Here is a 144,179-nt window from a genome sequence, read left to right as displayed (position 1 = left end):
GTAGTTCATGGGTTCCTTAAATCTAAAAAAAAAGGCCGATGTTTGCTAAGGAAAGCTAGATACCTGACTGGTTGGAAGTATACTATGTTGGCCTCCAAAGGCATTCAGACTATTCTCCCCATCAAAATGACCCTTTTCTCCCATATCAGATTCTCTTTAGAATTCTCCTGAATACTCGCCTCACCCTCAAAGCATCTTAGTAATTGGTTTTCTCTGTACTTGCTTGACTTTGCTGTGACTGCTTTAAGATGTTTCTCATTTGTGTTTCTTCATGTTCTGGCCCCTTTTGGGGCTTGCCTGGGTCTCAGACTCCACCCCTCCATTATTAAATGGAAAACTCCCTGAGGACTCAGGCCTTCCTCTGCCCCAAGCTCCTTAGATGGGGCTCTGGTGGCTCATGGCAGGCCTGTCATCAATAACTTGGCATTGACCACCTGCTGGCAGAAAGGGTGTGAAGGCCCCAACTCATGCCTGTTTCACGTTAAATGATCTTGTGATACAGTTCACCAGTTCTGGAGATGTATTTATCAAGGCTGGCTGTGACTGCACAGAGATTCGGTTTGCTAGAGGCCGTGGCCACACTCAATCAAACTGATAGGGTTACTCTAGAAGGGTAGGCTTGACTTATAAAAAACAGGGAGAAAGGCATAGTAGCAAGAGTGCTCTGGCTTCTGGGTAACTTCAAAGGTGACTTTTCCTGGTGACCTTGAGCCAGCAGTGACTTTGCCCTTGTTAATCTAGTGGAAGTTGGGTACCTTGGTGAAGGAAACAGCTGAGCTTGTAAATAATACTCCTGCCAGGAAGAGAAAAAGAGAGAGAGAGAGAGAGAGAGAGAGAGAGAGAGAGAGAGAGAGAGAGAGAGAGAGAGAGAGAGAGAGAGAGAGAGAGAAGAAAGGAAAGAAAGGAAGAAGGAAGTGGTTTCTTATTTTAAACATTATTTTGTTTTCCTTCCAAATCCCTCCCCCCCCCCAATAGAATATAAGTACCTTAAGAAGAGGGACTGTTTGGTTTTGTATCTTCAGCCCCTGGCATACAGTATGCATTTAATCTATGTATGTTGAATTAAATTGAATCATATTTCTCTGCTCAGAAACTATCAATGGCCTCCTGTTGCTCCAGAATAGCCTGGGCTCTTTAGCTACAGTATTCTGCATCATGTGTTGACTCCATCTTGTTCTATTCTGTTCTCTGCTAGGCTTGTCTCCTCTCCAGCCCCTACATAATGTTCTCTTTTCTCCTTAGTACCTTTGTTCAAGGCATTAGCCTTATTCTCCCTCTTTTTTCCTTCCTCTCTTGCTCCTACCCATGCACCAAAGCTCTGTCCATGTCCCACCTTCTCCATGAAACCCTTTCTGGCTGATGTTGTCCATGGTACTCTCTGAGGTCCCATGACTCTTAGCCTTTTAGCCAGTGGTGTCAAACTCAATAGAAATGGATTTCTACAGGATGAATGTTGGCTTCAAAAACCACAAATTCACATTGTCTATGGTTCAATTGCATTTTATTAATTTTGTTAAACATTTGAATCTGGTTCAAGTTGTACTCTGGGGACCTCTACTCTAAGGCAGTCATTGAGCACTTAGTCAAATTCTGCCTTTGACTTTAACACTCCAATGGATTTGTCATCTCCTCAGAGAAGGCATCCACTTCAATCCATCCATGTCTACCCATCCTGTATGGTTCTTGTCCACTCAATGTACTGGGACTCTTGCTGGATTTCTCTTGGTCTTTGGGGATGCCAGTGAGGTACACAGACTCCCTGGGGGCTATGTTCACTCTTGTCATGTCTTCTTTTTTTGATCATATGTGTTTTTCCCCTAATGACATCCTTTACTCTAGTGCTTCCTGTAAGTTCATACTTGTTTCATGTTGTAGCCCACTCACACCAACAGGGTATCTCTCCATTGCCCTCTGAGTGACACTGATTCTTAATTCTTTGAAAACTGGAGTAACATTGGAAGCATGTTGGTATTTAAAAGATGGATCTTTGTTTCTGGTGGGGAGTTTGGAGTCATTAAAGGAACTTTGCAGTTAGTTTCCCATAGGGCAGGGCACCCAGGCTCCTCTCTATCTACATACATTCAATATCTATATATTCATTCTACATTTTTCCCATACATATCTATAGCTATACATACACACACGGAGGCTGTCCATCTAACTTCATGTCATAATCTGTACAATAAACATTCTTCTCTACTTGGCTTTCTCTGTGTGAATGGTCAGGCCAAACTCTTCCAGAAAGGGCTCAATACAATGGGTACAATGTCATCTGCAGACTGCAGCACCTGAAAGATCTCTTTCTCCATAAGGAATCCCTCTTCCACTTGAGCTCTGACTGATTTAGTGACAGTAATGAATACTTTGGTGAACGTATATCTCTCGGTTTTATGCCCACCTTCCCTAATGTTGATGATCAGAGAGGTCCATCAGAGATAAGCATGTCTTTTCTATCTTTCAAGGAATTTTGAATGTTTGAGGTATGGAAGGAGCACTTTGTTGGAAGAAAGAAACTTTGAGGCCACAGGCCCTATCAAATCAAGCACCTTTTTTATGATCAATAAACAGTAAGTACAGTAGGCTCTTGTACCCTCTTCACGTTTTGGTCAGCTGTGCAATGACAGAGATGCGGTGTGCTCTCGGGTACCGCTTGACAAAAGCCCTGTGCATATCTCTGTATTATTTTTGTGTTTACTTGTACTGATTTTGTGTTTGTTTATCTGTGAACACGGCATTGTCCCCCTTAAAAATGTAAGCTCCCGGGGGTAGGGCCTGTACCGTCTTTATCTTTGTATTAGCCTGCTAGAGGGCCACCTATGGAATAGGCCCTTGATCAGTGCTCCTTCCATTTGTCTTTGTGTTGCCTAGTACCTGGTAGACTATCTAGTGCTCCAGATGGATTTATGATCTTGTCAACGTGGGCATCCTTGTCAGCGATGCAGATTACAGCCCACCTGTTTCTGCCCATCCTGTGTAACTCATTCACCAGAGGGGGACCCTTTCTCTGAACATCTTGGAAGTGCCACTGGGTTCCAAGGTCTATCCATCGGGTAGCCATCGCCCTTACTTGTGACCAGCCTATGTCCTTGTTTCACTCAGATATCTCTTTGATGACATCTTTGAAATTGCTTCTCCTTCGTGTTTCTTGGTTTGGAATGTGTTACAGCCTGCCTATACCCACCGAGAACCTCTCTACTGCCCTCTGGGGGATCCTTAACATCAGTTCTTTGGGAACTAGTGCTCTGAGACGTGCAGCTCTACGGGAACATTCAGTAGGCATTTACTAAATAGTTATTAATTTGAATTGTGATATCTTATGTATCATTATCTTATATTATTTTATATTTTGTGAGTGTTACACTTGTCTCCCAACTATATTGTAAGCTTCTCGGGGAAGAGACTGTGATTTGTATTCTTTTTGTAGCATTCAGTTTCGTAGTGTTCAGGCTGGGGTTCTGAATGCAGTAGGCCTTGAATGAATGCATATTGAATAATGGGATGAATGAATGACTAATTAGCTCCTTCTCTAGTTCACATTTCCCATGGGCTTATGTCTGATGATTCATCACAAATTGTGATGCTTGTGTGATTTAAACCTGAATGATGCCTCTGGTTTTAGACGGAGAAACTGAGGCTCTGAGAGAGAAAACAGGGCAGCTCATGGGTAGGACTTTGAAATCCTGTTTTAAAATTCTCTGTCCCTGCCTCTGGATCCCACTTCTTCTTTCATTGTCTTTGGATGGCCCACTGCAATAAATTATCATTTTCCCCCTCTCCTAGAGACAAAGTCTGACTAAGGAGGCTGACTTGGATGGGTGGGGGATGGCATCCTTGTTGAACTTCATTAAGCCAGTCATTCAGACAGAATGAACTTGATGCTTGAAGCTACTTGATGTCTCACTTTCAAGAGTCTCTTCTGCCCAAGGCAGCCAGCAAAGGGGCTGCCAAGGCCTGGCTCTTGCCTCAGTTGCATGGCTTGCCAGAAATCTAGTATTGTGGGGCCATCAGCTCTGGCTCAAGAGCCCATCCTGAGGGATGGCTCTGAAAGTGAGATGTTTGTGGTACCAGGTGATCTCTTGGCCCCATACTTTAACCTGCTTAACCACATTAGCTGTGTGGTCTGAGAGCTATAAATGGAATTTGGGTCTCTCTAGCTAAAAATACACCGTGTGTTGACTAGAGAAGCATGTTTTCGTGGATCGGCTGTGGATGAGGCCTTTCTGTTTTCAGGATGTTGGGCATGATTTGCAGTCAATTCTATCGCTCATAATAGGTTTTCATTTTTCACGATTGAATTTCTTTGTTTCAGTGACCGGTATGTGTGTTCCCTGCTGAGAGCAGGTTTCTGGGACTTTGCGACTTTTTTTTAACTTTGTAGCCCTTTTAATACAAAGGAAATTTTTTTGGGGGGTTAATCCCCAAAGACAATGAAGTCATTTTCTAAAAATGTTTATAATCAAATATATCCTCTAGTAATTTGATTTAATGGCCCAGTTCAGTGTTGTAAACAGAAGCTTTTCAATAACTCACTGCCATCTCATTGATGTGCAAGCCCCTTGTCTAGGCTGGGGAAGGCAGGAGGGGCCCTAGCCTGAATCACTGTACCTCTAGCCTGGCTTACCAGGTCTTGCTAGACCTTCAGTCCAGGATGGCTTCCAGACCTCACTGTGCCATCTTTGGGCACATAAAGCTAGAACTGGGAGGAAACTTCGAGGTCATCTGAGCCAATCTCATTTTATAATTAAGAAAACTGAGACCTAGAGGTCACATAGATACCGGTAGATTGCAGAGCTGGGTTTCAAACCCAGGTCTACTGACTCCAAATTCAACCTTTTTTTTCTGACCCTAGACAGCAGAATTGGTTTTTTCCTTTCGTAATGTTTTTAGGATGTTGATTAGATTTGTGATGCCCCACCCCTTTATCCACTCAAGTGCTCTGACAGCTTCATCTGGACACCTTCAGGTAGTTGTTCCTTCCTAGCACCCACTCTTTCTGGGAGGGCCTGGAGTTGGAGTGAAGGGCTGAGAAGTCAGTCTTCTGCTGAAAATATTACCTTTCCAAAGTCATCCTATTTTATGGACGCAGATTGTGCTGTGTGTATGGATGGGAGCAATTGAGGAGTGTGGTACACTAGGAAGAACACAGAACTGGCCCTCAGAAGCCCTGTCTTGAGCCCTGGCTTTGCCACTAACTCTGAGCACTGGTCATTTCCCCTATCCTAGGCTCCTCTGGACAATGCAAGCTGTGTGTCCCACAATCTTGGACACTCTCTGGCTTTAGCAGGCAACTGGAGATGCTCTGGAGTAAAGTCATCATCTCTCCAGAGTTCTTTTTTCCTTAGAGGGTCATAGATGCAGAGCTGAAAGGGACCTTAGAGGTGACTCAGGTTACCCCCCATTTTAGAGGAGTAAACTCTGAGTCTCCCCCCAGTAAAATGACTTGTCCAAGGTCCTAAAGGTAGGACATAACAGAGGCAATATACGAACCCAAGTCCTTTGACTCCAGAGTGAGGGCTCTTTCTACAATATTTGTTCTGCTATTTCCTGACTGTCAGCCATGAGACATCATTGGAAAAAATATTGGTGTCAAAAAGATGGCCTTTATTTCAAGGAGAAGCCCCTCATGCCTCTCTGCTGCCTCTCTTCTCCTCTTCTCTTCTGGATCCAGCTCACTGTCTGTCTGGGATGCTGGTTGAGGACTGCCATGCTAACGAGCCAGCTGAAGACTTTATCTGTCTACCTTAAAGTAGATCCCCAGGGTTTTAAAGCAGAGTGGATCTCCTGAGTGCCTTTGGATCAGATTCCTGCTTTGAAAAGGACCAGAAGCAGGCTTTGGGGCTTGGGAGCTGCTCAGCTGGACCTCCAGCCCTTTGCTGGGTCTCTTGGCGGTGTTAGATGCAGGAGGATAAAGTTAACTGTCACTTGGGAACTTGGGGAGTACACTGATCGATCTTCCTTCAGTGATCCCCCCCCCCCCCCCCCGCCCCAGTGCCATTGATTTGGTGTCAGCTCTCTGGTAGGTGATGGAGTGACAGCCCGAGTGGATGTGATGTTAAATTTCACTGGCCCCATTGTTTGCTTGCTAATTGTCACGTCTTGATATACTGTGTTCTCTCTGCCAAGGGTCTTGATGATTCAGAGTGGGAGCCCGAGTTTCCATTGGGTGGACTGCATTTCTAAATAAAATGTGTGGCATTTTTCAATATCTGTTTCTCAAAAAAAAGAAATATCCAATGGTTCTGGGCCTCCAGCTCCAGTTCTGAGGGCCATACTGTGCCCCCTGGGAAGTGAAGCCACCCCTGGGCCACCCCAAGATCTCGAGTAGGGCTTTCATTGGTGTGCTGATAAATGTTTAACAACCAGCTGGGGGGGGGAGGGGGATCATGTGCTCAGGACACACTTTAAAGTTTAGCCCTCATTATTGGCATTTCCTCCATTCCTTTCTTATATCTAGACAATTGACAAATCAATAAATCAAGCCCTGATTTGTATCTTGCCGATCTGCAGGGTGTAAATATTCACACTGAAAATTTAACAATAGGCTTTCCCAAGCCAGTGTGAGCAGGCTCCAGAAGGCCTCTGATTGGCTTCCCTCTCCTTCTTTCTTTCCCAAAAGGCAGAAAATCAGGCTTGAAAAAAATGACTCATGAGTTCCCAGTTCAATTCAACAGTCATTTACTGAGTGCTGTGATGTGGCTGGTGCTGGTGCTACAAACTCACAAACAAAACAATGTTTCCCATGGAAGCTCTTCTTTCCTATTTCAGGCTTCTTTATTTCCAGGGCTCTTTTCCAAATGTCCCTCCCAGAAACATCACCCAAAGACTCCTGGGAGTTGTAGTCCAGAGAGACTCCATGGCTTCCCAGATTTGGAACTGTCTCTAAGTCTTCTCTGAGAATACAGGTCCTTTACAGATCAGTGTTGTGAGCCCTGATTGGGGGGGTGGGATCCTGACTGGGATTTACACATCTGTCTAATTGAAGGATTCAGGGACAAGAGCCCTGAAATGTCCAGGAAGCATGTAGATTGTCAGAGACCTTCATTTCCATTACGAAATACTGGAATAGGATCCCTAATCACCCTGAGAGGTTGCAGGACCTCTTCACTGAATGGCTGGGGGAGGGTTAGAGTCTCTGGTGTTGTCTTCTTACCGTTGTGTTTGTCTCTCTCCTCAGCCAACCTTCCCCACCCCTCTACTTCCCAATCAAGTGCCACAAACCCCAATCCCTCCACCCTGCTGGATGGTCGGTCACATTGACTCAGTAGTTCTTATCTCACATCTGGGGCTAGGGGCCCATCCACCTGGCAGTCCCCGAGTCTTGAATCACTGAAGAGCAGAAGCTCACTGAGACGCACTAGTTAGCATCCGATCTCTGGGAACAGATGTGAGTGTCCCAGTTTTGGTTACAGCCACCAGCATGCTGCCCATGACATCAGGCTGCCCACAGTTTCTGATTACAGGTGTCCTTTCTGCACGGGGTGCAGAGAGATCCCCAGATTCTAGAGGTCACCTCCCTCCTCCAGGCAAATGTTCTCTCCCCAGGTGTTCCAGTCCAGTCCCTGCAAAGCTGTAACTAGGAATTCTTGTACCAGGAACAAATTCAGTTGTGGGGGTGTGGGGGTATCCCAGAAGACAATCCACCTTGTGTGCAGAGGGGTGGCAACCTGTCCACCAGAAACTCAGGTTTACATTCCCAATGATCAGCTTCCAGGAGGAAGGAGCACAGTGGTAGAGAGAAGGTGGCCCTCTGAAAAAAAAGGCTCCAAAGCAGCAGGATTGTAATGGTGGTGACTCAGGACCAGGTTGGGGTGGAGAAGAGGCTGAGTGCCCCAGCTAGGGAGGGACAAAGCTTCGGTTTCCCCACCCTAGAGTTCCAGAACCTGTTACTGGTTTATCATCACTCAAGTGGCTTTCCCTTTTCTATCACAGACATCAAGTTTGCTTAGGTTGGGTCCAGGCACTAGAGGTCCCAGATTTCCTTTCTAGTGATAGTTTACAAAAACAGCAATCTGGCTAATGGGTGAAGAGGCTGTAAGGGCACCCTGAGCCGCACTCCCTTAGCACCTTTCTTTTTAAGGGGGATAGGCTCCAAGCCGTTATCTGGGTGGTGAGGAGGGGAGACTGTCCTTAGATTTGGTGCTTTAGCTTCCCCATTTCCATATGGAACAGTGCTCCACGTATTTTACACGGGGCTATTACAGAGGTGCTAGGTGACTGGGGTTGAGTGAGAGGACGATTCTCTCAGCCCTATCATGTGACAGAGCAATCCATCACGAAATGCCTGGAGGGCCCTAGGGAAAATACCGAAGAATTAGCCCAAAGGAGTTACTTCCTTGGCATTTCAGCAGAAGGGAACAAGGTGGCTAACGGAGGGTCTACCTCCTCCCCATGAGCATCCACGAAACATCAATATGAAGAAGTTGCACAGAATCATCAAGAGAAGCCTGTTTTGTGTGGGAAACAATCAGAACAGATGATGCTTCGCTTCTTTCAAAGTAGCTTCAGGTCTTCATTGTGGATGTCCGATGATAAACCTATTTCTGCTTGTCAGACGTAGGGCTGTCTGATCGCAGGATCCACAGGATGTGTTCTCCCTTGGCTGGACCTGAAGCAGCCACAGCCTATGGGAAAGGGAGTGGGAAAGCATGCTGGGGCCATCCCCTCAAGCATACCAGGACCGTTCCAAAGTATTCTGAGACCCAGAAGCTTTGCTGGAAAGTTATCCTTTGTGGCAAGTATGGATTTTCCCAAGATGAATCTCTATTTCCTCTCAAATTAATTCACCCAATCCTTCTTAGAGGGTGACAGGCAGCCTGATCACTTGGTTTGATACAGAAGACCTCCTGCCTCTGACACAAACTGTCTGAGTGACCCTGACCAAGTCACTGAGACTCTTAGTGCCCCAGCAACTTGTAGAGATTCTGATCTACACACAGAGTGATGCCCAGGAATGTGTTGGTAAAAGGTTAACAACCAGATTGTTGTGGGGAGGGGTGGAGGACCATGACATATTTTAAAATTTAATTTACGTTATTAACATTTTCTCCATCATTTTCTCAAGTTTAGAAAAATAATAAAACAATAACTAAAGCCCTGATTTGTGGCCCTTGCCAGTTTCTGAGATGTAAATCTGAAAATTTAACAATCAGCTCTTTGGAGCCAGTGTGAGTTGGCTCCAGCACACCCTTGCCTACATCCTTGAAGTGAGTTTCCATAGTGAGAGTCGAAGAGCCATATTCCCCTCCCTCCTCCCCCCCCCCCCAAGCACTCTGCTAGATATTGGGAAAAAACCAAAAATGAACAGGTCCTGCTCTCAAGAAGCTTATATTCTTCTGCAAGGATGCAATCTGTATGCAGAAAAGTTAGAAAATTGTACAAAGTTATGAAGTATATGCAAAGTAATACCAAAAGAGGTGGGGGAAGGGTTGGATCAGGAAGGATTTTGTATCTACTTGTATGTTCTTGTGCTTACTTGTGTAGGTGCATGTTGAAACCATGTTTCATGCCAGAATGCTCCTGGCAAGGTTGAGATGGCATCAGAGCTGGCATTTTCAGTGGGTCTGCCAAATCACAAGCCAGAGTAACATGCCTTCTGGAGCTCCTCTGGTGAACACTGCTGGCACTCTGGAAGCCAGGGCACCTGAAGGTCTCCCAAGTTGGAATATTCAATCTGCAGGACTGTGTGACAGCTAGGGGCAGGTAAGTGGTGCTGCAGTAGATAGTACACTGAGTCTGGAGTGAGAAAGACTCATCTCCTTGAGTTCAAATCCAGCCTCAGATACTTACTAACTATGTGACCCTGAGCAAGTCACCCTGTTTGCCTCAGTTTCCTCATCTGTAAAATGAATTGGAAAAGGAAATAGCAAATCATTCTAGTCTCTTTGTCAAGAAAACCCCAAATGGAATCACAGAGGGTTATATATAACTGAAAAATGACCAAACAACCCAAAGGACCATGTAGAGCCCAGAACCAGTGAGTTCTCTTTGTTTTTCCTCCTTCCTGCCTCTAGACCTCACCTGTCATAGTCACCTCCTTGCCTGCACTCCTCCACCCTGATGACAGTATTGTCATTGGGAAGAGTTGGAGATAGTCTTAGGACCCAATAACTCATTATCTTTGAGCAGGAAGGGATCTCACAAGATCATCTGGTTAGGGAAGATGTATAGAGGCATGGCCTTGGTGATCCATCACTTGATCTATAGTCTTCTAATCCTTATTTTGAGAATGAGGCAGCTGCAGTAGAGCAGTGAGATTCCACAGCTACTTAGGCCAGATCTCCTGTTTTGGGGCAGCCTAGTTTCTTCCCATAAAGGGCCAAGGTTGCTCTCAGAGACTCTCTAGTGGGAAGGCAGTTTGCCACCTCTTTGCAGATTCCTGCTGGGCTTTTGACCCAGCACAGTGAATTTGTTGAAAAACTTGGTTCCGTAGGGGCTCCCCTTCCCTGTGGTCTCCATAAGCCTCCGGCCCAAAGTAGTCATTATCATTTTTTATGAGAGGGCATAGTACTTCCATTCTTTGTGGTACCTCAATGTTATTCCAGTTTCTAAGAGTGATAATCATTTTGAAGTGTTTAGGACCATGGAGCCATCAATTGTCACAGTGGAAAGAGACCCTTGAGATTAGCTACTCTAAGCCTCTCCCCTTATAGGCCTCATAAGGCCCAGACAGCTGAAAAGACTTGTCCATGATAAGTCCTTAGTTAATAGTTGCCATCAGTAGTGACAGAGCCAGGACCTCTTTTATCACATCATACCTTGTTTTCCTGTGGTTGTGGTGGGAAAGAGGGAACTTGATTATGAGGAGCAGAGAAGGTACAGAGATATCATTCCTATTTCTACTTCCCCATGCCTCAGGTCCTGTTAATTGAGATGATTGGAAAAGATGAGAGTATGCAGGCAGCAGGAAATGTTCTAACACTCATATAATGTCATGTTTAGGGGATGCCTGCATGAAATTCCAGCTAGATGCTTCTCGTCAATGTGCTTAATGTGTTTGGCAGAGTCATGGTTGGTGTTGGGCAGGGATAGGCTGGACTGAGGGGGCCTGGACCAAAGTGCACGACACAAAGGCTGTCCTCATCTCCTTAGCCCAGCTTTCCCTGTGCCCACCTACAGTGGGACATGAGCAATTTGTTCCCACTTCACTCCTGGCATTCCTGTCTCCATAGTGAGATTACTTTTCTTTTCTGGCTGTTGTTTTTGCAAAGAATTCAAGGAACACAGGACAATAGAAGAGGGGGAAGGATGCATATGCATATGCTCTTCAGGAGTTGGTTTGAGAAAGGCCTTGCCTCTAGAAGCTTCCTTGATATTTGTGAGGTGCTTATGGAATGGGGTTTCATTCCTGGGTTAGTAAGTACAACCTGTAAGACTGACCATAATGAATCTTTAAACAGGCTGCTCGTTCTCTTTACCAGCCACAGCTATCCATTATGGTTAATAAAACAGTGCCTTAGTAACCCAAGTCTGACCAGTGCTAGAGAATGATTAATTGTGTGGCCCTACGGCACTGTAACACTTTTTGTTAAGCTCCCATCTGAGGACCTGTCAGCCAAGAGAGATTGAGGTCTTCCTAGTTAATTACAAGTAGGCTGGCCCATCAGTGGGAGCCCACAGCATTGGATGAGACATTGGAGGTAACTAAAGACAAGTGAGCATCTCCATTCTCCTGCTCTCTCCTACCACACTCATACTCCTAGGGTACTCATGGGACGTTCCAGGCTCTGGTCTTCCATGAGCCAGCAGTTCCCAGTTTTGGTGACCCAAGTCATAACCCTCTGGATAGAACTGTTTGCAAGTATTGGCAGAGCAGCTGAATTCAGGTCCTGATCAAAAATCTTCCTTGTTCCAGGGGCTCTTCAAGTACTGAAAGGGTTGGAACAGACAGAAAGGGATTGACTTTGCTTGCCTTGATCCCCAGAGACAGAACCAGGGGTCCTGAGGCAAGCTGCAGAGAGGCAAATTAGGGTTTGAAGGTAGGAAAAACTTCCTAGACATAAGAGCAATCCCCAGGTGGTGTCGGCTGCCTCAAAGCTTCCTCCTTTCCCCCACCCTCCCTACACCAGAGCTCATATGTCAAGACTAGGCAACCCCTTGCTGGGTATGTTTGGAGGTGGGGGAGAGAGAGTTAACTAGATGGAAGTTGGCATTCCACTCATCCTGAGGATTCTGTGCTTCTCAGTAAGGATAGAGCAGAGAGACAGTTACAACTGAACCCCTTTCAAAGGAGTCCCTGGCTCTCTAAGCCTCAGAGCTGGCCTACACAATCAGCCCCATGCTCGATCATCTAAAGTAGCCAGGAATGGGCTTTCATTCACCTAATGTGGTTAAGCAGGTTAAAGTATGGGGCCAAGAGATCACCTGGTACCACAAACATCTCACTTTCAGAGCCATCCCTCAGGATGGGCTCTTGAGCCAGAGCTGATGGCCCCACAATACTAGATTTCTGGCAAGCCATGCAACTGAGGCAAGAGCCAGGCCTTGGCAGCCCCTTTGCTGGCTGCCTTGGGCAGAAGAGACTCTTGAAAGTGAGACATCAAGTAGCTTCAAGCATCAAGTTCATTCTGTCTGAATGACTGGCTTAATGAAGTTCAACAAGGATGCCATCCCCCACCCATCCAAGTCAGACTTTGGCTCTAGGAGTGGGGGAAAATGGCAGATTCTTTGCCTCCATGTAGAGAAGTTTAGTTTTTAGCTTTGGCCATTTGACATCCCTTAGAAATGACATTTCATTTTCATTATGCTAAAGGAAAGCCTCAAGGGTAATTAATCATGGGCCTATGATGGACTATAGCTCCCATAGGATGTGGTAGTGTTGACAGTGGGGGAGACCCCTGGAGAATTCAGCTTCAAGAGCTCTAGGCCCCTCCAGGATACCAGTTCTTACTAGACATCCTAACCATGGGTGCTCTCCTAGGCTCTGCCTAGGGCCCTCTTCTCTTCTCCCTGTGAATCTATACTATTTCTCTTGGTGATCTCATCAGCTGCCATGGTTTCAGTGATCATCTCTATGCAGATGATTCCCAGGTCCGGTCCCTGGTCCCTCCCCTAAGCTCCAGTCCTACATCACCAACTGCTTGTCAAACATTTGGAATGGGATGTCCCATGGGCATCGCAAAATCCACGTCTTCCAAACAGAATTCGTTACCTTCCTCCTCCCCCCAACTCCCACCCTACTCCAAACAAACTCAACCCTTCTTGGAACTTCCTACTTCCCCAGGTTCGGAATCTCAGAGTTATCCTGGGCTGCTCCCTCTTACTCCCACCCAGTCAGTAGTCAAATGTTTGCTTTTCTGTATCTATGTCTCTGCCTTACACCCCCTTTTGTTCATGCATACAGTCGCTACTCTGATTAAGACCCTCAGTAGCCTTCACTTGGGCTATAGCAAAAGCCTACTGGATAGTCTGCCTGCCTCCAGTCCATCCTCCAGCTAGCCAGCAAAGGGATTTTCCTTAAGCTCAAGGCTGATCAGACCACTCTCCTCCCCCTCTTCCTCCTAGTCTTCCTCATCAATAAAGTCCAGTAGCTTCTAGGATCAAATATAAGTTTCACTGTCATTTAAAGTTCTTCAAAATCTGACTCCCACCTACCTTTCAGATTTATTTCCCATGAATCCCTTTCATGTACTATCATGATCCAGTCAAATCCACCATTTTGTTTTTCTATAAGCTGAGCCTTCTTCCTGTGCTATGTGTTCCTCCTCACCTCTGTTTCCTGGAATCCTGGATTCAAGGCTCTCCAAGCCTCCCTTCTCTTAGTGCCTTCAGCCCCAAGGTTATGCTGTGTGTATATTGTATATATCTATGTGTGTGCCGATTGTTGCCCTTATGAGAAGCTAAGATTCTTGAGGTCAGGGCCTGGTTTCACTTTTGTCCTTGGATCTCCTTTGCCACTAGTATATTACTTGGCATGCAGTTAGCTCCTCAAAAATGATCATTGATTGACTGATTCAAATCTCACCTCTGGCACTTATCAGAGATATGATCCAGGGCAAGTTATGTTACCTCTCTCAGCCTTGGTCTCTTCATCTGTAAAATGGAGATGATGGTCTCACAGTGTTATTGTGAGGATCACAACTTTAAGGCACTTTTCACTTGGAAGGTCATATTTAATCATTGTTATTATTGTCATCAGTCACCTTGTTGTAAGGGGGTCATGGACAAGGCAAACTATAATTTTATATCAGGGCTACTCCTTAGACCCTGAAAAGGTTCGTTGATCTTACTGTGAAGTGTGAATTGTCGCCATGGCATAGCATTTCCCAATTGATTTCTCTTTGCCAGAGTGGTAGGTGGGTACCCCACAACCTACACAGCTGGCCAGGAAACCTAGGAGTTTCTGAAGAGTTCCTGACCAATGGGAGTCCCAGCCTAGGGCAGCTTTGCTTCAACTGTATTCAGCTCACTCTCTCTAAGGAGGAGGGTATTGCATCAATCTCCGTGGCCCAAAGCTGTTCATGAGCCCTCTGCTGATCTGGATGTGTGACAGCTATTTATATCTCAGGGAAAGGGGGACTAAATTGGGCATCTTTATTTTACTCTCCTTGGGTAGAAAAATCCAATGCTACATTGGAACAGGTTAATGGCCCACTAAGTAGTATTCAGGGCCCTGAATTATGGAGGAATCTTCTAATATGTGCAGGGAGAGCTCGGTGCCTTTATCAGGGTCAATCTAGCATGCCCTCAGTCCTTTCTGGATGCTTTTGTTTTTTCATTCTTCCTTTTATTTTTATTTCCCCTTTCTTCCTTCCTTCCCTCCTTCCCCTCCCCTTTTTCTTTCTTTCTTTTTCCCATACACATACATAGGTGTGTGTGTCTGTGTCTGTGCATAGGGTTGAGGGAGTGGATCTGGAGAAGAGGGTCTGGGATTGGCTTGTCATATCAGTGAATATACCCTGATCTCTGCAATCAAGCATGCAACTTGATAACCTTGCTAGCATTACTTCGATTGCATGACTAACAAAATTTTGATAGCTATAAAATTATTCAGATCCTTAAACATCTAGTCCCTCTCCTTATCTCAATAGCCTCTCCTAGTCACAAATACCAGGTTGATTAAGAAGCTACACACCGATCTTGATTCTACCTTTATTTTCCTTTCCTTTCATTCTTTCCGGTCCCCCCCTTCCTCAGTATGATACCCAGAACCAGAAGTCTCCCACCACATCCTCCATAGACTGAATAATTCAGGCCCAGTCCTTTTCCCTTGGCTCCAGGCTAAGTAGAGCTAGAGACTTTTTCTTCTCCATCATTTCTTCCTGCATGACCCTGCTAGTGATCCTGGGTGTGTAATGGGGGCCCTTGCTGGGGTGTGATGTACAGCACGGAGCTGTCCTGTGGGCCCCAGCAGATGGATCCCCAGACCTCCCCCACCAGTTGCCCAAACACCTTCCTGTTTTCACGGAGCACCTCACCTTAACTCCTTTGTCTCAGCCAGGCCACTGCAGCCCTGCTCCTGCGCTTGTTGAGCCAGACATTTCAAGAAAATGCAGCTGGTGATTTGGCTGGGAGGCTGAAAAGGACGGGAGGCTCCTATGTGACCTCTGCTGGTCCAGCTCAGGTCTTGAGAGGTATTGATTTTAGAAACTGTCTGTTTGGTTTTGATCGTTTGGCTGGGGCTGCGCTCAAGTTGTTGATGGATCTAATTTTGAGTGATCACCATTCTCATCGGTGCAGCCTCCCAGAACCGATGACCAGTTCTCCAAATTAAACTGCACAGTGGGCAGTGGAGGCTTTCTGCAGTTACACTGGGCCTCGGAGAGCACGGTGGCCGTCCTCGCTGCCAGTACCCCACCCCCAGCTGTGCATGTTTCCTGCTCAGATTGTTATCTTTTCTGCCATTCCATTGTTAGCATCTGGGCTTTTAATTTGATCCCTCCAGGGCCTAGGCTGCTATCCCCAGGAAGCTTTGTATGGGTACTGATGTCTCTGTTTTCTGTGCTCTTGGCTGGAAGATATACTACCAACCCATTCACTTCTTGGAAGAAACGGTTTTAGGCAACAGGAGCATGCTGGTCCCAGCTGGAGGAAAGACATACTGATTAACAAGCTCTCACCCAAGCCTGGCCTGCACCACTGGTGGGCTCTCCTGGCCCTCCAACCTGAATGTGCTCCCTGGGGTTGGCCAGCCATTGTCCCCTTCTCATTCAAATGAGGCACATCCCAGCCCTGCTGCCCCAACGGCTTTTGTTTGGTGGCTTCTGCTCTTCCTGCCTCCTTCTGGGAGCTCTCCCTTTCAGGATGACTCTCCATTGCCCCAAGGCTTGTCAACCTGAACAGTCAGTGTGGATTATGTTGTTGGTGGTGTACATGACATGCCTTTGGTATTTACATTGCTTACCCAGGTAATGTAATGGCACCTGCCAAACAGGTACCTCTTCATGGTGACAACTTGTCTTTCAACATCTTCTTAAGTTGACAGTTAGTGGACCCTTGAGCTCCCAGGATCTTGGCGATACTAGTGTGTGAGATTGCCCAGAGATGTTGCGGTGGTAACACCCTTTGCTTGTCTGAACTCTAGAATCTTGGAAGCAACAGGAAGTCTGGGACCTAGGCCAAGTTGCCTGGAAGATCTTGGCCCACCAGGTCAATTCTAGTGATGACAGCCCTTGTATCTGTTGCAATGGTGATAGAACTTTCCCTTTCCTATCATGACACCCTGGAGTCTTGAATTCAAGCTTTTACTTGGCTTTATTTGCCTCATACTCTTGGTCAACATTGTCAACACTTATTTTTTCCTGACATTTCTGCATATTTTTCATTTCTCGATATTCTATAGATGGGGAAACTGAAGCACAAAATATGTTGTTCTGACATGGGTGGTTGTTAAAGCCTATTTATTGAATTAGGCCTCAGGAAGATTCAGTGGGTGCCCATAAGGCAATCTCTCCCCCACCCCACTCTCCACTCCTCTTCTATGTGCAGCTCTAAAAAAGAACATGGCACTTTGGAAGGGCAGGCAATGCTTCCAACCATGTCTTTATCAAAATTGATTGTCTTTAGGCCTCTGCATGGCTCCTTTAGTGCCTTCCCCACATTTCCTCTATATTTTGTTGGTACTTCCATGTTCCCATTAACTGCTAGGATCTCTTTCCTCGAGACCTGATGGGGTCCCATTGAGACCACTGCAAATGGATTAATAAAATCAAGGAATCCCTGCCTATGTGTTACACCTGTCAGGAATTATGTTGGCTGTAATCCAGTTGAAATACTTTTAAAGAATAGCACCTTTGGTGGCTACTGCAGGCTGGTAGAAATGTTTTCGATCAGAGTAGCATTTCACCATCCACTGGGAGGCAGCTCCCTCCCTTCCAAATCTGGCCACTAGGCATAGACTGTCTTTCTGCCTAATACCATCTACTTTGCCATTTCTGGAAACTTCCACACCCTGTGCTTGAAGGTTGAGAGTACTAATGATGGTGACGATGATGACGACAGCGGCTAACATTTGCAAAGTGCTTTAAATATAACATCCCATTTGATCCTCCCAACACCCCTCTGAGATAGTTACCATTATTATCTCCATTTTCACAGATGAGGAGACTGAGGCTAAGGAAGGTGAAGTGATTTGTCCAGCTTATGAAGGAAAAAGCTCTCTACCTCCAAAGAGAGAACTGATAAACTGAGTACAGATCTGAGGTAATTTTTTTCACTTTCTTTTTTTTTCTTTTTTTCAACATGACTAATATGGAAATAGGTTTTGCATGACTTCTCATGTTTGATAGGCATATTGCTTGCCTTCTTAAAGGGTTGGAGAGAGGTTGGAGGGAGAGAATTTGAAACTGAAAATATTAAAATGAATATTTAAATTTTTAAAAAAGAAATGATAAAAATGTGACTTGTCTAGGGTCATACAGTTAACTGTTTGAGGCAGGATGACAAGTCAACTCAAGAGGCTTGCGGTATGGACCCAATATCTAGGGATTCTCTAGCGCCTCCCCCCCCCCCCCATGACATTCATGCCTTATATTGTCTCATAGAACTGTCCTGATCTGATGTAGCAGCCCCAGTACCCACCACAGGCCTTTTCATGTCTTAGGGAATTCGATGTTTATTTCACTGAATTGTGGATGAGTTCTTTCAGGTACCATCTCAGACACCCTCCCCTTCCTGCTCTGGCCTGAAGACCAGCCCTCCAAAGCCTGGCTGCTCCCCCATTCTTCTGCAGAGACCTTAGGTAAGGCCTTGAGTCCCCCATTGTATAGAGTGGACCACACCCAACTCTGGAGCCTCTTGCATTTCTGGCCTGGGTGAATCTTTGGGGAAGGGGTCCCTAAGACTCCAGAACTATAATGAAGGAGCTGGTTGGGCTCTCTGGAGGCCCCCGAAAAAGAAGCTGCAAGAAGAGCTTGTCATTGGAGAAGAGAGAGGTCATTGAGGGGACAACGGTGGGCCAAGGCAGGAGCTGGCTTGTTGTTAGAGGGAGGGTGAGCTTCTCCTTGTCCCCTTCACAAATGCCTTCGTGCTTTGATCATCACTGCTCCTCTCTTGCTCAGCTTCTCTGCCTTTCTTTTCCCTCTGCTGCTGAGAAGGCCATCCCTTCATCAGGGATTCTGGGCATTAACACTCTTGCGGGCCTCCCTGGGATGAAGGAGATAGCTGGGGATGCTTCTTTGAAGGGGGAGGCTTGCTGTTTCAAAATAGGCAGACAGGCAATTGGCATCAGTATGTGCCTCAGAAGACAGTGCCCATGGAGAGAGGAACTCAGGGAAAAGGAGGCAAACAGTGAGAATGAGGTGGGCTTAAAGGCACAGTCTGACCATCACACAGCCCAGAACTGCCAGGTAGGGTGAGAGATGTGTCTACTAATTAAACAGAACTGACAATATATGTATGTTGGGCAGAAGGGAAGGGGGAAGCAGAGTGGTTAGGGTCTCTGGCAAGGGCAGGCTGCTGGCTCATGTGGTGGGACATGGGATCCTCACAGGCTGGCAGAGGGGGGCAAATCAGGAATGGGAACTGATCAACTCATCAACAGCCACGTATAAGCCCTCACTGTGCCAGGCACTGCGAGCACAGAAACAAGAAACCTATGTCCTATATGAGGAGACACCATTGTGCACATAGAAGTAAATAAAAGGCAATCCTCAAGGCCTCGTCCCTTCTGGTCAGACTCTCTCCTTCCCCTGGCAAAAGAAACCCATACAAGCCAGACACCTTGTGTAGACAGACCATGCAGCATTCCCTACCTGTAGTCCCCCACTTCTCTGAGGAAAGGAGGAGTCCTTCCTCACATCTTTTTGCTGAAGGTCCAGATTAGACACCATAATCACTAGGCACTTGACATCATTTTCGTATTCTTTTCCGGACATTGTTATGTGTGACAATGTCTGGCTTCTTGCTTACTTCACTCTGTATCTGTTCATGTAGTTCATGTTAGCTTCTCTGAATTTCACTTTAAGCTCAGATGACAAGCCCTGGGTTCCAATTCCCACTGGGCACTTTCTTACCTTTGTAACTGTTCCTTAAACTAGGGCTCTGGCATAGGTGGCTCTCAACTTGCTCATCTGTAAAATGAGAGAATTGGAGTAGAAGAGCCCTGAGGTCCTTTCCCGATTGAATCTTTGAGTCTAAGACCCTCATCTTCATCATTGCTTGTATTTTCTTCATTTTCTTATTCCTTGGGCTGAGGAAGATGAAGCCAGTTCAGGTAGGATGGTCGAAGAACCTTATCCATATCTCTTTCTCTGCTGCTCTTCCTAGGCATCTCCATCTGTACCTACTCAGGGGCATAAGGCAGAGATGGGTGGAGGGGTCCTATGGGCCCCCTGTCCAGTACCAACCATGTTCGTACAAAGCTTCTGAATCCTTTGGCTGGGCCTAAGGTTGCCTCTGCTCAGTGCTATTGGGGTTCTGATGGTGCCAGGGAAGCATCCAGAGTGGCTGAAATCTCACTTTCCAGAACTATGGCAACTTTGTATCTTGGGAGGAGCAGAGAGAAGTGAGGACCAGCTCCTGGCTCCCAAGACTCTGGGAAGGTTGAGCTAGAGATGAGAAGAGTCCAGGAGAAGAGCAGGTCAGTGGGTGAAAGTTCTACTAACATAGTGCCCCAACTACACTGTCACCATCTAACTGCACATCTGGACTCTCTTGGTGGGCTAACTTGGAGATCTGCTTGACCCCAAAGCCAAGCAAAGTCAGAGGAAGGAAGCAAGGGTTCAGAGTCCAGGGGTGGGATACCCTACCCCTGGTTCAGCCAGAAACAAAATAGGTAGCAAAGGCCAAGGAAAATGGGTAACTTTTCTCTCCCTGGTTGGCCCTAAACTGTGTTACATCCATCCATGCAGATATGAGCTATCTTACCATCTGGCCTGCTGCTCATCCTCTTCTGGATTGCAGATGTGGCTTCCCTTCCTGGGTGAGTTAACCTATTCCCCTTGGGAACTTTGTCCTGGGTCAGAGCTTGACTGGCAAGTCAGTGCAACCTCACTGACTAGATGCTCTCTAGTGAGGTTTAGACCATGTTTCAGATCTATCCACTCTGGACATCTTGAGACATCTTGCTATTTATTCAGCTTCCCACCATGCACTTGCCCTGCCTCCAGTCCTACCGTCCACCTCTTGCTCTGGGCAGTTACAGTAGAATGTCAGTTTCTTAAAGGCCTTTGTATTATATCCAAAGCACTTATTAGGTGATTAATGAACAGAAAGCTGTTTGTTCCTTCATTCTGCATCAATTGAATAGCATTTAATTGCAAAACTGCTGTGAGCCCTTGGCAATTCTGGAGGGCTCCAGTAGAGGGCAGGATGATCTGAAGCATAGCCTATTTCCATAGCTACACGGGAAACCAGGACTGAAGTTCATCAGCATTAGATTTTTGTTATTTATCTGTCAGAGTTTAGATGGATTCAGGTTGAAGCAGAAAACTGAGATAGAAGCAAGACAGAAATGGTTTTCTTTTATTTAGGGGTGGAGTATATTGTCTCTCCCTTCCTTCCTCAATCCAAATCTGACTCACTCTTCAACTCCCGCCCCCCCCCCAAGTCCCATCTCCTCTAGTAAGACTGCCTGGAGTCCCCCAGTCCAACATGGTCTTGCCTTTCCAGATGCCTGTAGCATTTGATTGATAGTTTTTTAATCTGTGCTCATTGTTTTGCATCTCCAAATCTCTTCCCATGGCTCTCAAGGGCAGGAGCCACAAGTTGGCTATTTTAATGTATTCCCCTCCCCCTCCACTTTCTCCTTATAGTAATGAATGAAAAACCGAACCGAACCAAAAAGCTCCATCCAGTTAAACCATGCTTCTGTGATCTACTCCATTGAAAAATAGTACAGAAGGGGGAGAGGAGGAGTTTTTCCCCTGAGTGGGCACCATATACTCTAGCTGGATAAATACACACACACAAACACACATACACACATACTTCTCCCCCCCCCACACACACTGCCACCCACAAAAGGGGCAGAACTAGACCACGCAGGTTGATGGCTTTCTGAGAGTCATGGAGAGCTTGGCATCACCATCTCTGAGCCCTCTGGTGTTGTGTGGAGAATATAACTAGGAGGGTGAATATGTGTTTGCCAGGACTGGGCCCTCCAAAAGAAATAGGGTTAATTAGACATTTGGTCAGTGGTGTCCACTAGTGGTGAAACGTATGCCCACTAGTACCTTGGACATTACGCGGAGCCCAACTTAGCTCTTCCTGTGATACGATCACCCTCAGTAAGCTGCTTAACCTCTCTCACCTGAATTTTCTCATCTATAAGTAAGGATTAGAAAACTTTCCCTGATGTCCACAAATACTGGGTTCAAGTGAGGGTGTGCCTTGAAAAAGGGACAAGCCATCCTCAAGAGCAAAGTGTGTCCCCCAGAACCTGTAGCATCAAATTCTACATACAGTAAATGTGTATTAAATGAATTTTTATTTTCTTGTACCATTGATCCTGGAAAGAAAGCAGGACTCAGGGAAAAAAATATCTTCAATTGATTACCATCTCCTTCCTTCCTTCCCTCCTTCCTTCCCAGACATTTAGGAAGCAGCTCCTGTGTGCCTGGATTTGTGGCAGGCACCAGGAGCCACACAGTACTGTCCCCAAGGAGCTGACAGTCCAGTTGGAAATGTGCAAAGGTAAGTGGATCTACAACAGTAAGTGGCCTGGATGCAGATCATCACATTATAAGCTCTTACCTGATTGCAGTGAAATTCAGTTCAACAAGTATTTTATTCAATAACTCCTCCGACAGACCTAGGCAGACATGAAGAATCTCTACCCTCAAACTGCCTTGGTGAAGGGCTCATTGTCTCCATATGACAGTGAGGACAGGGAGGCTTTGGGCCCAAGCCACAGGAACAGGATTGGAACTCGAGCTCTTCTGGTTTGCCTCACAGCTGCTCTTTCTTTCCAAAACCCCTCCTAGCTTATCCAGGGTGGTATGGACGAGGCTTCTAAAATGCAGTGGAACCCAGTTAGTGTCAGACAAGGGCCTACTACAGTAATGGGGAGAGCAGAGCAGTTGTGGATGGCTACCCATGTCGGGGTTCCCCCCTCCCTCCCCCAGAGCCAATGATCCTCACCCCCCCCCCCCCCCGGAGTCACCTCTCCCGGCCTCCTGTTTTCTGAGCAGCCATGGACACTGGAACAGGCGCTTCCCACTTATTGCAGTGAGAGCTCTGTCCCTTGCAATGAAGCCCTTTTTGCAGGCCACACTATTTTCGTGGCATGGCTGGCATCTCCAAGTCCAAAGTCTCTTTTCTAATTTTCACTCCCAGTCTCAAGTGACTGGAAAGACCTGCCGTCGCCCAGAGGCCTCCTCCAGGCTCTCAGCACTGCAGTGTGGACAGAGAGCCCTGTGTCTTCGGCTGCTGCTGGAGGAAAAAAACAAAACAAAGCAAAAAAAAACTCAACAAAGAGTAATACTCAGAAAGGTCGCTAGATGGCGCTCTTGTGATTCGAAAGAAGCACCGAGCCCCCACCTCCTCCCGGACCCAAGCGAGTGGAACCTACAGCAGAGGAGACAACTTTCTTTGGGCCAGCGTTCCTTAAACGCCCAGTGGCGGTGTTGGGTCCGAGAACAAAAGCAAAAAATATATATCAGGAAAGGACTTTGGGTTACTGAGACAGTCAACGGGCTCGCTTCAGTCTGGGGATGAGACGACTGACTTCCAGAGTTCCTTGGTTCCGCGGGAAGACTTGGTAGGGGAGAGGGGCTGGTGCTTTGACAGCTGTTACTTACGGCGGGCTCGTGGCTGGGCAAAGGGGGGCCTGCGAGTGTCCGAGAAGCTAAATGAAATCCCTGAGTCCCTTTCCCCATCCACGCTGCCTTCTCTTTGGGGACCGAGGGTCCCTAGGCCCAAGTCTGCCAAAGGACTCTCCCTGATGGTGATCGCAGTTTCGGGAAGAAGTGCACTGGGCGATAGCCCTTTGCCCTCCCTGCAGGGGCGGGGAGGAAGGGTACAGGTCTTTAACCGAGGCGCCACGGGTCTCTGCAGCCACCGTGCTATAGCGAGGACATTGAACTTGAATGGAATTCTCCACGTTGTCTTGATAAGACAGTCGAATCTAGTCATTCTCCGAGCTCTCCCTGTGGGCAGAGGGGCGGCTGCCTCCTCCTCTGGGGGCGTGCATCTCTTTAAAGCCCAGCTGCAATGTTAATCATTTTTTACCTGAGTAATTCTCCCATTGCTTCTTGACCTGGGGGATTGTTAATGGGCAAGACTCCTATTCAGACTATTTTCTCCAGCTCAATCAAATCCTGGAGGCGCCAGTTTACTTTTATCGATCAGCGGGTTCCTGACAGGCTTTGCCACAAGGAAGCAGCAGCATCCTTTTTTTAACTCAAAGGGGAACAGCTCGCCTTAAAGTTTACGGCTAAAAGCCTCTATGCAGAGCATGCAAACATTTTAGCAGGCTGCGAACCGCCCTGTTCCGAGAGCGAGCCCCAGACCTGCTTTAGGGGGACGCCAATCGCAGAAATAGCAGGATCTGGGGATCACACCCTTAGATCCCCCGCAAAGGTTTTGGTGGTGGTGGGTGGGGCGGAGTTGAGGCCTTTTTAATTACTGCTAAATGCCCTTTGTTCCTCCCCACTCCCAGCAAAGGTAAGCAACTCTGATCCAGGGGGAAAAAGAGCTCTCTCGGCTTTGCAGAACCCAGAATCGCTGCTGTCCCTTCACCTCCACCCCCAGCCTCGGCCCTGCTGGTCCCTGAGCTCTTCTTCTCCCTCCCCACCCTTGCTAGTCCCCACCCCTCCCGGCCCCTAGTCCTGTCGGTTTCCCTGGGCCCTTGCTCCCCCCGCTATGGTTCTGCTGGTGCCTGGGCCACTGCCAGGATGCTGTCAGCCCGAAATCTGCGCCCTTACCCACCCACCCAAAGGGGGAGCTCCCCGCCGGCGCCTTCGCTTAGTGGCTCCTGCGCTAGCTACTTCCTGCCCTAGGTTGTGCCCACCAGAGCCCCTCGCTTCTCGTCGACCCTGCACCCCTCCACGACAGACTCTTCGACGCCGACCGTGTGCTCTGCGATGGGGGGTGGGGTGGGGGGGGTGGGGTCTCCGCCCTGAGGTGAAGAGATTTCCTTAGAAGTGAGCTTCGTTTGTCCTTTCCTCCTCCCTCCCCGCCCCACATCGAGAAGCTGATGATCCAGGTGGGGGGAGAAGGGAGAGGAGGCTGCAGAGGGAGGTGGGCTGCTAGGAGATGGCAGGTTTTTAAGACAATTCATGATGTGTCCAATTTACCTTCGGAATGTCCCTTTAAGGGTGAAAGTGAGCCTTCTTACGGAGACAAAACCTTGGGTTGATTTTTGCTTGGGCTAATTACGAGTTTGCTCACCTAGCTGTCTAAACATCCCACCCAGCCTCTTCCTTGCTCTGGGGTGCCGGAGTTCAAGGCTCAGAGCCGAGTATGGGTAGGATGAAGAAATTCCCCCCTCCCCCGCCCCGTCTGGACCCTGCTCTTGCAGTTGGACAGACAATTTCTTGCCTCGAGTGTTTTTTATTCTTGCAACTAATGACCTTAATTAAGGTCCCTAAGCAAAGATGAAGAGGTCGCCCACCCCGAACCCGGCCGCCGCCACCTAGGTTTATTGGGGCACATTCACTGGGGCGCACTGATGTCATTAATTATCTATTCCAGCTCTGTCCTTCCGCGCCCGGTGGGGAGTGGGCCCCTGAGCCTGCTGACCAGGCTGACCGAGGCCAGACCTCCCTAGCACGGACCAGCCGAGGGGTGCACAGGCAGAACAGTGCTCCTGCTGGGGGATCAAAGGTCGATACTAGATTTGTCTTTCCTGGCTTGGACTCCATCGACTTGTTGGAACAGGGCTTATTTATAGGAAGCTACATTTCAGGGGGATATAGACAACCCCCCCCCCCACTTATACACAGACACACATATGCATATATAGCAGCTGTTCCCCCAACGCTCCCCGACATGTATTTCATTAGGTGACGAACAAGTGGGAGAACGGATCAAGAAGTGCAGCTTTAGTTACTGGCATCTCCGCATTTGCCCTGGCTGAGGGTTGGGAGAGATGGAAGTAATGGAAGGGGGGTTGGGGAGCGGACAGCAGGATCAGGCTTTCAGAGATCACAGCCTTTCCCAACCCTAGCTCTCCATAAAGAAGATCCAAGTTAAAAAACAAAACAAAACCACAAACCTCCGAGCCAGACCAATCTCTCTCTCTCTCTCTCTCTCTCTCTCTCTCTCTCTCTCTCTCTCTCTCGTCCCCCATCCCTCCTGCCGCTGTTTTTCCCCACCTCAAGTCTAGAGACAAGAGAGCCAGGAAAAAGGGAGCGAGGAAGAGAAAAGATAGAGAAGAGGAAGGAGAGGTGTCTCGTTAAAATGATGGGAAAAATACCATATACCCCAAATCTTTTCGCAGCATCGCCAGAGAAAGGGGCGGCGAGCGGTTCATCCAGAGGATGAACTGCGGCGCTCCAACTGAGCCCCTCCCGGCTTGGGTACCACTTCTCTGTGTGTAAGTTTTTCCCTCTTGGCTCCTCCCCTTCGACGAGCCGGCCCCGCCCCTCTAGCCAGAAACACATCCTGCAGTCTGCTGATTGGCTCCAGCCTGGCGTAGCTCCGGCTAGAGCAAGCCCTCTCTCCATATTCCGCGGCCAGTAGTTTGCGGCAACTGGAGGAGGAACAGCAAAGGAGGAGGAGGAGGAGGAGGAGGAGGAGGAGGCCAAGCAGTGGCGGCGGCGGCAGCGGCAGCAGCAGCAGCAGTAGCAGTGGCAGCGGCGGCGGCATCAGCATCGGCATCGGCGAGGTGGTAGAGAGACAGAGAGAGAGAGAGAGAGAGAGAGAGAGAGAGAGAGAGAGACAGAGAGAGAGAGAGAGAGAGAGAGAGACACACACACACACACAGAGGGAGAGGGGAGAGGCTCCGGCAGGATAGCTCGTACGCTCTAGTGCACGGCAGTGCCGGGTGGGATTTTTTAAACGCACCCACAAACGGTCCCCAACTGCTGGTCCTAGCCATTCTGGCTGCCTGAGATTTTGTAAGAACTTAAAGATCTCTCCGCCGGGTACCAGCAGCATCCTCAGCTCCCTCACACACAGGCACACACGCAGACACACACACACACACACACACACACACACACACACACACTCACACACACACACAGATACCTAGAGAGAGCGCGGGGAAGCACGCTTTCCGCGAGCCCAGAGAGAGCCGAACGAAAGGAACCCAGACCTGGGAAGTAAACTTTGGCTGCGAGAGCGAGCGAACAAGGGAGAGAGTGAGCCGCGGTAGCCTGGCTGGGGTAGCCGTGCGTAGAACCGGATGCCTGTGAGAGGAGGATGAGCTCTGGGGTATTTGATCCTGCAGCTACTACGCCTATTTCGCACCCACCGCACCGGAGCCAGAGGTAGAAGGCGAGCCCACATCTGCGGTATCTTAGACTTTCTGTGCCAGTTCATATCATTGTGACTTCTCCATCCTCCCTCTCCGATCGCCCTACTCACCTTATCCCCCACCCCAGCTATTTGAAAGAACTGAGACTTTGATTTCCTCGGGCAAATCCCCTGGCAGTTGGCTCAAAAACTTGAGGTGGTGGGGGGAGTGCGCGCCGGGGTGCGACGGTGGTAACTTTGATTGCCCGATCGCAGCCGCCCGCTGCCCTTTGACTCGTTAGGGGCGATTCCCTGCTGGCAGCCCTCCTGTCTGTGGAAACGGACCGAGGGGCATAGGAAAATCCCTTTGAGAACGAGAGCAGCCGCTACCGCAGCCTCTCCCCTGCCCCCTGGCCCGAGCCCCGAGACTCAGAAGCGGCTTGAGAAGCCCCGGCGTGTGCAGGACTTTCAGCCAACCTCAGCCACAGACGCAGTTTTCCTCCCCTCCCCATTCTCCTGACATTAACCAAAATCTATCTATTTATCTATCTTAAAAACAAAACCAGCACCCAGACAGACCAAGCCATAAGGACGAGCTTAAAGTGTGCCTGTTTTCTGCAGTAAGATTTGTGCATTTTTGAGGAGGGGGGAAGATATTTGCGCATGCCAGGTGCAGACATCTAAATCTTATATACAGTGACTGTGTGTGTGCGCGGAGCTCTTGTGGCTGTGTTCTTGACTGTGTTTTAGCTTGCCATTTGTTTCGGTAACTTCTGTTTTTGACTCGGCTGTTCCTTGGACCAGCCAGAAGAAACATCTGTGCTCCCCTGTGCCTCTAATCTTTCTCTTTTCGCTTCCGATTTGGGGGGCCATTGATCGCCTCTAACTTTAGAGGGACTGCAACTGAAGCGGGGGTGAAATTGACTAGCTGGGCAGTCGGGATCGAGAAGAAAAGCTGAGCCAGCGCGCTAGCTCTCGCCCTATTTCTGCCTCCTCTCCCTGTCTTTCCCAGCCTTTCCACGTCCCAGGCGTTTGGTTCGCCTCCTGATTCTTTTTCGTCCTGCTCGGCAGGACCCATCTTCTCTGCTTCTTCTCCTCGCCTCCTTCCTCCCCGCCTAAAAAAGAGAATAGAAACAAAATAAAGGCAAAAATAAAAATCAACAGGCAGACCAACCAGTCAACTGAAGGGGAACCCTTGAAAAGAAGTCACGGAGCCAAGAAAAATGGATTCTTTTTTCCCCATGCTCCTCCTCGAAGCTTTGCTGTGGACCCAGGCGGCATCCTTGATCAATTTAAAATACTCAGTGGAGGAGGAGCAGAGAGCGGGGACAGTGATCGCAAATGTCGCCAAAGATGCCCGAGAAGCCGGCTTTTTGCTGGACGCTCGGCAGCCCGCCTTCCGGGTGGTCTCTAACTCGGCCCCCCACCTGGTGGACATCAACCCCAACTCCGGGATGCTGGTCACCAAACAGAAAATCGACCGGGACCTGCTGTGCCACCAGAGCCCCAAGTGCGTGATCTCCCTGGAAGTGATGTCCAGTTCCATGGAGATCTGCGTGGTCAAGGTGGAGATTAAGGACCTGAACGACAACACGCCCAGTTTCCCCGACTCTCAGATAGAGCTGGAGATCTCTGAGACCGCGAGCCCCGGCACGCGCATCCCGCTGGACGGCGCCTACGACCCAGACTCGGGCAGCTTCGGTGTGCAAACGTACGAGATCACGCCCAATGACCTCTTTGGCCTGGAGGTGAAGACCCGCGGCGACGGCTCCCGCTTCGCCGAGCTGGTGGTGGAGAAAAACTTGGACCGTGAGACCCAGGCCCACTATAACTACCGCATCACAGCCCTGGACGGTGGCGACCCGCCGCGCATGGGCACCGTGGGGCTCAGCATCAAGGTGATCGACTCCAACGACAACAACCCGGTGTTCCCAGAACCTACCTACTTGGTGAGTGTCCCCGAAAACGCTCCCCTCAACACGCCAGTCATCCACCTCAACGCCTCCGACCCCGACGAGGGCACTAATGGCGAGGTGGTTTACTCCTTTTACGGCTTTGTCAACGAGAAGGCCCGCGGCCTCTTCCAGATCGACCCACACAGCGGTCTGATCTCGGTGAGCGGCGCCATCGACTACGAGCAGGGCCGCGTGTACGAGCTGGACGTGCAGGCCAAGGACTTGGGACCCAACTCTATCCCGGCCCATTGCAAGGTCACTGTGAGCGTACTGGACGTCAATGACAACGCGCCGGTCATCAACCTGCTTTCGGTCAATAGTGAACTGGTGGAGGTGAGTGAGAGTGCCCCGCCGGGCTACGTGATTGCGCTGGTGCGGGTGTCCGACCGAGACTCGGGGATCAACGGTCGGGTTCAGTGCCGCTTGTTGGGCAACGTGCCCTTCCGCCTCCAGGAGTACGAGAGCTTCTCCACCATCCTGGTGGACGGGCGCCTGGACCGCGAGCAGAGGGACCAGTACAACCTTACTATTCAGGCTCGCGACGGCGGCGTGCCCTCTCTGCAAAGTACCAAGTCCTTCACCGTCAAGATCACTGACGAAAACGACAATCACCCACACTTCTCCAAGGCCTACTATCAAGTCATAGTGCAGGAGAATAACACCCCTGGGGCCTATCTGCTGTCGGTCTCGGCCAGGGACCCGGACTTGGGCCTCAACGGCAGTGTCTCCTACCAGATTGTGCCCTCGCAGGTGCGAGACATGCCCGTCTTTACGTACGTGTCCATCAACCCCAACTCGGGGGACATCTACGCCCTGCGCTCCTTCAACCACGAACAGACCAAGGCTTTCGAGTTCAAGGTGTTGGCCAAAGACGGGGGCAATCCTTCCTTGCAGAGCAACGCCACCGTCCGGGTCATAGTCCTCGACGTGAATGACAATACCCCGGTGATCACTGCGCCGCCCCTCGTCAACGGCACCGCCGAAGTCTACATCCCCCGAAACGCCGGTGTGGGCTACCTGGTGACCGTGGTCAAGGCTGATGACTATGATGAGGGCGAGAATGGAAGGGTCACCTATGACATGACCGAAGGCGACCGGGGCTTCTTCGTGATCGATCAAGCCAACGGCGAGATCAGAACCACCCGGACCTTCGGGGACAGCTCCAAGACCACTTACGAGATCATCGTGGTCGCCCATGACCATGGCAAGACCTCCCTGTCAGCCTCTGCCCTGGTATTGATCTATCTGTCCCCGACCCTCGATGCCCAAGAGTCCGTAGGGTCTGTTAATCTGTCTCTGATTTTCATCATTGCCCTGGGATCTATCGCTGCCATCCTCTTCGTCACCATGATCTTCGTGGCAGTGAAATGTAAGAGGGACAACAAGGAAATCAGGACCTACAACTGCAGGTAACCGCACCTGACCGTTTCCCCTCCCTTTGTTGTAGTGATGGTGATGATGTTTGTACGTCTCTGTGTTTAGACAAACTGCTTTACCGAAAAAAATCCACAAATGCATAAAGTTTACTTAAATACTATGTTTTTTTTTGAAGGCAGAAGGTTTGTCCCAGCCCGGGGGGATCAATTCTCTGGTTCTGACACTTTGCTGTAAGACAGTCGTTTACTGTTTGCATTCTGTCATAATGATAATAAGCAGAGAAGCAATTATCTTTCTAAAATTTGCACAGCTGTCTCCACGAAGTTATGGCAGAAAAAAAATAGAGAAAGAAAAGGAATAGTTTCCTTTCAAAAAAATCAAATGTACAGAGCCGCAGCAGCCCCGCAACCAGCGACGGAGCCTAGTTTTGGGCCAGGTCTGCCAGCTGCCCAGTCCCGGTGGAGAGGATGTGCCTGGGAGGGAGAAGGAGGGCTGGGAGTTTGAGCTGGAACGGGGGAAGGGGGGGGAAGGGAGGGGGGAGGAGGGAAGGAGCGGGGCTATTGGAGAGCCTGGCGTCTGTGCTTAGCCGAAGCGAAAAGCTGGATGCGAAGCGAACAGTTTTCGCACAAAGATCTGGGTGCTTTGCTGGGGTGTAGACCAAGCACCAAAGCGGCTGATAGCACTTTCCTTTTTGTATCTAGATAGTTATTGTTATTATCATTAATTATAACGATAGCGAGCTGGTGGGGGGGGGCAACTCCCCTCCAGGGCAAATTGGTGACGCTTGCAAGGTAGAGGCATTATTAGCATGGAGCCCCCACCAGAGAATGCCACTATTGATACTTGTGTACCGTACAGTCTTCTGACGGGTGCGTATGTGGCCCGGGTGGGGGTGGGGGTGGGGGTGGGGTGGGAATGCGAAGGGGCCAAGAAAAAGGTGGAAACACAGAGAAATCACAGAAGAAATAAGATTTCATGATCCTTAGACGAATTAGAGGGTAACCCCAGATACTCTTATGCGGATTCTTCAAAGCCGGTGTTTATTATTTTATTATTTTTTACAGCACCACCAAATCAAATGTTTGTTTTTTTTTTTTTTAAAAAGAGGTTTTTGGAGTTTGATGTAAATAACAGCTGGGTTCCTGTGTCCTCCCCCTCCCCCCTCCCCGGCCCTCCCGGACACCGCAGGTGTGTGTGTGCTCTCGCTTTGACACACAAGCATTTCTCCTGGATCTCAGTTTGACCATCTGTGCTTGACGTATGCAGCAAGCAATCCGAAGCCGTCCTGGCCAGGGTCCGAGGCAGCGGCGGCTGAGGGGCAGCGGGGCGGCTTGGGTCCGAATGGGCGCTTAGAGACCTAGCAGCCCGAGTTAGCCCGACAGAGGCGTACCCCCATGAATATCAATGAGGGCCCATAAAGGAGCAGCTGCGGCATCGCCTCTGAACTGGGGCTAATCCTGTTAGGAGGGAAGTGGCCTCGACTCTGCTTCTGCCCTGTGGGGCGGAGAGATCTGGGGAGGACCTAGCCGCCGCCACTGCTGTGGCTGCAACTGCCCCTGGCCGGGGCCTGAGGCCAGGCAGCCGGGAAGGGTAGGGCTTCTCCAAAGTTGTATCTGGCCCGCGGTAGGGGCAGGTGATGGGAACCCAGGGCCCTGCCCACCCAGCACAAGGTGAGGGAGTGTCTGAGCCCTTTGCCAAATAAAAAAGAATCTAGAGCCTGAGCTAGAGAGAGAGAGAGAGAGAGAGAGAGAGAGAGAGAGAGAGAGAGAGAGAGAGAGAGAGAGAGAGAGAGAGAGAGAGAGCCATTGTTAAGCCAGGGGCCAGGCTGATTGCCCCAGGCAAACACTCGTCTGGGCTACCCTCTGCCTCCCCTCAACCCCCTCCCCTTTGCAGACAAGCTTTCTGCGACTCGGGATGGCTGGGGATTAACGAAGTACAATTCAGTGCCATGACTGATAAATAAAGGGCAGTGCCCAGGATGCCTTTGCTGAGTACTGTGAATGCCCCTTTGCCAGGCTGCCCAGCCTAGGTGAGCAAAACAACTGCAGTTGTCCAGTGATTCCGGGCAAGTGTGCTTCCATATCTATATCTATCTGCATTTTTTATAACGGTCAAGATCCTGGGGTGCCCCCTTCCCGCTCCCCCTCCCCCACCAGTCCTAGCCCTGCAGCATCGGTGTGCTCTCACTGCCTGTCTGCCCAGACCCCGGAGAGGTTTGAGGAGGATGCCGGGAGCTTCTCAGCTCAAAGTGTGGGCCATGCCCAGGTGGCCGTCCTTTCCCTCTCCTACTATCCACTGCTTGGGCTCCTCAGCAAGCTGGGCTTCCAAGGTCTAGGCTTTCCTTTTTGGGTGGCCTTAGGGGTCTCTCGATGTCCTCTGGCAGCGCCCCCCTCCCACCTCGAATTCGTTGATGAGACTTGGGAGATGTTATGGAATAGCTGTGTGAATTCTTCCTTTTTGTAGGCAGACAATTCCATTTGGAGAATGAGACTGCTGCCACCTTCTTTTTCCTTGGAAGAGAAAACCTGTATTATTTATTGGCCCTGAGTCCCGTGCTGTATAAAGTAATAAACGGTTTGGAGAATCTGGCCCCACCTGAATGCCTCTCCTTTGCCAAGTGGCCCAAGAGCTGCTGTATTGTCTCTGTCTGTCTGGGTCTGTGTGAGTTGAATCGAATTGAGTTCTCTCTGTTCCGTTTCCAGTCCCACTGTCTGTAGGTCTGCCTCAGTGAGAAGCCTGCTGCTGAATGCACTAACCTTGACATTCTCTTGCAGCAGCTGTCTAGCCATTCCTCGCCTCTTCTGCCATTTCATAAAAAGGCCCAAACGGCAAGTGGAGGGTCTGCGGCTCTGTTTCTCCTGGGAACAGGGAGGAAGGCACAAAAGCAGGGGAGAAACGGAGCCTACCGGGACCAGGTACAAAAGACACTGCTCCCCATTCAAGCCACCATGGGCTGGCAGACACGGGGGTGGGCGGAGGGTGGGAGGGGGATGGGACAGTGGCCTGGCACCCATTGCTGTCACCATGGGGCACTCCAGACATGCTTGGCTGACCAGTGGTCAATGACAGAGGAAGTGAAACGTCTGATGTCCCAATGGGGGGTTATTAATCACTGGGTTCATTTTCCCTTTCCTTCATCCCCATATCTGTCCTTCCACTCGTAGGTTCTCTCAGGCCTGGTGGCAGTTCACAGATTTGAGCATCTGAGCATTGTGTTGTATCTTTCCCGTGGGCTCCCTTTCCCCCCTGCCAAATTATAACTAGCAATTCAAAATGGAAGAATGGGGGGCACTAAATTTGGCCTGCAAACTTTGTGGTCCCTGGTTGATTTTCATATGCCAGAAGCACCAGGAGGAAACAACTCGACGTAATGGGTGCAAAGAAGAAGTTGAGCTGTCGGAGGAGCAAAGCCCTTTGGGTGGTTGCTGTTTATCACTCAGGGCATATTGCCAGGTAGCACAAGAGGCTCACTGTGCGTTTTCTGCCACACAGGATTGCTGAGTACTCCTATGGGCACCAGAAAAAATCGAGTAAGAAGAAGAAAATCAACAAGAATGACATCCGGCTGGTGCCCCGGGACGTGGAGGAGAATGACAAGATGAATGTGGTCAGCTGCTCCTCCCTGACCTCGTCCCTCAACTACTTCGACTACCATCAGCAAACTTTGCCACTGGGCTGCCGGCGCTCCGAGAGCACCTTTATGAATGTGGAGAACCAGGGTGGTCGGAATGCAGGCTCCAACAACATCTACCACCACACCTTTACTGTGCAGAGCGCCCAGCAGCCTGACCTGATCATCAATGGGGTGCCCCTACCAGAGGTGAGTACGGGGAGCCCTCTGGGCTGCCTGGACTGAGCCCCTTTGTTTGTTAACCATCCCCCACCAGCCTGGGCAAGTGGGGCTTGTCAAGATAGCCCTTTTGGGGCTCAAGAGCCAAGGTGGCCATTCCTGGATGCTGCCCTCCAGGGTGGCATGGTGCCAGGGCATTTCTGCCCTGGCCTCCATGTTTCACCTACAAGTTTCACCTGCATGTTTCATCCAAAATGTCCTACAGGGACATTTTAAGGGAAAATGGAGTAAAAGAGACAGCAGTTTAATTTGCTGGCAACACCCAAAGAGCAGCAACCAGAATAGGACTTCCTCCAAAGCTCTACAGGGCATTGACTCACCGATGGACCCTACATTTTTTTCCATTAAAATTGAGGTGAGAGGTCTGAGCCACAAGATATTCTGCCTTATTAGCCCCACTTGCTTCATTCATTCAGAGCCCCATTCTAGTAGAGGCTCTGGCAGGCTGGTTGAAAATGATCTCGGAGTGAAATTTAGCCTCTACCCTCTGTGATTCCAGGGCTATGCTTCCAGTTTGGAAATGATTACAGCATAGGATTTGCCATATTCCTGCTAATTGGTAGCTTCCTTAGAGGGTGGTTCAAGGGAGAGGGGCAGGAAGCAAAATTCCTTTGCCACTTGGTAGTAGCTCTGGTCACAGTTGATAGAAGCGGAGGTTGAAACTGTCATTTACCATTAGGAGCTTTTGGATAAACTGAGGATCTCAGCTATCCGTGTCTGCCATTACCATGGCAAGGTGAAACTGTCATTTATCATGAGGGGTTTTTGGATAAACTGAGGATCTCAGCTCTCCGTGTCTGCCATTACCATGGCAAGGTGAAACTGTCATTTACCATGAGGGGTTTTTGAATAAACTGAGGATCTCAGCTATCCGTGTCTGCCATTACCATGGCAAGGTGAAACTGTCATTTACCATGAGGGGTTTTTGGATAAACTGAGGATCTCAGCTCTCCGTGTCTGCCATTACCATGGCAAGGTGAAACTGTCATTTGCCATGAGGGGTTTTTGGATAAACTGAGGATCTCAGCTCTCCGTGTCTGCCATTACCATGGCAAGGTGAAACTGTCATTTGCCATGAGGGGTTTTTGGATAAACTGAGGATCTCAGCTATCCGTGTCTGCCATTACCATGGCAAGGTGAAACTGTCATTTACCATGAGGAGTTTTTGGATAAACTGAGGATCTCAGCTCTCCGTGTCTGCCATTACCATGGCAAGGTGAAACTGTCATTTATCATGAGGGGTTTTTGGATAAACTGAGGATCTCAGCTCTCCGTGTCTGCCATTACCATGGCAAGGTGAAACTGTCATTTACCATGAGGGGTTTTTGAATAAACTGAGGATCTCAGCTATCCGTGTCTGCCATTACCATGGCAAGGTGAAACTGTCATTTACCATGAGGGGTTTTTGGATAAACTGAGGATCTCAGCTCTCCGTGTCTGCCATTACCATGGCAAGGTGAAACTGTCATTTGCCATGAGGGGTTTTTGGATAAACTGAGGATCTCAGCTCTCCGTGTCTGCCATTACCATGGCAAGGTGAAACTGTCATTTACCATGAGGGGTTTTTGGATAAACTGAGGATCTCAGCTCTCCGTGTCTGCCATTACCATGGCAAGGTGAAACTGTCATTTACCATGAGGGGTTTTTGGATAAACTGAGGATCTCAGCTCTCCGTGTCTGCCATTACCATGGCAAGGTGAAACTGTAATTTGCCATGAGGGGTTTTTGGATAAACTGAGGATCTCAGCTCTCCGTGTCTGCCATTACCATGGCAAGGTGAAACTGTCATTTGCCATGAGGGGTTTTTGGATAAACTGAGGATCTCAGCTCTCCGTGTCTGCCATTACCATGGCAAGGTGAAACTGTCATTTACCATGAGGGGTTTTTGGATAAACTGAGGATCTCAGCTCTCCGTGTCTGCCATTACCATGGCAAGGTGAAACTGTCATTTACCATGAGGGGTTTTTGGATAAACTGAGGATCTCAGCTCTCCGTGTCTGCCATTACCATGGCAAGGTGAAACTGTCATTTACCATGAGGGGTTTTTGGATAAACTGAGGATCTCAGCTATCCGTGTCTGCCATTACCATGGCAAGGTGAAACTGTCATTTGCCATGAGGGGTTTTTGAATAAACTGAGGATCTCAGCTCTCCGTGTCTGCCATTACCATGGCAAGGTGAAACTGTCATTTACCATGAGGGGTTTTTGGATAAACTGAGGATCTCAGCTCTCCGTGTCTGCCATTACCATGGCAAGGTGAAACTGTCATTTACCATGAGGGGTTTTTGGATAAACTGAGGATCTCAGCTCTCCGTGTCTGCCATTACCATGGCAAGGTGAAACTGTCATTTGCCATGAGGGGTTTTTGGATAAACTGAGGATCTCAGCTCTCCGTGTCTGCCATTACCATGGCAAGGTGAAACTGTCATTTGCCATGAGGGGTTTTTGGATAAACTGAGGATCTCAGCTATCCGTGTCTGCCATTACCATGGCAAGGTGAAACTGTCATTTACCATGAGGAGTTTTTGGATAAACTGAGGATCTCAGCTCTCCGTGTCTGCCATTACCTTGACTAATCAAAGGTTGTGAATAGTGTTTTCAAATGGAAGCATTTTCTTGAAACACTAGGGAGATAGCTAATGGCCATTGAAATGCTGGAGGGTGAGAGATGGGTATAGGTGTGGATGGGTGTGTATGTGGGAAAGAAGGATGGGTGATGCTTGCAATGCTATATCTGATTTTGTTTTGTCACTGAATTGTACTTTGTTCACCTAATGACCTAATGACTAAGTCATAGAGTGTCCCAATTGAAAGGGATTTGGGAGATCATTTAGTTCAACCCCCTTATTGAATCTCTTAATATGAGCAGGGATGGACATTTCTCAAGGGCTACACACCAAGGTAATGGCTAGTGGTATCAGAGCTAGACCCAAAGTCTTCTGATTCCTAGTCCAATGAGTGCTGTTTCTGCTAGAGCAGGGCCTTGTTTGGCATAGCATTCCAACCTCATTTGGGCAGGGTGGAAAGGATGCTAAATGGCTCCTTCATGCAATAGTTGTCCTGCTTTTCCATTCCATAGACCAGTTGGATAAAGCCAAAGATCTCTTGGTCTATCCACTCATACCTACTTGACCCTGAAGGAGATTCCCATCTCACTCATCCACCCATTCATTCAGCAAACATTTATTAAGCCACTACTGTGTGCTAAGCATTGTGCTAGTTATGAGAGGGGTTTCAAAAAGAAATGAAATAGTCTCTGCCCACAAGGAGTTTACATCATACTGTGGGCATATACTGTTCAAAATAAGTAAGCAATGCATCATAATTTGGAGATGGAAAGACTGATTAGCGCTATTCAATTCAATTCAATTCAGTACCAGATGAAGTGGGGTTGGACTACATGACCTCTAAGGCCCCTTCCAGTTCTAGACCGATGATCCTATTGTGCCTAGTACCGTGTTACATGATGGATATATAAAGACAAAAACAAAGCTCTTTGCTCTCTGAAGAGATTACATCTTAGTGTGTGTGTGTGTGTGTGTGTGTGTGTGTGTGTGTGTGTGTGTACATTTTAACAGGTAAATGAAATGGTAATTTGAGTCAAGAAGGACTAAGAGCTAAGAGATTTCGTTTCATTTCAGTTCAATCCAACAGACATTTATTAAGCACATATTATGTGCTGGGCATTGTGCTTGGTCCTAGGGATAAAAACAAACAAACAGCAAACAATCTTTTCCCTCGAAGCACTTACATTCTCCTGGTGGGCTACAGAGGAGACCCAAATACAGCACCTATGAAACATATACACAATGAAGACTGGCTAGCTTGGAGGGCTGGGGAGAACATTACCAACTGGGCAGGGAGTGGTGCTAATGCTGGCAGGGCTGGGGCGGGGGGACAGGAGAGGCTCCACTACAGATGGCAAGAACAGCAGAGCTTTTGGATGAGACCCCAATGAAGGATGTCAGAAGTAAATTATTCATCCCCCCAAGAAAGCGAAGCACAGATATAGTCAATTAATCAATCAATATGTATTTATTGAATGAATATTATATGCTCAGTCCTGTGCTAGGCACTGTATAAATATTAATTAGTCTCAGTTCCCAGTCCAAGAGACCAGTCCCCAGATTACTGGCAAGGGTCTCTTTTGTACCTACAGTGCCCTCCCAGAGTACCCTTGGAGAACCAATGTTCTAATGCCTGGCATGCAGGAGTGAGCCCCAAAATAGCTATCTTCCTGTCGAGAAGGGTCTTGATGTCAGTAACTTTACAGAGTGAGGACGGCCACATTCTCCATCTTACAATGGCCGGGTCAGTGAAGAAAGTGATTTGAGGCACTAGGGAAAGTGGAAGCCAGTGGCAATCATTGCCTTAGAGCCAGGCTAGGAACGCACCCCATAGAGCAGTTAAGGCAAAGAAGTGAATTTGGATCGTGTCTTCACCCAGTTTCTGCCTTCTGGCTCAGTGAGCTTGATGCTCTTATTGCCCAGAGGATCTCTGAGGGCAGGCTGGGACCTAGGTGTCACGTTACGTTAGTATCCCATAGTGTGGACGGTCCCAAATTGGGCAAAATCAAGTTGGCCGTGTGACTTGGGACCGGTCATTTCCACTGCATCCACCACAAAGTATGAGGGGGAGAGAAAAGGCAAGGATTTTCCTTTTTCTTCTCTAGCTAAAGGTCCCTCAAAGAGGGCTGAGCAGCATAAAGTAAATGATGGTTAAAATCCGCAGTACCATGGGAGTGGTAGGGAGCCCATCAGTGATGCTCAGCCTGTGGGGGTGTGGGCATGTGGCAGCGGTATGCCTCAGGCATCTGAGAGGAGTCCCCTTTCCAGGCATTCATTGTGTTTATCTTCCCTGGGTTTCCTCATCCCCATCCTGTCTCCGACGTTACAAGTCTAGCCAAGGTAGCACATGCCGTGCTAGGCATGGTACCTGATACAAAAAGAGTCAGAAACACAATTCCTGTCCCCAGAGCACTTGCAGTCTAATACAGAAGGGAAAGGAATAAGCATTTGTTAAGGCCCTACTATGTTTCGGGCACTGTTTAAGCCCTTTACAAATATTACCTCATTTGAATAGAACATAAGCTCCTTGAGGACAGGGACTATTTCCGCTTTTGTCTTTTTTGTCTCTAGCCCCTAACAGTGTCTAACACATAGTAGGAGTTTTATAACAATCTCTTGGATTGGATTAAATTGAATCTAGTTGGGGAGGCTAGCTACACAGTATAAAATGTCCAGAATTGCACAAGATGGATTTCAGTCCAATGCCAGGTTGTATGCTCCAGCCTCCGAGGGCCCCAGGCCTCCCCCTCCCTCCATCTGCCATAGCAGTTATGGGCTAGCATATACGGCCTTTCTGTTTAATTGTCAAGGTTACCCACTTTGATGCTGAATTGGGGAAGCTTCTGCATCAATGCACAAACACAGGCAGCTGATGCCAAATGGAGCTGCCCAGAGAGGCGAGAAGTGAAAGGGCCTTTTAAGGCAATTAGGCTGATAAGGAGGTTGTAACAGAGCACCGGGCCCCAGAACTGGAACTCAACCTGTGGCACTCACACAGAGTCTTGGATCTGGACCCGGTCAAGCTGCCAGTCCATGAGGTGTAAGTCCCAGGGCAAATTTGAGCAAGGAACTTCCTCACACTTGGCCCTCATTTCTTTTTCAGGGAAGAGGATTGGAAAGGATTGGACCAGGTCATGGCCTCTTAATCAGGGGTCTGTGAACTTGGTCTTGAAAATCTTTAGATATTTAGATAACTGCATTTCAATGTAGTTAGTTTCTTTGGTAATCCTATCTATTTGATTTATCATATGTACCAACACAGTGCCTGGTATATAATAAGTGGTTAATGGATGCTCTATTTATCTATCCATTTAACGTACTTAAAAACATGATTCCTGAGAAGGAGTCCATGACACAAAAACGAGTGAGAACCCCTGGACCATATGATTTGACATTGAGTCCAGTGTGCCAAGGCCCATCTGTACATGGTGTGTTTGAAGGCTCTCAGCTGAGAGAAGTGACTGAGTGCATATCCTTCCAGACTTCCATGGATCCCTTAGACAGCAACTTCTTGTATTCTAGGTGCTGGCCAATGAGTAGGGATGGTTGAAATAAAATGGTGGGTGAAGATAATTGTCCATTGAGTTTTTCGAAGACATTGTCCATTGAGTTTTCTGAAGTTGCACTGACTCAAGAGGAGTGGTAGGGACAAAGAATAATTTCCCTATGTTCTAGTTCTGAGAGAACTAGGAAAAGCTCTGAGAACATGGCCAATTCATGGAGAAGTGGGAAGCCCCAGAGATCACAGGAGAAAACAGACCTCCTGGATGGCAGGAGACAATGGACAGTGGTTGACATTTTGAATTTGAGTTGCTTATTTTGACAGAGGGCCTTGGTATCTGGAAGGGGCCTTCTTGTAGGGTGAAAGCTCAGAGAGGAGAGGAGCTATTTCAGTTTTTGGCATCCTCTCTGAAGTGTCTAGCACTGTTTCTGGCACAAGGCAGGTGCTTAACAAATGCTGGGTGAATTGAATTCCATTTCCTGTAGTGTAACCTTTTCATTTTTCAGATGACAGAACTCTTGGTTCTTGACCATGATATGATGGACGAATGAGGGAACATTTTTAAATCAATGCAAACTCCCTACCCTGCTGAATCCTCCTAAGCATCCCCTGGGCCTTTCTTCAGCACTCTCAGGATGTTGAGTATTTAGGACTGCCCATTGTATGCCATTTTAACTCATCCACCCGGTAGCTGCTCTCAGCTCGGAAGGCATATTCCCAAATAGCCTGCTCCAATGTCATCTCCATGCAACTGACACAGGACCCAGTTAGTTTACATTAGGATTTGCTAATTTATTATTATCATTCCTGATTAGCAATTAGCTGGTTACCTTAGAGATCACTTCTCTCCCTGTGCACCATCTCCAAAGTTGTGTTCAGCCAGAGTGTTCTTACTAATGATCCTGAGATTTCATCCCCCCTGGGGATTGGAGGCAGGGCATTTTCCATAAAGGGCTCTCAGCTTTAGGATTCCTTTTTATAATTGTCAAAAGAATAATTACCATTAACATTATGTTTATTGTTATAGTAATCTTACCAATATCTACTTCTGACACCTCTGGGCTGGGTGACCCTGGGCAAGTCACTAAATCTTTTAGTATCCCCCAGGATAACGCTCTAAGGTTGCAGAACAGGTACTAAACTGCTCCAAGAAATTCCTTATTGGGAGTTCCCTAAACTTGTGAAATCAGAGATCTCTTAGAAAATACTCATACTCCAACATACATATGCATATATGTATATAGATATACATAGATATACATGCACACATACACACATGCACATATATGGCAAAGAAATTGGCCAGCATACATACACACATGTGTATGCATGCACACACATGTATAACCAATACTAGTATGAATTGCTAGAGGTCACATGGTGCTGCAGAAAGAACATTGGATTGGAGTCAGAGCACCTGATTTCATAACTGAGGTGGGCTTCACCTCTCTGGGCCTCCATTTCATTAGCTGAAAGAATGGGCTCTAGGTCTATGATCCTAGGTCCTGATCTTACACAGAAACCATGGTGGATGGCACATACAGCCAGGAAGACTCTGACACATACTGGGCACCACTTAACCCCTTGGTGTCCAGGGTCACTCTCTGACATGAGTGTGGAGGGAGTTTCCACACTAGAAGTGCTCCACAATGATGAAATCCAAGCTTTCTGTTCCTCCAATTATATAGTAATTTAATTAATGCTAATTATTAGGGATAGGGACTGGGCCAGTGATTTCATTGGTGTAGGGAACCTCCTGGTGAGGAAATTCCCTCCACCAACCCAGGTTAGCACCTTCTCTTCATCCTAGAGAACCACCTGGGTCAGTGGGCCTAATGAGGGTTGCACAGCTAGCATGTGTCAGAGATAGGTCTGGAACCCAGGTGTTCTTGGCTGGAAACTGAGCTCTTTATCCACAACCAAGGGTGCCTCTTTATTAACTAACCATAAAGGCAGGAATAGTAGAAACAGCCTTTATTCTTCCCAGTGCTTTATAAACCATTATTGTGTTTGGTCTCTAGCACTTGGCATACCCCCTCCAAGCTATGTGCTTGAAGAATGTGCTATGGCCATTTGCCCCCATTATGCCCATAGTCACACTGTAGGTGTCAGAGGTAGGATTTGGACCCAGGTATTCCTGACCTCAAGCCCAACATCCTATCCATTAGGCCATAATGCCTTTCATGGCACAGTTGAGAGGTAGGTAGTGGAAGCACAGATGAGGGAACTGAGGCTCTGGGAAGGAAAATGCCTCCTTCTAAAGTCACAAATAGAGGAAATTGCAGTCACCTAACTAGAGACCTCATTGGTTTAGTTTTTTCATTCCCAGAATGACAGTTTTGTAGATCAAGAGCCCCAGCCCCCCCCCCCCCCCCCCAACACCTAGGCTCTAGCTGTGATGCTTTTGTCCTCACTGCTGGATATGTGGCCAGGGGCAGAAGCACAGGGCGGTGCACTCATTATGAACTCGATAAATGCAATGAATACCACCTGTTGGTCTTAGGGATACCTTCAAGTGACCAAAGGGTAGTTAGTGAGGCTGAGGTGAACCCTGGGGTCATCCAGGCTGACACCTCCAAGCATCTTTACTTCCAGGGCTAAGAGGAGGACCACAGACGTAGGGAAATTTAGCCATTGGCAGGAGAAGTCTGTGTTTGAAAGAAGGGCACCTGGCTCAGCAACGCAACCATTTCTCCCATTGAGAGGAGGCTGGATTTCTTTAATGTGAGCCTCATTTACTCCCAACAATTGAGAACCTTGAAGCGAAAGTCCCTGGGGATCAGTTGTTGGGAGAGGCAAAGACTGTTCATGCTACATTTCCTCCTTGGCTGTTGTCTTGGGTTCTGAGTGGGTTTGGCATGGGCTGCATGGGGAGGCTTACCCGGTACCTCCACCTGCCTCCAATTGTTCCTGCTGGGAGGGGAAGGGACCGCACCCTTTGCACCTGCAATTAGGAGATTGTGGAAGAGCTCAAAGTGCATTTGTTTCCAGACAAAGTCTCATTCTTTCTTCTGGAGCTGTTGGTTTTGAGAATTCCTGGGAGGGAGCAGCTAAAGTTCCTTTCTCCACTATAAAGTTTAAGGAATGGAGTCACACAAAAGAAAATTCAATTCTAACAAACATTTATTAATCACCTACTGAGTGCCAGGTGTAGGGGTTCCAAGGTCAAAAGAAAAAGAAACCAGTCCCTACCTTCAAGTAGTTTACTACTTGAAGTAGTAGAAGGGGGAACAACGCAACATGTACTCAGAGAAGTACGTATAAAAGATATACAAAATAAATACACAGTGATTTGTAGGGTGGGGGAAGTGAACAGTAAACAACTGGGCCAATCAGGCATGGGGGGTGTGGAGCATGGCTCCCATAAAAGCAAAGAGCTGGGAGATTCATTGGAGTTTACAGGGAGTGGCAAATAAGCCAGGTTCTCTGGAACATAAAGACCTTGAAGGAGGATAGATAGATGAAGATTATATTTGATCCTAGAGGCAATAAGGAGCCACTGGGGCTTCTTGAGCAGAGGAATGAATTACCTAAGTCATAAAGTAAAATCCAGGTATCCTAAGACATTGTCATATCAGCTGAAGATGGAATAATAATAAATTGTGTGGGCCTGTGATTTCAAAGGTATAGGGAGCTGCCCAAATGGTAATTCTTTCCACCAATGCCAGTTGGCTTCTCTTCTAATCTTAGAGAGTTGCCTGGGGCAGTGAGAAGTGAAGTGATTTATCCCTGGCTACATCACCAGTTTGTGTCAGAAGCAGCACTTGAACCCAGATTTTCCTGTATCTAAGGCTGGTCCCCTGTCCTATTATGCCACGCTGCTTTTACTACTACTACTACTACTACTACTACTACTACTACTACTACTACTACTACTACTACTACTACTAGCTGAATTTATAAAATGCTTTATGTTCATCATCTCATTTGGACTTCACAATAACCATGTGAGTCAGGTACCATAGGTACTATTATGCCCATTTTACAGATGAGGAAATTGAGCTCAGAGAGGTGAAGGAAGTGACTTGCCCAGGGTCACACAGCTATAATGTTTTAGAAGTTACATGAATTTGAGTTTAGCCTTTCTTGACCCCAAGTCCAGAAGTTTATTCACTAAGTCACACTAGGATGCTATAGGGGTAATGCTTATATCACATGAAATTTGTCTAAGAATCTATAGGTGTGCCTTACTTTTTCAAAGTGAATGGTTCTTCCCACCTCCCCTCTATCCCTCCCATCATGTATGCATTTATTCTGAATTTATATTGGCAAAAGTCTCCCCATCATTGAAACATTGGCTCACTAGTCTCTTGGCCAAATTTGGACTGCTTCATGGTACCTGGATTAGTGAGTGAGGGGCACATAAGTCGAGCTCGCCTGTATTTTGATGCTTATCTACCATGCTGTGAAAAAAAGACTGCAGAGTGCTGAAAGGAGACATCTCCCAGGTTGCTGTCCCAGGTCCTGAAAGCTCCCAGGGTGATTAGCAGTTTCCTCCCGTGGTGAAAATCTGAGAATTTCATTTGAAAAGTGATAGACCCTCTGGAACAATATTGATCCTTCATCTGGGACCTGAAGGGGAGGGTATATCTTTTATAGGTTTATTTGGGGGTCTATATATGTATGGGGATGTGTTGGGGAAAGCATTCTGGATTCAAGCAGACAGAGAACTCAGTGGGGTAAAGCTTGTTTTTCTTTGACTATATGCTGATGGAGTATCTCCAGAGCTGTGTGGCTGGGTCTTTAAATATCACCTTGATGAACAGCCTTTTTTTACTCACCAAGGAAGCCAGTTTTCACTTTCTCCCACGGAGCCTCATCTGGCTGTAGTTATGTGGAAAGCTGACCTCCCCCCCCCCCCCCCCATGCCCTTTGTTGTCACTAGCACTCTCTGTGGCAGCCTCCATTTTAATGATTTTCCCTCCTTCCCCCCTGCCTGCCACCAAATCTGATTTCTGGAACATGAAGGACAATTCTCTCTATATTGTGTGGTTTGTTCTTCTGGACAAAATGGATTTCTTTTTTAATTTAGAGAAAAAAAATTGTCAAGCCAGACAGAGTAGGAGAGTAGCAAAGATAGAAATTCTGAATCAGAGCACCAGTGAGCAAATCTTGGTTCTGCTGCCTCCTTCCTGTGAGATTTTGGTCACTTAATTCCTCTGGGCCTTAGTTTCCTTATTTGTAAAATGAGGGGGCTGGATGAGAAAGATGCTCTCTAAAGTCCTTTTCAAAACTGTGATCCTATGACCAGTGAGTGCCATCCCTAAGAAAGTATCTTGCATCTCCACACCCCTGATAGATTTATCCTGGCAACATCACATTAAATTGACCAAAGAGGCCAGTGTCGAGGGGGAAAGGAAGTCGCAAAAAGGTGATAACACTTGAAAGGAGTCTATGGCAGGGGGGAGTGGGGTGTTGACAGACCCTCATACTTTGCCTTGATCATAGGAGCTTAGATTTGGAAGGGACTTTAGAGGCCATCTAATCTAACCTCCTACCTTTACAGGTGGGGAAATCCAAGGCCTAGAGAGCTTAAGTGACTCGAGACAGGACGCCCTCATAGAGAACGTCAGGACTTGGATTCATAAGAACCTGGGTTCAAAATCCACCTCAGATGTTAAATTTCTCTGAATCTTAGTTTCCTCATCTGTAAAATGGATATAATAATACCCGTAGCAGCACCTACTTCACAGAGTGGTTGTGAGGCTTAAATGAGATAATGCACATGAATGCTACAGAAACATCAGATATTTTTTGTTATCATTATTATTACTGAAGGTCACACAGGTCCCAGAGCCAGAGAGCTTTGAATCTAGCTTTTACAGCCTTCATTCAACACTCTTCCTTTGCCCCAGGTAATAGGTTGATCCCCTGCATGCCCAGAAGCCTCGAAGTTTTCTTTCCAATTGTTTGCTGAGTAACAGCTGAGAAGCGCAAGCAGTGAATTCCTTTACCCCTCCTGCCAGGCTGTCTCCCTGAGTCACTGTGGCACCCCAAGGACTGCTCTGCCGGGGCTAGCTGAACTCCTAGGTAGGGGGGAGCCAGGTAGCCGTTGCTCTGAATGCACCTATCAGTGTAAAAAAACTCACTTCATGGAGTTCCAGAGGAATTTCCTTTCTGGGTCATTGACGTTGGGAGACTTGGCCCCTTTTCTGGTCCTGTCCCCTCCTGGCTCGGTCAGTCCTGCCGCTTTGCGCACTTGCTTCTCTTTCTCACCCTGTGCTGGCTGTACGAAGGCCAGAAAATGTCTCGAGTTTTTAAAGATAAACAGTGGAAAATTTTGTATTTGGCCCAAACTTGTCCCAGCAATAGTAATAACTAACATTGATATGGCATTTGAAGGTTTGCTTTATGCATGCTAGTCATGTATTCCCTTATTAATTATATACTTGTTAATCATAAACATATTCCCTTTACATACATTCCGATTGACTCGTGGGAATCTGGGACCCCCTTTTCCTTTTGTTTTGGGGAAGGTACACACCTGTGATGTCATCTGCGTGGGGAACTTCTGGTAAGGAAACTCCCTGCACTGTTGCAGATTGGCAACTCCTCCAGAACTTGGAGTCTAGAGACTTGGTTACCTGAGGGCACAGTGAGGTTTAATGAGTTACCTAAGGACACATAGCTAATATATGTCACAGGCAGAACTTGAACCCAGGCCTTCTTAACTTTAAGATCAACCCTCTGTCTACTGTGCCAAGGTTTCTGTCAAGGCTTTTTTAAAATAAAAATATAAAGCTAGGTTATGAAATATATGTCCACACATATACATATATTTAGGACTAGAACTTTGATTCACTGATGTATTGAGCTGCCAGTGTGGAAACTTCCACCCCCAATGCAGATCTAACAACTTGTTTGTAACTGTGGCAGTGAGAAATCAAGGGATTTATTCAGGATCATACAGATAAGATGACAATGCAGGTCTTTAAGAATAGGCTGGGCTGAGGGCCTTCTCCCCTGATCTGTCCACTTTCCCCCAGGACCTAGCTAACTTTGTGCTACTTGTCCTAGCAGTGATGATTTTTTTGTCTTGGCTGGACATTAAGTACAAGTGAAAAGAACAGGTGAAATCCAAGTCGGACATCTGGCTCTGGGAGATGAGGGTGGCATTAGCCGATCAGAGCTAGGCAGCCATGTAAGGTCCTGGTGGTCAGCTTGTTGGGAAGGAGGCCCCATGTGCCCTTAACTCAGAGAACTCTGATGTTGATACACAGATCATTTCCCTAATTAGCATATTTCCATTTTCACCAGTGTAGACTTTTGAGCAATGAGGTGTGTTAATGGTAACTCTTGTTCTTAAGAGCTTAGGGGAAGGAACAGGATTGCCTTCGTATGAAATAATGACTTTCCCAAGTGGGCCTGATCTCATTTATTACAAAACAATGTATGGTTATTATGGTCCTTTAGAAGCCCAGCCTTCTCAGATATTTCTTTAAAAATGGGAAAATGGAAGAAAGAGACAGACTAAAGAGAATCACTGCAATTGAAAGCTGGGAGGCCCCATTCCTCTGCACACACAGCTGAACCTTTTTAAAACTACATTTTATCTTGTAAAATCAATGAGCATTTATTTTCTCTCTTTAACCCCACTTCCATCCCTCAGAAAAAAAGGGAAAAAAGAAAAACAACTCCCTTGTAAAAGATACGCATTGTCAAGCATATCCCAAAGTGAATCTTGCACTGGCCATATCCAAAACTGTGTGTCTCATTCTGTTTATTGAGTCAACCACCTTCTCTAGAAGCTCTTTTGGTGGTAGCAAAGAACTGGAAGTTAATAGGGCATCCCACCATTGGAGAATGGCTAAAAATTATGGTGGAGGAATATAATAGAGTCCCATTTTACCTAAGAATCCCATTTTGTAAGAAATACTGAAGGGAACAGTTTAAGAGAAACCTGGGAAGACTTATATGAACTGATGCAGAGTAAAGTAAGCAGAAATATAATTGAACCTTGAATTGCACCTTTGATCGCCATCCATCCAATGAGATGTTATTAAGAAAGCCACTGAGGACTTGTTTTCTGAACATCTTGGTGAGTGGGAGGGCAGAGGAGAAGGCATTTAATGAGGGGGGGGGGAAGACAACCTGACATTCTACAGCCACAGATTGGAGGCGGAATCCGATAGTGGCTTAGGTACCAGCCTTGGAGTCAGGAGGATCTGGATTCAAATTTCATTCTTTATACTTACTAGTAAGCATCCAAAAGCAAGTCCCTTCACCTTGCTGAGCCTCAGTATTCTCATCTGGAAAATGGGAGCAATATTACTTGTGTGTAGTGCTAGCCTCATAGGAGTGTTGTTACAGATGAGATAATTTATGGGAAGCCATTTGCAAACTTTAAAGTGTTATATAAATGTCAGTTATCAATTGAACAATTTAACAGACATTTTAAAGTATCTGCTTTGTGAGGGGCAGCCAGGCATGAGGAATATAGAGCTGGCCTCAGAGTCAGAAAGACCTGATTCCAACACATGATTGTGTGACTGAGCAAGCTGCTTACATTTCAGTACCCCAGGTCTCTCCCTTAGAGTGTAAGTTGCCTGATCTACATTGGTGGAGGGAATATCCATGCTGGGAGTTCCTTATATCAGTGAAATCACAAGACTTGACCAAAAAAAGTGTGCCAAGCACTGTGGCAGGTGCTAGAGATTCAAAGACAAAAACTAAACAGTCCCTCTCAGCAAGAAGCTTCCAGTCTAGTAGGATAATGCTTATGATGATAAGGTCCCTATCATTATTTGAGTCCATTTTTCTGCTGCCTTGGAAAGGGTTGGTGAGATGTGTACTTGTCCTGAATTTGAGACAGGGTCTAGATCGATGGCATCAGTGATAACCTGCTGTGTTCACTTTTTGGTCCTGGGAAGTCAGTGCTAGTTCAGTTGATCTGGTTAGAGTCTGGCTGTCCTATAGCACGAACCTTCTGGAGAGAAGAGTTCAATGGGATTAGCCAATCAAAATGAATGGTAGGAGGTGTACCAAAGCCAGGGCAAGCATGGTAGACCAGAGCTTGGGAAGTTCATGGGCCTGCCTTTGCCAGGTGGAAGTGGTGTCTTGGACATTGTGATCAAGGTCACTCGAGGAGGTGAACCTTAGTAACCTGAATTTTTTAGATGGTAGAGCTCAGAAGGATGGTATCAATTCCACCATCTTTGGGGAAGAAGTGTCCTTGGTTTTGGTTTTGATCCACCCTGTGATTTCATTGGTGGGGGAGGGTCGCAGCTCTCAGTCTGGAAATTATCTTCACCCCTGCAGATCAACAACTCTCTGGTAACTGAGTGGGTGTGCCTTTGGATGCCTAGTACTACAGTTGTGTGTATGTGTTGGGCTACAATGGCATTGTCCTTTGGGTGATTCTCTTTGGTCAGTGGGAGCAGAGCCCACTAGGGAACTGGCCCAAGCAAGTCCAGTGCCAGCTGTCCGGATGAGCAGGAGTTTCGTTCCTCTTGGCTGGCAAACAAGACCATCCTGGAGAACAAAAACTCACTTCAATATAAATTATGTTGATTATTACTCTACCTGAAATTCACAGAGGTGGGAGTCACCGAGATCTCCTTCTCGAATCATATATTTTGGAACTGTTTGTGTATATCATGATGCATTATCTAACCTTTCATACCGTTGGAGGCCAACATTATGGAAATCAGTAGCTTTTTATTCCAGTCGAAGGTCAGCCTAACCAAATTATGCAACTTTGAATGCGATTGCTTGAAGCTCCCACTTTGAAAGTTTTTCTCATTTTAATACCTTGCAACAGAGATAAATATTTTCGCTCCCATTTGTGCCTAACAATTTATTTCTCCGATTGTCACTTTCTTTGTGGTATGGGCCAGCACGCTGGGCTGTTCATTGTAGCTTTGTTCATTCTACTGTTTGCTGTAGATTAACAGCAAAGGGCCGAGATTCAATAAAAGAGTGTTTTGGGGGGATTTTAGGCCACAGGAGGCTGAAGAAGCCCTAGAAAATCAATATTTATGGGGCACTTGTGGTTTTGCATGGCAGCCAGAAATGAGGTGTATTTTCTTTTACAATGGATTTGATTTCAGAATTACAAAAAGCAGGTGTGGGCTGTAAGATGATGTGTTAGGCAGGTGATGGTGTATGCATTTTGGGGACATGGGGCAAATTTGAAACCCTGGCCCCCTTTCAGGCGCTTAAAGCATCCTCTTGTGCATGAGCAGAAGACAAAGACCTGCTTGGTAAAAGTCTCTTTGCTCCTCATACAACTAGGTGCTTAGTAGAGAGATTTATTTTCATGACAGTGCTCAGCTCATCGCAGGCATTCCTTTGTTCATCTTACAGCATTGTACTGGGGTCAAAGTTTGGCCACATTTAGTGAAGATTTATATTTAATAGGTGTTTGACACGTATTGAGCACCTATGTACCAGGTTGGGTTGGTGAAAGGAAATCAGCACTTGGGGTCCAAGAAGCTTCTGTCTGGGCCTCAGGGTCCTCATTTCTAAAGGGAAGGCCTCTGAGGTCTGGATCTTCCAACTTAAAAATCTCAGATCCCCAGGAACAAAGATCACTAAGACCCAGACCATATTCTTGTCAAGCTCAGCATCTCACTGGGGAGCCATAATGAAACACAGAAAATAATAAACAATAATTCTTTTCTGTCGAAGTCACTTCTTCCTCCTAGCTTGTAATTCCCCACAAGGGCAACACCCATCTGTCTCATCCAGATCTCCACCTTGCACAGTGCCCTGCACATGGTAGGCACTTAATCACCTAATAGACTATTTTTGCCTTCCTCTGAATGCAGCGTTTGCTAAGTGTCAAACATTACAAATTTCCAAATACTGGAGAGAATAAAGAATCATTTTGTGGGGTATCCATTTTATGAATTGAATTCACCCAAATGAAGTGCTTTACTTTCTCTTTTCCCAAATTTTTGTTAGTGGGCAGAGTCCAGATTTATGATTTCTCTGGTGTAAGGAATTTGTTAACATTGGGTTAACTCCCTTTACCGATGCAGATTGGTTACAGCCTCTGTGACATAGTCTTGTAGAGCTGCCTAGACCACCAAGAGATTAAGTGACTTGCTCAGGGTCACACAACCTGTATATTTCAAGGCAGGACTTGAAAGCAGGTCTTTCTGTGTCCACAGCCAGCTTTCTAGTGGTCATGTTAGGCAGCCTCTTTTCTCAAATTAGCAGTGACAGCATTTCCTTTGGATGATAACAGGTATGAAGGATCACATCTTCAAGGAGCCTATTTTTTTCTTGGCAGTTTACTCTTTGAAGTTGTGAAATCATGGTATAAGATAGCATTTTTCCCCCTCCTCCCCCAGCCCCCTTGCCCATATGGGCTTGAGGTACCCAGAGCATTTCTCACCAATGCTAGACATCTGCTTGACAAATTTCTTATGGGGTAGAGGTGTTTAAAAATAGTAGCATTTATCTTTTGTTATAGAGTTGATGTGAGATCCACAGAACAAAAATATTATGAGGGGTCTTCTTAGGGGCCGGTATCTCCAGGGTAGCAAAGGAAAGGTTTAGGGTTTAAGGGGTAAATTCTGGGGGAGATGCTACATACCTTCCCAAAGGTGCTACCATATTTCTAACTTCTTGTGAGACAGAAAGTGATTTTTTTTGTCTTTTCGGTGAGACTTGATGGTTGAAACCATTAAACTTTGGTCTTTACTATGTCCATTGGTCCTGCCATTTTCCCCTAACAAAAAAGGAGAACTCAGCTGGTGTAGGGGCTACCTGCTTACCTCCCCCCAGCTCCACTTCTGATCTGGCTCTATGATTGTGGGGACCTTTTTCTTCAGGCCCTGGTCCACCCCACTGGGTTGACTTCAGTGTAATTGACAGGCTGAAACACACTTCCATCTCCTCAGAGTTATGGTTAACTTACATGATACCCAGCCTGGTGGCCCATATAGACAGAGTGCTTAGATATAGGTAGCGCAAATTCATCTGAAAATCTATATGCCCTTTTTCTATAGCTAATAGATGAGGACTCTGCAAAATGTCACCCTGATTGCAGATGAAACTTCAAGTGCTGGCTTGCCACTGGGAAAAAAAAACATCTGTGGCCTAATTCTGCAGCTTTCCCCCTAGGATAAATGGGGGAACTTGGCCTTCAGTGGGAATGTATTTGGTCTCACCACAAAAGGGATTTGTCAGCATTTGATTAGATGAGACTAGGCAAGAGTGGGGAAGGGAATGAGCATTTATTAAGTACCTACTATGATCCCTACAATCTTGGGAGGCAGGTGCTCTTCTTATCACCATTTTATAGTTAAGGAAGTCAAGGCAGACAGAGGTGAACATGTGGCTTGCCTAGTGTCATACAGCTAGTCTAAGGCTGGATTTAAACTCAGGCCTGCCTGATTCTGGGGCAGCTAGGTGTTGAAATGGATAGAGCACCAGGCCTGGAGCCATGAAGACCTGTCTTTGAATTCAGGAACAACTGGAATTGAACAATCCAGCTTCAGACACTTCCTAGCTGTGTGACCCTTGGCAAGTCACTTAACCCTGCTTGTCTCAGTTTCCTCATCTGCAAAATGAGCTGGAGAAAGAAATGACAAACCACTTCAGTATCTTCCCAAGAAATCCCCACATGGAGTCACGAAGAGTCAGACAGGACTGAAAACTCAACAACAACTTCCTGATTCTAGGCCTGGCACTCTATCCACTGTACCACCTAGCTGCCTAATGCTGAATTTGACATGGCTTCCACACTGAGAAATGTGACAGCAACTCAGGTCAGATACATTTTGGGGAGAATCAGGGAGAAGGGACCCAGAAATGAGCATTACAGGACAGCAGCATAGCATTAGGGCTGGAAGGAAACTTTGAGGCAGCAGGGTGCTCATAAATGTTTAACAATTAATTCTCCAAATATATATATACAGGACAAACTTTTAAATATAAACTGCATTTTTAGCACTTTCTCCATCACTTTCTTAAGTCTAAACAATCAACAAAATGACAAATCAAGCCCTGATTTATAGCATTTGCCAATTTCTGAGATATAGATGCTCACAATGAAAATGTGTTAAATTGAGTTGCTTTGAACTGGCTGTAGCACACTTCTGCTTAGGGGCCTTCTAGTCTGACCCCCTTCTCTTATAGATCAGGAAATTGAGGCCCAGGGATGTTAACTGAGTTGTCTGAGGTCACCCAGGTAGTAAGTGGCAAAGGTGGGATTCAAACCCAAGTCCTGGGCCTCTAGAGACAGTGCTATTTCCTCTTTACTTGACTGCTTGGGATGAGGGAAGAGCATGGTCCTCTTTTTTCTAGTTTTTAATGTGAAAACTCATGTGTGTGTGTGTGTGTGTGTGTGTGTGTGTGTGTGTGTGTGTGTGTGTGTGTGTGTGTGTTGGAGGGGGGGAATGGGGAGAATGGAATGGTAAGGACTTTGGACCTCAATCATGATAGGACTAAGGACGAGACTTGGGTTTTACCGATGCCTGGAACCACTGCACTGTTTTTTTGCAAGGCTCGAAAAGAGAAGAAAAAGAAATAAAGAAATTGTATGGATTCGAAGGAGAATTTTACAAGAAATTACAATTTTTAATTGATTTTTAAGACAGGATTTGAAAGAAGTCAGTGCAATAAAGCTGAGTGTCCCCGCTGTACAAACCACATAATGTTATCTGCATTCCCATCACCCTCAAATGAATATGAAACTCTGGAATGTGGCACAAACCTATAAAAAGGGAATTTTGTTTATTGAATCCTGCTACTATTTCAGGCTGTCATTCAGTGTTGGCAGTTCAGGCCTGGCTCTGTGAAAGGCAGGCAGGGCCAGGCGAACACATCCCTCTTTATTGGATGTGCCCGGGTCCCCATTCAGAGCTTGCTTCTGGGCTTAAGGCAGGGGCTGCATGCCTGCAAATGGTTTCCAGTGGATGCTTGAGCAGGCTGACTTTTGGTATGGGCTCTGCCCCGAGGCAGGACGCAAGCACAGGCTGGAGCCAGGGCTGGGCCTGAGAAGGTTTTGATTCAGCTGGTTGGGGGAGGATGGTCATTGTTGGGACAATGTGCTCCCGAGGAGCGGTCTCTTTCTGGGTTGGAGCAAGCTTCAGTAAGACCCTGGAATGAACTCAGAGAGTGGCCACCCAGATGTTGGGGCTGCCGTTCATTCCATGGCCAAAGGAACAGAATGGGATACCTTACCCGAGAAGCTCAGGAAGGTATCACAGGATTCTTAAGCGTGGGGCAATGGGATAGACTGGCTAGAGAGATGGCCTTGCAGCCAGAAGACCTGGCTTCAAGTACAGCCTCTGACATACACTGGCTGAGTGACCTTAGGAAAGTCAAGTTCCTTGTCCATGCTCTAGGCATCCCTCTGAGAATAGGAGTGATGGAGGAGGTACTGACCTACATTTGTGGAGAGTTTCCTGAACACATGAGGTCACAGATCCATTCCCTTGCCCTCCTTCTACCAAAAATCTTGAGAAATCCATAGCTCTCTTTGGAAAAGTAGGTGTGCCCCTACTGGCTGGTCATACTTCCTTGGGTATGATAAAACCCAAAGTTTTCAATGATGGCTCTGTGAAGACAACCACCAGCTTGTGTCAGAGATGACTGATGGAGTCTCCAGGGCCAAAAAGGTCATAAGGTCATCTGGCATGACCTTCTGCTCTGGCCTCTCAAAATTCTTAGAAAATACTCATATGTCTTGGCCTATATTTTTTAAACAAACAGAAACCACTCCAGAGAAGGTCTAAGTTTCCCTCAGAAATCTACCTTCCAGGGACTCATGGCCTTTGTCAGTTAGGACATGCTTCTTAAGGTTGTGTTTAAACCTCTAACCCAAGGAATTTCAAGCCCCCTCCACCCCCATCCTTCCCCTTGTCCTCAGTGGCAATGGAGATTTGTGACTTACTGATACTTAGCAAAGTATCCCTGCCTGCAACCGAAACCTGTCCAGTCTTGTCTCTCTTTAGTTCCTGATAGATCTTGGCAGTTGTTTGAGTATGGCTGGATTTTCAAAGCTAATTAGGATCCAGACCACTTTCAATAATAAGCTTCTGGCTCCCAATTTTTTCCTTGGTGACTGGTGTAAAGACACATAGTGTTATATACCTTCAAGGAGGGGGAGGGGAAGAATCCCTGCTCACCTCCCCCTCCCTATGATCTCAGTACCACTTTATGTTGGGGTGGTGGTGGTGGTCTGTGTGTGTGTGTGTGTGTGTGTGTGTGTGTGTGTATGTGTGGGGGTGGGGGTGGGTGGGTGCATGTGCCATTCACCATTCATGCTCTCTGTGAACTCTGCAGAAGAAGAAAGCTCCATTCTCTGCTTACAGCTCCCCAACTGCAGTGGGGTGCTGTCCCTTTAATCAGCTGGGCTAGCCCCTCTTGGAACCCCCCAAACCAGAGGGGGCACCTGGACTCCTCCCCCCTAAGCACTGTAGATGCGCTCCAATGGTCCTTGAACTTGAGGACCAAGGTCATCTTTTGTTATTTTCATGAGGCTATTTTTTCAGAATCTTTCCCCCAGCCCCTCAACCTTGATCACATCCAGGAGGGGCCTTTCCTCCTTGTCCCTCCAAGCCCCAAAGCCTGCCCCTTTCCTGGAACAGAGGAGATGGATGGCGCCCCACATGAGGCTGCCTGGTATGTCGGAAGAAGGGAGACAGAAGTGTCTTCTCTAATTTTCTTTCTAGAATGAGTGGCTAGGCCCGTGGGCTAGAATCGAGCATTTGTTAAGCCTATCTCTGATGGCGCCTTGGAAGCTAGGGAGACGGCAATTTCATGGGCCACTGGCTTGGGCTTGTGATCTTACTTTAATAAATGCAGCCCCAATCCTGGTCTCTAATGGGACTTGCTGCCTTTGCATCCCTGGGCTTTATTTCAGGACCCTGCTCTTTCCCTTCTCCTCCCCCTCCCCTTTCCTTCTCTCTTGCTCTCACCCTTTCTTTCCCTAATTCCTGTTCACCTCCTTCCTTTTTCCCCTGTCTTCTTTCCCTTCATCCCTCATCCAGTCCAAAAGAGTCATTTGACTTTTGTCTCTGGAGCCCTGGTACCTTAGTACCATGCCTTGATGCATAGGAGCGATTTCATCAATGCTTGTCAAATCCCCTCCATTGGGAAGAATTGTAAATGGCCACTCCATGGTGAAGGACTGCCGAGCGCCCATTCCCGGGATTGAAGGTTGTTTGAGACGAACTATTTAGTTACCCATGGAACCAGCCCACACTGGCATGTGAAACATCGCACATTTTCTCCCCCTCAAATTGTGGTTGATGGAGAGTATCCTGGGGGCCCAGACAGATGACACTCTGCAATTCTGCTCTGGCCAAAATGAAATACTGTGCAGCAAAATGCCCTCAAAGAACTTACCTTAGACTGGGGGGAGTTTTAGAATGCTGTATTTGGTTCTTGGGGGGTTAGGGGAAGGGGAACAGGAGAAGAAAGGGGCTGTTGAACCTGGAGCCTTTCCAGTAAAATAATGAACCCAGATGAAATTTTGAAAACAAATCCCCTTCTGACTCCCTTCCTAAGTTGATTTTGGTCAGCAAAAGACTACATAGAGTAGAGGGTGAGTGGGACTGGCTTGTAGCCAGTGGGCTGTGGGTCTTATGCTTTCCAGGTGTGGAAGAAGGTTCCCTACAGAGGCTGGGGCTGATTGCCACTCACTTGCTAGGCATAGCAGTACAGGTGGATCTTTTTGAAAAAACGATGTCGTGAGTTATAATCCATGCACTTGTAATTCAAATGCTCTCTGAAGGGGAGTGTGAGTTTGGAACAGTCTCTGTGTTCAGGGAAGGCTGTTGCTTTGGTGTAACCACAAACCCAGGGTAAACCTCAGCTGGGCTGTAGCTATTTTGAACATGAGGTTTCTAGCGGCTGATGTGTAATTGCCCAAGTGGCAGATTACATCATCTTCACGGCTGAGAACCGTGCAAGATATGGGACTAAGCTAGTGATTCCGATGGCGGTGAACTTCCCTGAAGTTTACAGGCATTTCCCTTGTACTAGGCACCCTCTCTGCTCTCTCTTGCCTTTGACTTAAGCCTGAAGGAAACTCAGTGAGGGTTAATGGAACAAAATAATAACAATGAGGTTGATGGAGATGATGAGAATGACAAGAAAATGCTTTCTTCACAGTCCACCTGCGAGGTAGGTCAGGAAAGCATTATTATCTCCAGTTTTCAGCTGTGGAAACAAAGGCACCATGAGGGAAAATGACTTGCTTAGGGTCACAGACTTAGACTGGAAGGGATTTGGGCAGTCATATAGTCTAATCCCTCCTTTACAGAAGAGCAAACTGAGGCTGAGAGAGATGAGACTCAGGATGATGGGATATTGGAGCTAGCAGGGTTCTCTCTGTGGCGCTCTAGGCCAGCTCCTTCATTTAACAAATGCAATAATTAAAGCCAAGACAGGTGAGCTATGTCCCCAGTCCCACAGCAAGGAGGTGGCAGAGCAGTGATTTGAGCCCAGGGCCTCTGGCTGCCACACAACTAGGGCGTGTCAGGCCTCAGGGTTCCCCTGACACCAAGGCTGAAACCAAAGATCTGTATCACATGTATCGGGCTCTATAACACTGAGAGCCTTCAGTGGACATAATCTCTATTGGTAGAAATACTGAGTAGTTGATGTGTTGGTGAGGGGAGAATCATAGGATTATAGATTTATAGCTGGAAGGGACCTGAGGGGTGCATCCCCCTCATTTTACAGAGGAGGAAACTGAGGCCCAGATGGGGAAGTGACTTGCCTAAGGTCATACAGTGAATGGGTAGCAGAGACAGATCTCTAGATCCAGCACTCCTTGCACTGCCCCTCTTTCCCATCAAGTTCAATAAATATCAACTGAAAATGGAAATTGATTTCCAGACCTCTGAGCAAGAGCAAAAAATTAGGTGTGATTTTCTTGGCCCAGAGAGGTCTGGACACCACTTTTTTGGGGCTCTCACAAGGGTCCTCACCTTGTCAGATTAGACCATCTTTTGTAATGCTTGATGTCTGCTGAGGGTAGATTTTAAAATGCATCTGTTGGTGGGTTGCATGAACCCATCCTAAGGCAGGTATGGGAAATTCCATTACATACAGAGCCTCTGGTGTGGTCTTCACCAACATTAGCCACCTGTAGGCTGTGCTAATAGATCAGGTTAACTCATCTATTTGGTGGAAGATAGATCTTAAAATCCTAACATTTCTCTCTGGCCATGCATCTAGCATGATGAAGAGCCAAGTTTGGCAAAAGGTTGAAGAGAGATCATTTTAGGCAAATGGGGCAAAAAGACGGCCTTCACAAGCTTTAAGAGCAGCAGGAGCTCCTTGGGTTTTTCTTGCTGAATAATGCCTCTTGTAAATACCACAGATGATTATAAACCAAATGAGGGAGGAATGCCCAGAACTCAATATTAATTGGTTCAGTATCAGCCGATGGCCGGATACAATGAAATTATGTTATCAATAGAATGTTTTTATGGATTTCTTGGTTTGCAAAATTAAGTAAACACAGCACAACCACTCAGTGGTGCATTTTAGCTTTGTGTGCATGTGCATGTGTGTGTGTGTGTGTGTGTGTGTGTGTATGTGTGTGAGTGAATTTGGGACTTACAAAGAAAACCCTCAAGTGCAGTTGTGGGGGAGGACTGGGAGCCTCCTCCCCTAAGCCGGCTGACTTCCTTTCTGGGAGCCCCCAGATGCAGCCAGGGCTCTGGGATTTGCTCTGCCACTCCTAGTAGTTGAGGCTGTCCAGTGGAAGGGTTCCAGATTGCTTTCTGGAAGGTTATTTCTTCTCGAGAATGATTTTAATTTTAGAAATGGGGATTTTGGGGGCTTTTGTCAGTTCTGCTTTGGATATAGATAGAAGCAGCTTGCTTGTACACTCAGGAAACCAGCCCAGGCCAGAAGATGACTGGAGCCTGGGTCTGAACTTGTCATTTCACCAAACCACCATTGACTACAAAAGTGAGATGAGATCATAGGGTCCTAGACTTAGCACTGCAAAGGATCTCAGAGCCTATTTTACAGAGGAAGAAACTGTTTCCAAGGGGGGAAGAGGCTGGCCCAAAGTCACACAGGAAGTGGCAGAGCCAAGATTTGAACCCAGGTCTTTGGATTCCAAGGGAAACTAGGTGGTGCACTGGCCTTCGAATCAGGAATCAGGAAGTCCTCTTTCTGAGTTCAAATCCAGCCTCAGACACTCTCAAGCTGTGTGACCCTGGGCAAGTTTTTCACTCTGTTAGCCTCAGTTTCCTCATCTGTAAAATGGGCTGGAGAAGGCAATGGCAAACCATTCTGGTATCTCTGCCAAGAAAACCCCAAATGGGCTCAAGGAGAGACACGACTGAATAGCAACAAAAACCATTTTGGATTTCAAAACCAGCGGTCTTTCCACTGTACTGCTCTGCCTTCCATGTATTATTGTCTCCATTTTACAACTGTGGAAACTGAGGCTCAGTGTGGTGACATGACCTGAGCAGGACAAAAAGATCATTTCTAGAAATGACCAACTTTACTTGAGAAAAGCTGTTCTAGAGGAGATAAGCAGTCTACAGAATTAGAGAGAGGATTCACATTCCTCAATCTCTTATTGATTCCTCAAGCCTTGGTTCTGCACCCTTGGTGGTCTATATCCCAATGGACCTCATGAAAGGCACGTGGGGCTCTGGGACCCACAGAAATCCATCATTCACTTGGTATAGTGCATCTTCATTCTTGATGCTGCAGAAGTGATCCAGTGTTTCCCCTCTGGATCTGTGTCTTTTAGCACCTGGGGAAACAAGACCCCTTAGACCTGTCCTGCTGCTCTCTGGATAAGGGAGCTGGCCTTGAAGGCTCACTCCCCCCTCTCCTCCCCTCCCTTCTATGCAGCCTCTCCAGGAAATTCTTCCGCAGTGCCAGCAGATGGTGTACAGAAGCATCTAAGCCCCTTCCTCCAAGGCCTGTGGGCCCAGCCAGCCTCTCTCCTCTTTGTTTGTCTGGCTGTTACAGTGAGGCAGGAGACTTAAAGCTTTTCCCTCCTTTAATTTGGTTTTGCCATTGAGGATGGCCCTTCTCACTCCTTCCCACCCAGTGCTTCTGCAAAAGGGTTCAAGAACTGAGGTGCAGACAAGCAGGAGAAAAGGAGACCTTCCCACTGAACTGGGGGTGAGGGAGAGAGAATGCCACATGTCACAGGGACCCTGTCTGCCTAGCTGCCTGCCTCCTTTACCTCCCAGTCCCACAGGCAGGCTTGTCTTCCTCTTGGGCCTCTCTTGCCAGGATGTTGTCCTAGTAGCAGTCACCTGACTTCCTGACATATCCGAAGAGCCAGATTGCTGTGGCCAGAAGGAGATTTATCTTCCCCTCCCACAATGCGACTTCCCGGTTCCTTACGTTTGCTCATTGTTCCAGGCCAAAGAGGACTGCCTTGTCTTAAGTGCCCTCCCTGTTCCGTCTGCCCAAGGTCAGGGACTCCAGCTGTGGCCTGTCTGCCTCTGCCGGCCATGGCTAGCAGGACCAGAGATCTGTGCAAATGGAGGTGATAGCTCTGTTGGTGATGCACAGAGACCCAGTGGGTCAGGCTTGAGTCCTTCCAAGGATGTCTTGGCCTGGCAGGCCTGGCAGTAGGAGGCTCAGCTGGGGCAGCAGAGAAGATACCCAGGGAGGGTGGCCTTGGGGAGGAACTCTTCTGGTCCTGGCCTCCAAGCTCATTGCTCATCTTCTATGGACTTCCAATCTCCTCTGATGTCCTCATTCAACTTTGGTGGACACCAGACCTGTGACAATTACCCATCGGTGGCAGTTAGATTGGCCAGCATCTTGGTTCAAGTGTAAGGGGCTTTGACGTGAGAAGTCCCAGAATGATAACTATGCCCCACAAGTCAGGCTCAACACATTGTGCCTGGTACAAAGCATCTGGCCTGGCTAGTCATTCCTAATAGCACACCCTCCCAAAAGCCTGAAGAGGGGACCACTTCTGTAGTCAAGTGCCTTCCCCGGGTCATGGTTTCTGGGGTTTCCCCATGGGCTTCTGCCTCGTTCCTCACTTACCTCCCCACCCCACCCCACCCATCTGTATTATTGCTGCTTTGGGCGCCAGCACTGAGAAGCAGACTCTCCTCTTCCCTGCCAGGAAAGCACTAAGACGCTAAACAAAAAGGACATTTAACACAGTAGCTGTTTCTAATGGAATGAGTGGAACTGCCAGCTCCCTGACCCTTGGAAAGCTTCTGTATGCAGCGCGCAGTATCCGGAGCTTGGCTGGGGCTGAGTCCTGGGGCTGCAGGGTAGAAATGAACAGTGGTTTTTTGGGAAAGTGTTTGTACTGCACCTTCGCCTCAATAGCTTCACAAGCCTGCATGGAATACTTATCCGGCTTGTTTTTGTGTGTTTGGAACAAAGCTAACTTCCACTGGCCAGTTTGCTTAATCACGGATGCTTATTCGCCCTTCCCTAGCCTACCATTCAGAATCGGGGTTCCTCTGACTCCCAGTCATTAGGTTCCCAATCACATCAGGTCCCAATCGGCTGGCTTCCATTCACAGGCGATTAGACTCTCTTACACTTGGCTGTGTAGCAAGACTGTCCTCCCCATGATGGAGGGGGTTAGCTTACCATACACGGGTTGTTGCTTGTTAAGTTGTGTTCACTGCTGAGGAGGATTGAATTCCCTTCCTCATCAGGAGCTACTGAGTTGTTAATTACCCACTCTCAGAAGCCCTTTCTCTACACGTTGGCACTCTCCTTACATGACTGTGTCCAGCTACCACAGGCTTTGATGCCACATTCTGTGACTTCCTTCTGCTACATCACATCCCAGAGGTCCAATCAAATGGACTTCAATAGCCCATCCTCTTGCTTCTTGGATACCACATTAGGACTGGCTGCATCCACAACTCCTTCTTTGGTAATTTGGCTGGTGAGGTGCTGGCCTCACAGCAGACCTGTAAATGCCTATAATATTGTTACCACTTTTGCCATGGATGGGGGAAATGGAGTCCCAGAATAGCAAAGACACTTCACCAGGATTGCATTGCAAGTCATTTGCAAGATTGGGATGGGGACCCTTAGATCTGAGGATCAGAGATTTAGAGCTGGAAGGGGCTTTACAAGTCATTGAATCAAATCTCATTATTTTAGATGAGAAAATTTTAAAATTTAGAGAAGTCAAGTGACTTACCCAAGGTCACACAGATAGTGAATGACAGAGGCAGGATTTGAACCCAGGTCCTTGGCTTGTCAAATCAGGGCTCTTTCTTCTATATCACAGGTCTTGGCTTTCCAATCTCTAAATCCTCTGGGCATGGCTTTCATTTGAGCCAATATCTGAAATCCTGTAGTTCAATATTAGGAATGGAATCTTAAAATTCTTCTCCTAGGCCATGAGAGAATGTAGAGAGTAGAGGGTCCCTCTTTCAGAATCGGACAAGTTGCAGCTAAGAGAAAGAATAGTCTAGTGGCTAGAGTACTCAGCTTAGCATTGGGAATCCTGCCTGTGGCATTTGTGAGCTGTGAGACCCTAGCTAAGTTACATAACACCTCTGTGCTTCAGGCAGCTCCCTAGGGCTCATTTAATGGTTGTCAGAGTGTTCCCTTTTCTTGATTCTGGGAAGGTAAAGACTTGTTCATCACCTGGTACCATCCAGTAGGAGGTCTTACTTGATCTCATCTCTGATGGGCCAAAGAATACAGTCTAGAGCTAAAGCCAGAAGGGACCTTAATGGTCACTGGGTCCAACCCTCTCTTTGTACACATGAAGAAACTAAGATACTGAGAGGTTGAAGTGACTTCCCCAGGTGGGATTTGAACCCAAGTCTTCCTGGCTTTGGGGCCATGCCACTGCTAGTGCCATACGGGGCTCAGGGTCTCCATGTTGATGTCAAATTTCTGATCTTCTATCTGGAGTCAATGTGGTCTTAGTCGTCTTCCTTCCTGGATCTGGCTCCCCTACCATAGCAACAATAACAACAAACATTTATTAAGCACCTAATACATGTAAGACACTTGGGTAGGCCCTGAGGACACGATCCCTGCCCTCAAGGAGCTTCCATTCTCCTGGGGAAAGACAACATGCACACGCACACACACGCAGAGTAAATATGGTCATTTCAGAATCAGAACACTAACAAATGGGGAGATTAGGAAAAGCCTCTTGTACGAGGTGGTACCACGGGGAGAAGTGAAGAGGAAGAGCACCCTCTAGGCCTGGGGACATGCAAGGACAGTACAAGGGCCAGGAGGTGGGTGATAGACCAGTGTACAGAAGGAAAAGCAAGAATTGTAGAAGATGTTGGGGGAGGGATTTGAAAGGGAAACACGCTAAATTTGCATTTCAGCCTAGAGGCATATAGGGAACCTTTGAAACTGGTTGAGCAGGAAGTGCCATGTGGGGCAGCAGATGCAAAGTGGAATGAGCTTGGATGTGAGGACTGAGTCACAGATGATGTTGATACTGCAGACCTAGTTGACTAGAAGGATGGTGGTACCCTCAGAAGAAAAGAGGGAAGTTTTGGGGGGAAAGGATGAGTTCTGTTTAGGATATTCTAAGTTTGAAAGGCCTGTGGGACATCTAGGTAAAGATGCCTAGCAGTCAGTTGGTGATGTGGGATTGGGCCTCAGGAGGCAGATTCAGGCTGGATATGTAGATCTGGGAGCCATTGGCATAGAGATGATGATTGAACCCATGGGAGCTAATGAGGTCACCACATGAGAGAATGTAGAGGAGAAGGCGTGGTACAGAACATTCTGGGGACATCCCACGGTTAATGGGTATAACCTGAATGAAGACCCAGTAAGGGAATCTGAGAAGGACCTGTGAGATAGGTAAGGAGAAGAACCAGGAGAGAATGTGTCATAGAAGGCAGGGAAAGAAAGAGAAGCCAGGGAAAGAAGAGAAGCCAGGGAAAGAAAGAGCATCCAGGAGGAGGGAGGAGTGGTTAACTGCATTGAAGGCAACATAAGGGTCAGAAAGAATAGTGGGAATTAGCAAATACCATACTAGAGTACCTAGGAACTCACTGAACATTTGCAGGGATACTGCAGAGGCATCACAGCAACCCAGAGCCATGCTTTGGAACTTTGGTTCTGCCAACTCAACCACCAACTCTGTTGATGCCCAACTCCGTATTCAATGGGAATACCACTTATTTATCATGTACCTTCAAGCATTCAATGACAAAAAGATGATTTCAAGAGAAAATTTTGAAAAATAACATAGTTACTAGTGGACTTGTTACAAGAATTTTTAAAAAATCAAAACCCCCAAAACCTTTGACCAAAAAAAAAAATTTTTTTGCCTACCAAATCCAAGACAGGCATTTTCCACTATAAATGATTGAAATCAAGTCAATACAAAGTAGAAATAGCTGATAGAACCAAAACTTTTGACTTTTACTCTGACCGGTCTAAGTATTCCGATACACAGTGTGTCCAACGCCAAAGTAGGGCACTTCAGTACTATGGAATCCAATTGTCCAGCGTAAAGGTAGAGAGGAGAAGGGATGACAGCAGTCCTCAAGGCTTGTTTTGGGCTCTGTTGGAATTCCAACTGCTCTGATTTGAAGTGCATAAAGTACTTCCGAGGCAGAACTCTGTTTCAACCAAAGAATTGCATCTCAAATGGAAACATTCTTTTGCTTGTCTATGGTCATCACTGACAGCTGTTTGTCATTTGAGTCTTTTCTCAGATTTCTTGCTATTCTATAAAGCCTGCCTTGCATTCCATTTTATTTGCTACTTTTCTCTTTTTTCCCTACTTTCAAATAGTATCCCCTGAACTTTCCTTTGTAATAAAGAAACGCTTAAACAAAAGAGACAGTCTTGTCTGATGGCATATACAGAATTTTGCCTCTGTGGTCCACCACCTCTCTATTGAGAGAAGTGGTGTGTTTCATCATGAGTTCCTGGGGATGCAGACTGGTCCTTGCATTAGTTTGAGTTTGCATGGTTCTTAGTGGTAATTTACCCTATAGTACTTGTTAATATTGTGCTGTTGGGTTCTGTTTTCTATGTTTGGTGTCAGTTCATACAGATCTCAAGGTTTTCTAAATTTTTCATGTCAATGATTTCTGATAGCACAAGAATATTTCATTCCATCCATATGCCACTCTTCGATTCAACCTCTCCCAATCGATGGGCATCCACTTTGATGCCAGGTTTTTTTTCTACCATAGAAATGTTTATTCTGATTATTTTGGCAGTTCACGTTATTTTAAATGTCCTGTCTTTGACCTACTTGGGCTACACACCTAGTAGGGCGCATGCTGAGTCAAAAGCCATGAACATTTTAGTCACTTTTTTTTAGCATAGTTCCAATTTGCTTTCTGAATGGTTGGACAAATTCATCTCTCCACAAATGGTATGTCAGTGTCCCATTTTGCATCCTCAGAGCAGACTTTGACACGAACACTTTCCTTCATGACTATTGAGTACGTGTACTTGTTCATTTAGCTCGTTTATCAAGCACTATTTGTAGCACAAGCTGATGCAACCCTCTTCTTAGTGCCAAGATTTCTTTAACTCTTGTATATTTCACAACTTCCTCTTTTTTATTTAATTTTTAAAATCTTTTTGTTTTTATATTACCTACATTTCCCCTATTTCCCTCAACCTCCCAGAGAGCCACCCTTTATAATAAAGAATAAAACAAAAAGAGGAAGAGAAAAAAAAAACCTCAGCAAATCTACTGGACACATTGAAAACAATCTGATGTTAAATGCAGTGTTGTCCACCCACGGAGCGCATCAATGGTCCACACTCTGAAGAGGAGGGAAGAGCCGTCTTCTCAGACCTTCTTTCGGGGGCCAAGCTTGGTCTTCATCATTTCATAATATTCAGTTTCATCTGTCTCCTGGTCATTATTCTTCCCTTTACGTTGTTGCAGCTTTTGTTTCTTGGCATATTATTTTCCTGCCTCTTCTTACTTCACTCGGCTTCAATTCACATAAGTCCTTTCATGCCTCTCTGCATGGATCATGTTTGTTGATTCTTATACTGCAACCATATACTATTACTTTCATTTACCACAATTTATTTAGTCATTCCCCACTTGATGGACGTCTTCTTTGTTTCTGGTTCTTTTTTGGTGTGTGTAGAGCCTTTCCTTTTGTCATTGACCTTCTTGGAGTATATACCTTGCAGGAAAATTTCTGGGTTAAAAGTCATGAACATTTTAGTCACATTTTTTGCATAATTCCAAATTGCTTTCCAGAATGGTTATACTAATTCCTAGCTACACCCATGATGCATTAGCATGCCTGTCTTTCCACAGTCCCTCCAACATTGACTATTCGTGTCTTTTGTCATTCTTGCCAATTTGTTGGCTCTGATGTGAAAAGTAAGGATTGTTTGGTTCAGATTTCTCTTATGATTGTGATTTGAAACATTCTTTCATATGGCTGCAATTATTCTTAGAACATTTGACCACTTGTCTATTGGAGATTTCAAATCTTTTTACCATAACTCATGCTGAAGGCTTTCAGAGAAATGGTCAGTTATACTGTACCCTCCTTTTCCTTGGTCATGACTTTAGGAAATATTATGGATTCTTCCCTTCCCACATTGCTTGTTTGTAGTGTTAAAGATCAGTGAATGACTTACCTGGCCATGATCTAATCCTCCCCTTCCATAGTCAGAGCATCATGGCCCCCATTTTGTATGTTCTGTGTGACTCACATAATCGCCATGCAGAATGCATCATTCATAAATTGTTGTGCATGACCTTTCGCACAGTAGCACTAATTATTATTATCACAGAAGCCCAGTAAACTAGACTGGTAATTATCAGGGATTTATTTGAATGGACAGCTAAGCTATTCTTGGCAAGTTAGTGAAAGCTGTTGTCATGACAGCCATATGAAGTGGGTTAATTAGGGTAATTAATAACTGTTGTTTGACCCCCTTTTCCAATGTAGTGTTTAGGTGTTATAAAGAGAGGGAAAGGTAAAGAAAAAAAGGAATTCCTCAGTTCCCCCATCTATGACTCATTTTCCCCAATAAGTTACTCTCCAATCAATAAAAGCCAGCCAGGTTTTTGTGATTTCTCATAGATAAGTTGACATTTTGTGAGCTTTCACCTCCATCCTAAGCTCCACACTAGAATGCAGTGATCAGAGCTTTGTCCCAGGACACTGACCTTGGAGGGCAATTGACAGCCCTTGCACTCGTTTTAGAAACATGGAAAGAATTAAGCTTAGCACTCAATTAGCAAGAATAATTTGTTCAAAATAAGAGAGCTGGTTGGAGTGACCCCATCCCCATCTCCATCTAACTGAAGGCATCCTTTTTGTGCCTTGGCCTGGCCATCTTTTTTGGGCACTCACCTGTGGTGAAAACATTCCTAGTTACTGCTCTGCCCATAGCTGTTGGAGTCTTCATGGAGCAGACTATAACTAGAAGAAGCCAAAGGGCTATTGCTTTTAGATCCTCTCCCATTCTTTCTGTCAACCCGGCACAAAGAAGCTGTCCTTGGGCCTGTAGGATCTCTGGTGGGATTGCTCTTTGTGGAGTCCGTTCTGGACAGCCAGACCGGAACTTAGTGACTTTTCCATCATCACCAGTATTCTTTTCCCTACTTTTATCTCCAAATGATTTGGTGAGTTTTTTCCTCACAAAGGTTTCTACCTCTCCAAAGTCTTCTTCCCTTTTTGTTGTTGGAGGCCTTAAAAAATGCAATGCCTTGGAGACCGCTGAAGGTGGCCTAATGTTGTTTATGGTTTTTTTATGAAACAAAGGGAAAAGGGACAGCTCCGGAGAGTTTCTTCTCTTCCTCCCCAGGGGAAAGGAGGAGAAAGGTTACCCTAAGAGCAAAAAATGAGGAAAGAAAAAAGGATACAGATTTCTTATAGTCAAGGAAGTCCTTTGAGGGAGACCATCCTCCTCTTGAAGACAAAACTGTTCTGAATCCTTTTCCACTTCTCTAAAAGAGAAACTTCCTTCTGCTTCCTTCTTTTTACAGCCAAGCTGGTTCAAAAAAAATAATGAGAGGACTCTAGTCCTTGACTGGCTTGGAAGGTCTTGTTTTAACCCCTGGTTAACTCCTCACTGGCCAAAGAGGGGTGATAGCCCTTGTTTCTCTTCCTGTTGGGTTGTTGAGACTATCTGCCTTCTAAGCTAACCCTATCTGTCTGGAAGATTCATTGGATTCCAGTTTTACTTCAAGTCTGGGCAAGAGTGTCTATGCAAGATGGTTGTGCCCTTTCAAAGCTTGTGTGCTCTGGTTGCCTCAATTAAAGACTCCTACCTCAAAGCTGATTGGGTGAGCCTTCTAGAGACCATAAGTCAGGAAACCCCCCAACAATTTTCTTCCTTGTTTCTTAATAAGGTTCACTGTTTGAGACAACTGAGATCATGACATGCCCAAACCAATCATTCTGGGATCCCATGGAATGAGTGAAAGGAAGCTTCTGCATTCTCAGAACTCCTAAACCACCTTAGCTAAGAATTGTCTTACATAATTGTATTACCAGGAATACTTAAGTCATTCACAGTTGATCATCATACAATATCGTTACTATGCACAGTGTTCTCCTTGTTCTGCTTGCTTTACTTTGTATCAGTTCATGTCAGTCATCCCAGGTTTTTTTTTCCTGAAACCATCCCATTTGTCTTTCCTTATAGCCCAATAGTATTCCATCGCCATCATATACTACAATTTATTCATTTGTTCCCCAATTTATGGACATCCCCTCAATCTCCAATTCTTTGCCACCATACAAAAAGCTGCTGAAAATATTTTTGTAAGTATAGATTCTTTTCCTTTTTCTTTGATCTCTTTGGGATACAGATCTAGTAGTGGTATTGCTGGGTCAAAGGGTATGCATGGTTTTATAGCCTTTGGGGCATAGTTCCAAATTGCTCCCCAGAATGGTTAGATCAGTTTGCAACTCCACCAACAGTGCATTAGTGTCCTATTTCCCCCACATTACCTCCAATATTTGTCATTTTCCTTTTCTGTCATATTAGCCAATTTGATAGGTGGTAGATGATGGGTAGAGGTGGTATTTGAACACAGGTCTCTGTGATCCTAGTTGAGTATTATTTCCAGCACACTACCTCTCCTTTCTCCAGGCCACTCCCTCCCTCTCCACCTTCTTCCATGAGAACATTGCCAGACTCCAGGTTTTCAGTGGTCTTCGTGATGTATGCATTCTCTCCAACAATATAACCTAACTAAGAAGGGAATGGCTAAACAAGCTGCTTGGTGATGAATTCTTTGGCCCTGGCAACTTCCCCCTGCTCACCTTTACTCTATGATTTTTAAATGGTCTCCCAGTGACCATTGATCATAATTCTGAGTACTCTTCCTCCTTAACCCCCATAGCCTAGATGTTAATGGCTATTCACTTGCTTTTATTGCTTTTTTTCTTTCCCCCTAAAGCCAACCAACCAGGCAACCAAATCTGTGCCTGGGGCATGGCAGTGCTGTGCCATTCTTGCCAGCCATCACTTGCTCCCAAAGGAGCAGTGAACACTAATGAAGGCAACTGCTGGGTTTCCAATGCAAAGGCCTTGTCTATATTTTCCTTGTCTTTCATTATGCCTCTAGGGCTTCAAATCCCCTTTAAATGAAAGCTGGATGGATAACATACATCTTTTTATTTTTATACTACAGAGAGCAAAGCATTTTAATGAAGAAATATATTACCCCATTCTCCTACAAACCAAGGGCTAATAGTCTGGAACTGGCACTTTGGCTCCTTAAAAAGTCCAACAAGACAAGCCAATTATGAACTGGGAAACAGTTTTATTTTTAGTTCCCTGTCCTCGCAATTCATCCTCTGCTATGGTACATTAACTGGAGAAGCAAGTCGAAGTGAGGGCTGGAGCACCTTTATAATAAGCAACCATGCTTACCACGTGCCTGATGGCATGGGGAACCTGGAAGAGGGGAGCTAAGGGAAAGGTGGGGGAGGGAGTGAAGACAAGGGATTCCTGGGGTGACTGGACTTCCACAAAGGCAAATCTGGTTGCCATCTGTGGATTATCATTTAAATTCTCTGGACTGATTTTTTTCCTTCAGTTTATTCTTCAAGTAGACAACAGTTTGGTTGTTTATGCTGATTTTCTGCTTGGATGTGTGACGTAGTGTTACTTTGGTGAGTGGGAATAATTCATTGTTTACAAACGGCCCAGCTGTGACACTTTTCCCCCTGCCACGAGCTGCCTGGTTGAGTGATATCTGGTAGTCTCCAGTGGTTCCCCACACCTGGACAGTTGGTACCACTGTCAGATGGGTTCTTCTCTTCTTTCCATCCTGGGTGATTTCCTTGTGGTTAGAAAATTCTCTTGTCTTTCCATTGGTTGTAGTTGGGGTCTATCAATTTGGGGATTTCCATATCATCCACACCTGGGTGGGCAGGAGCCTTTTGGAGGCATCAGGGATGCCATCTTGGAAATGAGATGAGTGAGCCAACCAGGTGATGTGGCTGCTCGGGAAAGCAAACTCAAAATCAGGCTGTGTGAATGGAAACATCTGTCTAGAACCCAGGGAATGAACCAACCAACCCTCATAATGGCACCTGTTCATTCACACATTAATTCATTCCCTCATTCTGCAAGCCTTTATAAAATGCCTACTATATGCTAGGCAATCCCCAGCATTGGGGATCCAGAGATACAAATGGGATAGTACTAGCCTTCAAGAGGCTGACATTTTCCTGGGAGGATCCAACATGTCCATAAGAGAGGCAGAGAGGTATGGCAGATGGGGAACTGGCCTTAGTCTGTAAGCCTCCATTTAAATTTGACCTCAGACACTTACTGACTGTGGGACCCTGGGCAAGCCACATTTTTCTCTCTGTGTATCAGTTTTCTTATTTGGAAAAAGAGGGAGTTGGACTTGACTGCCTCTAAGGTCCTTTCCAGTTAGAAATCTATGAGGCTCTACATAAATATAAAATGCATGCAAAGTGATAAAAAGTCATTAATTGCAAGAGGGAGAAACTGCTGATAATTGGGGGAGGGCCAGGGGGAGGAAGAAAGGAAGGAAGGAAAAGAGGAAGGGAGGAAGTCATTCTAGATGTGGGGAACCACTAGTGCAAAGGCACAGAGGTAGGAGATGAAATGATAAAGATGAATAGAAATAGACCATCAGGATCATGGGAACTGAGAGTGTTACTCTACATGGTCCTGGCCTGGCCACCCTCAAAATTGTGGGCTAAGTTCTGGGTACCTCATTTAAGAGGGATATTAACAAGCTGGGTTGTCGCCAGGGCAAGTGGACCAGATGGAGAGGGGTCTGGAAACTCTCATTTGGAAGTCGAGTCACTCAGCGTGAATATCATTTCTGCTGCTCATTTCTACCCACTTCCGAATATCAGTTATTTCAAACAGAAATGAACCTGCCTCCATGTTTGGACCACAGATTATTTGATATTGAGTAAAAATATATATTTTTATATTAAAACAGTGGAATATAACCTCTTTGGGGACAAGGACTGTTTTCGTTTCCTTTTGTGTTTTTGTATCCTGAGCACCTAGCAGCACACAGGAATAGACAGCACTTGTGGTTTCATTGATATAGATAGGGAACTCCCGGATGAGGAAACTCCCTCTACCAATGCTGATGGGTACCTTCTCCACAAGAATTTCCCAGGGCACTGAGAGTTGAAGTGACTTGAACAGGGACCCAGAGCTAAGACCTGAACCCAGATCTTCCTGACTCCAGTCAACTCTATCCACTATCCTCTGCTGCCTTCACCTGGCACAAAGGATTTAAGAAATGCATGCTGAATGAATCGGAAAAACCTCCAGGGTTGGGCAGTCAGGTGTCCAGTATGAGCACTTTTGTTCAGACATGCTCAGTCCTGAAGCAAGAGTCCAGGGTGCAAGACCAGGGAGCTCTTGCTTCCTCCTCTATGGTGCTATGTCTTGGCCTTCTACTGTGCTTTTGGAAATGGGTGGTACTGGCCACTGTGGAAGGCCATGTCCTGGACTAGAGCAGGTGGTCCAATGCATGTGTTTGGGAGGGGAGGATTGGAAGGAGCGAATTTCTCAGTGCTGAGTGGCATATTGTTTCTTTTGCATTTAGGGAGGTTGTGAGGAGAAATACCTGAGGGACATGTTTCCATTTTTGTGTATGTTCCAAGAGCTCTTGGGAGGAAAGGTACTTTCTAAGTAGCCAGTAATACAATAAATGATCTTGTGACAGCTGAAATATACACTTGTGGAAACGGGATATTTGTAAAGGCACATTGCAATGAATAGGTTGGCCACACAACACATGCTTCTCTTTTTTGAATAATGATAACTGATGTTGCTTTCCAGCTTCATCTCATTTGAGCATTTTAACAATTCTGGTAGGTGATTCCGAGGGGCTCTTATTGTACCCACTTCGCAGAGGAGGGAACTAAGGCTCAGAGAGGTGGTGACTTGCCCATGGTCTCAGAGCAAAATCAGGATTTGAACCCAGAGAGTCTTAGTAGAGGAACTGGAACTTAAACCTAGGTTTGTAATCTAATGGAAAAAGCTGGTTTGATGAGTTTCATGATACTGACACCCTGGAGAACTTGAAGAAATAGCCTGGGAGTGCTGGGAAAAGTGAAGGCTTCTATCTATGGGAGGGTACAGGCAGGAGAGGAAGGATCCTCATTTCCCAGCAGCAGCAGAAAGGATGAAAAGTCCATCAACATTTGACCCTTGGAGGAAATGTTTAGTGGCTAACCAGAACCAGTTTCTGTTTCTCTCTTTCTCCCCACCTCTCCCTGTCTCCTTTCTCTCTTTTTCTCTTTCTCCTTTTCTCTCTCTCCCCCCTCTTTCTCTCTCTCCCTTTCTCCCCGTATCTCCACTTCACTCTCCATCTTTCTCTTTCTTCCTCTCTCCTTTTCTCTTTTCCCCCTCTTCCTCTCCCTCTCCCTCTCCCTCCCTCTTCTCCAATCCATTTCCCTCTGAGCCTAAAGGAGGGTCTAAAGGCCCTGGGTATAGTTTTGAACTACTCTGGCTGCCAAGGAAGTCAGGGGCCTGGGTAGCTATCCTCTTCCAATCTCTTTTGTAGAAGGCCATAGCTTAGGAGGCCAGGCAGGATTCTGAACTGTACTCTTTGGCCTGTCCCTCCTCCCATCCATCCTCACATGGTGCAGCATGTGGAGCCTGCCCAGGTCTCAGGTTCACTGTGCCACTGATTAGCTATGTGACCTTGGCTAAGTTACTGTGGCTCTCTTGGCTCCTAGCTTAGCTATAAAATGATAGGGCTGGCCTAGGTGCCCTCTGAAGTCCCTACCAGCCCTAAGTATGGGCTCCTGTGAAGGGCACTAGAGGAGGGAGGCAGAGCTAGGGCCAGGTACCACCATGACCCACATAGGCTCTTTAGCACCAGGGCTGGTGGCTGTTAAGTTTTGCTTTGACTTTGTCACCTTAATCATCCTTTATATATATTGCAGGCAAACCTGATTCTTTCCACCTAACAGGGGAAAGGCCAGACACCAGCAGAATTGTCTCAGAAATACATTTTTGTCATTCCCAGGCCATTCATTCACCTGGCACCGCCTTCCACCAGAATGTTTTGCCAAGTCAGAGATCTTGGAACTGCCGTCATGAAGAAACTAACATAGCTCTTATTTGTAAATTGCCGCTAAAGTGCGCAGTCGCAGTTTCTTCTCTTCAGTAGTTTAAACACTCCCCTTCCAACTTTGCTTATGTCATAGTTGCCACCTTTGAAGCAAATAGTAGAGATGGGTACTTGAGGTCAGTCTCTGCCTTATTGCTAAGTCTCAGTTGATGATGTGCGTGCACGCCTCGAGGAGGCTTCTTAGAGATGTGACCGATTCCAGCAGGTGGTTGCCGATGCTGCCAGCAGTGTCCGTAGCTGTAGCGCTTTTAAGATTGACCAGGTGCTGGGCCAACCTTGTCTTCTTATGACAACACGCTAAGGTAGGTATCGTGGCTGTTATTATAATGCCCATTTTCCAGGTGGGGAAACCCCACAGGTTGAGACAAGGAATGTGTTTAGAATATCAGTGCCACTTGGGTGGCTCGACTGTCCCATCTGTGGAGCCCCCAGAGCAGCTCAGTCCTGGGTGTCCCAGTGCGCTCTAGGGACTGCCCCACCCCTCTCCCCCTTAGTGGCAGTAAAAATGAGGAAATGTACCTTTGGGATAATTTCCCCATGAGCAAATGATCCCCAGTGGGCAAAACTGGGAGAAGATACTGTATTTTGATTGCAGTTTATCTCTGGCAATTAGAGATGAACAGTTTAGACAGCTACAAAACAAGTCATTCTTTCCAACGAGGCAGTATTTCACCAGGCTTGCTCATTCGCCTTTCTCCTCTTTCAATAGCCACTAAGACTGCTTTCTTCTCTTAATGGTGGAATATTGACAAGAGATGATTTGCAAGGACCATCTGCACTGAATTTGACTTGTCCTATTATAAACTTGCATAACCCAAATGAGTTTGAGCATAGTGCTTCCCAGTTCAGAGATTTGGGGAGGGGGTTCTCTGCCTGGTCTTATTTCAGAATTCCCTTCACTTGCTCTTTTCTACTCAAATTGGCTTGCTTGATGTTGCTGCCTGGAGATAACATCTCATTTCCCACCTCTGGGCTTTTGCGCAGGCTGTCCTCTATGTATGGAATGTACTCCCTTCTTACTGTTACCTCTTAGGACTCCATCTTCCTTCAAAGCACACCCTGAGCCTATCTCCTATAAAAAGTCTTTCCTGGTCCTCCCCACTCAATTTTGAGCTCCATCTCCCTCCTGAAGTTATTTGGATTACTTTATAAGTGTTTTGTATTTATTTATCTGTGAACATGATGTATTCTTCATCTCCTCCCACCCCCTAGTAGAATGTTCTTCCAGGGCAGGGACTGATTTTTGTCTCAGAATCCCCAGGGCCCAACACAATGTTGTAGTACATAGTAGGTTGTGTACATAGCAGGTGTTTACTGAGGCTGTTGGCAAGACGACCTCCAAGGGTCCTTCTAGCTCTAAAATGCTAGGGTTCAGTGGTCCCAAAATAAGCCTGGGACCAAAAAAAGTCCCCCCAGCCTGCAACAGCAGCCCCCAGCATGATCTGGGGGCTCTTCTTTTTGCCAGAATCTATGGCCAATAAGCACATGCCAGCACGGGAGTGCCAACCACTGCTCTGAGCCCAAGGAACGAGTCCTGTGCAAAAGGACACACTATTTTTGATGGTGAAGGACAGATGAAAGCAAGTGACAGCAACTGGGGGCAGAAGCAGCCTATGGTAGTGGGTCATGGGCCAGGTGGGGCTGTCCAATCTCTAGAGCTAATCCAGGTAGAAAGAGTCTGGGCCTGGGGTTCAGGGGCCACAGGTTCTAGTGCTGCTTCTATCACTTACTTACTGGGTGATGTTGGCCAAGTCTCTTCACTTCTCTCAGGCCTCTATGTCCTCATCTGTCAAAGGGAGACTAGAACAACAGCCCCACCTAGATCCCCAGTGTCCTAAAAGGTGATACTCGTGAAGGTGCACAAATAATGATAATGCCAATGATGGAGGCCATTTCTATCACATTTTGAGCTTTGCAAAGCACTCCATGGACCTTGTCTTAACTGATCTTCACAGAGCCCTCTAAGGTAGGTGACGTTATTAGCCTCATTTTACAGATGAGGAAATTGAGGCAGACAGAGTAGTCAAATGGTCACTTAGCTAGCATGTGTCAAAGGCAGGGCTTGACCCTTGGTTTCTCTGATCCTGGATGCTGCGTCCCTCCGCTCCACACACACACGCTGGATATAGAGAGGATGACAGAAGGTATATGAGAGAGCTCGGAAGAGAGAGGGAGAGACACACAGAGACAAAAAGAGACAGAGAGACACAAAGACAGAGAGGGGCTGTGGAACCTGCAGCGAGCAAGCATGTACAATATATGGGCTCCAGAATATTGACCCAGGCCAGCTCTCATTTCCCCCCAGAGCCCTGGGAAATGTTGAAACAATAGAATTCCGAACAAAGCCAATGACTTTTCTTATAAGCATCTCAGAGGGATCTGTAAGCATTCTGTGTCCTCTTAGGGAGATGGACAGACTGCGTTGCCTTGCCTCAGCCATCATTTTGGCTGTATTCATGGCACACTCCCTGTCCTCGGGTCCCCCAGGGAGGGCCTGCCAAGACTGCTGTTCTAGGCGTCCCGGGCCAAGGCCCAGTGGGATCAGCCTCAGAAAGCAGCCTTTGCTTTCTTTATGCCCCCATCCCCATACCAGGATCAGGAAGTAAGGTGCTGGGGAGGGGATGGCCCTCCCTTGGGCCACAAAGCCCCCTCTGAGATGCTCAGGATGGGGGAAGGGGCTCACTCCACTCTTCTGCTCTCTCTTTGCTCCCTTCAGAATGGCTCATTTCCATCTGACAGCTCTGAATTATACATGGTAATGAGCTTTACTTAACCCTGGCATGAGGGTATTTAAAGCCAAGAGATTCCTGTGACAGTTCAATCACAACAGAGGAAAGAGATGGGGAAAGGAAAGGTGGTTTGAAAGGCGTCGTCAGGACTCCAGCTCCTGCCTCTGGAGTCATGCCTTTGGGGGAAAGGTACAGCAGAAGCACGGTCATGTTGCACATTCACCCCTGGTCGCCTAGGCTGTCTGGGGCAGGAGGCTCGGCTCCTTCTGGTGCTAGGGGAGCAGTAATTAGGGAAGTCATGTTCAATTTTTTCCTCTGTCCCCCCCCTTGTCAGATGCAGTACGATTCCCCATTTGGCTTTTTACTTTGTCTGACAGGCCAGATGGGGTGAAAATACCATCAATCCAGTCCAAGCCAGCCTACTCCAGGAAGCATTTACAAAGCACCTACTGTGTACAAAGTCTGGGCTAAGCTCTGGGGACATCAAGACTAAAGGAGAAGCAGGCCTTGTTCTCAAAGAGTTTCCATTCTACTGGGGGAATGGGAAGACCTGAGTTCAATTGCTACCTCAGACACTTAACTGTGTGACCTTGGGCAAGTCATGACACTTCTCAGTGCCTCAGTTTCTTCTTCTATGGACTCCCCCAAGTTGAAATCTAGGCTCCTAAGAGCCATGTAAATTAGGGAAGCATAGAAAAGCTAGTGTGACAGGCTCTTGAGCACTAGCCTGGGGGTGATTAGGGAAAGTTTCCTGCCCTGGAGCTGAACTGAGCCTTGAGGGGACTCAGGGGGTCGAAGAAGTCTTTGGAGGTGAGGAGAGAGACAGTGGCCCCTTTGCAGAAGATCTCAAAAAGAGAGAGCTCTCACCAGAGCCAAACTTGGTCAGGAATTTGGTGGGAAATGTGGGGTGGGCCTTTGGACTCCAGGAGGGGCTACTGAGGTTTTCTGGACCATCTTTAGCTCTTCTCTCTTGCCGGCATCATGGCTGTCTTCCCTCTGGAAGTAGACTTGTCCAGTCTACTCTGGACAAGGAGGATACTTCCCTCCCTCCTCCTCCTCCTTAGAATCCTAAGCTTTTTACAGTGCCTTTTCTGACGTTCCCCACCCCATCTCACCCCAGTCATTAGTTCGTTCACCCTCTTAACTTAAGGGAATCCAGAGTACATGTACAGAGTGCATGTTATGTTCCGGGGCCCACTGTGAGGGAAAGAATTCTTGTTTTCGTCTCTATTTCCCAGGGCCTAACGTAGTGCTTGGCACATAGTAAACACCCAAGAATGGAATGGGTGTCCAATCTACTCGGGGTTTGGAAACTGGGGGGCCAAGCTGGGGCCCCCTCGAGACATTCAGCTGGGGCTGACTGGATTTTTCTTCACTTTTTTCCTCAATCCCAGTGTTTGGGTGGCATCATCAGCTATTTCCCAGGGGAGGCAGCAGGGCATAGAGCAGAAGCTTCTGATGTATGGCCAGGTCTCTGCCCTCACAAAGCTGACTTCAGGGACATTGGAAGTACTTTGACCAGGAGATTCTAGGCAAGAAGAAGTCTGAGAAAGGTCCTGGCTGCTGCCTTATAGGGACTCAGTGACTGCTGATACATGACTCTGTGTGTGTGTGTGTGTGTGTGTGTGTGTGCGCGTGCACGCATGTGTGTAAGGAGGTATATGTGGTATGGATGGATGTATGGGCACGCATGTTGGGGGCATTCAAGCTTCTACTGCTAAGGTCTGGGAAGGGGGAAGGGGGGCAATGAGGAGCCTGAGGGTGTGCCCATGCATTATCCCTTTTACTCTCCTGGCAGAGGGAATGCTGTCTAGTTGCGCTCCCCACCCCAGAGCTTGTCATGTTGAAGCAAGCTGGGATTTTTTTTCTCCTCAGGAGTGAGCCGTTCAGCCAGCTCACCCTAATTGCTTCCATTTCATTGCATATTCCAGAATCCCAATGAGGTGTGGCCTAGTGGTGAGAACCCAGGACCTGGAGGCAGATCCCAGTCTCTTAACCTCTCCTGCCCCTCGGGGGCTGGGGTTACTAAAACTTAAATTAGCTGTGCATTTTAGGGGAGGGGGGGGAGGATTAACTAGTTCATGTTGGTAAAAATGCTTTGAGGAAAAGGAATGATCATTATTAGAGTGATAATTATGTTTAGACACAAATCCTCCTTTTAGGGCAAATTAACAGGAGGCACCTGCTCCCCTGGAGTCCCTCAGCAGAGAGCCATAACTAGGGTGGTGCAATTGGTGCTTTGTCCTAGGGCAGCGAAACTAGAATGCCAAATTTAGAGGATGCAGACAGGATTTCCAGGCCCGATAGCAGCATTTAAACAATAGAGCGCAGTGCCTGTTTAGTAAGCATGGAGCTAAAATAGGGAGCTGGATGATGGGCTAGGGCAAGCTCTCTCTCATCTATACCTCCACTCCCAGACCCTAGTTCCCAGCTGCCCAAGCATCACTCTTAGCCAGGATCCCAGGGTCTCTGTTTCTTCCCTGCCACCAATAACTCAGGATGCAGACATCTCCATATGTGTATCAGGCCTTGAGAAACGACATTTTTCCCTTTTGCATAGGAGACCTTCAGCTCCACTTCCCAACTGAGTTTTCTGTTTTCTGCCCAGCTCAACTCCCTCCCAGCCCCACCCCCACCCCCAGCCAGAAGCCTCCCATTTGGGGCCTCTCTAAGGCTCAATAACTCTTCTCCCTCCTGAAACCTCTCTTTGTTTCCTGTTGTTGGGCCTGGGGGGAGATCCCTTTGTAGAAGAGCTTATTAAATGCTCTGGTTTCTTTGGGCAAATGGGCAAAGATGCCCCATAAAGGCAAAGTGCCAAGTCTGCACTTGTCTCCATCTCTTCTGACAAATTCCAGCTGCTGAGCTCCTTAGCCACTTGGGGAAGTTGAATTACAGCTACCCTGGGCATGACCACCAACACATGTGTGTGCTTTTTGATCTGTTGGACTTGGTTTGAAAATTAGGTCAAACCCTAACTCCTCTAACTCTGCCCACTCCCAGTCACCTCCCCTTCCCAGGTTCTTCTAACATCAAATGAGAGAGCCTGGGTTTCTTTGTGAGGAGGTCATGTTGGAGATCTCTGCTGATTCTTAAATATGCCTCTTTCTTCACAAGAGGTAGTGTATGTAGTGAAGAGTGCTCTGGGCTCAGAGGGATAAGACCCTGATTCAAATCCTGCCTCTATCACTTACTCTCTGACTTCTCTGTGCCTCAGTTTCCTTATCTGTAAAATGAGGGGATTAGAGCCAATGGCCTCTAAGGTCCCTTCCAGCTCAAAATCTACAATCCAGTGATTCCCGGCAAGTCACTCAACCTTTTCTGCGTCTGTCAAATGGGGATAATAATTAAAATAGCCAAGATGAGCTAATATAGGTCAAGTGATTACAAATATTACCATCCTCTGTAAACATGAGCCAATGTTATTATTAGAGAGGTAGCTTCTTGACCCATTACTGGCTGTGCAATGGGCAAACCATTCTACCTCAGAGTGTCCCAGGTAACACTTTAAGGCTAGGAATTACAAGGAATGGCCCACCTGCTTTAGTGGAGAGAGTTTTTGTACTGGGAGCTCACCACACAGATAAAATTCCAGGACTAGACCAATTTTGAATCCAAATCCATTGTAATAATGATGATGAGGCACCTCCCTCTGGGGTCTCTCATTCTCTTTGTAGCTTGTAAAGGATCTCTCCCCCACCCCCCATCCTCTTTACCTGGACCAGAGATTTGCAGCCAGTCCCCAGGAGATGGAGGCCGGCAAGGGTTCCCAGCTGCCCTAGCTCTAAGCTAAGGCTCTCGTCACAATTAGAGGCTTCCCATGTTAAGCAGCCTTGGAGCCTGGGTTTGAGAGGCATTCATCATGCCTCGTTAAATTGGAAATTAGTACTTAAAAGGTCAGAAATAAATATTCTGTTTATGTTCTAGTGACAGCAAATAGAAGCGGTCCCACAGGGTGTGCCCGCATCTCGGGCTGAGCTCATTGCAGTGCTTGGCTCGGTTGGCTGCTTGGCTGATGGGATGGCCGCCCCCTCCCCCTCCCCTGACAAAGAATGAGGCAAGGTTTCATTGATCAGGAGCAGAAAGATGACCGGCTGTATTACATCTCATTGGAAACCATCAATAAGAGAAGCAGAGGCACTTACTAGTCCCAACATGATCTATTATTTAGCATTTTTGTTTTTGTTATTGTTTGCTCGTTTGTTTGTTTGTTTTCTGTACCACATATTACAGGGTTGAGCAACAAGCTGGCATAGAGAAATGCCTCCAGAAGGTGCCATGGGGCTGTTCCGCCTTCAACCTTTTAATAAGCTTGTTGCGGCAACTGGATCTTAAGTGATGTTTAATACAAAGAAGAGAATTGGGGTGGTACTGGGTTTTGGAAGGGTGGTGTTTTGGACGGCAGGCACAGGGCCACCCACCAGCTTCCCTCCAAATATTTTGAAAGTCTTTTCAGCTGACATGCCTCGCTCAAAAGAAACTCTGCTCTGTGGGCCGCCAGGGCTCCACAGCTGCCAGGCTGTTGAGAATTGAGGTGTCGATCAAGTAGGATCCATTGGAACATGGCGGAGAGCTTGTACTTAGTCTGTCTTGGCTCAGGGCTGGAAGCTTGGCATGGGTGGGGCCCAAGCCTCTGCTTTCTAGTGTCTTGTCTGGCCGAGCTCCTTGGGCTGAGGACACTTGAACAGTTGCTGGGGGGGACTTTCTAGCTTGGTTTCCTACTGAAGCAGATTGACCAAGTCTGATCTTCTGAGGCTAGAACTATCTCAGGAATCCAACAAAACCTGATTGAGCATCTATTCAGTAGTTGCTGTATTCCTGGCACTGGGTATGCTGGCTTCTGGGAGTATGAAGGCAAAAACAAAATTGGTCCTTCCCTTAAGGGGCTTACTTTTTTGGGGAACAACATGTGTCCAGATAAGTCAATACAATATGAATTTAAAGTGATTTTGGGGTGGTGGACCATTATCACTTAGTGATCAGGAAGAGCTTTGTGTAGGAGGTGAGCCAGGGAAGGGAGCCAGGGTTTTCAAGAGACCAAGGCAAGAAGGGAAGGCATTCTGGGTGTGGGCCACAATCCATCAGAAGGCACGGACACAAGAGAGGATGTACCATGCCCAGGGAGTGATGTCTCAGAATTGAAGCTCTTTGAGGGCAGAGAATGGGTATATAATAAATGTTGAATGAATATGCTGTCACATTTCTTATAAAACCATAGGTTTAGAACCAGAAGGGACTTCTCAGGTCATTGAGTTCAGTCTTCTTCATGTTACAGATGATTAAATGACACCAAAACAGGATAAGGGCTTGCCCCAGATTTGAACCTACATCCTCATGATAAGATCTACTTCTCTTTCCATAATGCCATCCATACTGCCTCTCTTTTTGTATTGCCTTCCCAATGCATTTTTAGCTGGGACTACAAGGAAGTGGGGGAGGTCGGTAGTTGGAGCAAAGGAGGGAGAGCATTCTAGGACTTGGGGAATAGTCAGAGAAAGTGCCCAGAACCAAGAGGTGGAGGATCTTGTCCGTGGGACAGCCACGAGGACAGTGACACTGGATTGCAGAGTATGTGTTGGGAAGGATGATGTAAGAAGGCTGGAAAGGTGGGAAGGAGCTGGGTTATTAAGAGCACAGGATGGCAAACAGAGCATTTTGTATTTGTGTCTGATCCTGGTGGCAATAGGGAGCCATTGGAGTTTACTGAGGGGAGGGGGGTGACATGATCAGACCTGCCCCTGAAAGGCCATGGAAATGGTCACCAAAGCCAAAAGGAAGCAAATGGACAGAGTGCCAAAGGAAAGCCGGCTGGCTTCGAGGACCTGGGATGCGTGAGATCTGGGTCCAGAGTCCAGGGGCTTCTGGGAGGAGCCAAAGAACAGCCAAGAGAAAAACAGTGGCCCCCTCCATCCCAGGTGGCCCACCCCAGCTCATCCATTTCCCTTTCTCTGCTTTGTGTTTTTATTGCTGTCATTCTGTCTGAGTCACTGCTTTCCACTCTGGCTACAGCGCTTAACTGAGGGTTTCCCTGACTGTCCTGTGGGCACAATCATTATTACTTGCTCATAAAGAGCTTTGATACTTGGGGATGAAAGGCACCGTGTGACTGCAAAGTGGTCTGAACATGTTGCCTGTTTCACATCTGGGGATGGCGGTTCAGCTCTGGGAGGCATTCCCCTGGGAGGATGGTGTCTCCTGAGGAGAGCCAGCTTCTTGTGGGAAGAGAAAGTTTGACTGGCAATTAAATCAGACCTTCCATTTCATCTCCCACCAATCTGTCTGGTGAAAGTCTCTATCCCTCAAAATGGGTCCTGCCAGGCTGCTGAGGCTTTTGGATCCCAACAGTCTGTACTTTGAGTGATGTGGATCTCTGCCCGCTGACACAAATGGCAGCAGTGCTTATTTTGGAACCAGAGGGCCTGAGTTCAAATCCTGATTCTATCACCTATTAGCTGTGGGACCTTGGACAGCTCACTTGCCTTGTCTGGGTCTCAGCTCTGTCCTCTGTAGGAGGAGCTTGGGTTAGACCCAGCCAGAACTCTGACTGTTGGCATAACCTCCTCCAGCCAGGGCTTCCCTTCATACCTTGATGAGGCATGGGAGGAAGGCCTTGCCTTCCCTACTTGAGTAGTGCCCAGAGCTTGGAGAGGGACCAAGTACCTCATTGGGACGCGAGGGAACTTCACTGAGCCAGGACTCAGGGCCTCCAGGTTGTACTCATTCTTTCCAGTCAGCTTTGCAAGCCTTTGGCCATGTGGGCTGCTTCAGAAGTGCCTTTTGTAGCAACCTGGGTTGATACAGAGCTTTCCTTCAAAGCCAAATTTGGCTAAATTCGGAGAGGAGTTCAGAGAAAGACGCTGTCCTCAGGCCAGATTACCTCACTCCTGGGTGGTCTGAGCAGCTAAATGGCCTCAGAGAATTTCCCGGGGGGACAATGAAAGGCTGCCTTTAGTCTGGCCTGCCTGGGTATTAGCCACGTGGCCCTTCCCAGCCTTGAAAAGCTGCTGCACTTGAATCCTGTACAACACTTAGCAAAGCAGTGTCAGCGTTCCCCCTCCTCTCCCCCATCCTTCCACGGTGCCAGCCGCTGACTCAAGGGCCTCTGCCCACCACAGACTAGGAGAGCTGAAAGGAGCTTCAGTGGCCATCCCAGATGTAGCCCCCCTTTCCACCCTCTGCCTCGATACCACTCAGAAAGGGAAGCCAGTGTCTCCCGAGGCAGTCCATGTCATCTGGGGAGACCCCCTGCTTGCCATCTCCCCCTATTCATTATTCCTGGTTTTTCTGTCCTCTGGGTTCAAACAGCCAGTGTAATCTCCTACAGGACAGCGCTGCAAATACTTGAAATAGCAACCCCTTCTCCCCGCTGCTCCGCTTCTCTTCTCCAGACTAAATACCCTCATTTTCTTTTTCTGATCCTCACATGGTGAGGTCTCAAGGCCCTTCCTTATCTTGGTTGCCCTTGTCTGGAACTCTCTTCAGTTTCTCCATATGTTGCTCCAGATATCATGCGATCAGGGCAGAGTATAGTGGGGTTCTCGCCTCCCTGTTCTGGGAAGTTGGCTTTTTGTGCAGCCCAAGATCATATTCAATTTTTTTGCTGCCATGTCTCACAGCTGACTTGGATTAAATTTGCTGTTCGCCTAGACCTTGAGATCTTTTTCAGAAGAAATACTGTGCAGGCATACCTCCCCCATCTTGTACTTGGGAGGCTAATTTTGGGGAGGTTTTTAATCCCCTGTTTGAGTATATAGTCATGCATTTCCATGTCCATTTCCATGCCGCTAATAGGACTGATAAAATTAAATTGGCAAAGAATACTCACCCAGTGGGATTAAAGATGCTTTGGTTATAATTTGATCCTGGCTTCCTGTTTTCTTTTGGGGGCAGGAGAGGGGATAAGACCTAAAGGGATGGAGAAGAGACATGCATCCATCTTTTCAGAAGAGTGCCTGTCTTCCTTGCCTGGAGGATAGCAAACTGTCTGCCTTGACCCTCTTGGAAGCTGAGTGTGTGTGTGTGTGTGTGTGTGTGTGTGTGTGTATGTGTATGTGTGGAGGGGGGAGCATATGGGTCCCAGAGAGATACACTATTAAGAAGTAGGTACTACCCCTATGCTTGGGCTGCTGATCTATGAAGGCATTCCCTGGTCTGGCCAGAGGGCAGCCTGTCTGGGTCTGACTGGGGGTGGGGGAGGTGTCTTTGAGAAAAATTTTATATGATGATGAGTATTGTTAGAATTTTTAAAACATCCGATCCGTGATTTGCATTCACTGTGGAGGATTCCCCAAGCTGTTACCAGTGAGGATAGGTACGTAGGGTGCAATTGAACATTTCTTAGAGGGCTGCCCTGTGAAACAATTAGGGAAAAAATAGGAAGTCTTCTGGGATCCCAAGTCCAAGGTGATGGTTAGCCAGCAGCTCATCTGAAAGAGATCTGGGCCTTTGGTGGGCTGGAAACCGAGTCCGTGGTGTGATCTAGCCACCAACAAAGGCCTGAGCTGTATAAAGCTGCTCATGAATGAGGGAGTTGCTTCCAGAAGCAACTCATTTCCGAGCTGACATGCTGGCTAACAGCCACATGGGATTCCCCTTCTCAGCTTGGAAAGGCACTCCCTTAGAAGCCTCTAGAAACCTTGGAGAAAAGCATCCAGCACTGTGGGAGTCAGGGCCTTCTCTCTGATCCTGGCAACTTCTCATCCCTCCCCTCATTAGGGAAGGTGCATGGTCGGGCATGACCCTGGCCAATCCGGAGACGGGGCAGGCTTGTTGGGTTTAGGCAGGAAGCCGAGCAGAGCTAGGCACAAGGCTTAGCTTTCCACAGAGATTTCATATGTCCATTTCTACATATGTTGGGGAGGGGTAGGGAGGCATCAGGTTATGAGACTTTTTAGTTAGGCATTTTGAAAACCACTCCCAGCGGGGTAGGTCCTTAGATGATGTTTAACAGACTCAATTAGAATCACTGGATATAGTGAATTTCTTAAAAAATTAATGTTTTGCAACAGCCAGCAGCAGGCTGTATTGATTATCCAGAGCCTCCCTCTAGGCAAGCTGAAGGGTATGGGGAAAGTGGCCGCCTTTGTCCCGTGCCTAAGCAGCTGCTCCCCTACTAGTGCTTGTATGGGGATAGAACGGCTGGAAAGATGAGAGAAGGCACCCCCTCCCAATCCTTCACAGGATCTTGGGCTCCAGCCTCTCTTCTGCTGTCCCTTCCCTCAGAGCTCAAAGTAGCTGGCCGAGCCTCAGACTGGGGATCGCAGAGCCCTTGTAACCAAGAAGTGGTGAATCTTAAGGAGGCAGGCCCGTTAGGACAGAGTGAACCCGTTTGAGAACAGATGGGCAGGCTAACAGGTTCCATGTGCCAGAGGTCAGCTGGGATCTCTTTCAGTCAGAAAGCACTGGATTTCTGTCTTCTGATCTGGGACCAGGATGGTCACTGCCTGGAGCTGTGAAGCCCCCCTTTGGTCACTCACCTTTAAGGAGTGTCCTTGTCCTATCTCAGAGGGCTGGCTGCCCTGGTATAGTAGGCTGAGTCATTAGCCAGATCACATGAGATATTCATTTGAAAAATATCTGCACCTGTTATTTCATAGCTGGGGGAGTCCCAGTGTGGAAACTCATCCACCAATGCAGATCAATTACTAACTGTCTAACTCAAGGTGTTACGGAATTGTATGCTGTAGGTTAACAATGACACGTGTAAAGCTTTTTTTTTTTTTTTTGGTGGGGAGGAGAGAAGACCTGTCTGCTTTGGTATATCTTTGGTATACAGAGCCCCCAAAGAGGAAACTTCCTCTGCTGCAGCTTGTGATCTTAGAGAGTCTGCAAAGTCTTATGGACTTGTAAAAGCAATTTCATAGATAGAAGATGGGGAACAGCAGTTTCTCTGAAAAAAAGGCATCATGAGGGCCTGTTGTGATGTGGCATCCCGAAAAGCTAATGAGATCTTAAACTGCATTTGAAGATTAGTCCCAATCTTTTAGCTTTCCATGTCATCTTCAACACACCTGTCAAATCAGTCTTCCCAGAGCATGGGCCTGACTATGTCCTTCCTCTCTTCAAGAATCTTCTGTGGCTCCCTATTGCCTCTGGGATAAAGTACAAATTTCTTATCTTGACATTTAAAGTCCTTCATGATATGGTTCCAGTTAGCCTTTCTTAGAATCTTTAGCTTCCTTTTTTTCATCTAAAAAGAAAAAAGACATAACTCAAAATGAAAAGGAAGGGGGAAGTAGTGAACTAGATAACCTTCAAAGGGTCACTGAATTTGGAATCAGTTGAAATGGGTCCAAATCCTGCTTCTGCCATTTCCCATCTATATGGTTTTACTCTACTTGTGAAAAGGGGACAAACCTGCTTCAAGTCACTGGGTTTTAACTAGAGCAAGGAGCTGGGAAAATGTACTGGCCAATAAGAAAGTGACTCTTATTTATCTTTCAGTGCAGAGCACTGGACGCTGGATTTTCAGATCAGCCTCGGATTTGTCAGCCTCACAAGTCATGTTTGTCTCTTTATTGTGTTCTTGTGTTAACCTGGCCATGTCATTAGAGATGAAGACAGTTGCTATTGAAATTCGTGTGACATTTAGAGAAAATTTCCCTTCTCAAATGTTTCTTACTATGTGCCACTTAGAGAGGGGATTGAGATAATGTCAAGCAAATTTTGATTAAATCAGCTGAACCAGGAGATTACACTTTTATGCAAAAAAGTCCTTCATTTGTCTTCCTTTTCTACTTTGATTCTATAGCTTTGGGTGGGGTGGCAGACCCCTCCCCCCAATCTCAGCTGGAAGGAAGCAGACAGAGCACCTGGTCCATGTAACACCTGGGCAGAGACCCCCCCCCCCCATAACATGCAGCCTTTGTTTGGAGACCTCCAGTGAGAAGGAGGCCACTTCCTCTCCCAGCAGCAGTCTATTTCATTTGGACAGCTCTCATAATTCCCAAGGTTGCTTGGTTTGGGGTTTGGTTTGGTTTTTTCCTGATATTAAGTCTAAGTCAGCCTTTTGGCAACTTCCATCCATTTCTACTTGTTTGAGTCAAGTCAAACAAGTGGAATCCATCTTTCCCATGTCAGTCCTTCAGATACTTGACAACAGTTGTCTTATTTCCCTTTTTCTAGGCTAAATGGTCTTAATTCCTTCAAGCCTCAGTAGCAGGATATTAAGACCTTTTCCTATCCTGGGACTTGCTCTAAACCAGGGATTCTTAACCTGGAATCTATGAATTTGGTCTGAAAAAATATTTTGATAACTTTACTTAAATACAATTCAGTTTCTTTTGTAATGCTATGAATTTCTTTTGTTATGCATTTAAAACCATGATTCTGAGTAAGAGGTCCACAGGCTTCACCAGACCATGGTCCCCAAGGGGTTCATGGTCTAAATAAAGTGAAGAATCCCTGAATTAGAGGTTTCCAACTTGTCACTGACCTTTCTGAACTATGGCTTCTGGAACTGACCATGGTACTCCCCATGTGTCCTGACTCTGAATTCATCGAGACTATTATTCCTTTAGTTCTAGACACTAGTCTTTCATAATGAGGACTTTGTTAAAGGGAGACATTTGGAGACCCTTCATCTAAGTTGTGGAGTAGAAATGGAAGAGTTGACCAAGGCAAGTCTCTGGTTCAGTTCAGCTTCTGATGGATGAGTGCATCTGACACGTGCTCCAGAGAAGGAAGAAATTGGCAGGTCTAGTATATGTGCTCTCCCTTTTACTCTGTGCCTGTTAGTAAGTCTCATTTTATGTAACATATGTACACCAGAGGTGTCAAACATGTGGTCCCCAATACTCTCAAGTGTGACCTGAGCCAGATTAAAATATAATTGGGAAATTTTTAACAACATAAATAAGAATATAACAAAACAGATAATATTACTTTTTTAAAGCGAAATCAATATGTGGACAATGGGGATTCTTCTATACCTGTTAGTGATCCCTACTTCTATTTGAGTTTGACATCACTGATACAGACGATGGGCTATGAACAGGAAAAAGGGATATTTGCCCATTTTTACTCATTTGTTACTACAAGTCTTTTGGGAGACAGGTCTGGAGGTAAGCTTCCTCCCCACCCCACCCCTTGCCCCCATCCCCAAGGTTTCTGGATTTCCTGTAAAGTGAGCATGGCTGGAAGTCTTCACGTATGGAGATATACACATGATCACTGGATGTTGACTAGTATGAGTATTACAAAGGCTGACCCATGGAAAAGGTATTTGCCTTGTTCTCTGTGTCTCTAGACTCTAGAGGGTCAGAACAAGAGAAATGGATGGAAATTACAGATGTTAGGAAAAACTAGAGTTACTCCAAAATGGCCTTGGGAGGCCTTTAGAGGCAGTGGGTCTCCCCTTACTGAAGGGCTTTAAGCAAAAACTTCCATGCCCAACTATTGCATGTAATGTAGAGAGGGACTCTGGGACTGACATGGGCTGGACTAGATGGTCTCCAAGGTCCCCTCCAACTTTGAGATTCTGTGATTCTTGTAATTCTGTGGTTTCTCCAGCATCACCTCTCTGAGCCTCAGTTTCCTCATTTGTAAGAAGAGGGAGTTGGATGAGAAGATCTTTGATTTCTCCCAGCCCTATCTAGATAGATGACCTAATGACTGAAGTCAGGGAGGGAACATAAGTCATTTCGATGATACAATTCTGTCTGCTTATCTGTTTTCCTGTTCTGTCTGTCTGTCTTCCTCTGCTTTCTTCCTGTTTGCAAAGTTCTTTCAAGAAGTCTTACACTCCTGTGGCCAGGGCCCCAAATGGAGCCGGCACTCTTACCCAGATGGAGGCCGACCGCATCCAAGTGGCTTGGCACTCCTCCAGGCTGAATGGGGAGTTTCAGGTTTGGGAGCTCTTGCAAATGAGGCTGCTGCATAGAACCTGGTAGATGCAGCTGAAATTTGCCTTGGTGACACCAGCACAATTCAGGCCTAGTTTACCCCTTCTGAGTCACTAAACCCTTCAGCAATCGGTGTCATAATGCAGAAACAAGGATGCAGACAAAGCCAGGACAAGGAGTTTTCCAATGAATCTCTAGCAGTGCTCACTGTGTACAGGGATGAGCTGAGCTGTGCTGAGTGCAAGACAGGCTCCTCTCTCAGGAGATGTGAGCTGCTCATGGATAGGGATTTGAGTGAAGGTCCCATTTACTCAGCTGAGACAGAATCATGCTACCCAGCACAGTGCTGGCCACACAATAGGGGCCCTGAAAACTCCCTGAGGGACTCCTGCTAGACCCTGCCAGATTGTCCTGTTCCCATGTGGTCTTTGACAACCATGGCTGTGGGTATGGTGGCAGGCTGGCACTCCTGATTTATGAGCCAATCCCAGAGGCATTAATTCTTCTGGGATTTTGGTTGATTTTTCTTGCCCTTGTGGCAGCAATGAAAGCATGCTTTCATCTTTAAGAGTAATCCATGCAAAATGGCTGTGGGAGTAGATGTTTCTGTAGAGAGAAGGATGAGTTCCCTCTTTGCTTGGTTGACCTGACATTCAGAATAGGGACCATGCACTTGTTCTTTGCCCTTTGGTGGAAATAGGGCCATGTCTGGATTGGCCCAACAAGAGGCCAGAACTCAGCCCTCCTGAAAGCATACCTCAACCTTTCCTCTGCCCCCCAATTGATCCCAAGACTCACCTAGTATTTCCCAGGGCCTCTAGTTTGGGCATTACTTAGGGTCAGAACTACACTAGAGTACCTGTATTTGGTGTAGGGTGGGGGAGGAGGAGTGGATATGGGGGAAAATGTCACTAAGAACTTAGGCCTGGCTTCCAGCTACAGTTTTTGCCCTGGGTCCCACCCCTTTTTTAAGGCTGGCCTCTTTGGAAAGATATCAGAGTTGTGATAAGCAATTCTTCCACCTGGGATGGTTGGGAAGGGAAACCTTGGGACAGGAGGCCCCATGGGCTGAGGCTCATCATAGTGTCTTGAGATTGCTGCTAGGGAGGGAGAAGAGAGGGTAGGACTGTAGCGGGGAACGTGCATCTCATTTTCACTATTTTTGCTAGCTAGATTCTCAGATTCCTTTTTCTGACCTGCTAAAGGAGCCTAAGTGCTGTTGGTACCCCAGGAACCAAGGCCCAGTTGTCCCACCCTAGGTCTAGCTGTAATGTCTTGATGGTCTTTCCACTCGCTACACACACACACACACACACACACACACACACACACACACACACACACACACCACACACACACACACACACACACACACCACACACACACACACACACACATACCACACACACACACACACACACACACACACACACACACACACACACCCCTACACGCACATACCTCTTTTATCTCCCAGGCATTCTGCGGTAGTGTTGGTGAAAACTGTTACTTAGGAAATCTCTCTGAATTACATTAGAAGGTGGTATTTTAATGATAGGCCTCAGGATAGGGCTTTGCTTGCTGATTTCCTGTTTCACATGAAAGACTTCACGACCCCCTGGGAACTGCTCTTCACTCATCCCCACTCCCATCCCACCCCTACCCCCATCCCTGTTTTGGGCATGATACCTGTTTGCTTTTGTATTTGTGATAAAATGAAGTTCTTGCTGCATGCGCAGGAGTAAGGGTACCATTCAAGATGGTGAGAACAGGGGCCATAGCAGGGGATTACCTTCACCACATTTCCATATCTATGGAATAAATATTTTAACATGTTAATTATCTGCTAATAATAAAAAAATACCTTTGAACATCTAGTCAACTTGATAGGTGCAGAATTGGGCCACTGGGGAACAGGAGGCAATTAGTTTCAGTAAAAGCAGTGGGTCACATTGATTCTTCTTTGGGAAGTATTTGCGTAGTCCCCGGACGAATCCAAGTGTTGGCTCTGTCAGACTCGTGGGGTGCAGTGGTCTTGGCTGGAGTTGCAGGCCTGTGCTTTGACCCACAGAGACCCTTTGGCTCTGAGAAGGCAGGAGGCCATTCTTAGGCACTGATGTGGCAGTCAGAGCAGCTGTTTCCTTGTGGGCACTGCTGGTTAGGAAGCAATAAAGTGGAGAGCATCCAGAGAAGGGTGACCAACATGAGGAAGGGTCTGGAGTCCATGCCATAGGAGGACTGGCTGAAGAGAGGCTTGGGGGGAAGGGAAGGGGGAGATGGGAAAGTTGTTATGTGGAAGAGGGAAGACTTGTTCTTTTGGTCCTAGATGGCAGAATGAGATGAAATAATAGATATCAATGTAGGATTAGGTATTAGGAAAACAACCAACCTTAATACTCAGAGCTATCCCAGAGGGAAACAGGAGGTCTGCAAGCCAACGCTGGCTGAGGAAGTGCCTTTTGTGGTTATGGGTTGGATTCAATGACCAAGGAGTGCATTCCACTTCAGGAATCCTATGCTTTGGGGGACTCACTGTGGTATGGGCTTAATTTATGGCAGGAAAATAGGACTCTTCTGCATCTAATGGTGTTTGTTCTTTTTTCTTTTCTCCTCTTTTTCAGACTGAGAACTACTCCTTCGATGCCAACTATGTGAACAACCGGGCCCACATAATTAAGAGGTATGTCTGAGTGTCCTTTGGCTTGCTTCCTCTACCTACCTGGCCTTGGCATCCTTCAGCTAAGCTCACATCCCCTTTTCTCTCCTTCTTCCTTTTGTCTGTGCCAGTCGATTTTCTGTGAAAATGAAAACAGATCATTTTGAAGTAAGATTTACATCCCCAAGCTTCTCGCTACTCTGACTTTAAGGAAAGGGAAGCCTGCTTTGAGATGTTATTGTCTCATGTGGAAACTGCCAGGGAGGTTCAGGAGATCAATGTTAACTCAATGACTCTGGGATTCATTTTTTTTAAACCAACTCTTTCCATGACAAAATCAAAATTGAAATAAGCTAGTATCTACAAGGGTAGTTCTGGAAAGGAAAGAAAACTACCTTATACAGTTCAGTACTATTGCAATGAAATGGCTTGGGTGGGAAACTGTGCCCAGGGCTGGTGCCAGAATGTAAGTGGTAGGCCTTGGTTTCCTCATCTGTCAAGTCCTTGTATTTCTTCCTTCCATGAGTAATTGCAGGGAATAAAGGTAATTGCTGTGGAAACCTTGAACTAGCATGTCAATGTGAGTTATTGGGATTCCTATAATAGTTATTGGCTGGGAGGCTGAGCCATTGGGATCATAGCAGGTACCACATATAGCACAAAGTACTCAAACATTTATTTAAAAATTATTCTAAAGGTGGTTAAAATTTCTAAAGCACTTTATAACTTGAGCCTCACACCAACATATGAGATAAATACTATAGGGATGAGATTTCTTTGGTGTGAATCTATGAGGTCGCTGGTATGTAGGTAATTCCCAGTGTGGAGATTCCTTCTTCTGATGCAGATATGCACTTCAGTTAGGATATGTATTTTTAAAGGGTTTCCTGGGTCACTAAGAGGTTAAGTGACTTATCCAGGGTCATATAACCAATATGTGTCAGAGGTGAAACTTAAACCCAGGTCTTCCTGACTCTAAGGCTAGCCCTTTAACCTCCATATCATGTTGCAGCTCACTACAGAGAATATGATCCTCATTTGGTAGCCCAGGCTCAGGGATGGAGAGTGATTTGCTCACAGTCACACAGCTAATATTTGTATGAGGCAGAATTCAAACTCAGTACCTGAGGCTAGCCTTCTCCCCTCTCAAGCTGCCTCTGTGTTACTTATGAGGCCATTGAGTTCTACAGATGAGAAATCCATGTCTGAGAGCGATGGATGAGGGGACTGGATGATTTAATGGTGTCTGTATGTAAGACCCTCTGGGGAGGGACAAGCCCCAACCCTCCAAAGGCTCCCCTGAGAGTTCATGCTGTTGAGTTCCAGCTTCATGTTAAGAATCTATGACCTAGAGTGGAATTCTTCGCAGAGGTGCATGCTTGGGAGTGTGTTTGTAGGTACACAAACACACTTAGGATTTGAGCATCTGATTTCAGATATAGTTGTGCAGGACTCGGAAGTTTATTCTTTTATTGGTGCCAATCCCATCAATTTATGTTTCCCAAAGAATGGGACTTGAGGGAGTCACTGGCTTGTAGTCTAAACTACTGTAATTCACATTTCATTTAATTCACAACACTGAGCTATCCAGTGAAAAGAGTGTAGGGTTATCTGTTAGAAGGGGATTGCTCCCCCAAAGGACAGCTTTGCTTGAGAAAATCTCTCATTTATATATTCCATGCAAATTTTGGGAACGCCTGCTATGTGTCAGGTGCAGGGATTGCAAAGAAAACCCAATCATCTCTTCCCTCAAAGAGCCTTCATCTTCCTGTATGTAGCTAATTAATGACAGGTGTCTATATCCTGCAGTAAATACAGAGCACAATGGCAGTCAGAGCACGGCTGGTACAGTTGGGCATCAGAAAAACAGGGTTTTCTCGGCCTCTAGGATCATCTAGTCTTTTGGTTTAGGGAAAACTCACCATCGATGATGAGATGTGTTACATTTGCAGATTCCAAAGCTTGTCCAAACAATGTTGATCTGAACCTCTCCCCATACCCCCAACCCCAACTCTCCAGCCTCCACACAACATGCCTCTTCTCGGGAGAGCTGCTGTAGTGGGGAGTTGGATTTGTAGCCTGGATCCCTAAAGGGGAAACACGGGTTTGTCACAGACATTGTCTCCATTAGCTGCCAGGGAATGAGGCCTTTTGGATGGTCATTTTTGAAAGCGATCTCTTCTCTGCTCGGAACACTTACTAACCTTGTACTCAGCCTTCCTGGAGGCCCAGGAATCTTGAAGATGTGGTTCAGTGACAGTGGCCTTGATTAGCTCAGCTGGCAGAGGTCTGACAACCTTGATGTGCTATTCCGAGCAACTTTCTTCATCCCTACTCTCTCCCCTCCCTAAATGGCCAGTTCTCTGCTTTCTAATATTATTCCTAATGATAAGCAACATTTCAATAGCACTTTCAAAACCTGTCAAGTCCTTTGCCAACTTGAGCATGTTAGTACCTCACAACAACCCTGTGAGGGAATGACTGCAGAAACATTCTTCTTCTCATTCCTTTATTAAACCCATTTCCTAGATGTGGAATGCTAGCCTCCGAGTGCTGAAGTAATTTGCCAAGGGTCACACTCACACAGCTAGTCACTGTCAGAGGCAAGATTGCAACTTGGATCTTCCCAATTCCAAATCCCGATTCATACCCGCCACACCCTGCAATGGACATGGAAAAGATGAAGGGGCACAGCCATCCCACCACTTGGATTTGGCAACCAGTGAGGCTCAACCAGAGCTTTGAAACTCCCTAGAAACATTGTTTTCATTGTTTTTGGGTCATAGGCTCATCAATCTAGAGGTGGCAGGGCCAATTGAGTCCAAAGTCCTCATTTTGGAGATTAGGAAGCTAAGGCTCCCGGAGTGGCTAAGGAACTGTCCTTGAGGGCACACAGGGAAGAAGTGACTGGTCCCTGATGCCAGACCCAGTGCTCGTTCACTCTCTCTGCTTGACCTGTCTTGTTTTGGTTTGGTTTTCACCCACAATGTGACTTGGACTTAAAAAGTTCTGCTGTGACAGTCTCTCCTGATTCTGTCTGAAATCCTAGCTAGTGGTATTTTCCTAGTGGCTACCTTAATTGAAAAGGAAACATTTGAGGGGTTGGAGAAGCATGCATTTTTAGCTTTCCATTTGTGGGACAGCAGAGCTGAAGATGGTAGGTGGTCCACTTGATTACTGTGCAGGTACCAGAAGGCTTTGTAACATAATGAATCTGGTTCACGTCCTTCTTTGAGGCTTTGAAGCCCTGGGTCTTCTTGGGACCGAATGATTGGGGACAAAGTATTCTGGTAGCAAAGTTCCAAGGAAACCTGTCTGTGATGGCTTGCGGGGGCCTTAACATGGCATTTCAAACATTAAATGTGTAGAGGATATAGGAGAGTAGAGCCCAACACCGAATAAAAAAACCCAAACTAAGCATGATTAAACAATGCTTTGGCACTGTTCGATAGCACCTGCACTGCATGTGGCTTCCTACAGACCCATTTCCATCCTCTCCTGAAGCAAGCCTGAACCCCATCACCGGATTTTCATCTAAACATGTCAATCTCCATTTATTTTGCATTAAAATAAAAATCTGGCCAACTTTGAGGATGGGTCTTCCAACTCTTCTCACTCCCCATTCCCTCCCAGTGGATGTGAGTCCTGGATGCTACTCTCTAGCAGCCGGTCACCTTCTTAGTCAGTGACCTTGATCCCATGACCTATGCTGGCTGTCTTTCCCTAGCACAACTGGACTTTCCTCAGGGAGCTGTCCAGGACTCAGGAGTAGGAACCTGGAGCTCCCAATGCTGTCACTGCCTGCCTCCAAGGGCTGTTGCAGGGACCAAATGAAATAATGGCAGCGTAACCTTATTAACACTCCATGTGACAACCTTGGGGCCACTAAGAGCCCTTCAAGAAAAGACACTTGGAGGGTCCACATGTGAGATTGATTTCCTTCCTGCTCCTCTGAGTGATTAAGCCCATTAACAGCACTTTACACCTGTTGTGAAAGTCCTCCATTGGCTCCTGCTGGGCCCTGATTGGGGAGGGGTAGCAGGCAGGGCTCAGAGCTGCAGCTGGAAAATTAACCAGGTGGAAATGAACAAGGCAGTGAATAAATCGGGGCAGGGAAATGGGAACACTGGCCTCCTGAACCAGGGCCTGGGGGCTCGTGGCCAAAACCACTTCAATCCCTCTAAAACTCGAGCATTCCCAAGCTCTTGCTAGCCACAGATTTCAGTTTGGCCCCACAATAAGCCTTCGAGGTAGGAAATGAAAGTTAATACCTCCAGTTTCCAGATGAGAAAATTGAAACTTGGCAAGGTTAAGTGATTTGCCCAAGAACCTATGGCTGGTGAGTGAGCGTGTATGAGTGTGTTCTGTGTGGCCTAGTCCAGATCTGTGATTCCACGGAGATCACCCTTAGTCCTACACTCAAATCTCCCACGTTGCCCATAGTACGTACTGGGCACATATTTTGAATGAATGAATGAAAGGGAAAAGGAAGCTCCCTCAGATCTTTTATTAATAACAATTATAAGTATTATATATTATTATGTTATATAATACATAATATTAATAATCCAGTTATACAGATTCTGGAATGTTAACTTTGAAGAGTACTTTGAAATCCTACCCATCTGACCTCCTCCTCTCTTTAGAGAGTTCTGCCCCATCCTGCTGGACTCTGAGCTGTATCCCCCACAAGCCTCCCCAGGGGGCCACCCCATGTGCTAGGACTTCCCTTTGTGTCTCCAGTTACTGCCTAGATACAAGTGGAGTACCCAGGCTGGCCACCCTTTGCAGTCAGCCGTCTGTCTCTTAATATCACATCTCTCGAATTCTCTTACTTTGTGTTTCTGATGTCATACCCACTATTCACCTCTCCATTGACCTTCAGAGACTGTGGGATGCTATGACTCCCAGCCAATGGAGTATCACTAGAAGAACACTGATGCTAAATAGATGGGTTTGGGAGAAGCCTGGGGGTCACTTAGAGCATCTAGCCTGCTTTCTTTCTCCTGTTTGGACCTGGGCCCAGCTCATTGTTCATTTACAGTTGCTGCCCAAGATCTATGTACTAATGGACCTGCTCTATGGCCTGTCCATCTAAATATATATATATATATGTATATGTATATGTATATATGTGTATATGTATATATGTCATAATCTGGACAATAGGCGTTCTTCATCCACTTGGATTTCTTGTATGGATGGTTAGGCCAAACTCTTTTGAGTGATCATAGATCTCATTTAGGAGGTTCTAATGGTCTTCTGGGGCTTGATGCAATCAGATGTTTATCACCTACAAATAACATCTGGAATATCTCATTGTCATTTCTGAGAAATATTCATTAAGCACTTCTGTATATACACACACACATATATGCATATATGCATACATGTGTATATATGTAGAGAGAGACTCAATCACTTCGAAGGACTTGGCCCCTTCCCTTTGAGACCCTTAGATGTCGGACAGGATTCCCTGCAGCTTAAGGCTGAATCAGTACTAACATCTGACTAATGGGTTTTCAAGGCTCTCTTCCCCCAGGAGACATACAAGCAATGAAGAAAATGAAATCAGCAATTTTTATGCTGGACATAAATTGTTATTTGCTCAGGGTATTTGCCAGGCTGCTCTATCATTTGCAGCATCTTTCCTTCTAGGTCTTAAACAAACCTTACACAGTTCCATTCATTAAGCCTCAACTATCCTTCCAAGGTGAGGGCAAACGCTTCTTCTTTTGGCAGATTGGCAAGCAGAATTCTCAGTGTTAACTGCTGCAAGCTGAACTGGTGCCCATGGCCACTCCCTGCCTTTGCAGAGGAGAACTCACACAGATCTTCATCCCAAGGACTTCTACTCCTAGATTTCCTCCCAGTAGCGGCTGATCTTTGCTTAATCAGACTGCCTCTCCTTGTAATTCTGGAATCTGTACTTAGCATCCTTCTGGCAGGAGACAGTGTGGTACCGTAGTAGAGAAAATTCTGGGTTCCCATCTAGGCTCTGTGTGACATGGTACTTTTCTTCTCTGGGCCTCAGTTTCTTCAGCAGTCAAAAGAGGAGACATCTGAGATCCCTCTCAGCTCCAACTTGTGTCATGTGCGATGTTTCTATGCTAATGCTGGCCATACCCTTCTTGACATTTTCATTTCTATGTTTGATTTCCACATCACCTTCATTCCAGAACATCCCTCCCTACTCCCCTACCTTATGAGCTGGCCTTTGTGCCAAAGAATTGTTATAGATGAGGAAGAAAGAGCAGTTCAGCAAAACTAATGAATATCTCCATGGATTTGGTTATAGAATATAGGCTTCTTGAGGACAGGAAACTGTTTTATTTCTGGTTTTGCATCCCCAGCACCTATGATATACATAATAGGCACCTGTTCAGTTGTGTCCAACACTCTAATCCTGTGGACCATAGCACACCAATACTGTCCAGGGGCTTCCTTGGTGAAGATATAGAGGTCAGGTGACTTACCAGGGTCAGACAGCTAGTAAGTGTCTGAGGCCAGACCCAAACTCAAATCTTCCCGACTCCAGGCTCAGCTCTCTATCCCCTGAGCCACCTAGCTGCCTCTTAGTAGGTATTTATTAAATGCTTATTGGTTGATAAGTTACGTGAAGTGTTCTACTAGGCTAGGAAACAACCTCCCATTCAGCAAAGAAGGGAAAGAGTTGTGTTTTTCCCTCTCTTCTTTGGGGCCAACCTTGGATATCATAATTAGACACCTTTCAATTTGTGGTCATCCTTTGCCTTTCCATTACTGTAGCCACTGTGCACGTGGTGTTTCTGGTTCAACTTTCTTCATTCTGCATCCATTCATGTAAGTCTTTGAGTGCTTCTCTGCATTCCAGGTTCTTCGTTGTTTTGGGGCACAGTAATTGTCCATGACTTTCATGCACCATTCTTCGCTCTACAAGCACCCACTTTGCTTCCGGTTTTATGCCACATTGCCCCATTCAGAAAGTGACCCTGGGTAGAGGGCGACCATTGTATCAAGAGTAATGCTTTCCATCCTGCTAACTGAATGCCATCAACCCGAGCCCCCTAGGAGCCAGGCCAGTCAGGGTTCTAGGCTAAGCAGATCAAGTGGAATTGCAACATCATTTCCATAGGGGATCCCTTTTCCTAGTGGAGCTCATCGGAATTCCCACATGTACCTCGACTGCACTTGAGTGTGCCTTTGCTTTTTCCATACTGACTGGGAGATGGATTCTGCTACCCACTACGTACTTCAGATGCAGAATTGATGGCCTATGGTCCATTCCAACTAGCTGGCAGTCATAGCAGGATGGCAGATGGGGCCTCCTTGGATATACCCCATGCTTTTCTTAAGGCACAGCAGTGGTGGTGGTGGCAAGGGCCACTTCTTGGCAGGCCTGCTTGGCAGTCTGTCTGACTGGGTTCACCCAAGCCAAGAGAAACTCACCTTAAACTATGAAACTGAAACTTAGTTCAATTCAACAAGCATCTATTAAACTGTATGGAGGGCTACAATCAGGAAGCCCTGGGTTCAGATCCTGCTTCTGACACATGCTGGCTGTGGGACCCTGGGCAGGTCACCTACCCTTATAGTGCCCTGAGCTATTCTCTAAGCTTAAAAGTTACAGAGGTATTGCTTACCTACTTCAGTGGAGTGGGTGGGCATTCATGTCAGGGAATTCATTCCCTGTTGCAATGAAGTCACAGGCCTTGACCCAAATGAATGTGCCAGACATGATGGGAGGCCTTGGACCTCCAGCCAGAGTTCTGGTGGGGCCCCCTCTGTCTCTGGCATCTCCCCTACCTTTCATGTACCAGGCTTCTCCCTCTTCCCTCTCGCTTTCTTTTTTTCTTTCAGTTACAAAGCTGACCTGAAGTCTCTGTGCCTCCTTTCCCTTGGTTTCCAATTTCTGTCTCCTTTCCTTTTTTTTCTGGAAGACCAGCAGCAATCCTTTGTTTGTGTGAGAATGAAACAAACCCTGCTGTAATTCTCCCTCTTTGTGGTGATTGTTTCCAATTCGTAGGGAATTCTAGTTGCCTATAGGAGAGCATTTGAAGATGAATGAATGAAAGGGCAAGCTTGCCATGGCGGGGTAGCTGAGGCAATTCGGAGTGGGAGCTATTAAAGAGATTCCCCAGCACACATCCAGGCCATCCAAGGGCTGGCCTGACTTCAGGGCTATGACATCATCCCCAGCTACAGGAGACCTGCCTGCTCAGTCTGCCATGAGAGTAAAGGACTGTTCTTTCTCCAACCCAGCAGCTCCACATTCAAGGACTTGGAGGGAAATAGCCTGAAGGACAGTGGACATGAGGAGAGCGACCAGACGGATAGTGAGCATGACATCCAGAGGGGCCTGTATTGCGACACGGCTGTCAATGATGTCCTGCATTCCAGTGTTGCCTCAATGGGTGCTCAGCTGTCTGACCATGGTAAGTGCTGAGGGGTTCCTAACCCCACGTCCTGAGATCGCCTCTGTGCTCTGGGGAGTGACCTGGCCAGTGTGGGGTGAAGGGGGCAATGCAGGGGTCAGCACGGTCCCCCAGGGTCATTGGAGAGATATTGAAAAGGCTTGTGGGGTATTAATGAGGAACCAGACTCTGTCTCCTTATGGGTGGGTGGTAGGTACAAGGAATGTAGCTGGTTCTACTTGTTAAAAAGCTGAGCACATCAACTGTATGCCTCCCATTTTATAACCACACGAGGCACCAGGCCACAGAGTGCCTCTTTTGTCATAAGGTCACAGCCCTCTTTGCCTTTGGATTTAAGGCTTGCTATGTGCATTTTGCTGATTAGTTGAACTGAGTAGGGTTTGAAGTGAATGAAGCCAAAGATGGGGCCTCTCTCCTCAGACCGAGCTAACAAGGTTTCACATGGGTTCAAACGTGGTTTAAACCTTCTTACAAATGTGGATAGGGAGCAGGGAGGACAGGGGATAGATACACAATGAAAGTGGGGATGGTTCCATGAAAACCCTCTCCCCTGCTGGAAAGATCCATTAAAACCCATGGCCTCACAGGTGACAGTAGAGGATTATAATCCCAACAGTGGAAGATGACAGCTTTTAGAAACTGGGCCACAGTCCTTCAGCAAGGGTTGTTCATGAACTCTGTCCAGGACCATAAGGCAAGCCGGGCCACGCCTCTGAGCTCAGATGAACTTCAAGGCAAATGGCACTTTTTAAACTTCTCCCTGATGCAAATATACTCAGAAAATAGCCTTTCCTTCTCTATTCAGAGGTGGGGCCTCAGCAGAGCCTCAGGAAGCCCAGAGATCTCTTGAGATAAGTGGGGCTGCTAGAGGACTAGAGGAGGATGGGACAGAAGATGGTTCTTATGGGCTGGGCTGTAGCTCTTTTGGTTTCCCTGGAAACATCATTTAAAGCTTTTGTTTTGATTTCATAAATGAAAGCAAAGGGAGAAAATAAAAGGTGTTCATCTATCTCTATAGCAAAGGTTTTGTTTCCAAAGCAGGGGAAAATTAGTTATCATAGATTCTCTTGCATGGTCTTTAACAATCTCCCCCAAACAAAACTAAAAAAGACCAAAAATCTAGAAATCAGTAATACAGAGAGCTCACCTCCCCATTAGGTTCTGCCAACTTTCTTAATTGATCACAATTCAATCTGATTTAACCACTGAAACTTACCATGGCTAAAGAGGAGAAAAAATGAAACATTTCTATAACTGTAGACCAGGAGTAGGGCCAGTTTCATTCTCAGAGTATGTCATAGGATTCACATGGATCTCTCTCATTTACTAGTTGTGTGTCTTAAAAAAATGATTTTTATTGCTATCAAAAAGGGTTTGCTTGCTTTTTTTTTTGGTGAAATGTGTTCTGTAGTGGAATGAGACCAAGAATGGACATATTCTTTATTGGTTCCCACTTATTGCCCATCTGGGACAACAGAACCATAACTAGGGTGGGGTGATCAGGGCATTTTACCAGGGCACTGATATTCAGAGAATACTTGGGCTTTAGCAAGAGTAACTACTTAAAGGAGGAGGCAGATGATCTTCTCCATCCACTCCCCAACCCCATCCATTCTTGAGTGGCCCTCCCAGTCCTATTCTTCTTATCCAGGCTCCCTGACCTCCCCCATCCCACTAAGATGTTGTATTCCAGGACCCTGCCTCCCCAATCCCTGAGGTGAACTTATCTTTAAACATTTGAGGTCATGACTCCCACTATTTGTCCTGGGCACAAGCACAGCTCTTTCTGGCTATAGGGAACAATACTGTAGCAAACACTGCAGAAGGTGTTTCTGAGAGGTTGGCTCCGACAAGTTGCCCCTGGTCCACCAATAACTTAGCTCATAAGGAGGGAGGGGAAGGAAGAGGATGAGCATTTCCTAAGCACTTACTGTATGCTAGACACTGCACTAAATGCTTTACAAATAGAATCTCATTTGATCCTCACAACAACTCTGGGAGGTAGGTGCCATTATTATCCCCATTTTACAGATGAGGAAACAGAGATAAATAGCAGTTAAATGACTTGCCCAGGGTCATACAGTTAGTAAGTGTCTAAGGCTGTGTTTGAACTTAGGACATCCTAATTCTATCTGCTGTGGTGCTACTTGAAGTGATCTGACGTCACTCACCCAAGCTGATCCCAGTAGATGCCAGTTTGATTGAATGGCCCCTCCCTTTGCTGTTGCACTATTGCAGCAGAGGCCCAAGGTTAGAAAACTGAGACTTCCTACCCAAAGGTGGCCCACAGCACGGCCCAGACCCCTTGAGCCTGATGTCTATTTGAGCCATGGGGCTCTTGCGGAGACTCTTCATGGCATTCTGAACTTGTCCCACTCAATACAAGTGGGGCAATTAAAAAGCAGCCCCTCAGAGCATCAACAAGGAACCTCATGGCCCCACCGCCCTGCCCTGGCCTGTTGCCATCTTGGGCAGGGTCTATTCTGGACCCAGGCTCAGCCCGAGAACATAGAGTCCTGATTGCTGGTGAAATCCCCCAGAAGGTATAATTCAACTGAACTCAAGAAATAAAATGTAAATGCTTCCTATGCTCAAAGCCCTGTGTTAGGTACTAGAGATACCAAGTCCCTGCCTTTATGGTGCTTACTCCAATTCCTAGGTTCAGAGCCTACAACCTGTAAGTAAATTAACCCTAAATAGAGTGTTCCAACCCAGTCCCTTGGACCCCCGAAGGAGCCCACAGCTGCTTGGCTGTGTCAAGGGATAGAGGTGGAGAGGAGACCCTGGGCTGATAGTGAGCTTTCCAGGCCTAGCCACTCTGGAGCCACCTCTTCTCCTCTCCCAGCTTTGGCCACATGGGCACAGTGGGGGGCAGATGGAGCAGGTCACTCTTAGCCTTTACTCCTTTCATTGCACGTCAGCCTCTGGCCTCTGCACGCTCTTTGACAGTGAAGTGATGGGGCATCCCAGGGGAATGGTCATTTGGTACATCCGTTTATTTTTTCCTTGAGCAGGAATGTGATGTTAAAATGAGCCAGAATTCTGAAGAACTGAACATCTGAGCTGAAGGCCAATGTATGTGACTTTGTTTTCACCTTCTTGGGAAGCCCCTGCCCTTCGTGCTTCCTGTCAGGGACAAAGGCTCTCTCAGGCTTGGTCTTTATGGTTTCATATCTTAGCAAAAAGGTTGAATAAGATCCTCAAGGCTAATGGCTGACATACTCTGTCCACACATGGGACCAAAGCACTTTAGGTTGCAAATACCATGGGAAGAAATTCCATCCCAGCTTCTCATTTGCAGCCAGCTCTGAAAAATCTGGTGATCAGAAGTTACTTTATGAGAGTTCAAGGAAATGGGTGCCCAGAATTGATCAGTTCAGCTCCAGGATAAAGAAACCTTTTAGGAGCCAAAGTTGGCCTTCCAAGGGCAGATGGCACAGAGGCATCATGGAGCCTCTCTGTCTCCCTGTTGGTAAATCAACAAAATATCTTGATGGGCTGGGCTTGGGTGATCAGGCAGGAGAAGCTCGGAAGTGAGCAGCTTCCTGGCTTGCTAATAATAATCTTGGCCTCACTCCCAGCAGGCCTTAGGACAAGGCCCCTGGGTCCATGAACTGGCTGAGTCCAGTTCCACTTGCTCCACAATAAAAGAATCCAAATGGCTCTTTTTGGTACAATGAAGTAACACATCTCTGTTTGTCTCCCATATTGCAGCCACTTAGTGAGCTCTTTATTGTCATGGCTATCTAGAAAAGAAGGTATCCTGTTCTTCCCACTAGAATATTGCCTTTTTTGAACGTCCTCTCCTTAAGGCCCTCAGAGTGCCTTGTGAGCAAATAAATGATCCCCTCTGACTTTAGCTCTTTGCCTAGTTTGCCCCAAAGGAGTTTAATTCTGGCCTTGGGTACAGTCCCCAAGGCTCCTAGCCAGCCCCGTTCTGTCCCAGCTTTAGTTCCCTGTGAATATCACCACTTTCTAGAGCCCCACAGATGGATCCTTGACAAAGAGAGAGGGCTCAGTGAGGAAGCACCCAGACTTGTTCTTTTACCAACTATCTCCTCATGCCTGAATCTGCTAGGGTTGGGTTTATCACCTTGACTGAGTTGGGCTTGAATCAGTGGACCTCAGGGGCTATGTCTAGGATCAACTAAAGCAACTTGGGAGGCTTAGTCTAGAGAAGACTTAGAGACTTAAAGACTTGGGATTTCAAGATGGATCACCTGAAAGAGTGATGACTTGTGCTTGGCCCCCAAGGGCAGAATCAGGACCTGCACTACATGCTGGAAGAGGCCTGGTTAGGCTGAATATCAGGAAGACCTCAGTGAGTTCTGGCCACAAGGGGCCATGGTGTTGTATGCCCCACCCCCCCACCCCCCCAGAGGTCACTCGGCAGGGAAATTAGAGCTCTGGGGTTGACCTCATTGGCTGCTATCTCTTCTAGCTGAGATTCTATTTGACGTGACTTGGGATTTCCCATTAGGTTTATTGAAATGGAGTCTCCACTATCACATAGGTAACGTAGCCCAAGTTTGTCAATTCCGGTCTCGTGCCTGGTGATTTTGTCTGTTTCGAAACAGGAATCCCACCCAGTCTCTCTTACCTTATGATCTTAATTATTGATTATAAATTCATCAGCTGAAAAGATGACTCTAATTGCTCTAATATGGAGTTCATTACAACATTGGATTGTTTTCCATCCCCTGTTAATTGACACCAAATGGATGGCCCAGACAGGCACACTAAGGAACATTTAGCTACTGTTAGCAAGCAGACCTACCCAGAGTGCCTGAGTGCCACCTGGGCATAGCTCGAGCGCTCCACTGAGGCCTTGGCTCCGGTGCCCCGTTAGGGGCCATGACCTGAATGCTGTTTGCTTGACCTTTTTACTCACTGCTTTATTTACTGGTTCTATCAGCCAAACTTCATTCTGCAAACATGTTTGTTGGGCTAAAATATGGGGCCAGGGGATTAGATCTTCACTGACTGCAGCTGCTGGTCCAAGCAGCCCTGGGAGGCCTTCGTAGTAGGCAGCTCTCTGCCATCTCCCAGACTCCCTTGCACATGATGCATTAAGACATTTATACTCTCGACATTCATCTTCCCCCCCACCTCAACACACCCCCCACTTTTGCAATTGCATTTCCTCCCACCTTTTAACAAAACGCTGAGCCTGAATATCCCTCCTGCTAGCTCCTTGTCTACCTGTGCCCCAGCTCCTTTCAACTAGTCTCTTGGTGAAATGGGAGAACTGCTCCACCTAGACCATGTTCCTACCCTGCCAAGTGGTCATGGGGGTCGCTGGGTGCCCGCAGTGCCAGCACCCAGCCAGATGTTAGGCAGAGTCATTGAAAATCCCATTTTATCAGATGAGCATTCACTGTCAAAAAGTTTTATCTTGACTTCAACAAAGAGGTTGATTAGCTCCCCTAGGACTGGAATTAGCATCTTTGTGGCTGAATATACTATTTTGCAATTCATGTAGTTATGCACCCCCCCAACCCCCAGTTCTGCTTGTACAGAGTGGTGAATTTTTTTTGGTAGCGCCTTAATTCCCTGACAAACATACCAGCTGACAAACTTTAATTACTTTACCATAGGAATGCATGTGTCCGGTGACCATACAAGCGTATAAATGATTTTCACGCCTTCAGTTGGGCATTTTTTCATTTTGCCTCAGGCAGATGGCGCTCATTATGTCAGGCCCCCTAATCTATGACTCCATTTACCCCAAATGATGCAGACAATGACTATGTAGAAGCCACTGGGTCACTGAATGTGCTAGATCTCGCCATTATTAATACTGAAAGTGAGATTGTTTTCTCCATCAGTCCTAGCTTGGTTTCAATATTAGCGCCAGTTCACTGTCTTGATGGATTTGAGCAAGTTGTGTAATGTCTCTGGGTCTCAGTTTCCTCTTTGTAGAAAAAAGGAACTTGATGAGCTGACATTTAAAGGTTCCTTCCAAATCAAAAGCTCTGATCCTATCAGGTAAGGAATTACTTTTTAAAAATATATATGCTAAAACAATTCACACCGTGAGAACTTGAGGCTATTAAAAAGCTTCACAATTTTGTGTTCCAAAACCAAAGGAGATTCCAGCAGGAGGGTCTTCCCATCATTCAGAGCACTGGACTTCATGTCACAATGCCAGGGACTCAAATCCCACTTCTGAAATGTACTCATTGTGTGAACCTAGGCCAGTCATTTCCCTTCTCTCAGCTTCAGTCTCCTCATGTGGAAAATGGGGATACTAACATCTTGAGTCCCACTATCACAAGGTTGTTGTGAAGTTCAAGTGGTGAAAGCACTTTGCACACTCTCCAATGGCTATTATGTCCTTTTCAATGAGAGAATGATAGTGGATTATCTCTTGTTCCACACCATTTGCTTTTAGGTTTTGAACAGTATGGGCCTGGGTTTGAAGTCACTCAACCTTTCTGGGTCTTAGTTTCCTCAACTGTAAAATGAAGGGGTCTGGATGAGATGCCCTGGGAGGTCCCTGCCACCTTGAGGTCTTTTCCCAGCATGCTTTTAGCTGACACCTATGTGTTGTACTCGCTGCTCCTCCTTGGTCAGTCCTCTCACGTGATGAGTGAGCCAGGCTCCCTTGCTTGTCCCACTGCTTGTGGGAGGAGGGCGTTGGTCAACACCACTCCAGCAACTGCAGCTTTAGCCTGCTGTATCAGGTCTTTGATGCTTAGCCAAAGACTGTCCCCCATCCCCTCCCATCCACCTTTCATTTCACAAAGTGCTGGGCAGGTGAGAAAAGGGACAGGTGAGGGCTTTCCTTTCCTCCATCCACATGGCCGTTTTCCCAAACTGGCCTCCTTCCAAAGCATCGTTTATGTTTTATTGGCAAGTCAGTTGTGGGGATAAAAGTTGTCTGTAAGTAATGGAAGTCTAGCTGCTAGTGGTTGTTTGGCATCCTCATTTTGGCCCCAGCACGTTTGTCTGGAAGTTCATGTCACATGGGTTTGCATCCAGTTCAGTCTTGCCCACATTCAGGATGAGAGGAATGTTCCCCTATGCTCTGTAGGGTTCCCAATATGCTGAAATGCTTTTCTAGGCCACTCCAAACTTGGAACTGTCTTAAAACCCTCTTGTGGAAGAAGCAGAGATGGGTGGCAAGTGGCTCAACAACTCTGAAGATGGAAGCAAGCCAGGGCTTTCATGGACTATGATGGCTGTTACTAGCACCTATCATGCCCCGGGGCAAGTTTCAGAGAACTCGTCCAGACTTGGGCAAGCAGTACTCAGTGCATCCTTGTCAACCTTTTAACACAAATTCAGTTGAGGCCGAGGTTGACAGAAACCTTGGGAGACAGCAAGGTCACATCACCACAGATATCTCAGAAGGAGTTTCTTTGGGGTGTGGTGTACCCCACCTGGTAGCTTCCTACTTTAATTACTTTTCCTAACTTGTTGCTAAACTCCATTGTTATCCCACTGCTGAAGGAACATTAGTGCTGTGAATACCCTCTATCTTTCAATGTCTTAGGAGAAAGCCTTAGTCACCCCACCCTAGTTGTGTCCCTAGTGTTATAAAAACCCATATTACTGAGCCTGTGGAAGGCACTAGAGGATAGAGGTCACTTAAAAGTACAGCACAAATAGACCAGTAGGAAACAGATTGTTTGGGATCAATTAAGAGATTAAGATTGTTAGAGCAGGAAAGCAAAATACATTTAAAGGGACACTTGGATATGATGGGAGCCCTCTACACAGGGATAGATGGTGGTGACCAGAGTCTAACATGGCACACTGAAGGAACAGTTCTGTCCTGTTGGGGGAAGGTCTATCCATTAATCCACAAGGTGCCATGACAAATGGATGTAGCCAACACGGCACGGGAAATGAGGAGTAGTTCTTTTGGTTGGGAATCATGAGTTAGGGACTCAGGTAACATAACCATCTTCCAATTCTCCCAGAAATCCATCTAACATCAAATATTCCCCTATCAATAACTTGGCTTATCCTCCTCCTTGGCTCTCTCTTGCCCATATTATTTTCTCCATGTCAATGGACGTGGCACAGAGCCATGGTTAGTAGCTTTGCCATGGTGGGAAAAAGTGGGGCACGACTGAATTAAGAGCTAGGAGAAATTCCATTTTGCTTCAGTCATGTCCTAGCTATGCCATTATCATTCAGAGTGCCCAGGTCCCTGGAATGCCATTTGGGTCACCTGTGCTTGGCAGAGGCCTGTGCCTAGAAGGTGAGTTTCATCCCCACTTATCACCTTACTCTAGATTTCTTGTTCCCTATTGGTATCTATAAGGCTTCCTGGACCCCGGAAAGGGAGGGCTTGGATTTCCCTAGCTTTCTCAAGAACTGGTGTTTCTCTCGAAACTTTCTGTCTCCATTGACTTTCTGAGTCTGCTGTGACATTGCCCTCCTCTTCTGTGAACTTGGATTCAGGTACCACAGAAGGGCACAGAATCATGGTTCTTGGCTTGGAAGGAATCTCAAAGCCCATCAGAGCTTGACTCCCCCATTTGAGAGATGAAGACACAGTCTCAGAGCAGGGAAATGACTGGTCCTGGGCCGTCTGAATTGTGTCAGAGCCAGAGTCTTAACCCGGGACCTGCCTTGGACTCTGGATCCATTGTCCCTCATGCTGCCTCTTCTCTCTGGGGAAGGCAGCTGCCCTCGTTTCTCTCTGGGTGTAATTGGCTACCAGCCAGTAGAGTATCAGCCAGGTGGGCAAACCTCACACTACTAGATAGAGTGTGGTATTTTTAGTCATTTAATGGGCCCCCCATTCAGCCTCTTCCTCTAGGGTCTCTTTAAGAGCAGACCCTTAAGATTCCCAGGTGGCCTGGGAGTAATTGGCCCCTCTGCAACCAACCAGACATCAGAATTCATTTTGGTTGAAGTTCAGGTTTGATTAGATGACCTTTCAGGTCCCTTCTACCTTGAAGTCTAGGATTCCTATGAAAGCAAATACTTGTTTGTGCTTTGGAACCAAGAGGTTGGTCCATGATGTATCCTATCAGCTTCCCAGATTCCTTGGTGGATGGGTGTTACTATTATATACATCCCTACCCCCTTGCCCCAAGCCCTTGAGAAGGGGCTTCAGGTTTCGTAGTAAACATCAGGCTTTGTTCTGGCAGGCATAAGTTAGAGGTCTCCACCATGGTGGGTGGGCCCAAACATGGCTTCCGTTTGGGGCAGAGGTGATTGGAAAGGCCTGGACTCCTTCAGGTAACAAGGGCCTTGCAGGGCTTCTCTTTTCATTTTGAGTTTCCAGCTCCCTGAGGCAGCCTCCTGAGAGGCGCACATTTTGTGTGGGGTCCCTAGGAGACAGAAGCAGTGGTTCTACTCCATTACCCTTCACTACAGTTTAGACAATAAACATGCAAACTGTTAAATCTGAAACAATCCACCGTGCTCATTTGTCTGGAATTCAGGCCTTTGTACTTACCCAGCATCCTGCCCCTCACCCCCTACCGCTGCCCCTTAGCAGGAATGAGTCTCTTCTGGTGCCTCACTCTCAGTGCACTGGGTGAAGTCATAACCCCCAACTAGGCTCACCCCCACAGTCAGTTTAGCTCTAGGCCCTTCCTAGTTAATAGATTTGTAATCTGCTTTGGTTCAAAGGGTGCACAAGTATTCTGGGGCTGCTCTCTTTAGAGAGATCAGGAAATGGGGGCTGCTAGCTTCCCTTGGAGCCACTTGGCTTACTGAGTTAGTAATAATTCATGACTGTAGGGTTCCAGGCAAGAGTTCAAAGAGATTTATGGTGTCTCTTCCCCAGCCCAGCTATCCATCCCATCTGCCACCCCTTCTCTTTGCCCACGTATCCCCCACCCAAGTTCAGGCCTTATTGCTTCTCCCTGGCCTGTCTCGACAGCTACCTGCTTGCAGTCTCTCCCCAACCCAATCCATCCTTTACACAGCTGGCAAAAAGAATTTTCCCAAAGCACACATCTGGCTGAGGTACTCCCCTGATCAGGAAACTTTCATGGCTCCCTATTGCCCTCCAGGACAAACTCTTCAGCTTGCCTCTTAATGCTGTTCGCAGTTTAACTCTAGGTTTCCCGGCTTAATGCACTTTAGTACCCATCATGGACTTTCTGTCTTGGCCTGTCAGTTCCAGCCAAACTGGTTTCCTTGCAGTTCTCTGAACTGCCTTTCCTATTTCCTGCCTTTGCACAGGCTGTCCCGTGTGCCTGGACCACCCTCCCTTCTCACCTCCCAGCTTCCTTGAAGGTGCTGCTCAGGTGCTATTTCCCTTTTCGCCTCCCCTTAGTTGGCAGTGCCATCTTCCTCCTCAAATGATCATGTCCATGATTTTCTGTGGCCATGTTGTCTTCCCCCAGGAGAAGGGAAGCCACTTTGGGGCATAGGCCATTGCTTGTTCCACCTCAGCCTCTAAGCAGCAGTGGTCAGCAGAGGCTCTGCCCCCCTCGGAGTACCTGTCACCCCTCCTCAGGGATCCCACCTCAGACTGGAGCAGAATGAGGACTCCACCTGGGACTGGGTCCTCCCTAGCCCCTTCTCCTCTGCCACATTGCCAGCATGGCTGAACAATAGGCCCCCCTCTTCTCTTTCACAAATGGCAAAGAGGGAAATGAGCATGGAGGCTCTTGCCACACTCTTTAGGCTGGTCAACCTGTTCCAGAACCTCCCCACCTGCTGTTTCTAATCATTAATAAGGCTGTCAGTTGCTCTAATCTGGGAGGTGAACCAAAAGACTGGTTTGGATTTTAATTTAATTTCAAAATCAGTTTCTTGGAAAAGACCCATGCCTCCAGCTTGTAAAAGGCAGGTTGCAGCTGTTGATAAACTAAATCGAGGTTGGCCCAGAAGCTGCCCTATCAGTGATATGCAAATGGAAAGACATGTTTTTGAACTGTGGGACCTATTATTATTACAGATAGTAAAGAAAGCAGTATTTTTATTCTAGGATCCAACAGCCATTGAGAGGCACAGTTTAGTACAGTGAGCAAGTGTCTTACCTGTGCGATCAAACTACTTCTGAAGGTCTCCGTTTCCCAGTCTGTCTAGGATCCTGTAAATGTCCCATCTGTTCTAGCGAGCTGGTCAAAGCCAAGGGAAGGGTAACAATAATGCTAAGCATTCTGGGAGGTAGGTGCCATTATTATTTCCATTGAATAAATAAGGAAACTGAGATCGTCAGAGGTCACGTGAGTTGCCCAGGGTCACCCAGCTAGGAAGAAGTCCTTGACTTGGAGTTAGGAGTGACCAGAGTTCATTTCCCGCTTCACACTGAGTAACTGGGTAGTAAAATGGGCTCAGGCTGGCATGGGCAAAGAGGGAGAGGGAGCCCTCCTCTGGTGACCCCCCAGGGAGGGGCAAGAATCAAAGCACATTTCTATCACAGCAGCCAGGCACTTCTTGATTTCGGCAGGCAATCAATCTCAGTGGCTAATGTGGCTGAAGCTGGCACCAGGCTACTCCCGATCCAAATTAACCAGCTCTTATTAACCTTGTGGTGTTTCCTTTGTGATGCTAATTAGAAACCCATAAAGCTCTCTGCTATGGCTCTTTGGTTTAAAATACAATTTTCAAAGAAACATGATCCACTTAGAGACTGCTCTTTGCACACTTTTCCCCTTATGAGGGGGGATGGCTGGCTTTCTGTTGAAGCAGACTTTGGGTGATTAATCTGAAACGTTCCTGCTCATTAAAACATCAGCAAAAGTTGCTGCTGTTGGACCATGAGCTTTAGAACTCTTTCCAGGTTCCAGCTGCACTGCAGTGGGAGGGGCGTGAAATGTCCCCACCAGACTCAATTTGACAACCATTTCAGGTGCCTACTCTGTGCCAGGTGCTGGAGATAGAGACAAAAGTTAAGACAGCCCCTGGCTTCAAGGAGTTCCATTATGCTATGACATGGATGTCTCTAAGTAAGAGAGAAAATATAGATTATAAAATGCAGGCCGGTAGCAGGGGGTGCTACAGTGGCTGGAGCACTGAGCCTAGAGTCAGGAAAACCTGAGTTCAGATCCCATCTCAGACACTTACTAGTGGTGTAACCCTGGACAGGTCACTTAATCTCTGCCTCAGTTTATCTGCAAAATGGGGCTAACAGGGCCTATCTCATAGGGCTGTTGAGATGATCAAATAAGACAATGGATGTAAAGTGCCTTATAAACAAACATTCTTCATTTCAGGGAGTGGGGCATTAACAGCTGAGGGAATTAGGAGTGGCCTCTTGGAGGAGGTACATGACTATACAAAGATATGGAGGTGGTAGATAGAATGTCACATTGTTGGATAACGAAAGCATTAAGTAAAAAATTAAATAAAAATATAGCTGGGGAGAGTATTGTATAAGCAGTTGCTCTAAAAAGATAGGTTGGAGCAGATGGTGAAGGTCTTTAAATGCCAACTAAAGGAGCTGAGGATCTCAGATTTAGAGGTCACTTAGTCCCACCCCTGCATTTTACAGGTGAGGAAACTGAGGCCCATAGGCGTTAAAGCTCCCGCTCACATCTTGCCAAGGGAATACACAGTAAATGCAAAGTTATTTTGAGAGGGAGATCATGGGAATGGTGGTGGGGGTGGGGGAGGCAGGAAAGGCTTTGTGTGTAGGAGGCAGCAGCTGAGCTGCCTTAAAGGAAGCCTGGGATTTGATGAGGCAGAGGCTTGATGGTCAAAGGAGCCCATTTCCCCTGGCTGCAGGCCTTGTGCCAGCACCAAGAGGGCCTGAGCTGGCACCTGTCCCTTTTCTGCAGTGTTGTAAGCCAGGAAGTAGGGGACATCCCCTCAGGGTTGGAGGACTCTTGGCCTGGAGAGAATAGTCTATCCAGTTGGCTTTCCCACAGTGCCCACCTGCCACAGACTAGAAGGCAGGAGCTGGGGCACCAGGCCTGCCCCCCCACCCCCAATCCCTCCCTGAGTACCCTTGCAGTAGCGTAGCACAGCTGGCTGGGCAGGTTGGATGAGCCTTGGCCTCTGTGGCCTTGCCTGTGTGGCCACTCTGGTTGGTTGTACTGCCTCCTTTGACTGGCCCCTCCCCCCATTATGCAAAATGAAATCTTAAAACTTTATGAAACACGATCCCCATGAGTGGATTGTTCTGCTGGCTTGGGACAGGGCTGTGGCTCATCCATACAGAAAGCACCAATACTCAGGCCTCAGAGCTAGACTTCCCTAGGATCTAGGCCTGAGTCTCCACCCTCCCCTGCTGGCTTTTCTGGGCAGTGTCTTACTCATGCTCACAGAGAACGAGACAGACATTCACCAAGAAGCTGATGTGGGAGAGGCGATTCTGGAAAGCCGGCAGGAAGGCGGATTCCTGTCTGCTGGGGAGAGGCTGGAGCACTGTGGGGGTGGACAGGAAGTGGGCTGGCTCCCAGGCCCCAAACCAGGCCAGCCTTCCTGAGGCATGTGTGGCCTCAGCAAAGGGAGCCGGCCTCAGTGACCTGGGCAGTTAGGCCCCAAGTCTCCTGTGACTCAACTGGCCTTGTTTGATATACTCATCTTCCTAATCACAACTGTAGAGGTGCAAGAATCCCAGTTGGAAGGCTTCCAAGCAGATGTACTCCCATCTCACATCCTTCCTGGTTCTCCTTTGGGGGCTTTTATTCTACTTTGCTCCCCTCACGAGAGCTGGCACACAGTTCTCTGCAAGCCCAGGGCCTTCTCCCACTCATCCTTTCTCACCTCTTCATCGTTAAAGCCCCCAAGAGACAATATGTGGTGGAAACCAGGCTAGTTCCTTAGGGCCTTCCATCCCCAAGGAGGCTTTCATCAAAAACCAAAACTCCAAACCCCAAAGATTCTAGGAAATGAATTCTTCCTCCCATATTCTTTGACACTCTCTCACGTCCACCTCTCTCCCTGAAGTCCCTCTGCAAAGACTTTGTTCTGCCAGTGGACTGCAGAATGGCTGGCTCCTAACTGAAAGGTCAGAGCTTTGGGGCCTGCAAATGAGCTCACAGCAGGTCCACAGAACAGTGTCATCCTTCTTTTCTATGGCAACACCGGTTCAGGTATCAGCTACACCCCACCCAGTAAACTGAAGACAAGAAGTCAGGAATAAAAGCGTAGCTTTTCCCTTCCTAGAATCCTCCTGACAAGTGACTCTTTTATCCACTCAGTGGATACTTGACTTACGCATCTGAGTAGGAAACCGGGGATTTGGAGGAAGGGGCAAAGAACTTAGAGAGGGATTCCACACAGATATGGGCTCAGGTCTCCAGAGAGAGGCCTGAGGCCTCCTCCATCCAGGAAAGTGTGTGGCAGGGGACCATGGCAGGAAGTCATGTGTATTGAGGATCTGGTACCGAATGGAGACAAGAATGCCCAAAGCTCCAGAAGAGACCTGTGGGGGAAGAGGAGAGGAGCTATTGCTAGACAGACTTAGGAGAAGAAGAGTGTCTCCTGAAGGAGATGCAGAAAGAAAGAGGGACTGACCCAATAAAGACTCCCAATTTGGAGGAGTGGTGTGCATTCTTCTTTTCCCTGTTTCTGTGAGTCATGTGGACAGGGAACGTCCCAAAGGAAGGTAGGGCCTGCTGGACTCCCTCGTAACCTTGTCTACATGAAATGCCTCATTCTGTGGTATTATTAGGCCCGGAGGATAATAGAGATTCCCAGGGCAGATGGGCTCCACCAGAGAGGACTCCCTAACAATGCAGGAAGCTCCATCAGGTAGGAGGTTTGCTTGCTTCTCTCTAGCAACCCCAAATTCTTCCTTTTCTTACACAATGGGACTCAGCCTAGGGTTGTACTCCACATGTGGAGATCTAGCTGGGTCCAGAGAAGGCAGAGATCCACGGGAGAAGTGATACAGCAGTGGGAGTGATGTGGCTCAACTCCCCAGCTATAAGTTCTTTGTATTTTATGGGTCCAGGGACAAGTTCTTTGCATTTTCTGTTGGTCCAAAGAAAACATGTCTTGTGTGCCTATATTGTGAACCCAAGTGCTTGTGGGAGCTGAGAGTTTTTCTAGATGTGAACCAGATTTTAATATTTCCAGGGCATACCCTTGGTGGGGCACAGAGTGGACCGAAACCCTGGGTGGGGCCCAAATAAGCCAAGGAGATGATAGGGAAAAGCCCCTCTGAGAGGACTCAGTCCCTGAGAGACCAGAGCTTTGGTGATGGGCCACAGTTTGTCAAATGCATGTGCTAAATGCAACATATTAATAAGATAATTATGCCATTGAAAAGAATGTCATTCCCTGTGGTCTAATGGACTGAGCACTTGGCTGGGAACCCTAGTTTTCACTCTCTTCTTTACTCATCTTATGGCTTTCGATCAGTAACTAACCTCTCCCAATTAGCCCCTCTGAAGGAGACAGAGAGGCTGGTAGTGAGAACCCCCTCACAAAAAAAATGCATCAGACAGATGAAGGGTAAGCTTAGAGCTCCAAGGGGCCTTGGTGGCTGTTGAACTCAACCACCTCTTTTTACAGAGGAGGAAACTGAGGCCCAGAGAGGGAAGTACCTTTCTCCAAGATCTCCGGGTAGTGAGTGGGAGAGCCAGGATTTGAACTCACTTCTCCTGCAGATCTAGAGCTCTTTCCACCCTTGTTGGCTTCTAAGCTCCTGGAGACCTTTCCCCATCAATGTGGCATGATGGCCAGTACCCTAAATTGGAAAACCTATTGTGTAGTCTTGGGCCAGTCCTTGCCTTCTCTGGCTTTCACTTTGGCCCTCTGTAGAGGAAGGCTTAGGCTAACTGGCTTCTGGGAGACCCAAGTGCAAGTTCTTGGCATATCTGCTCCCCTACATGTAGCCACTTTCAGGTATCAAGGATTCCAGATTCCTGGGGATTCCTTCTCCTGCCAATGGGATTAAGGAACAGATGGTTTATGGAGAGAAAAGGAAGGTTCTCTACTTGTGAGGGTGGAGGGTGGAGATGGCTCTTGCAAGTGCATTTCTTTCCTTTGGCGTTACTTTCTTGGAAACTGCTCAAGGATCACGCTGCAGAAAGATATGGGGGTGGGAATCAAACTGTAGAAGCAGGTGTCTCATCAAATCAAGAGAAACACACTGAGTAATTAAAAACTGATGCCAGGGCCTGCTAAGGAAGGAGACTTTGACAGGGTTCGAATTTTAGAATTGTCAAGCTAGAAAGGGCCCAGAAAGACCATCCATTGCCTCAGGATGGCACACCAACTATCCCCTGGTGATTGCTATCCCCCCACCCCACTCGGCGAAGGAGTCATTCCACCTCCAAAAGAACTCATAAAATACCTGGGAGCGCACAGGCAGGGGCTTAGTTCAGCCCCTGACTCTTGAACTGATGATTACCAGCAACTCAGCCCCCTTTTGGATACTTTGGCAGCCCTACCCCTTTCTGATGACTTGCCCTCTCCTACTTGCATGGAGTAAGTGCTTAATCTTTCCTAGTAGAATGGCAGTTCCTTGAAGGTAAGGATTTTTTTCCCCATAAGTCTTTGTATGGCCAGTGCCTTGTACCTGGTAGGAACTTACCAATTGCTTGTTGGACCAAATTGAATTGAAGGAGGCCCTGATAGCTCCCTCACTGGTGTCCCCCATGGCCAGTCCCTCTTTCAGCCAAGGTTGGCCCTGGCTTATTCTTTCTGTGGTCTTTCTTCAATGTTCATTGTAACGTATGCTTGACCCTTCCTGTAACTCAGAGATATTTACTTGATAAGCTTTCCATTTAGTTTCTCTTGGTGTATGCTCAATAAGCCCCATTCCTGGGAGCTTGCTTCCATTTTCTATGTAGATTTCATATAGGAGAGAGATGCTTTCTGGGGGAATGGGCATCTTTCTGACAATGCAGCTTCAATTGATTCTAGACGTTAACCAAGAATTTTTTAAGGGTTACTACTAAGTCCTAGAGTTACAAGGTACATGTGTGGAAGGAGGGCCCATAGTCACTAGTGGTTAATTTATTGAAGCCTTTTGTTTGCAAGGCCAGTGCCCTTCTCCTCCTCCCTCCTCCCTCCTCCCTCCTCCCTCCTCCATGCTGAATGTAAAGAGCCCCGCAACTCAACTCTGTCTTCCAAGTAATGAATCAATTTCAGCTTGGCATCAGGGCTGCTTCAGGGATATGGTTAAAGGGACCTTTCTCATGGTCAGAAAAACATTGGATTGGAGAGTTCAAGCTGAGGGGGTTCTCTAAGTAAGAGCCATCCTCCAAGTGCGGAAAAAGTGAGATCCCTGCATAGAGGCCCTGCATTGAGTTCAGAAACGTCAGCAAGCCTGAGACTCACTAGCCAGGAGGAGGCAAATTGCTGGAGCACATAATTAGCCCAAGGGGACTGAGTGATAGTACCCAGGTGTGCCTACAGCTCAAGCAGCCCGATATAGCAGCCTTGCACTTGGCTTGGCTTTGCACTCCCAGTGATCCCCTGCTGAGTCCTCTGTGTCTCTCACAATTCTGTTGACCAGGGGACTTCAATTGAATCACAGCTTGACTCTTCTCGTGCATGCTCCTGTCTAACCTTGCTCCTGCTGCTGGTGTTTCCTCTCACAAAGGGCCCGGAGGGAATTCAAGTCTTCAGTTTCAGGTCTTTGCTTCCTTCTCAATTTTCTTCTGGCTTCTACTGCATCCACTTGGTCACTGTTTCTAAAATGGAGCTGCGTGGTTGGGGTTGGTCAGGGCCCCATTCTTGTGAAGCCAGGCATGCAAGGTCTGATTGGACCCCAACTGGTTTGGTTCTGTTTCTCAGCGTGCAGTGGGAACCTGGGAGTTATTTTTTATTCTTACCTAGGGCCTACCAAAATGGTGGTGACACTGTCTTCCTTCCAGTTAACCTGTTATCACCCTTTCACCACCTACTTCCTTGGAGGCCTCCTTGTGGCCTGCCCTTGAGGGCTTAGAATCAGCAGAAGCCCTGGTAGGTCCTGCGAAGTACCAATGAAATCATAGATCCTTGAAGTATTCCCCTTAGGCCTTCCAGCTACTGAGCTCCCATCACTTAGAGAAACTACTCTCCATTCACTGAGTGCTTTGCCTTTGTTGGGGGTTGTTTGGCTTTTTGTAGTAGAGCAGAAAGAACCCTTTCCCATCAAGGAGCCAGGAAATCAAGACTCTAGTGCTAGCTGTGAGACTTGGTGCTTTTCAGTGCTGCTGGCTCACCCTCTAAAAATGAGCAGTGTGGCCTAATGATCTCTAAGGAAGTCTTCTAGCTCTAGTGTTCCTTGGGTCTAGGAAATTCACACGGTCAAGGGTTGCCTTGGAAAGGGATTAGATTCTGGCTGGGTTTGAAGAAGGGCACTGGATTGGGAGGCAGAGGACTTGACTTTGAACCCTGCTCATGACTGTATGACTTTGGACAAGTCACTGAAGCTCTCTGGGCCTCAGGTTCCTTCTCTGCAAAATGAGGAACTTTAGTTTAGGTGACCTTTAGAGTTCTTTCTAGCTCTAAATCTGTGAACTAACACTTCACCACCTCCGCTAAAGAGGAGGCACAGTGGCAACCTGGCTCACGGACCACCACCAGGAGCTTCAGGTATGGAAAATATCCTTCACACAATAGGAAATGTGTGAAAAGAAAAGTGGGAAGAAATTCGAGCGTCAGTCTGAGTTTGGCAATCCCTCTTTACCTTCTTCCTCAGGAGGCAGCATGAGTGGCCCAATGGATAGAGCTATGGACTCACAATTATAGGATCTAGATTCGAATCCTGATGTTGCCTCTTATTACCTGGATAACCTTGTGCAAATGGGTTTCCTTATGTGTAAAATGAGGGGGATGAGATGAGATGACTTCTAGGTGTCTTTCAGCTCTCAGTCTATTGTCCTTTGAGCCTCCTGATCCCACCCAACATAGCTTATTAAATTGAGGCTTTTGTCTGACTCGCTCCCCTTGGTTTTCATATGGCTCTCACTTTGACCCAGTTCCATTTCCCACTCATCCTTTTGTCCTTCCTTTGCTTCTAGGACTGTGATGAGAGCCTTCACCTCAAATGATAACCATTGGGTCTTCCACTCCCACATGTTTGGGGGGCTGCTTTTGTTCCTTCCTCACAGCTCTGCTCCTCCTTTCTTAGCCAGCCTCCAGTCCAGGCCTGCCAGCTCTCCTTTCCTTTGGAGGTTGAATTTACCCAAACTGGGCCCTGGATCAGTCTGGAAGAGTTCTAGTTGTCGTTATCTCTAGCGTTCCTATCGGAAAGCCTTGTTTAAAAAAGCTCAAACTCCGGTCGCCTTCTTTGAAGCCAGGCCAGCTCAGCCTCAGTGATGAAGCTGGGATGGGGAACTACAGGAGAAGAGAAGTTGGAATTTATTTTGTCCCTCAGCAATACTAAGTTCATTTGGCATGCTTTTTCTCTCCAGTCTCTCAGAAGCCGGATCACCTGTGTCTGTCTCTTTTCCTTTGGTGTACCTGTGCTTAAAGAATTAACTGGCTTGCTTCTTGTGTGCTCTGACTTTATCTGCCCCACTGCCCTTTATCATTATCATCATCTTGCCCCCCACAGCGTTAATTGTCCGTATTTCCTTTTGTCTTCCCTTGCCTGTATTCTAATACTCCAACCAGCTTTTCTCTTTGGCTTAATCACCCCGGGCTCCTGGCTCATCAGCTGAAGGGGTTTCCAATGGTGAGTTCCCTCCTAAATTCCCTGGGAAAGGCTCGGGAGGTAGCTGGTTGGCATGGAGGACCATCATCATCCTTTTGACTTCCTCGGACCAGCCCCTACCCCCAACCACAGTGCCTCATTCAGTTTAATTAATCATACTTAACATAATAAACAGTTTGTCAATTTTGCTTTGCTAAGGCCTAATTTTCTTTTAACATCTAATGATTTCTGCATTTTCATCCAGAAAAGAGCACAGAGTAGGAAGTGGGATTGTGAGGGCAAGGGCCTTTCTCACCTCCAGTAGAGGATGGGGAACCATCAGGTAGCTCAGCCCTAGGCAAGATGCAGAAGTTGATCCCTCTGGCTGAGTGCTCTCTGCCCTCACGGGCACCTCCCCACTCTTGTCTCAGGGGTCCAGAGAACCCTCTGCTGTGCTACCCCTAGGTCCTAGATTGAGACCTGGAAGAGAAGCCTTTGATCTAGGGCAGCCTTCTCACTTCACAGAAGAGGAAACTGAGAGCCAGTGAAGGGATCACAGTTTGTCAGTGGCTCTTCTTGCCTTCAGGCCAGGTCTCTTTTTCTGCTCTCACTAGTCCTCAGTTGATCATTTCTGAGCCTCCAGAAATGGCCTGGTCAGCATAAGAGAGACATTAGCCAGGGTATGGGGGCCTGGGGCCCACTGAGCAGCCAGACCAGAAGACCTGGGTGAGGAAAGGAAGGGAGGACAGGGAGTCCGGGAGGGAATAAGAACTGCTGACCAGAGAGGCGGGCATTTGAGTTAGTCAGGAGGACCAACTCCACTCAGGTCCTCTTTGGGATGTTAAAAATAAGATCTGAGATTTGGAGCTGGACAAGATCTCAGATGACACTGAATTCAATCTCTGCATTTTGCAAATGAGCAAAGTAAGCTGCAGAGAGGCGCCTCGGGCTGCCCATCATCACCTGGGTGTTCAGATCTGATGCCTGGGCCTCCAACTGCACCTCCCACCGGGCCCCACTTCCCAACCTTTCCTGGTCCTTTCAGCCAGAACAGCTGACCTTCCTGCTTCATCTCTCCTTGCCTCTGTTGCTAAGGCACTGAACTAATTCATGCGGAGATATTAATGACTGAGAATGACTTAAGCCCTCTTCCTCAGAGATCCTTTGTATTTGAATGAGAGGTCCCTGGCTTCCATGTTCTAACCCAAAAGAGGCTCTACCAGTGGGTATTGTGACAGGCCTTTGGGGGAGGCAGGCACCTGCCTATTGTGCCCATGCTATCGCCAACCCTGACTCTCTCCCAGGGAGTGATGACTGGTGCCTTTGTGTGCTTCATCCTCAGTCCAGAGAAGTAAAGGCTCCCTTTGGCAAGGATCAGATTAAGTCTTGAGTTGCTCCAGTAGATTTGAGCTGCTTTCTCTCAGTTGTAAAGCTTTCCTCTGGATACAACAATGCACCAAAGACATTTTCGTTTCGCCTTTCCTTGCCCAAGTAATTAGCAAGGTTTCAAACCTCCCTCACCAGGCTCTCTGGCTGGAGGGGCTCAGCAGGGCCGTGTGCCAAGTGCCAGGGGCTGCCTCTCTGTCCTTTCTTCTTGCTCTGCATTTGAGAAACTTGAGAGGCCTATGGAGCCCCTTGGGAGTGCTGGTGGACAGGGGGAGAAAACAACAGCCATGTGCAGGGAGGGAGAGAGGGTGGGCGAAGTTGGCCGGGTCTCCGGACTGTGGAACCTGGAATTTTCCAGAGGCCAAGGCCAAGGTGGAGGCAACAGGAATGATCTTATTGTGTGACAAAAGCTTTGGAAGTTAATGGTGCAGTGACAAATTGTTTCTGTTGGGGTAGGGCTGGTTCTGTCTTTTGGGGTTTTCCAACTGTATTTCTGGGATCTCTCTGCCAAGTCTCGTGAAGATGGCATTGGCATTCTATGCTGTACTTCTCTGCTGTATAGGGAGCTTACTTCTTCTCCTTCCCAGGGCATGTCCCTTGACCTTTCTGTTCTTCATTAGCATCTAAGGAAATGGGAGAATGAGAAGGAACCCGGCATAAAGTATTGGTCATTCAAGACCAGGACCACTCCAGCTGTGTAAGCATGACCCAAGAGCTCCACTGTCTATGATTTGGGAAGGGCAGACTAGGTCTGGTCTGGAACCAGATGTTCCCTCTGGGCCACACCCTGCAGGGTCAGCTTGCTCATCTTGCACAGTCAAGAATGAGGATAGGGCCAGATGGTCTCAGTTACATGGCTGTTCAAGGCCCCACCCCTTGGCAGCAGAAAGCAGGAGAAATGTGAAAGAGGGTCGTCAACTCTGCCACATCGGGAGAGATCAGGACAGGAGGACGCAGAATCCCTGCACAGGCCATCCCCTATGGGAATCCTTTTCTCCTTCTCCCAGTCACTCTCTCTCAGATTATCCTAGTGGAATATTAGTACCTTGAGGACAGGGCCTATCTTTCCTGTTGCCTTTGTGACCCTAGCACCTGTAAAAGTGTCAATAACTGTTTCTTGCATTGGATTCCATTAGATGTTACTCTCCTGCTCAACGAATTGTAGTGACTCCTTATTGCCTCCCAAATCTAATACAGCCTATACCTAGTCTGTCTCCAGCTTTCACTCATATGCTCAATGTTCCAGTCAAATGAGCCTACTTTATTCTCTACACAGTTTCCAGTTCTATGCCTTTGCCCAGGTTGTGTCCTATGCCTGGATTGCAGTCCCTCCTTACCTTGGCTTCTTGGTATCTCTGGTTCCCTTTATGACTTGGCTCACATGTCATCTCCTATATGAGCCCCCCAACCCGAGTTGTAAGTGCCATCCCAAATCCTTATACATATGGTATATATATACATGTGGATCCATATGTACAGATACGTATATATCTATCTGCACATATATATTAGATATAAATTTCTAGTTACTCAGCAGTGAACATATATTTCTGGACCTCAGCAGGGTGTAAGCCCTCATGTCTGTATTCCCAGCAGTTAATAGCATGGTACCTAACATATCTGAGTTGTTTAAGAAATGCTCGTCAAATTGAATTGCAATGGAAATAAGCAAGCAAAAAGCAATGGGCATCCAAAGTCAAGAAGATAGAAAAGAGTGAAGGCATTGAAGACGTGAGCTGTGGTGTCCGAACCCTAGGACAGCAGTGGGCTGAAAATGATGAACGAGAGCAGGGTTTTGCTTTGCTGCCAACAAACCTGCCCTTTGGGAGGATCTGCTCTGCAACCCCAAGCTCTTCACCTCCTGTTGCTGCCCTGTGGAAGGCAGCATAGTGTAGTAGCTAGACACAGGAAGGGCTGCTGCTTTCAGGCTCAGTCTGTGACTCATGCTGCCCATGTGGCCCAGAGCGCTGCCTTCAGTCTCTCTGTAGGACTCTTAGGCTGGATGGTTGAGCAATCAGATGACGACAGTTTCCCCTTTGGTTTGTGGATGCGTGTTGTAAAGTTTGCATCTGGACCTTCTCTAGTCACTCCCTTCTTGGACCTGGTAATTTTATTGAACCTCTATAGAGCTCGTGTCCACCATCAATGAAATCTAGATTAAGTATAAATCATGTGCTGTTCAGTGGAGAGGCAGTTAAAGGCTTTGAAATAGTCATCCCTGGACAAGAGAGCGTACTCAAAAGGCTTTTGGTTTGGATTTGGGTTTTGAGGGGAGGAGGGTGGGAAGTATAATGCTATTGATTTTAGGGACTGATGAATTCTATTAGTGAGACTGGAAGCTGATGGAAAAATCATATTCCTAAGCAAGTTCCCTGGAAGGTGGTGGGGCAGTATCATTGAAGCAGAAGGTCATTTTGTAGGCTGGCTTGAGGAGAGACACCAGACCTTTGGTCAAGCATTCTGTTTGAAGGCATTTACAAAAAAGGATTTCCAAGAAGAGTGGAGAAGAAAACCTTTATCAGTCATCCCACTGGCAACAATGAATTCTCAGTAAGGCAAGAGATTAGTGAGGGAAATCCTAGGGTTTATTGTATGACATAGCCCCATTTTGTTTGTGAACTCCAGGAGCCTTAAGATACTTGGGTTGAGGGGGCTTTGCAGAAGGCTGCCACACTGGCCAGCTGCTCCTCAGTCTTCCGCCATCTTCTGACAGAAGAAAAATAGCAGAAACAGCAAGCATCCTGTGCCGCAACGCACCCTGTCCACCTAAAGCGTGTGGTTGGGATGCCCCTTTGCACTGTACAAAATGGAGTCATCATCAAGAAGGCAGGGAGCATTCCAGTTGTATTTGCTTTGTTCATCTGACTTGTTGGGCCCAAATGCTGTTGAACATCCACAATAACCCTGGAAGGTCACTTGGTTCAAAGCTTAACCCCTAATCCAGAGGTGGGGAACCTGTTGGGGAACCCCCTTAATAAAAGAATTTGTTCTGCAAAATTTGGATTCAGTCAAAGAGCCACACTTGAGGACTTAGTGGCCTTGAGGCCATTGCAGATTCCTCACCCCTGCACCTAATCACTTAGGCTTCAGCTATCGATAGCTGATTGGGATCTGGAGATGGCTGGGCTCAGACCATGGGGCTCCATATTTGCTGGGTGGCCCAGCCAGGAAGACTGTAGATGTTGACAGTCCCTCTCCAGGCCTTATTAGTCAGGCTGACTGTGTCTGACACTGGAGGTTCCCTGTCACCAAGACGAAGTTTGCTTCCCCAGGCTTTGGCTGGTGGCCCAATGATATTTCTGTGAAGGATGAGGGAGGGCCAGTGCTCGTAAGATGAAACTGGCAGCTTCCAATCAGCAGCAATTTCCTCCCAGTTGGGCCTTTGCTTGTGTGTTTGTAATTAAGCCAATACCCCCTAGCCTTTGGGAATCTGAGGGAACAGTAGGATTTTTATACGAGATTTTAAGCATTAGTTCCCAAAAGTAGGAATGGGATGGAGGCAAGCAGGTATAGACTGTCTATAGCTGTGCAATTGAATCTCTCCTTTTCCTCAAGCATTCCCTAAGGATGATACTTGTCACACATTCTGGGGGAAAAAAAAAACTAGAAGGAGGCCCCAGAACTGGAAGGCTCCCAATAGTGGCCTCCAAGGTAGGGGCTAGAAGGCCCATCCACTGTCTGAGCAACCAAGCCCTGGCCTTTCTGTGTGGTCCCATCATTCAGGTCACTCACTCCATGAGTGACACTGACTTCCGGGATGGTACACACACACCAGAAGGGTCCTTAATTGTAGCCACCATCTTTAAGTCAGTCATATTCATGTTCCTAGGCATGTGTGAACAACTGGCAGGTTTGTACATGGAATCCTAACTTAACTGCAAAGGAAATAACTGATCCTCACCAAGTACCTGTTGTGTATATGGCCCGATGACTAGAGGGCTGGCCTTAGAATCAGGAAGACAGAGGTCCTGCCTCTGAGGTAGGTACAGTGACCATGGCTAAGTCACTTAACTTCTCGGATGCTCCCAGGCTGTTCTCTAAGACTAAGTTATAGGCAAATAGCTAATTTGTATCAGTGGAGTTCCCAGACCTGGGAGTACCCTACATGGGTGAAATATGATGTCAAGACTCAAATGCCCAACCATCCCCCCAAAAAAAATTTAAACAGAAAAAAGAATTCCAAGACCCTGTTGAGATGTTAGCCATTGTGTATGGAATTAGCCTGATTCCACACAGTTCTTCCCCATGCCACCCCCATCATCTCAGCATAATCATCCCTCTGGAGTGATTTCTTTGTTGAAATATTGCTGACCTCCCATATTGAAATGGACAACACTGAGTTAAAAATGTAAATTTTTCATTTTGCATAAACTCTAGAAGAGACTTCCCATGGGAATGAAAGCATTTGTCAATGTCCTTGTTGGTTAGTTTCCTATAAGCATCTTACGCAGGAAAGATGTCAGCATTGAAATTCCATGTAGATGTGTGTGTAGGAGTGTGTATAATGTGTGCGTGTGTGTGATTAATAACATTGGTGAACGCTTCAAAAGCCAGGAGATTTGAAAATATACGACTGCATCTCTCCTTCTTCTCTATGTCCTTTCCATGCACCCCCTGATCTAGCACCATTAGGGGAGATCAGGGGTGATGCCTTGTCCTAATTTATGAGTAAATGGTGCTCCCTGACTCCTCATTTCAGAGCTGTTTGCATTTTACCAAAGCTGATTATTTTATCTGGAGTTTTAATAATGAGCTGGATTACTTGCTGTTCAGTAACTGATAGAAGCAAATAAAAAAAAAGATTGCAAAGGGGAATTAAGAGTATATGAAACCTCTAGGGCTATAGAGCATTATTTTTTTTAAATTAATAATTGTAAATTAATGTAAATTAATAATAACCCTACATAGTATGTTTTGAGAGCACAATGCCAACATCTTATATTTAGAGAAACATGCATCCTTCTCACCATTTGGAGCTGCCAAACCCAAGGTTCAGAGATCATCCAGTCTAGAATGGAATTTGTCAACTTTCCATTCTCGGTGTTAACTTTTCTGAGCTCCACTCATCCTGTCAGGGAATGATGTTGGGCCCTGTAGTGTCAGGTCTCCAAATCTAGCTAGAACCTAATGGTGAAGGAAGAGTGTTTTGATGAATTGAATGTGGAGCAAATACAATAAAGCTGGAAACTGGGAGAACAGAGTATTTTTGAGGAGTGGATTATTGAGAGGGGAGATGCTGAGATATGGTTTTTAGTAAGACATATAAGGCAGTTAAAAATGCATTCCCAATGAAGAACACTGGCCTGAATTTGGGTTGTAGTTGAAAGACCAAGAGTAATTGATTTGGGCTGGTTTCTCTATTGTGAACTAGGCTTCCTGGAGGCCAGAGAGCTGTCATTGCTGTAGAATAGAAGCTCCTTGAAGGCAGGGATCATTTGCCATTTTGTCCTTATGTCTAGAGTACTAGTACAGGGCTGAGCATATAGAAGGTACTTCATAAATGTTTCATGGATTAAGTGGGCTTCTACTGAAAAGCTTGCTGGCCCTCCTACATGGTGCCAGCCCCAGCTTCCTGTGCCATTTGTGCAACTGGGGCCCAGCCAGACTCCAGGACTGACTTGGTGCATCACTTGCCTCTGTTGGCAGGGAGAGATGGACAGAGCAGTGGCATGGGACAGCAAGGCAGGAATTGCCCAGGGTGATAAGCATGACATTCTCCTTGGGGAAGGGCCTAACCCTAAGAAATCATTCTCTCAGTAGAACAGTCCAGGTTTGAGGGCAGGTTCAGTTCTTGTGGTGCAAATGGAAGAGCTCAGGGTCTGGGATCAGTGAACCAGAGTCTGAATTCTAGTTCTGCCACTGGTCATATGACCTTGAACAAGTGACTTTCCTTCTTGTGTCTGCTTTCCAGAATGAAGAAGATTGGATTGGTGACTCCAAATCTCCAATCTGTGATCTCCTTAGAGTTGAGGTGCCCTGGCCTTGCTCTCCAATTTGACCAGAGACTATGGAAGCCACACCCCAAAAATTCTCCTTAGCTTTTGCCCCAGCCTGAGAGCATTAACTCTCAGTCATTCTCAAGGAAAGGATAAGATTAGACAACTGCACATTGTCCATGGAAGACTGATAATAATGAGCAGCCGTATAAGGGGATGTTTGATCCTTTCCAGTTTCCCATTCATTATTCATATTTATTATTCATAAATTCCAGCACAAACATTAGGCTTGCACCCCAGTGACATATCTGCATTTTATTTTCGGTTGATTTCTACCTGGTTTTGCAAACAAGGCCTGACCGGGTGGGGGCTGCCTCTCTTGCGCCTTTATCTTTCTTACCACTGTGTTCCTATTCCCATACAATTTCTCTCTTTCACGCTGTTATCATCCCTTATATCTTCCTCCCCCCATCTCCCTCTCCCTCTCTCTCTTTTTCTTAATGTTTCAGGAAAAAGATTTCTAACATGGAAAAGTGATATTTGAATAGATTCGCCCAAGGCAATCAATTTACTTTTAATTTGTCTGGAACTAAGCTTTTCTTTGTTGCAAGGAGGAAGGATGGAAACTGCTGTAAAATTTATTAGCTTCCAGGAAGATATTTGAAATGACTTTTTTTTAATGATCATGCTGTTCTCTGTACCCAGAAGCTGGGTTGTCGTAGCGATTACAGTATTCCAGATGTCGCAGAAGAAACCCTGAAACACCAGGGTGAGGCCGCTCAGTGGGAACAGAAAATACAAGCCAGGGAGCTAATCGAAACTACCTCTCTGGAGTCCTCAGTGCCCCCACTCCCAACATTTGTCTCTTTCCCATCTTCAGTGGTCCCAACCCAATCGATGATGTGGGAGACCTCCACCGACCCACTGCATCCCTTCCTTGGCAGGGATTGATACAGAAAGAGGCTGCATTGTTCTGGGGACTTGAGAATGCTGTAATTTTTGAGCTCCTTCTCATCGGCCCTTCCTTCTCATCCCCACCCAGGCACGTAGATATCTTGGTAGTCTTGAACCTTAAAGAATTTAGAAGCCTCTGCTTCTCTTCACTGAGCCAGTGTCTGCTGTGGCCTCTTCTGTTACAAACTCCAACATCCCAGGAACTAAAAGAACACATATGAGTTCATATTGAGTACAGCATTAACTGCTAAAGCTTTTGATTTTCTCAAGCCTTTCACTGATCACCACCACCACTACAATTTCCAGTGGGCCATTGTTTCCTCCATCTTGTTCTCTGGACCTGCCTCATTCCTGTCCCCCGTTGTGGAATGGAAGTGATTGAGTTTTGGGAGGGCCACGAAGTGAATTATAACAACTTACTGATCTTCTCCCTCGCTTGTATGCTTTTGCTCCACTTGCCAGGGTCTTGGTATCTGTCTCCTTGGGCAACATTCATCAGGCTTGCTGCAGGGCTTCCCATTTCCCTTGTAGGGCTTTCTCAAATGGTTTCTGAACATCAAAATGAAGTCAAGCAATTTGTCAGCCGATTTTTCTCTGCCTTTGGAGTACAAACAACAAAAGGCTCAAGGCCAGTCCATCTCTGCTTATCTCAGTCACTGTCAGCGCCCTTTCTTTCAGAGGCTCAATTTTTACCAGCAGTACTCAGCTTCATTTCCCTGCACCTCGTGCAACGGCACAAATGACTCCTACTTAGACACATCTTGAAATCTCTTCTTTTCTGAATTACATTGAACCGAATCCCATCCTGCCCCTCCCCATGCAAAAATGGAAATTCCTGACACTCTTGTGATTGCCCAGATTGCAGCTGGGATTGTTGAACCGCATGGGCCACGCCATCATCTAGCACAAATATGAAATTGGGAAGCCCTTACACCTTCATAGGCTTGCACTTGCTCACTTTGCCCAGCTCAGCACTAAAGATTCCATCTAAGAGAATTCAATTGCTTTGAATTTTGAAAGGACCATCCTTTTCATTTATTTTTGCATTGTACTGGAGTAAGTGGATTTTGGTGCGTAGCCTGTGTGTGGCAGGGGTAGTTGAAGAGGTGAGGGGAGAGGGCTCCTCATCTCGCCTCCACTGTCCAGCCAAGCGTCAGACCTCAGTGGGATGTGGCAAGGCCGGCATCCAGGGACTCCCCTCCCTCCTCTGGCTATTGACCAGACCCCATAGCATCCTTGTTTGTGAACTTGGCCATGGTAAAGCTGGCTACAGTCTGCTATTGTGAAGGTCTGGTGTAGTTCCCAGAGAAGTCACAGAATTCCAGAATCTCCAACTTGGATACAAATTCATCAACCATTTAGTGGAACCCTAACCTGAACCCTTAATAACATAGTAGACAAGTGATCATTCAGTCTCTGTAGGAAGCCCTCCAAGGAGGGGAAACTGAAGAAGCCTATTTCTCTTTGGCATGTGATGCCTGCTAACTGCCATGGGCTTCTAATGATGAGTTCAGGTGGCATGCAAGCATCTCTTATATTTGCTTTCCCATCCTCACCCCCAGCTATTGTGCAGAGCACAGTATTTGAAAATGGTAGATTTGGCTAGAGTCAACCATACTGTGCCATTGAAGGTCATCCCAGCAAAACTCCCTATTTCTCTGATCTGTACCCACCTTCTCCCTTTGGATGCCCTCTGTGTTCAATCCCCTTTCCAGTTTATGTGACCTTGGTTCAATCACTCAGATCTCTGAGCCTCAGTTTCTTAATCTGTAAAATGAGGGGGAAGTTTGACTAGATGAGCTCTAAGGGCCCTTCTGGCTATAAATATTGGATCCTATGATCTCAGATCTTTCCTGATCCACAAATCAAGACTTAACTTTCTTGTATCGCCTTCTTTGGAGTTTTGCTAGATGACTGAAGTAAATTCAATGGGCTAATTTGGATTCAGCTTGATAATAGCTCCCTGAACTCTTCCCCTCCAGGTAAGATTCTTATTGAACGTGGGTCTTTATTGTGTTAACCCAAATTAGTGGCTGTCTGGATGTGTTTCTTTTTCTAAAATTTTTTTATTATTATTATTTTATTTGTTTTCAGTGTTTTACAATCACTTTCATATAACTTAGATTCCCCCCCTCTCCTTCCCCACCCCCTTCCCTGAGACAGCATACAATTTTATATAGGTTCTACACATATATTCCTATTAAATACATTTTCACCTTAGTCACGTGTTGGGATTGGAAGCTCAATTCCGTGTGGATGGTCTCGGGCAGGTAAAAGTGGGACTTCTAAATCTTAGAGTCTTACGAGGCCCTCCATGAACAGCGGGGGTTCGAGAAGGTCAGACTGAGCTAGCTCGGCTAGCTCGGGTATTTCTGCCTCTCCCCGGGAGATACATGATGGGTGGAGTCTCCCTGCCCTCGAGGTCGTCCCGGATTGGAGCACACCTAGTTACCTAACAGCACGGTATTGAGATGCAAACTGTGCGCCTGAAGGTTAAGTAGGATTGAGGAAGCCTGAAAGCTCTCTCTTAGCACGTGTGGAGCCAAAGAGGACAGTAGGCTCCCCTTCTTTTCTTTCCTCTCTCCCCGCCCCTTCTCTCCCCGCTTGTACTTCTACTTCCAATCCCTTAAGCTTAGCCTCCTTAGGAAATCTCCCCCTCTTCCTCCTAAGGAAGAGTCCCCTGCACTTGTAACCCAGACCCTGATATAAAGCTCAACCCCTGTTCGACTCTGGAACGTCCTTTCTCTCATATGTGCATCCGGCGTGGCCAGCCGAAGACCTCGGAGGTGAGGTAAGAAAGACTCGGGTAGCCCAATACAGGCCTCTAGGCCTGGCAGTCACGTTGTGTAGAAGAATTAAAATGAATGGGAGAAATCATAAAACAAGCCGAAATGTAATACAAAAGAAAATGATCTGCTACATTCTGCAATTTAATTCCATAGTTCTTTCTCTAGATGTGGAAGGTGTTTTGCCTCAAGAGTCCATTGGGAATTTTTTAAGTCCTTGCATTTCAATGAAGTTCTAAGTCTACCAGAAAAAATCCTCGCACACTGTGGTTGTTGCTGTGTATAAAGTTCTCCTGGTTCTGCTCCTTTCATTCAACATCAGATCATATAAGTCTTTCTAGGCCTCTCTGAAGTTTTCCTGTTTATTATTTCTTACAGCACAATAGTATTCCATTATATTCATGTACCACAATTTTTCAGTCATTCCCCAATTGATGGGCATCCCCTTGATTTCCAGTTCTTGGCCTCCACAAAGAGTGCTGCTATAAATATTTTTATACATGTGGAATCCTTTCCCATTTTTATGATCTCTTTGGGATACAGTCCTAGAAGTGGTGTTGCTGGGTCAAAGGGTATGCACATTTTTGTAGCTCTTTGGGCATAGTTCCAAATTGCTCTCCAGAATGGCTGGATCTGGTTGTGTTTTTTGACAAGAAGACCTTTTGGCTCTCCCCAAATTCAGTTGTGTGGATTGTCAACAACTAAAACTGTGCATGTAGCCAGCCCAGGCCCTAGTCTGAATTGTGGCAGTGGAGGGACTGGATGTCACAAAGGGCCTCTAATACATAGCAGGGCAGAGAAGGGGAGAAGAAAGAAGGGGACAAAACGGAGGGAGATAGGTAAAGGAGAAGGGAGAAGAGAGGTAAGGATGCATGAGTGTTGCCAATAGGGGACCTCTTCCCACGTATATGATCATGCACATCCCAGGTGCTACTTCCCATGATGCACTGCAAATGCTTGCATTGGCACCACCAAGGTCATAAGTCTCACAAAGCACCCAGGCAAGAGGATTTTGCTGGTGTCCCCTGCGGTGCGGGACAGATGGACTGGGCCTTTTCTTGGCAAAAATTCTTGGTCTTTCCAAAGGAAATGAGACCTCATTCCAAGTTTAGAGCTAGGGAGGGCTATCTTTTCAGTGGCCAAAGCTATAGCTGAGTCCTCCTCATGAGTCCACACTGCATGCTTTCCAGTGGAGTTCTCGGGAGGGCAGGCACAGGATCTTGGACTCTGACTTGGAAAGGACTTCAGAAAGGATTTCAATGGTCATTGAATCCAATCCATATTTCTCTCCTTCCCCTCCAAAATTGCCTTTACAAGCCTATGGGAGGTGGTCCGTCCTCTGTCTGCCTAAAGACCTCCAGTGAAGAAAAGCTCATTACCTCCATTTGGGGATACCTCTCATGGTTAGGAAATTTTCCCTGACTTCAAGCCTCTCTTTGCATCTTTGGGGCTCCCCCCAGGGTTCCTCCTTCTGTCCTTGGGGGCCATCACAACCAGGCTAACCCCCCTGAAGGGGCCATTCTGGCAATCCCATCAGAGTAGCCAGCTGCTTGCCCCTCTGTGCCCCTTCTTAATGCCTTTGCCAACAAGTCTGCTGCTGCATTGCTTGCTTGCCTGTGCTCCCTTCCTTATCATGAGCTATTTTCAGACCTTAAAAAATGCTTACTGGTTAATCGTGGAGTTTCTCATTTTCTTTGCATTCCACAGTTGAGTGGGAAAAGAGTTCTATTATGTATACCTATAGGCCCTCAGACTAGGATTAGGCACACCAGCTTGGTACTAATGGGACCCCACTGATTCAAAGTACCTGGAAGGGTTAGGATTTTAAGTAATTATTATTGTTAGCCAGGTGTTAAGAAGTCCAATTGTTTCTATGCTGTTGCAGGGCTATAAGATTTGTCAGGGCCCTCTAAGGTTCATTGCTCTGGGGCAAAGCCCTGATTGACCTATCCTAGTTACATCCCTATCCAAGATCACATAGTGAATTAGTAGGTTCTACTGAACCTGGACCTAGAATTCAGAACTCTGAACCTCCTAATGAAAGAAGTGCCCTTTCCTCAACATCTACTCCTAAGAGATCACTCCAGAGTATGTGCTAGATTGAAGGGGTGTTGGAAATGTGTTTTTTAAAAATCATCAAAATAAAAAAAGGATCTGGAGTTAGTGTGTTTTGCTATAAATCCCCTTCCTGGTAGTGAGACAACATGATTTAGGGGAGAGAGGGATGGCTACGGGGTCCAGAAGATCCTAGTTCAAGTCCAGCCGTTAGCACAATCTAGTTGTGTGACCTTGGACAAATATCATAAGCTCTCAGTGCCCCCAGACAACTTCGTGAGACTCTAGGTTACAGATGACTTGCTCTCAGACAGTGGTAGAAAGTGTTTCCACACTGCGAGTTCCCTGTGTAGATGAAATGACAGATTTAGCAGAATAAGAACCATGGCAGCAAAACCCTTCCCGATAGTCTGTTGGAATTAGCAACTTTTACTCTCGGTCTCTGGACTCTTGGTCAAAGTTGATTCTATCCCACCTGTCTTTTGTTTGTGTATCTTTTTACCGTAGTCCTAGGGTCATTGTTAATGCTGGGTTAGTCAACTTGCTAACATACATCAGCAGTGAGCCTTTGAAGGCATCACTGCAGACAGCATGGTCCAGTAGAAGGGAGTCCTGGATGAGAAACCAGAATACCACACAGTTTACCTTGCTTCCATTTTAACCAAGGCCTAGTTAGTGAGGATTAAGCTCAATCTGTGGCATGTATGTGGGTATGGACCAGATGCTCTTTTGATACGTGTTCACCTTTTTTTGTCAGGGACTATGTCCTCAATTGAATGTGTGTTGGAGTGGATTGGTTTGGGTTGATTTGGAGTGGGTGGAGCATTAACCATTCCTTTCTGGGATTATCTGATCTCTATTGAAGTGGTGACCATTACTTTAACTATTCTAGCATAGTGGAGTGTCTCAGTCCTGTGATCTTAATAGGCCAAGACTTTGTTTTAAGGTAAAGAACTCCTAGATTATTGAACATTTCCATTGTGGCTGAACATCGAGATGTGACTGACACACTGCCTTTGGTAAAACCTGGGCTGGAGTTCTCAGCATTGCTTTCTGCCTGGTTTGGGAGCCAGCGAGCCTGTTGGTCATATGCTGTACAGTGAGCTTGCCTATCTTTCTAGGAGACAGGCCGCTTCAGGCCCTAAGGAGGGAAGGAATTACTGTACAAAGGTTGGCTATTATTGGCACAAAACAACACTCCCGGTGCCTTTCTGTTTGAATTGCATCCTGATCTATTAGGTCTTAGCCACTACTGATTCTTTTGCCTTGTCAGACCCTCTGAAGACTGATAGCTTTATTTAAGGCTTCTAAGTGTTTTGCCAGAAGGTTCGTGCACTCTTCTTACCCAACTTTAATGACAAGTTGCCACTGATCATTTTCTTTTTAGTGGCTGGATGGGGCACGTAGCAGCTTTTCATAAAAATATTTGGATCCACTCAGAACTGTGATGTTCTGTGGCCTCAAGGTTTGGGTTCTTTTTCCACCCCATCCCCCCACACCTCTGCAATCATGTATGTGCCATGTTTAATGACAGAAGACAAAGATTGATGGAAGAATCTTTGCTGACTCCTTGTTGCCCCAAGATCAAATACACATTCTCCAAGTTTGGCATTTGATGCCATTTATAATCTGGCCCTAACCCCCCTATCTAACCTTATTTTCCATTAGTTTCTCTACCCCTCCACATACGCATTCTATGTTCTACTTGGTTCGATGACTTAGCAGGAAAGCTGGAATCTAGGCTTGGCTCTGCCACTTACTAGCCATGGCCTTGAGCCCTCTCTGGGTCTCATTTTCTCTTCTGTTTAATGAGGGGGTTATACTAGATGCCCTCCATAGTGGTCTCCACGTTTTTTCCAGAGCTGCCATTGTCTGCATCCTCAAACTGCCCCCTAGATTTGGTCAGAAGCAAGGGAGCAAATGGGGGGTGAGGTGGGTATGGATGAGTCTCTGTACCACCAAGCAATGACTTTCTGTGGAAACAGTTGATTAAGTGAAAAATGGGATTGGGAAGTGCTTTGCAAACCTTACAGGACTAGATAAATGTTATCTGTCATTGGGTCTCCTTCCAATATTGATGACTGGCACCCATTCATATACCTTGCTAGCAGGTAAGTAGCTCCCAAGGAGCTATGGAAGTGAGCCTAGGAAGCATTCTTTCCTCTGTATGTGTGTGTGTGTGTGTGTGTGTGTGTGTGTGTGTGTGTGTGTATGTGCATGCGTGCGCTCATGCACGTGCATGTGCATACACACCTGTGCTCATAGGCATGCAAATGTTTCCATTATACATTTGTAAGAAGAAGATGATGACTGATGAATTATGGTCAGTTCAGCTGGCAAACAAATACCTATCTGTGTGTTTGGGCCAAATTCCAAGTGTTCTAACCTTGCTGCCCTCATAAACAGGGGGAGTGAGGAAGAGGCTGTAAATGAAACAGACTAAGGTCCTTGGACCTTTCCTTGAAGAAGTATCTCTTAATGTGAATAGCAACTACTTCCTATCAAGACAAGTAAAGTAAAAAAAAAAAATCCTTAAGGCTAAGCTCTCTCCCAAACCCTCTAGGCATATGATTCCTCCCATTCCTGATGCCTAGGCCAGGCCAGGCCACTGTTACTCTCTATACTCTCAACACCTGCCTTGTTGCCCAAAAGAGAGATCCCTCCCCGCCCCAAACAGCAGGCCAACCTCCCTTGCTCCTTCCCCTCTGCTCTCATTACCAACCCTCCTCTAGGATTCGATGGTCAGGAGCTGCCAGGGGTCTTAGCAATCACCCAGCAAAGCCCTTTCATTTTCCAGATGAGGCCACACAGGTAACAAAAGAGCTCAAATTTCTAGAAGTCTTTCAAGTGGACTGAACCCTTGCCATTAGCTCTTTTGATCCTTGCCACAAGCCTGGGGGCCAGCTGCCACTCCCTGCATTTCACACACCAGTGAAGGGCTCAATGCTCTACAGGGATAGACATTTGCAAGGAGCCTTCAAGGTAGTTCCATTCAGTTTGAAAACCATTTATTTAGCACCTGCTGCTGGTAATTTCTATCTAGTAGAGGATGTACAGACAAAAAGGCAACCAAGTCCTGCCCTCAAGAAGCTTACATTTTATTGGTTTCACAGAAAGGTCATGTTCAAGGTCATGCTGCCTGCAGGGTGTCAGGGCTAGTATCTGAACCTGAATCACAGATTTTGAGCTAGGAGGAACCTTACTGATTTATTGAGTACCTACTATGTAGTATCCAGCACCATGCTAGGCATTGGGGAGGCAAAGTTAAACACAGCAGTGCTTGCCTGAGCTTTGGGAGCTCATATTTTCCTGGGATTCTCCAGAATGGGAAGCTGGGGTCCATTATCCTGTGTGGGGTGAGGAGCAGATGTCAATTTCCCCCTTGCCAATTTCAGGCAGCAAGAGGGCCCTGGTCCTGACCCTGGCCTTGGGATGGTGCTTTTCCACCCAGGTGTATCACTAGTGGTAATTTTGCTGTCACTGTTGTATCCATCCTCTTGATCCCCTAGGGATTTGTTTCACAGCTGGCTGGGGTTTAGGAGGTGAGTTGGGAGATGTCATTGCCTTTTTTCTCTTTCTATCCCTGTGATGGGGCTGCTAATAACTATGATGAGGACAAGCCCTCCCATCCCTTGGGAGCTGACTTACCTGGCCCAGTTCAGCCTGGTTGCACTTACTGAAGTGTGAGCCAGGCCCACTTTCAGCTGGCCTGCAGGAGATCCGGTTACAGTCTCCAGACTGTGCAGCAAATGGGTATCTTCTTCCTGGGACTAAGCTAGGCCTAAGGCCTTGTTCCTAATGGCTGAACCAGGGTTTCTTCAGCCAAAGCTTCTGGAGCACCCCCTCAACCCGCATACACACAGGCTTCCATCTCAAACTATTTGGCAGAACCAAAAATAATTTTCAGGGCAATTTCTTGCTCTGCTTATGCATTGAACTTCTATAATAACAAAACCAAACTAGTAAGATCACCATCTAGAAGGCCTGACTTCTGGGGAGCTCATTTGCAATGTGGGCTGCTGTGCATGGGAGGTTCCGGGCATTGTTAGCCAAGGCCCTGGAAATACTGACTGCTTCCCCAGCTGCTTGCTTTTCCCTGCTTTTCCCAGAGGGTGCAGTAGGGCTGGGGACTCAGTGAACATTGGGGGCATAATTTTTCAATGATTTTGGTGTGTGTGTGTGTGTGTGTGTGTGTGTGTGTGTGTGTGTGTGTGTGTATGTGTGCGCATGGGTATATGTGCATATATTTTACCTTTCTACCCCTGTTCCCCCATCCAAGATTTTCTATAAATGTTAAGCTACTCATATTTTTGGTGCATTGTATGATGTGATGAGAATTTTTATTAGCTGAGCCTCCTGTCAGAATGTGGTAGAAATACAAATGGAGCCAGAAAGCCGAGGTGCTAAACACCCCATGGAAAATGAATGGGGGGTGCAAGTGGGCAAAAGCCTTGAAGCTGCACCCTGATGAGGCCCAGGCCTCAGAAGGCCCCAGAGCAGGCTTAGCCCTTGATGACCTTGGTCTGGAAAGACCTTACTAACTGACAAATGCTGAGCCCTAGACACTGACCCCTTCTGCAACAGATTCCAAATGCTCTCTGTTCTGCTGCTGCCTGTGCCAAACACAGCTTGAGTCAGATCCCACCGAAGGATGAGGAAGTGGGGGGGAGGGAGGAGAAGTCCAAACAATCGGGCATCAGTAATCTAAGCCTCACCCCTGTTAAGGCTATATTGGGGTGCAGGAGAGAGAAGAGAGAGAAACTGCTGGCATGGGCCAGCTCAGAGTAGGGGAAGCTAAGGTAGAGCTGAGCAGAAGGCCAAGATCTGTCCATCTGCCCCCAGCTCTGGGGGAATCAGCTCCGGAAATGGCCTGCTGCCACTGGGCACCCTCTACCCTGTCTTCTGATTTGGCTTTAGAGACTAGGATGTCAACGGGGGGATGACACAGAGTGGGAAAAGAAGAGTGAAGAGGGCTTAAAAAACCACTTGTTAAGGAAAGCCTGGCTGTAGATATCCTTCCTAGAATGTTGGGTGTTTTTCCCTCACTTCTGTTGGACAAAGTTTCCAATATGCTGCCTTTGAGTGGGGCTCTTGATAACTGACTAGTAGCACTGCAATACTCGGGACAAACCTTTTTCTTAAATCTATTTCTCATCATAACTTGTTCGCCTTTCGGTTTTGGTTCTGTCAGCAGTGGGAACAGCACCACAAATAAAAAGGATAAGGAGTAAGGACTTATATATGACCTGCTAGCAGTTTCTTGCCTAACACTTGGTCCAAACGAAATAGAAGTCTGACTCTTGAAAGGTGACAGATATTACTGAGTTGGCCCGAGAAACTGGACTGTGGGCCATCACAATGAATACTAAGAAAGGCCGATGAAACTGACCTTTTCCTTTTATTTTTTTAAACAGATCAAAACGAAGGTTTTCATTGCAGGGAAGAATGCCGCATTCTCGGTCACTCTGACAGGTGCTGGATGCCCCGGAACCCTCTTCCTACTCGGGCCAAGTCCCCAGATCGTGGAAGAAACATCATCACTCTGTCTATCGAAGCCACCGCTGCTGATGTTGAGATTTACGAAGACTGCACCACCAAGAGAACTTTTGCAACCTTTGGCAAGGATGGGGGTGACCACGCTGAGGATCGTTCCGCCCAGAAAGGCAAGAGAGCCGCAGACCTGGCCATCTGCAGCCCCAAGGTCACCAGCGCCATCCGTGAGGCAGGCAATGGATGCGAAGCCATTAGCCCTGTCACTTCGCCTCTCCATCTGAAGAGTTCTCTGCCCACCAAGCCAACGATAGTCACCTACAGTGCCATCATACACTGCCCTGCTACCCACACCGTGGAGCAATTCCCCAACAACGGGCCTTCTCGTCCCACTGAAGCTGAGCCACGCGGAGCTGACAGCGAGAAAGTGGTGCGCGAAGTCAACCCTCTTCTGCCTGAAAGTCCTGAGAAAGAGTCCCCAGGAGCGAAGAGGCTGAAGGATATCGTGCTGTAGGCTGGCCACATGCAAAGGAGGAGCAACCATGGTGATGGATACACAGAAGAACCATGGTGATGTATGTGCGAACCAACCAGCTCAACAGCTTTTTCGTGGCTCACCAATGCCTGTATTTCAAAGCTTTTCCTAAGAGTATTGTTTATTTGTGAATAATGTCATAATGTGACAATCCCTCTTGTTTCAACAGGAGACAGGAGTGTTCATTTGGAGCAAATTAGCTTTGGTTTCTGGGGGCCTTGGGATGGGACAGAAGTGAGACAAATTGAGTTGTAAGAAGTATTATGTCTTAAGTATTTTGGATTTCTATATTTTTCTATAGTAAAGTTATAATGTAAATGTCTATTGTTTGTGGAGCCGAAACTAGCCCAAACTGCACTTGGGGCAAATTTAGCTGGGGGAAGGAAAGGTGCAGAGCACAATCTAAAGGTGGGAGGAAGGCATTTCAGACAGGGCTGCCATAGTGATGGATTACGAGCAGCTGCCGTCCATGTCTCTTGAGGACTGTGGCGGGAGGAACGGTGGACGGCAGTCATCACGAGGAGGAAACACACCCTCATGAGAGTATCCTGGACTGAAGGCTCATGCACCCTATTCTAGTTACAGCTCGGCTCGGATTATTTGTAAAGGATTAAAAAAACAAAACAAACAAAAAAAACGAAACAAAGAAAAACAAAGAAAAACAAAAAACAAAAGCACTGCTATCTGGACATTTAGTCAACACACCAATGTCTCGGTTTGGCAGACAGCGACTGGCTGTTTCCTAAGCACTGTACTACCAGGAATTCAATGACTTCGAGTCGAATCCCTACAAAGACTCTTGGAAAACTCACGCACCTGACGATGTTGCTAGTTTCCCATGGACACCTGCCCGCGAAGAAGACTCCGTTTGTTGTCACTTAATTACTATCCTCTGATTCAGTGTTTCTGATTATCACACTTGTGGTGATGGCAAGGGGTTTTAAAAGTTGTGTTTCTGAAACAAGACACAGCTCCCTGAACTGGCAGCCACACCACTAGGTACTGCACGCAGAGATGGCAAACTTGGGGGAAACAGCACATTTGTGAGCCCATGTAATGAATGATGGCTCATCATTTGCAAAGTCTTTTTCACAGAGCGATGATAGCTCATTGGAGAGAGGCATTTTCAGATAGTTGGCTGCCTAATTTGCGGGTGTCAGAAATACTCTGCTGAAAGTTTTATGAGATCCGTTTTTCTAATTTTCAGGCACTGAGCAGGAAAAGTTGTTCCCTGAACTCCTTGGTTCCCAAGTTTCACTATGCCCTGTCTCCAATCATCTAAAACTCAAAATGACTGAATCTATTTAGAGAGAGAAATTAGCATGTCTTCAGACCCACACTTCCTGATTCAGTGTTCCCCAATCATGATTGGAATTAGTTTGCATAGCTCATCACAGGCCTGAAATTTCAAATCTTTCTGTACCCTGGGCTTCTAAATAGGGATAGAGTAAGTGATAGAAAGCATAACATTTAGGCCAACCTAGGGGAAACATAGCAACGTTACTAATCAAATTTATGTGCCTTCCATATGGAGAAAATTGAAAGTTAGTCTTTTTGGAATGAGCACATTCTGGGGTGATTAAAGATTGAAACATGAATGAAGACACTAAAATGAAAAACCCATTAAATTGACTTAGCTTACAAAACAACCATAGGCTAGAGTTTCTAACCTAAAGATTTGCTTTTCTTTCTTTTTTCTTTTAACCAAACTGACTATTATTTACCATTTTCTAAAATTGCTTACCCCACCCCCCATTTTTAAATTCATCTGCTTAATTCTCAGCTCATTCATTGTGTTTCCTAGCCAAAGCAGTGTGTGTGTATGTGTGTGTTTTTAACCCAAGTATTCATTATTTAAAACAAAACAAAAGACACCAGATTTCATCTTCCCTCTGCCTTGAACTTCTAAGTACAAGAATTGTTTCTCCATGACCAAGTGTTTTGATCCTGCTTTTCATTAGTGTCATTGATTGAAATTCACAGGAGTGCCCAGTAAGAAAGCTTCCAAGGTTAGGGCACCAGCATTCGAATGAGATTGTTCTTCTTTTTGAGGTTAAGGTAGATCAGTCAACTATATTCCACCATTTATGTGGGTTGTTTTTGTTTTTTTTAGTGTCCGAGTTTTGCCTTTGTTCATCACTAAGAATGTTTTATCTATCTGGTAGTGGTAGGGGGATGGGGGGCAGAGGGAGGGGAGGGATAGAGAGTTTCGGAAGGAACCTCTAGTGAAACTGCTGAATACTACTACCTCATGCAAATTATTAGCATAACCTCAAATTTTCCTCTGAAACTGACACAATTAGAGATCAATTGCCATGCCATCGACATGTTTCTGTTCTCACTGGATTTCATTCTCTGCTGATCCCATGTTCTTTTCCTTTCCGTTTATTTCCTTCCGATGGCAACGCACTAACCTTGAAATCCTAGATAGTTTATTTTCTTTAGCAATTGACCATTCCGTTAGAGTAATAGAAGAAAGAAACCTCTCTCTCCCTTTTAGTTAATAGTGCTGCCTGGAAAATGTAGATTGTGTTCTACCATCTATTCTGATATTAGATTGTTAGCTACCACCAGAGGGTCTCTTTGAAGTTAGATCTGACAGTCTTTACACAGCTGTAGCTCCCACTATGCTCAGTAGGCACCAGGGAGATGCAGAGGTTACAGAGAAAGGGAACACTAAATGTTACTTTCTGCAGTTGCTGAGCCATAGAGACCACTGGCTGCCATTTCTCTTACTAGCAGAGTCGAAAGTGGTTGGATCAGCCATGACAGGATTTTTTCCCCATTTTTCTTCACCCTTCTCCCCCCACTTTCTGTGTCTTAGAAATCCAGTTTTGCTTTAGAGGCCTGTCCTCTTTCCTTACCTAGATGCCTTTGTTTCTGCTCAATCATATGGATCTCTCGGTGGACAATCAGAGAAGTTGTGGCCTCAAAGCCCTCAACTGAGTGTATGCACGGCACAAAAATCTCCTTTTTCTCCACTGCCCTACTTGACCCCTCCTAGGAAACCTTGAATATCTAGGAAGGCTTTGGGAAGCAGGTAAAGCCAGGCTGTGATATCTAACCAGAACCGTGTGCAAAGAATCCTACATTTCACTGAATGGGTGGGGTAATTGATATGTTTTCCTCTCCTTGCTCCTTCACAGGCTTGAGGAGAGGCTACAAAGATCAGAGGGCCAGATATCCCCCATCCTCTCTCTCCTCTTCTTCTCCCCTCATTCACACCCTCATCCCTAAACCATGTCACATACCTTAACTGGAGGGAAGAACTTTAGCTCCCAAAGCATCGGGCAGCCCCTGTTCCATTTAATCTGATGTCCCACCCTGAGAGGCATGGAAGTTGAAGAGCAGTAGCTCTATTACCAACAGCCTTGGGTATCCCCCCTAGGCTGGAAGCGCCTCTGTACAATATGGAGGGGTTTAGTTTTAGTTTAATTGATATTTTTTTCCCAACTCTGGGAATATAATATGGGGATTAAGGAATAGAAAACCATGCAACATGGATTCTCTTACTTTCTTTCCCCTATAATGAGTAAGGTGTGAACCTGGTCAGATGAAGCCTCCCTCATTCCTGCCACCCTACTAAAAGACAATGGGTGGCATTACCAACATCCTTCTTGCTGTATAGATGATGGGCACAAGGAACCCATAGTTCATCTTGAAGGAACAAACCTACTGACTAGAGCTATCGACAAGAGAGATGTCGATTCATGAATTCCATAGGCGACAACACACTGGCTTCCAGTCAAAAATGCTCGAGGAAACATAGCGTGAGGCGTAACAATGGGGTCACCCAGCAGTGTTTCCCCTTGAGACATTGCCAAGGGTATTTCTCAATACCCTTCTTTCAGCATGGGATTGTGAGGAATTCCGTTTCGTTTTTTCCCCCATTTAGCTCTATGATCATTCAGAAGCTAAATTAAGGTAGTCTTGAGCGGAAGTCCGAAAAGCAAAAGGCGATTTGGGCAAGGTCCAGAGACATGGGGGATAGCTGGGCCTTTGGGGATCTTGAAAGATTTAATGTATATTATAGCTCTAATTGTAAGTGTAATTTCAATTTAGCTTTATGAGATTCATTTTGGTGGTGATTTTTTTCCCAAAGCATTTCTTTCTGGCAAATCTGATCCACTCCGCTATTTATCCAGGGCAGCAAGGCCCTCACTCTGCATAGCTAGCTTTGAAAACTGGCATAAACAAGCTTAAGAAGTCCATTGTATACAATCCTAGTGTTTGCCTACTTGGTGAAGTTCCATTTAGGAAGTCATTTCATGAGTCAAATTGTATTCTTACACGGAAGTCTGCTGCAACACTGTTTTGGGGTTTTTTCTTCTCAAGTATATACAACGTGATATACAAAGGGGGGACGTGTGGGTGGGGCTGGGACTGGGTGGCTTTATATTCATTATTAAATCCATGACAGCATAATGCATTGTCCTAATGGAGTTGTTGCAGTGAATCCCTGTTTATTGTGAGACTGGAGCTGACCTGTGGGTCACTTGTTGTACAACTGTCAATTACTTTTTAAAGTTGAAAACAAGTTGCTTTCGTGAAGAACATGTTGTCTGATCAATGTTGGAAAAAAAAATAAAAAAGCTCTTGGTAAAAAAAAAATTAAATAAAAAATCACATGCAAAACATACAGTTGGAGTGAAAATGTGTTGTCTGTATGGAGGGGTGGGCAGGGACACTGCTAATCTCACTGTGCCGGTTAAAGAAACAAATAAAGAACTTAAAAAAAAAAAAGAACAAACAAACGACTGTTCAACTAAGCTAAGAGTTGCCGCCAATCTTAATTAAAATACCACCACCACCACCACCAAATCATCCACTACTCTCACACACTGGCTAGGGCCATTTTTCCACTGGTATCAGCCAACATTCAGCTGAGATAAACTGGGATAGGCTAGAATGGCCAAGAGCTGGACTAGCCCAGGCTAGATTCCAGCAACCAATAGCTATTTGGTCATTCAGGTATTCATTGCAAAAGTCACTCATGCAGCCTGTGGCTCCCTCCTCTATGAGGAGAATGAGCCTGGGAAAGAGATGACCATTTTTCCTGTCAAACCAGGGTGGACTTGCGGGATGCCAGTGGGTACATCTCGTACAACAGCCTCTGTGACTGATTGTGTGAAGACTAAATGTGCTATACACCGACTGGATATTATATGTTTTTCCCCCGTGATTGAGTCCCCATAAGTGAAAATGAATCACTGTTCTGTTTTACGAAGATGATAAAAAAGCAGCTTTATTAAATTATTACAGTTACGGTATTACCTGTCATATTGCTCCTTTTCATCTGGTGGGTTTCCTCTTAAATGTGGTTTTCTTGGCTCGTAGCATTCAATGCACTTTAGTTTCAAAGCAATTATTGAAAAAAAACCAGTTTGCTAAAATGTGACTTGAGTGGGCAGTCACGGGAGAGGTGGGGGTTGAGAAGGTCTCTGGGTTGAGTTGGGCTGGGGG

The 144,179-nt window shown here is 46.7% G+C and overlaps 1 protein-coding gene across 5 annotated transcripts; it reads left to right on the top strand.

The window, feature by feature from the left end:
* Positions 1–26,815: 26,815 nt before the first annotated feature.
* On the top strand, positions 26,816–139,390 carry PCDH19 (protocadherin 19). 5 transcript variants are annotated; one of them, XM_072627042.1, is made up of 6 exons: positions 26,816–30,139; positions 32,885–33,022; positions 33,600–33,927; positions 91,682–91,740; positions 99,958–100,130; positions 138,106–139,390. In XM_072627042.1, the coding sequence occupies exons 1-6, from the start codon at positions 27,999–28,001 to the stop codon at positions 138,693–138,695; spliced, it is 3,429 nt and encodes a 1,142-aa protein (XP_072483143.1). In that variant the 5' UTR covers positions 26,816–27,998; the 3' UTR covers positions 138,696–139,390. The 5 variants fall into 5 exon arrangements, with proteins under 5 accessions (XP_072483143.1, XP_072483142.1, XP_072483144.1 ...); XM_072627041.1 differs by having other exon boundaries at positions 32,882–33,022; XM_072627043.1 differs by having other exon boundaries at positions 32,882–33,022; positions 99,961–100,130; positions 138,106–139,369.
* Positions 139,391–144,179: the final 4,789 nt, after the last annotated feature.

Source organism: Notamacropus eugenii, chromosome X, assembly GCF_028372415.1.
Source record: "Notamacropus eugenii isolate mMacEug1 chromosome X, mMacEug1.pri_v2, whole genome shotgun sequence".
NCBI lineage: Eukaryota > Metazoa > Chordata > Mammalia > Diprotodontia > Macropodidae > Notamacropus > Notamacropus eugenii.
Note: the sequence above shows the minus strand (reverse complement) of the source record. Positions and strands in the feature narration are given on the sequence as shown.

Coding starts and splice junctions, on each gene's coding strand:
- PCDH19 (XM_072627041.1), top strand. CDS start 27,999: ATGGATTCTTTTTTCCCCATGCTCCTCCTCGAAGCTTTGCTGTGGACC. Junction 33,023..33,599: donor ACGGAGCCTACCGGGACCAG/GTACAAAAGACA, acceptor TCTGCCACACAG/GATTGCTGAGTACTCCTATG. Junction 100,131..138,105: donor TGCTCAGCTGTCTGACCATG/GTAAGTGCTGAG, acceptor TTTTTTAAACAG/ATCAAAACGAAGGTTTTCAT.